Source organism: Hyaena hyaena, unplaced genomic scaffold (genome assembly GCF_003009895.1).
Source record: "Hyaena hyaena isolate Hyena2069 unplaced genomic scaffold, ASM300989v1 scaffold_383, whole genome shotgun sequence".
Taxonomy (NCBI): Eukaryota; Metazoa; Chordata; class Mammalia; order Carnivora; family Hyaenidae; genus Hyaena; species Hyaena hyaena.
Window position 1 is genome coordinate 1 of NW_024081014.1, and position 112,968 is coordinate 112,968.

Consider the following 112,968-nt stretch of genomic DNA (forward strand, 5'->3'; position numbering starts at 1 on the left):
CTGCGTCCTTTTTCTCCCAATCTCTCAGGTTTTGTAAGGTTTCCAATGGCTTCAGATCTTTTCTGTGTGATGTATGGGCGCGAGTGCAAGTACGGAGCTCCTTACTTCTCCGCCATCTTGCCCCCTTCCTCTAAACTTTATTAAATTAACGAACTTGTTTACAGAAAGAAAGTCTCCCCATATCCTCTGTTAAAGGTACTTGGATCTTTTAGAAAATTTGACAGTACCCTTGAGCATAAAAATAAGTAGAACCAGAAGAAATGCATCTACATTAAAATGATTGCCTATAGGGGAGCCTGGGTGGCTCAGTCAGTTAAGCATCGACTTTGGCTTAGGTCATGAACTCGCAGTTCATGAGTTTGATCCCAGCATTGGGCTCTGTGCTGATTGCTCAGAGCCTGGAGCCTGCTTCAGATTCTGTGTCTCCCTCTCTCTCTGTCCCTCCCCTCTGGCACTCTGTCTCTCTAAAATAAATAAACGTTAAAAAAATAAAAAAAAAAAGAAATGATTGCTTATAAACTGGTATTTTTAGAAACAGATTGTCAACAGTGGATGATGTTGCCATGATGTGTTTTTAAATTGCTAATTTGTGTTGCTCTTGCTGTTTACACATCTCAATTTAACTTTAATTATATAATTGGTTAATCATATAATAAATGGGAATAGAAGAAGACAGTTGTTGACTTCTATACTTTCCTTTGGACAAGTCATTAAAAGTTCCGAAATGGCATTCCCTCCTGTCTTCCTTCTCCTCCTGACCCATGAAAATGCCTACAATTTGAACTCAATGGAGACAAGTTAGTCTCTGAAGCAGAAAAAAAGCTTTCCTGGTGATCGCACTTTATTTTTTTAAAATAGTTTATTGTCACGTTGGTTTCCATATAACACCCAGTGCTCATCCCAACAAGTGTCCTCCCCCATGCCCATCACCCCCCTTCCCCTCTCCCCCACACCCATCAGCCCTCAGTTTGTTCTCAGCATTCAAGAGTCTCTCATGGTTTGCCTCCCTCTTCCCAAATATTTTTCTCCTTCTTCTCCCTCATGGTCCTCCATTAGCTTCCTCCTAATCCTCCTATAGGTGCAAACATATGGTATCTGTCCTTCTCTGCCTGACTTATTTCGCTCAGCATAACACCCTCTAGTTCCATCCATGTTGCTACACATGGCCAGATTTCATTCTTTCTCATTGCCATGTAGTATTCCATTGTATAAATATACCACATTTTCTTGATCCATTCATCAGTTGATGGACACTTAGGTTCTTTCCATGTTTTGGTTATTTTTGAGAGTGCTGCTATGAACATTGAGGTACATGTGCCCCTATGCATCAGCACTCCTGTATCCCTTGGGTAAATTCCTAGCAGTTCTATTGCTAGGTCATAGAGGAGTTCTATTGTTAATTTTTTGAGGAACCTCCACACTGTCTTCCAGAGGGTTCTGGTGCTGGCACTTTAAAGCATCACACCTACATCAGACCTAAACTGCTTATAGGAGTCACTCTGCCTGCCCACACCAGATAGTGGGGCTAAGCCTGCCTCTTTCCTCCTGGGGCCATCAACTTCATCCAACATAGGAAAAAGAGACACTGAAATACTTTGCAGCCCACCCAAAAGCCCACCTTCATTTTATATATCTAGCCCTGAACCCCTGCTCCTGTGTACTCAGATGCACACAACATATAAGCACACACAGGTCTTCTAGCTGTTCCTCATATAAATAAAAAGAACCTTGTGATGCTAGGAGGATTATTATGGAGAACAGTGGGCTAGTAGTTTACCTTTCGGTAAATGTTTCTTGGGCCTAACAGAACCCAGTGGCTCTGCCTAGATTGGAACACAACAAAACCCCATTTTCTTTACGCATCCATTAGCCTTAAGTTAAATTCAACCTGGTAATCACACTGTTGGTTTTCTTTGTGACAGGCATCCAGAGCCTGATCATGCAGGTGCCTATGCCCTATAGTTCACAATGTGTATTCTAATTAAATGTTTCAGTTCTGGTTCATCACTTACATTTTATTTATTCTAGGAATCTTCCTTCAAGGTCCTGAAAATACCCCCAGTTACAGCTTCTGGAAGTGACTTAGTGCCTCAAACCATGTGTTTAACGATTGAAATGCTTGACAAAGGATAAGTTGAAACCCAAGCTCTGTGGGCAGGCCCCAGCTTCCACCTCCACTTCCAAAAAGAGGTACTTCCCACCTCCAGACCTCAAACCTCAACCAGGTCTTGCTGTTGGAACTAACCTGTCTGCTTGGGTCTCCTCACTGTCCCAGAAAACCACTTGTCTAATTCCCCTCTTCCTTACTTTCTTACTTATCTATTCCACATACCCTCTCCACTGCAAAAGGGGATGATGACTGAGGGTTAGTGGGGAGTGGGAAGGGGTGCTAAAACATATTAGGGGCCTTCTGAATGCACCAAATACTCTAGAGATCTGGCACAGTCCTAGGGAAGTTTGCCACAGCAGTGATGTGGGGACAGGGCGAGGGGAGCACAGTGCTCATTGCTCTGTTGAGAGTGTTAGGAAGTTATCAGGATTCTTGGTGGTTTCTGTTTGCCAATGAGAATCACTGTCTTGAAACATAAAACTGAAAGTGGTTTGCTAGGAAATGTTTAACAACTCTCTGGAGTAAAAGAAACAAAACAAAACAAAACTGATTTGTAGCATTCATGTATTCAGTGGTGTAAATTCTCTGGCCATGGCCAATTTTAAGCTGCCAACGTGATATTACTGAATGCTGGGTAGACATAAGATGCGCCTGTTCAGCTCTCCTGAGCCAATACCAGCCTGAGCACATCACTGGGAAGAGGTTAGCTTTGTCCTGTGCTTCTCCTGCCTGGACTACTATAAGACAGGTTCGGCTTTAAAAAAGTTTCTCATCCTACAGTGGACTCAGTTAGGGAGAAGTCTCCCCAGACCACCCTGTGTCTAGTACATGGCCCCTGATGCCCCACCTCCTTGAGCTCCACCTTCTTGAAGCTTTTCTAGCATTCCTTTGGTTCCCAGTACAGCTTTTGTAAGAAAGTTGCTCTTTTCTTCTAAGCTGAGTCTTTGGAGCTTAGAAACTCTTTCTTACAAATCACGTTAGTTCCACCTCTGCCACACAACTTACTTCAATATATATAGTATGTACTCAATAAAGTATTGTTTTTACCAGTTGTTTCCTAATCCAGAAGAGGCGATTCTGAAGCTTTTGCAGGAGAAACTCGATTCTAGCTCCCCATGCTCAAGCTGTGGGTATGGCTCAGGAATATTTTCTGGTATCACCCCCACCCCAGGACGGTGAAGCTGGGAGCTCCAATACCAGCCCTCTCCTGTCCATCTGGCCAGTTTAAGGGGATGGACAGGCAGGGGGCTACTGGCAATTAGGAATAAGACTAATTGGCATGCCTGGTGGCTCAGCTGGTTAAGCGTCAGAATTCGGCTCAGGTCATGAGTCCAAGCCCCATGTCAGTCTCTATGATGACAGTTTGGAGCCTGAAGCCTGCTTAGGATTCTGTGACTCCCTTCCTCTCTCTCTGCCCTTCCCACCCTTATTCTCTCTCTCTCTCTCTCTCTCTTTTCCTCTCTCTCTCTCAAAAAGAAATACACATTTAAAATATTTTTAAAATAAAGTAAAAAATAGGAATAAGTCTGATCATTCTTAAAACATTCACTGAAAGAGGAGTTGTTTAATATCAGCCACTTCGAGAGTAATCAACCAGGAAAAAATCCCAGATTCCCTGGTGTGTGTGTGTGTGTGTGTGTGTGTGTGTGTGTGTGTGAAAGATTCAAGATCACAAACCATAAGGCCCACTGGATTCATGATGGGGGAAAGTCAGCAAAGCCAAGGTCAAAAACTCCATGCTAGCTAAGTCTCAGCCCTAGACTATGTTGGCCTGTATCACCAGCTTTATAATATTGGGCCACTCAAGTTGTCTTTAGAATGGTTGGCCAGACGCTGTTTCTCCTTCTGCAGGCAGGCTACAAATTTCAAAACCCACAGAGGTAGCCTAGAGATGAAGCTTCTTGGATCTCAGTTGCCAGCTGTAATTTGAATAAGTTGGCTTCTAGGAAGCCTGAATCTCATAGTGTCCCAGAGCAAGGGTGAAAGTGAATCGTATTCTTACCTATACAGTCCCCGAACCTTCTGCAGGCTTCCAGCCAGTTAGTGGGGAACCTGGCTCTAGATTCAGGCTGCTGGTCCAAAGCACAAGCTTCAGCCAAGGCTTGTAGAGAGCAGGGGGACACTATCATTGCCTTTTTCTACACTCTTAAAAATGCATTTGATTAGTGTTTTTTTTTTTTATTTTGCTAAGCAAAACTGTGTTATTTTAAATTTTTAATTAATGATTGTTTTTAGTTTTATCATTCCAAGCAACCAATGCAGAGGTAGTGGTTAAGAACATGGGATTACATTTCACAATACATACAAATATTGAATCATTATGTTGTACCCCTGAAACTGATATAATGTTGTATGTCAATTATACTTTATTGAAAAGAAAGATTGAAAGAGCTAAGGAGTTCTTCAGTTACTTCGCATAAAAAGTTTTAGAAGTCTTTTCTATATAAAACCGATTATAGATATATTAAAATCAAGGCAAGTGAAAAAAAAAAAAACAACAACGAAAGGTAGGTGGGACTGTATATACAAACTGCCTGGATGTGAATCCTGGCTCTGCCAATTTGCTAGCTGTGTTGCCTTCAGGCAATTTGCTCAGTTGGCTCTGTGTTTAAGTTTCTTCATCTGTAAAATGGGACCAATAATCATAGCTAACCCATAGTATTGTTATGCAGAGAAAATGAGTTAATATTTATAAAGCACTTAGTCCCTGGTACTATCATAGTGATTTCTATATAAATATTTTGAAAACTGGCACAGATATCTCCATCCTGACAGTAAACTATCACTACTGTATTCCAAATAATCATCATGTTGAGCCAATTTTATCTTTTACATGTTTCAGGAATGTTTGCTCTCCCCTCCTTCACTGGTTCTGCTGCCCTAGTCTAGTCACACAGTAACAGTAAATTACTTGCAGTTCTTCATGTCTTACTTGCTGGTCTTTCCTACTGCAATTCTCTGACTCTCATGGTGCCCCTTCCTCTGGCATATTTTCCATTACTGTTTATCCTTAGACCACTAACTCCTTAGGGGCAGAAACTCAAAAATAATAATAGCAAAACTAAGGAGCAGAAACTTTCATTCTTTTTAAATCATCAGCATGGAAGACAATGCCTGGCACAAAGAAAATACTCAACAGCCATTCATTGAATTAATCGTGGCTTGCTATAACCCAGGCACTATGTTGTAGGTTACAGGGGGATTTTCATTTAATCCTACCCAAAACTCTGTGTGATGGATGGTAAGTACAATTATTAACCCCATTTTACAATTAAGAAAACTGAGTCTTGAAAAGTTAAAATAACCTGCCCCCCCCAAAAAAAACCATACATTTATATTCATATGGCTATGCTTTTCCTTGTGGGATAATCTGTAGTTTATAACGGTGTGTGGGAACAGAGGATGCCAGGAAGCCACAACTGATATCACCTGATGCATAAAGAGATGATATTCAGTTTGCCTATTAAAAAGAGCTGTTATTTTTGTTTTTACATGATTTCTTCTTAAATTGCAGTATTTTTGTCTAGATAATTGTCATCTTTCATGTTTAATTTGTCTATTTCTTCCCACCAATGAATTGATCCGTGAGTTTCTTGGATGCTGCATTTTAATTCCATCTTACACTTGATGTCAGGAGCTTTGGTTAGCATCTTTTCCATACACTTCTCATTTCAAAAAAGTCTTTTATGAGCAACTAAATTTGTGGAAGGCTATCTACATCATTGAAAGCATGTTACTCCAGGGAGTTTGGGGAATACTTTACAGATTAATAGTAGTAGTGGCAGCAGCTAGAACACACTTACCATGTTCTAGCATATTGTGCTAGAAGTTTGACTTGCAATATCCCATCAAAGCCTCGCACCATGTTAGCTTCTGCGGTTTTCTTTTACAGATGGGGAAACTGGGACTCAGACAGTTTAACTCACTTCAGGTCACTCAGCTGTTGAACCTGGACTGAAATCCAAACTGGTGTGTCTCTAAAGCCTGGGCTTGTATCCCAAGCTGGACTTTGGAGGCTGTCCAATTCACTTAACTCTCTCTGAGCTTCAGTTTCCTCATCTGTTAAAACTGGGTGAAGTAACAAGTCTTGTAGGGTTGCTATGAAGATTCAAACTAATTAATAGCTGCCCAGGCCCTGAGGCACACAGTAAGCATTTAAACCGTGGTGGCGACGTTCATGCATAAGTGGGGCATTAAATGGGCAGAAGAAGATCTGAGATCCCTTTAAAAGGCATTGTGGAGCTGCAGAAGAGAGATCTACAGCTTGGCAGTCCTAAGAGCTGGCCCTCTCCTCTCCAGAATACAGTGACCCAATGAAACTCAGACAGACTGAAGAGGGGGCAGGGGCCTGAATTTGGCTCAGGCAACCTCTGCAGGGAGTCGGGAGAGAGGCGGGGAGCTGGGAGGGGCGGAGAAATCCTGGTCGTCAGAGGACTGCAGGTGTCAAGCAGAGTTGGTGTAGGTGGGCTCCCAGAGCCCAGCGGAAGGAGGGGAGGTGGTTGGAGCGGCCCGGCAAGCAGGCGGGGGAGAGAGGGAGGCGGGGCGCGGAGCGGGAGAAGCTGTCCTTAGACAGCTCTTCTCACGCTAGGCTGTTTGCTGCATCTGGAGGAGCTCACTGGAGAATCTCCAACAGCTGAGCGGGCCTTCAACTACCGTAAGTACCTGCAAATGAGCGCATAGCCCAGTGGCTGAAGATTAGATACTGCCCATCAGATCCTAAACAAAACCTCCGAAATAGTCTCCCTGCTGTAACTAATTGCCGCAAATCAAACTGCTCCCCAGTCTCTTCCTGCTACCCCCTTCATCCCTCCCTTTCTCCGTCCCTCTACGGATCCCAGCCTTGCCTCGCTGAGAATTTCTGGGCAATGTAAATATCTTCCCTTTTCCTTCTCAGTCTTCCCTCCAAACCCTCAACTAAGCATGTACCCGGCACCCCGCCGAGCCCAACCCCTTTGATTTCTGGAGCCCTCAAAGCTATGCAGGGGCCAGCCATTAGACATTTCGGGTATGTTATCCTCAAAAGCACTGCGGCGCTGCCTAAGAGTGGGGAAAGTGCTTGGGGTAGAAGGGGAAGGTAATAGGGCTAGACAGTGGAAGTAGAGGGTAGGGGTGGGGGTGTGAAAGGCCAAAAATGGGCGTGGTCCCTTAACCTGAAGCTGTTGGCCTTTTCCCAAATTCCCTGGGCACAAGACTCCTCATTTGGGCTGGATCCTTAGTGATTGGGGAGGGGTCAGCCATGCTTAGAAGCCCAGATTTCCTCATGCCACTCAAGTCCACAAGAGGCAAAACCCTGGTTAGGGGTCCAAGTGGCCACTTTGGAATCTCAGATGGCATTTCTGGGCAGAATCCCAGGTTGAACCTTTCCCTTGGCAGAAGAGGAACCTGGCTTCCCAATAAATCCTGGACCAAAGCCCTGGAGGAACAAAGCAACAGGGTGGCACTCAAGCCTGGGACTAGGCCTGGCCCTGAGAGAAGCAGGGAAAAGGGGCTGTAGGAACTGAGATGGGAAGAGCGTCCTTAGGGTCCTACATCATGTTAATGCCCCCTTTGGGAAGAAGAAAAATAACCACTTTTTAATCAAATGTTTACTATGTGCCCTATACATATATTATCTCTGATCCAACACAACAAAAATGCTAGGAAGGTGTTTCTCCCCAACTTCACAGATAAAAAAAGTTCAGAGAGGGTAATTTGAGCATCCTTCAATGCAAAGTGAAAAAGGCAAAAGGAAACTGTCTCCTTGGATCTCTGACTTTCCACCTGTTTCCCACAGCCCAGATGTTTGAAAATGAGTCTTCTTGTTTTTTCCTGCTCCTCCATCCTGCCCAATTTTAGCACTGGAGCAGATTAGGGGCTGCATTACTAGGGTCTGTTGGGGGAGCAAAAACAGCTCTTTTCTGATCTGGGAGCTACCTTTACCTCACTCTACTGAGCTAGGATAAAACAGCCAGTGCCTCAGACTCTGAATAGAGAGTTGGTGGAGGAAAGTTAGCTTTGGTTTGTGTGTGGTGGGGATACACCTTCCCTTGGCAAATGGATACTTTGGATGGGGTGGGGGGAGAAGAGGCAGGGAAGCATAAAGGGTCTGTCTTGTGCACATGTGGTCAATAGTGGGGTTTTTGGAAAATGAAAAGGCCTCCCTGAATTCAAATATCTTTACCATATTCTCTGAAATTCAAACAATTTTCTGTTTCCTTAGAAGCAATGAACAAAATTGCTCATAAATTATGGGCAGCCAATACATCATTTACACCTTATGTTAATTAGCTCAACAGCTTGATTATCCAGCACCTATTTGAGATGGAGGGTTTTAAGCTTTGGGGGACAAGAGATAAGAATGAGAGTAATATTGCGTCTGGGGCAATCTACAAAAGGGAAGGCCTGGATGGTATGAGATGAGAGGGGTGAGGAAAAGTAAGAAAGGGGGAGTTTAAATACTGGGCTTAGAATATGGGCATTGGAGCTAAACATAACTTTGAATTTTGGCCTTGATATTTAATTTTTTGACAAGTTTTGGGCAAGTTAAATATATCTTCTCTATCTTCTCTAAGCTTCAGTTTCCTTACCAGCAAAATGGAGATGGCAGGAAAGCCTCCTTTGCTAAGCTGTTGGAGAATTCAGATTATACATATAATATATAAAAAAATGACTTGCTACTCCTCCCATCTCTCTCATCCCATGGGCTCCCTCTGGGCTGGATTAAGTTGCCTTCTGGGCCTCTGAGATTCCAGGGATGTACAGACATTTCAACCAATCTGACATCTTAGATGCCAGCAAAGACCTTGGGTAGGAGGAGAAGGGGGTGGTGAAAAGATGACCTTGAAGTACCTTTCATGCCACTGAGGGAGTGGAAGGTAGGGCTTTCAAGTGCAGTTTAGTGATCCAAACTAAACTTTAAGGGACATGACAAGTCCCATGAGTAAAAACACTTCTGCTTTTAGATCTCACCACCCACTGAGGGGCAGAGCCCTGCAAGACTTGAAGTACACATTGAGCATCAGAGGCCCCATGACCATGGACAGGCCAGGAGAGCAGCCCACCATGTTGCGGACATTTACTGTCTTGCTCTTTTGCGTTCGTGAGTACAAGGAAGGGGTGAGGGGCAAGTGATCCTGTCCCAGGTACCTCTATGAGTGGGCATCTTAGGGAGGGAGGAGAAACTTTTGGAGAATGAAGGTTGGTGGTGTCAATGTGGGGGACCTCCTTTACCATTCTCTCTTTTCAGGACTCAGTCTGGGTATGACATCGATAGGTAAGTGAGTCCTGCCACCTCAGGTGGCACCACCTCAGGAACCTGCCACTTCCTGGAGGTTCCAAGACATCAGTTGCCTCCATGGTCCTGGACATAACTGCCTTGAAACCACAAAGATAATTCCCAGATTGAGCTGATGGGGAATCAGAGCCCCTCACTTCATGACTTGGTTTCCCACAGAATAGTAAAAAGCTTTACCTTAAAGGGAAAGGAAGCCAGACTTGTGCTGTATTCCTCAACTCACTTGAATCCCTTGAACAAATATCCTAGGGTCGCTATCCCATCCCCCACAGGAGCAGACACTCCTGTCCCCAAGGGAAGACGAAAAGAGGAATCTGGGTCACTGATCATTTTAAGGGAACTTGCAGGGCATGTTGTGGGAGGGAGAGGGTTGGACTGCTCACATCTTTGTGATCTTTGGAAATGACAGTGATGCAGTCTCAACCAGAGCTGTGGATAGAGACCAACTACCCTCAGGCCCCTTGGGAGAACATCACACTTTGGTGCAAAAGCCCCTCTCGGATTTCAAGCAAGTTCCTGCTGCTGAAGGATAAGACGCAGATGACCTGGATCCGCCCTTCCTCCAAGACCTTCCAAGTTTCATTCCCTATAGGTGCCCTTACTAAGTACAATGCAGGTCTTTACAGGTGCTGCTACTGGAAGGAGACAGGCTGGTCAGAGCCCAGTAAAGTTTTAGAGTTGGAGGCACCAGGTAAGAAGAAAGCAATAGATAATCAAGAATAAACTCCAGGTCCTAGAATTCAAACTTGCCTTTGCAGAGCATGATTTGTTTAATTAGTTCATTTGTTTACCTCAAATGCATGAATGCATACATGCAGGCATTCCACAGTTAGTTAGTGCATACTCCTTATAGGCAATGCAGAATGAAGATCCAGTTTCTTTTTTTTTTTTCTTTTTTCTTTTTTTTTTTTACTTATTTCTGAGAGAGAGAGACAGCATGAGCAGGGGAGTGTCAGAGAGAGAGGGAGACACAGAATCTGAAGAAGGCTCCAGGCTCTGAGCTAGCTGTCAGCACAGAGCCCGACATGGGGCTCGAACCCACGAGCCATGAGATCATGACCTGAGCTGAAGTTGGATGCTCAACATACTGAGCCATCCAGGTGCCCCTGAGGATCCAGTTTCTAGAACAGATCTAGAGAGCAAGCTCTCAACATAGGGGAGACCCAAGATAGGGGAGGGAAGGGTGGCAAATAAGGATCATAAAGAGAAGGCTCCTTTAAGTAGTACTCTCCTCTGGTGCTCACTGAGCAGCATTATCCTTGCTCTACCTGAATTCCAGTTCATTCTCTCCTGCCAGGCCAGCTGCCCAAGCCCATCTTCTGGATCCAGGCTGAGACCTCCCCTCTTCCTGGATGTAATGTTAACATACTCTGCCATGGCTGGCTGCAGGATTTGGTATTCATGCTGTTCAAGGAGGGATATGCAGAGCCTGTGGATTACCAAATCCCAACTGGGACAGTGGCCATATTCTCCATTGCTAACATGACACCGGAGAGCGAAGGGGTTTACATCTGCCGCACTCATATCCAGATGCTCCCCACTCTGTTGTCAGAGCCCAGCAACCCCCTGAAGCTGATTGTGGCAGGTGGGTGTGGCTATGGCTGCTGGGGTCTGATGATTGTTGTCCCTGGGATCATGGCTGGATGAAACAGGCTTTCTGAATTTACTTTCCTTAGCCAGGTCCTAGGCCCTGCAAGGCCTCTGAGCTACAGTCATGTGACATTTTACTGAAATGCAAATTATAATCCCACATATTACAAAGCAGATGTGTAGGAGCCAATCATTTGGCTAGTGAGTGAGTCCAACCGAGTGTGGCAGCTTCAGCTCATGACAGCTTTGTTGTTCTCTACTTATTGAACATCATGCATTCATTCATTCATTCATTTGACTAATATTTATTGAGCACTTAATATGTGCCAGGCACTGCCACTGCAGTCTTATAAGCTGGTTTTTAAATTTCAAATGAATTTTATTGTATTTGTGATTACTATTTTTGAGTGTGAAAAACAGAATGGATTGTGCTAGTGCTGTTGATAAAAATAAACAAAAATGGTAAAAAGTCATAGTTTGTATTCTAGAAATGGCTTTATAAATGACTTTCATCCTGTATATATAAATCTGATAAGGCAGTATCAAGCTCTAAACACAGCAGAAGTCTCCAGAAAATGTTCAAATGCCAGACACACACCCCAGCCCCAGTTTGCCCACCCCATGGCCTGGATGCTTTCAGACAGAATTGGCCACATTTGCATCAGTTATTCCATCAATCCCCACCAATAGGCTTGGGGAAAGCTGTGGCGCAACAGAAAGTACCCTGGGCTTAGAAGCAGTAATCTTGGTTTCTAGTTCAACCTCTGACATTGCCTACCTGTGTGATCTTGAGCAAGTCACCTCACCTCTCTGTGCTTCAGTTTCCCCACTCTAAAATAGGATGACGGTATCTATATGACCTACTGTATGATGCCCCTCTGTGCCTCAGTTTCCTGATCTGCAAAATTGGTATAAGAATAATGCCTACCTCACAGGGTTGTTGTGAGGATTTGCCTAAATACAATATATGTACAGTGCCTGGCATATAAGTTCTCAATAAATGGTAGATGTTAATTCATTAGTATAGCTTCTTATTGAGGATCAAATAACAAAGACTGTTTGAACTGTGTGTATGGATGTTTGTTGTATGAATGTCCTTCCAGAGTAGATTCCACTAACATACACTTTAGCAGTTACCTATTCACTGGTATCCCTCACTAGGCCATCAACTTTTTGCTGAGATGGACTGTGATTTCTTACATGTAAATCCTTATACCTATATGATGCCTGACACATCCTAAATGCTCAAAGAGGACATGACAGAGCTGATCTTTCTAATAATAGATGGGTGGGTCTACTTGGGATGGGAGTGGGTAAGAAGGAATGGTATGGGAGTAAGGCCCACCCACTATTTTGTAGCATCATCCCCTTGAGGAAACAGTACATGGAAAAGAGGGTGTGGCCCCATCAACAGATTTTGTTGGGTCGAAGACTTATTGGCCAACCCCTCCTTATTGGTTTCTTCCAATGTTGTGTTCGAAGTAGGGTCTTATTTGGCTTAATGTGTTCAAAAGCCATTTTTATTCCTGCAGTAGTATTCATGCTCTACAAAGATTGCTATCAAAAGTACATTTTCAGAAGTTAGGTTTCATGGGTGGTTGGAAGAAGTACACTTGGCATTTCAGAAACCTAAAGATACAGGCAATTACAGATGTAGCTATTCCACGGAGACACAGTCCTATACATAGTTAGAGCTTGGTGGATCTGATTAAGTGTGGTGAGAGGGGAGGTGCCTAAGTGGATATGGCCTTGATTATCTCCTAGAAGAGGCTGAGATTCAAGGAAGGGAGAGAGAGTAGAGGCTAAACTTTACCTACCACCCCCTGTCTTTAAAAAAAAAAAAAAAAGGCTAGGAAAATAAAACTAGAAGAAAATAAGGAAGAATCAACCTATTGCTAATTCAGGGTCTCTTCCCTTTCTAGGACTTTACCCCAAACCAACTCTGACAGCGTATCCTGGGCCCATTATGGCACCTGGAGAAAGCTTGAGCCTCAGGTGTCAGGGTCCAATCTATGGAATGACCTTTGCCTTAATAAGGCTTGAAGACTTGGAGAAATCCTTTTACCGCAAAAGGCCAATAAAAAATGAGGCATATTTCTTCTTCCAGGCTTTGAAAATCCATGATGCTGGACATTACCTCTGTTTTTACTATGATGAGTCATACAGGGGTTCACTCCTTAGTGATATCCTGAAAATCTGGGTAACCGGTAAGAGAGGGGAATGTCATGGCATCTATGTTAAGGGCTAAGGATATACAACTCCCCCTGGGCCTCCTGGAGAACCTGGTAATGCAGCCAGGACTAACAGTGGAGAAGAGAGCAGAATTTGTGCAACTGGGCTTAGGATGGGATTTGCCAAGGGTGGACTGGAGGAAGAGAACCCTTAGTGGTGGGAAGGGAGGCAGACTACTAGCCCTTTCTACTTTGGGTCTCATCCTAGACACTTTCCCCAAGACCTGGCTACTTGCTCAGCCCAGTCCTGTGGTCCAAATGGGTCAGAATGTGAGCCTGTGGTGTCGAGGGCCAGTGGATGGAGTGGGGCTTGCACTCTATAAGAAAGGAGAAGACAAACCACTTCAGCTCTTGGATACCGCCAGCATTTATGACGATGACTCATTCTTCCTGAAAAATGTGACCTACAGTGATGCTGGCATCTATAGCTGCCACTATCTCCTCTCCTGGAAGACCTCTATCAGGATGACATCACACAACACCGTGGAGCTCATTGTTGTAGGCAAGTGCTAACAAATGTTGTGGATTTTTTTATCACCATTACTGTATTGTAAGAAGGAGCTAACAGCCCTCTACTCTCTTGGAGGTATGAGCCAAGGAAAAATATACTAGGAAGGTCGTGTAGAATTTTTTCCAAAAACTATAGGTACTTTCTCTCCCAGGATTGCTACTCAAGTCCTACTTCTCCCATGGAAAAGTTATTTTCCTTCTGGCCAGGGGAAACTTACAGATGTGAGGTCTTCCCGAGAGAAGGTAGAAACCCAAGAGTCTTTGGAGCATTGAGGAGTGGGCCAAAAGGTTCTGAGGCACAGTCAAATTTTGAGACCTCTGATATAGTGGAAGTGGAAAGGCAGCAAAGATCAAATAGGAAGTTGGGAAACATCTGTTGGGGGAAGGGGTACTGAGTTCAAGGTCACTTATTCTAACTCTGGTTTCTGGATTGGTGCAGATAAGCCCCCCAAACCCTCCCTGTCAGCTTGGCCCAGCACCATGTTCAAGCTAGGAAAGGCCATTACCCTCCAGTGCCGAGTATCTCATCCAGTACTTGAATTTTCTCTGGAATGGGAAGAAAGAGCAACATTTCAAAAATTCTCGGTGGATGGAGACTTCATCATCAGTAATGCTGAAGGGAAAGGCACAGGGACCTACAGTTGTAGTTATCGTATAGAGGCACACCCCAACATCTGGTCACATCGCAGTGAGCCTCTGAGGTTGATGGGGCCAGCAGGTGAGAGGATAGCTCTTCATGTGTATGCCCCTCCATGGGTTTGGTCATGATAGCCCTGGGATCTCAGAGCAGTGCCCAGAAAGCTATGGAAAGGGGAGTCAGGGGGCTTGTAAGTCAGGGTCCTTGGGTTTGCACACCCTTTCCCTGGGATGGACTCATAATCATTCAAAGACAGTGAGCAGGATACTTTCAAAGCTCTCATTCTTTATGAAAAAGAAGGGCCTGTTCATCTTTCCTTCACCTTCAGGAACCAGCCCGCACACCACCTCCCCCCTGAATGTGTTCACCTCCCTCTTTTCCTATCAAGGCCTCTACTTCTGGTCTTCTCTGGCCACAGGCTTTCTCACCTGGAATTACGTTCTGAATGAAGCTATCAGGCTGTCCCTAATCATGCAGCTCGTTGCCTTGCTGTTGGTAGTGCTGTGGATAAGGTGGAAGTGTCGGAGACTCAGAATCAGGTAACTGTCTTGCTCAAGCCTCCTGTTCTTCAATATACCTGAGTCCAGGCTCCCTAGAGACTCCGACACAGGGCATGCTCCATTTGAGACAAGCCACAGAGTCACACTGTTTTTATGCCCCACCTTCTGGGTTTCAAAGACAAGATTTTCTCATCCCAGCTCTTTCTCTTTCACCTTGCAGAGAGGTCAGCACCCAAGCCGAAGGGCAGAGAAACATATACTTCTCAGAGGGAGAAGTAATCAGAACCCCATCCATTGATCCCCCCCCCGCCAGGAGAGTACCCAAATCTCCCTCCCAAACCACCCTGCCCTTCAGAGATGATTGATGTCTCCCACATTAACTTAGTCTGAACTTTTTCTCTTGTAAGAATCCAAGCTGTTCTGTTTCTCCAGGTGTTTTCTAACTCCCATCCCAACTTTTTATCATTACTCCTAGCTTTCAAGGGCTTAGAGAGCCTTGTGGTCCATCTTAGTTGCCCTAGAAACCAGTATTTCCACTGCTCTGGCCTCCAACCACCTGTGCATGGCATTCTGAGAATATAATCTTAACCTAGATGGGCATTTGATGAGGCAGTGGATTGGCCAGGCCATCAAACTGCTTCCTTTGAACGAAACAGGTCATCCTGCCATCTCCTTTGATCCTTTGGAGTCCTCTGGGCCGTCCCCGTCTCTTATCCCCATGGGTTGTGCTTAGGCTATTCTGCTTAATAAGAAGAGAAATGACAGCTCCCAGCTTGGTGGGGGCCTCAGCCCCTGAATGCCTTAGCTACTCCCCCCAACCTCCTAGCTCCTGGCTGTGTCATAGACCTTTGTGTATCCAATACACAGTGGCTGATGACTATGATTTGTGTCTGTGTTTTCCACTAGGATCTGAGGGACAGAGTGATTGGGTAATTAGAAGGGAGCTCCCTAAATATTCTGCAAAAACCACCACCTTTGAGTTTTCAAAAAGTCTCAGTGGGGGTGTCAGTCTTAGTTGTCCTCAGAATCTATCCTGAGTCTTGCATCTTGGGGTAACCTCAAGGTCAGGAGTTGTAATACACATGGCTTCAAGTGCCCTACCTCAGCTCAGGACCACCGCATCGAAGAATGGGTTCAGAAAGCAGATTTGAGAGAAAGCAGCTTGAAAAGCATGTTTTCCTGACCAGGAAGGAGGGTCAGTATTTTCTAAGTACAAATTGCCAAGTGGATTTTGGCTTAATATCATCTAATTCTACAGGACCCATAACCCAAAGCTGCTGCACATTGCTAGTCATAATCTGGGTGGGGGTAGAGAGATCCCACTCTCTGACAAGCTTAGCTTAGCACTGACAATCTTCTGGATAATTCACCGCGGCTGCCTAGGCAACCCTTCCATAACAAAGGCAGGTGAGGCAGGTCGGTCTGAGGACCAATACTGCCATAATAAAAACTGCTTCCAAACTTAAACTTGATGACAGAGAAACACCCAAGATTTTTCCCTCCACCCCCACACCCACCACCCAGAGCTGCCGATCACTCTGAGCTCCAGGGGTTCTAAGAGCTGGGGTTACAAAAGCATTTTCACATCTGACAACTCAATTCCAGCAACTGCCTAATCAGGGGCCACGGGGAGCTGACACCTGATATAGGCTGGGAAGGGGAGAGGGGGCGGGGGGACACGTGGGTCATGAAAGAGCAAGAGGTTTGTAGGTGGTGAGGTCCTCAAAAAGAAAAGTCATCGATGTCAGAAAAGATTATATCCCATTATTCTGCCCAAATCCAATCCCCATTGGGTGGCGAGCAAGCCAATGACATAAATTGCCGCCCCCTTCTCTCCGCCCTCCCCCAACCCCAGCAGCTCCTCTCGTCTCTTTTCTGGTCTCACTAGAGAAGCCTGGTTGCTGGAGACTGCTCAAGGGGTCACCATGCTCTTCATAGTCACGGCCCTCCTCTGCTGTGGTGAGTACAAGGGGGTGGGGAAGGGGCCTGGGCAGAAGGCCGGGGGAATCCCGAGGAGGAGGGGGCAGAGCCCTGGCAGCAATTTCTTTTGCAGGACTGTGCAATGGGGTATTGACAGAAGAGACTGGTGAGTTTTTCCTGCTCCAGACTGGGACATTCCTTCCTGGAGATCCGAAATAACTACAGAGTGTCAGTGTCAGTGGCCAGGGAGTGACTGGTTGGGAGGGAAAGACAGCCAGGAAGGGGCACTTGCTAAAGCTGCTGGCAAAATTCAGCCTCCAACTCTGCTTTTCTGCCTGCAAAATGCCCCACTCACAAGCTTCTGCGCTTTTCTAAGGCTCATTTGAGACATAAGCTTCCCCCTTCCCCCAGCACTTGCAGAAGGAAGGAAAGAGTTTGGATTTGTGTTGAAAGTGGAGGTGGGCAATGTGATCTGGGTAGGGGGTTCAAGGGCAAAGAAAGGGGGAGGAGAGGGAAGAGGAAAGATGGCTTCATTAACTCTGCTGTTTCTAGAAATAATCATGCCAACCCCTAAGCCTGAGCTGTGGGCAGAGACCAACTTCCCTCTTGCCCCGTGGAAGAACTTAACCCTCTGGTGCAGAAGCCCTTCTGGCTCAACTAAGGAGTTTGTGTTGCTGAAGGATGGTACGGGGTGGATTGCAACTCGACCAGCCTCCACGCAGGTCCGGGCTGCCTTCCCCCTTGGCGCCCTGACCCAGAGCCACACTGGGAGTTACCACTGCCATTCATGGGAGGAGATGGCTGTGTCAGAGCCCAGTGAGGCACTGGAGCTGGTAGGCACAGGTAAGAAAAGGCAGAGGCTCCTCCCAGGGTGTCCCTCAGTGCCCTGTGACTCCAACACTGTTCCTGAGAGTGGGGGAATAATGTGCACTGACTTGGAGCCCAAGGGGCTTGTGCTGCAAGTAGGAGAGGACAGTCCCTGAAATGGGGGAGGGGGATGGGGAGAGACTGACAGGAAGAACCAAAGGCCAGATGGGGACGGATTTCTTTCTTGCTGACAAAGTGATGCCAAGTGTCCCATCTGAGCACCTCCAAAATTTGGCCTCCTTTTCCACCCCCTTTCGTTTCCCAGACATCCTCCCCAAACCTGTCATTTCCGCTTCCCCCCCAATCCGGGGCCAGAAACTACAAATCCGGTGCAAAGGATGGCTGGCAGGCATGGAGTTTGTTCTGTACAAGGAGGGAGTGCAGGAACCTGTCCAGCAACTTGGTGCCGTTGGGAGAGAAGCCTTCTTTACAATCCAAAGAATGGAGGCTAAAGATGAAGGCAATTATAGCTGCCGTACTCACACTGAAAAGCGCCCCTTCAAGTGGTCTGAGCCCAGTGAGTCCTTGGAGCTTGTCATAAAAGGTAGAGCTGAAAAGGGTGTGCGAGGGAGGGAAGGGGGGAGGCAAAGCTCTGGGTCAGACACTCCTCTCCCCACAGAAACTTTGCTGCTGGTCCTAGGAGCCTGTGTCCAATCTTAGAGCCAGGCAGGCGTGGCGCTGGGAGTGCCGGGGCCTCTGGCTGCATGATATTAATAGCCATAATCGTTATTAATAGCTGGGGTTTGTGGAGGGTGATTTAATTTTTCTAATTATTTTCAAATCAATTATCTTATTTAGATATAGAGCAAATATTCAAGGGAGGTGGAACAGGTACCATTCCCCCTTCTTGCCCAAATGGGCAAACTGAGCCTCAGGGGACCAGCAGAGCTCTAGTGAAAGTTCACTCTTTTAGCTATCCTCCATTGCCTGCCTTGAGGACAGCAAGGATTAAGCTGGAGGAGGTGAGGTGTGTGTGTGGAGCGGGGTGGGGGGGTTCAGGAGTACCCTGTGAGAAGTCCATCTGCAAATTGTACTTGCCTTGAATTTTAAATGCACCTACTTTTTTTTTTAATAGTTTATTGTCAAGTTGGTTCCCATATAACACCCAGTGCTCATCCCCACAAGTGAAATGCACCTACTTCTGAATGAAATGCTATAGAAAACAAAGCAGCTTCCAGGAACCAATATTTGCTATATTAGTTATCTTTGTTTTTTGTTTCTTAATTTGGTTTTGTGTTGTGTTTTGTCTTTTGCCTTCTAGAAATGTACCCCAAGCCCTTCTTCAAGACATGGGCCAGCCCTGTGGTCACTCCTGGTGCCCGAGTGACTTTCAACTGCTCCACTCCCCACCAGCACATGAGCTTTATTCTCTACAAAGATGGAAGTGAAATAGCATCCAGTGACAGGTCTTGGGCAAGTCCAGGGGCCAGTGCAGCTCACTTTCTGATCATTTCAGTAGGCTCTGGTGATGGAGGGAATTACAGCTGCCGCTATTATGACTTTGCTATCTGGTCTGAGCCCAGCGACCCTGTGGAGCTTGTGGTGACAGGTTAGGAGTGGGGACATGCATATGGAGACAGTATTGACCCTGGGACAGTGGGTGGAAGGGCTGCCAACAGGAGAGTAAAAGCGCTCCTTCTTAAATTCACCAAGATAAAGCATGTGACTCTTAATCTCAGGGTCATGAGTTGAAGACCCACGTTGGGCATGGAGCCTATTCAAATATATAAATAAATAAAATAAAAGTCACCAAGGAAGTGCTTAAGAAAGTGCCTGGCACATGGTAAACAGTCCATGAAAGGCAGCTGATTATATTATTATTAATACAGGGGGAAGAGTCAAAGGAGAGGGGAAAGGCAAGTAATTCACTTCTAGGGAAAGAAGGGAGGTAGATGCGGGTGTTCAATCCCCAAGGCCAAGCTCACGTTGCTCTACTTCTGAAATCTTTTTGTGGCTTGGCCTTGAGCTTTAGACTCAATGCTCACTTTTTCTTTAGATGGGCTGTCAGAGATTGGTGGGCTGGATGGCCCTCAGAGAAAGGGCAAAGACCTTGAAATGACAGCTGCATATTATGCAGCCATTACAAATGGTAGTTTTCAAAGGCTGATTAACGTCATGGGAAACTGTTTACTATATAAAGTTAAAATATTAAACTACACAACTGTACATACAATAGGATCCCAGTTATGCAAATAGTTACAGCTATAATAATATGAGCACCCATAAGAAAAAATGAAAAAGAAAAACAGAGAAATGTATAAAGAATGATTATATTTGAGTGGTAGAATTGTATTTCCTTAGGTTTTTCTCTATATTTTCTTTTTGTTAAGTTTATTTATTTCGAGAGAGCATGCACACGTGAGTGGGGTAGGGACAGAGAGAGAGGGAGAGAGAGAATCTCTAACAGGCTCTGCATGGTCATCACAGGGCCCAATGTGGGACTAAAACCCATGAACTGTGAGATCATGACCTAAGGTGAAATCAAGAGTCAATCACTTAATGGACTGAGCCACCCAGGCACCTTTAGTATTTTCTAATTTGCTACAACGAACACATACTGTTTCTTTCTTTCTTTTTTTTTAACATTTTATTTATTTCTGAGAGAGAGAAACAGTGTGAGCAGGGGAGAGTCAGAGAGAGAGGGAGATACAGAATCTGAGGCAGGCTCCAGGCTCTGAGCTAGCTGTCAGCACGGAGCCTGATGCAGGGCTCGAGCCTATGAACCGTGAGATCATGACATGAGCTGAAGTTGGGTGCTTAACCAACGGAGCCACCCAGGCGCCCCAAACACATACTGTTTTTTACAATAACACTAGGAAAGCAATTTGCAGAAGGCGGGGACTTCTTTCACCTTGTGGTCTCTTGAATTTCAGAATACTACCCGCAACCCACTCTCGTCGCGCAGCCAGGTCCTGTAGTGCTTCCTGGAAAGACTGTGACCCTGCGCTGCCAAGGGCCTTTCCCAGGCATGAGGTTTGCCCTCTTACAGGAAGGAAACCAGATTCCCTTACAGTTCCAGAGCACCTCAGGGAACTCTGCTGACTTCTTCCTCCACACCATCGGAGCTGAAGACTCTGGGAACTACAGTTGTGTCTACTACGAGACGACCATGTCAAATAGGGGATCACATCTCAGCAAGCCCATTATGATCTGGGTGACTGGTAAGAACAGTCAAGATAGAAGACTGGGACAGAGACAACTGGAGTAGGGGTTAGGGAGGGTAGAAGGCTAGGCCAGACCCTAGAGGTGAACCATTGTGTCCAGAAGGAGAAAGGTAAAAGGTAAATGCAGTGAATGATAAGTTTCCATACTCACTAATTTCCATCTTCCATCTCTTCCTAGACACATTTCCCAAGCCATGGTTGTTTGCTGAGCCCAGTTCTGTGGTTCCTGTGGGGCAGAATGTTACTCTCTGGTGCCAGGGGCCAGTCCATGGAGTAGGGTACATTCTGCACAGAGAAAGAGAAGCCACTTCAGTGCAGCTCTGGGGATCCACCAGTAAAGATGGGGCATTCCCCATCACCAACATATCTGGTGCTAGCATAGGGCGTTACAGCTGCTGCTACCACCCTGACTGGACCAGCTCTATCAAGATACAGCCTAGCAACACTCTGGAACTCATAGTCACAGGTAAGGAGAAGGGGCTCTGGAGTGGGCATGGGAGCATAGAGAGGAGAGAATGGACTGCAAGATGCTTCATGGAAATAGTTTTCAAAGAGCTCAAGGAGAGGCAAGCAATAGTCTTTCTTCTTTATTGAACAGACTCCAGGGGTGGCACACTGGAATGTGGCCTTCTCTCTGACCAGCAGTTAATTTTTTCTAGGTTTGCTCCCCAAACCTAGCCTCTTAGCCCAGCCAGGTCCCATTGTAGCCCCTGGAGAAAATATGACCTTTCAATGCCAAGGGGAACTTCCAGACTCAACATTTGTCCTGCTGAAGGAGGGCACTCAAGAGCCTTTGGAGCAACAGAGGCCAAGTGGGTACAGGGCTGACTTCTGGATGCCAGCGGTGAGAGGTGAAGATTCTGGGATCTATAGCTGTGTTTATTATTTGGACTCTGCTCCCTTTGAGGCTTCGAATCACAGTGACTTCTTGGAGATCTGGGTGACTGGTAAGGTCCTGGAGACCTCATAAATATTCTAGATTTTATAGTTTTGAAGTAGGTAGCCCTAAGTGGGTTCAGGGCCGCTTCTTCGAATACTGGTTGGTTGTCCTGGTTGGTTGCAGATAAGCCCCCTAAGCCCTCGCTGTCAGCCTGGCCTAGCACCGTGTTCAAGCTAGGGAAAGACATCACCCTTCAGTGCCGAGGACCCCTACCAGGTGTTGAATTTGTCCTGGAGCATGATGGTGAAGAGGCTCCTCAGCAGTTCTCAGAGGATGGGGACTTTGTCATCAACAACGTAGAAGGAAAAGGCATTGGCAACTATAGCTGCAGCTACCGCCTCCAGGCCTATCCTGATATCTGGTCAGAGCCTAGTGATGCCCTGGAGCTGGTGGGGGCAGCAGGTGAGAGGATAGTCCCTCCATTGTCCTAGCATGACCCGCCTAGGATCCCAGAGACAGTTCCAATGGAGACCACCTAAATGTGAAGGTGGGAGGGTTTGGAGTCAGAGACCTTAAGTGTGGCTATCTTTCTCCCAGGGCTAGTAGGGAAGTGGGACCTTGGATTCACTCACAGATAGTGAGCAGGATACTTTCAAGGCATCGTCCACCCCCCAAAAGGACGGCTACTTCTGCCTCAGCATAAGCGCTGGCTCTGACCAACCCCTCTGAATTCTCGACACGTGGCTTCCACGTGAACCCTGGACGATGCCAGATGAGGGGGGCAAAGAGAGATCAGGAGAAAAGACATGTGGTAACCTCCATGGCCTTGGTTTCTTCTCTTTTATCATCACAGGGCCTGCTGCTCAAGAGTGCACTGTGGGAAACATTGTCCGGAGTAGTCTGATTGTGGTGGTAGTTGTAGCCTTGGGGGTGGTGCTAGCCATAGAGTGGAAGAAGTGGCCTCGACTCCGAACCAGGTAAATGCCTCATGTCAGCCTCCTTCTATAAACCCAGGGCTTCTGGAGAAACAGTGATATAAATACTCCTCAAATATCTGAGCCCCAAAACAGAAACTGTTTTCAGGATAATGGTTTTGGATCCTCCCTTAGTCATGTCTTTTTCTCTACACAGGGACTCAGAGACAGATGGAAGAGACCAGACCATAGCCCTTGAAGAGTGCAACCAAGAAGGAGAACCAGGCGCCAACAGCAGCTCTCCCTCATCAGTCTCTCAGGGAACCTCAGTGGAACTGCCAGTCCCAATATAATAATCTCCTCATTTACAAGAGCTTTCCTCTCCTCTCTTTTATCCTCAGAGACCTGCAGATCTGACTTATACTGGGAGTCAACCCCATCTACCATTCCTTGGCCAGTAATCACCTGAGCTGGGTCAAGGGGATTCTGGGAGTTGAGAGCTCTAACAGGGTGAGATGTTTCCTGAAGAGAGATTCCCTACCCCTGTAACTCCTCACTGTACTGATTTATTGGTGCATGAAACTCTATTAAAAACATATCTTCTGAATAAAGAGAGTATTCACTATTTAACCAAAAAAACTATGGCAGTGATTTTTCCCTGAGCCAATTGTCTACTTAGAGCTTAGAAATGATGTATTGGAGCTGACCTCCATGGGAGAATAAGAGAGCATGGGGCTGCTAGCACAAAAGAAGGAGCTTAAGGGGAAGGAGGGAAGACTCCACAAGAGTACTTCCCAATTTGGTCTGAGACATTGTCACTGAGTAGAATGTCCTTTTATCTTTCCATCTCATTATTGGATGGATGAATGGATGAATGGCAACATTCCTTCTAAGTTCAGCCCAAGGAGGGCAAATATTGAAAGTATATCCTTTTTACCCTGTTACTCGTAGGTCCATAGTATGCCTGCTTTCAAACATCAAAGTTAGCCCTCTGCAGAAGTTTGAAATTGACAAAATATGCTTTGTGGCCCTTACCTGATAATCACGGAGTATGTATTAATTCACTCTTAAGTCTAAATGGTTGATAAAAGCTGAATAGTTTAATGATCCCTAAAGAGAGCTTTGTTTTCCCAAAGGAATGGGTCTCTGGTATTGGGATCTCAGAGGGTGAGTAAGCAGTTGAGGTGGTTGATTTGAAGAAAGGGGCTTCCCAATGTCTCCTTGCATGACTCCAAGTGGGGTCTGGCTTGCATTCTGACCCCCTGATCTTCCTCCCTGGATCAGCATGCCATTTGCTCCATGGGTGGTAATTCACCATACATTAAGGGGATTGAATTGGGGAAGGGACCTTACCTAGTTCCTTGAACCTGTTTAAGACCTCAGAAGAATAGACCTACAGGTCCTAGAGGAGGTCATGATTCTTTTAAACCTGACCCTAGAGTCCCTTACGTCCCAACACTGTTTAATTCTAAGCCAACACTGTTCAGTAAAATGATGCACAAAGGTGCTGTACACAGTGAATTATTTATCCCAGGTTACAATAAAATTTATAAAGCAACTCCTGTGTTCTAACATTAGGGAGCTTATTTACCCAGCAACTTAATGGAAAAAAAATGCATCCCATTTCCCTTAATCCTTATAGAGTGAAACACTGAGTACTATAGACTAATTTGTATTAAGCTCTTTGGAATGTAGAAGTACAAAGTCTCACTCTGATTTCCATTTGATGAGATTCTATTGGTCGCTTATACAAATTTCTTATAGTGTTTCTAAAAACTGCATTTCAAAAGTGCTTTTACATTTGAATTTACCAAAACCTAAATGTTGCTTTCTGCTGAGCAGTACTCTCTGCTTTAAAACTCATAATCCCTAGCCCTCAATCAAGCTGTACATTTTGAACAATAAAGGGAAGCTTTTTCTTGGTCCTTAGTTTTAGGATAGAAGTCTTTGCTCAGGTCTGGTTTTGTTTTCCAATCATCAGGTGTTCCAAAGTGTATTATCAAGGCTTGTGTCAGGGCTGTGCAAATTAGCAAGTGATCATTTGATTACTTCAGCTCTTAAAACAACAGAAAGAGAAATGGGAAGAAAAGAGCAGAGAGCCAAAGACTGACATCTAGAGAAGCCTCTGAATTAGAAAAGCAGGAAGAAGGTGAGGCAAAATGCAGAAAAAGGCTCTTGTGAAATCCAGATATTGAACCTGGGGTCTCCTGGGTCAAAAGGATTTAAACGCAGGTGCTTATGGAATCAGATAAAATTTTGATAAACCTTTCAATGAGAAACAAATAGTGAGAAAAAAATTTAAAAACAGAAACAGTGAGAAATATTGTGACACTGGACTGTGAGTTGGTTTTCTAAAAACACTTACATATACCATTCTTTCACTTAGAGAACTAAGTTCTACATGTTTTAGAAGGGAAAAAATAGTTGTCAATTAACTGTGAAATACTTAAAGACAAAGAGTGGATTTGAGATTTAAGTTTCCTACTCACTGTCAGAGTTATCTCAATGAATTAAATATCTATTTATAATGCAGAAGTCGTCACAAACTATCTCAATGAATTAAATATCTATTTATAATGCAACCTTAGCTTGTTGCTGCCAATGCTCCACATGGCACTTTTTTCAACCTGGTTGCCATGGGAATCTGTTCCTTTACCCCTGGCTGGCCTCTAATCATCAGCCCAGTATTAGGTAATTTCTGAGAAATGGAATCTCAATTAGGATGGAAGGGACCTTTGAGAGCAGAATTTGTCTCTGGGACTCCAGGAACATAGGGCAAAGATCCTCTTCCCATCTTTAAAAAACAAATGTAAATTACCACTGATCCTTGAGCTCACACATCTTTGTCCCCAGCATCTCAGAGCTACAAAAGTTGTCAGGGTGGTGTGGTCCAATCCCCCACACAGTACAGAATCTCTTTCATGGCAGAGGTTTCAGGTAGGTCCACCTCTAGGGATGGGGAGCCCACCACTTCATGACACAATCTGAGAATTTCAAATTGTTTGATTGATCCCATATCTGCCTGTGTACATTCCTTTCATATTCACCAGCTCTAGTTCTACCTCAAGTTGCAACACAGATGAAATCTACTTCTTACACATATACAACATCCAGAAGATGTGAGTTGTCCTCCTCCAGTCCATAACATCTCACCAGTGGTACTTCCTGGGTTTGGCCAACATTCATTTCCAAATGTATCTCTATGTGGTTAACTCTCAGTTACCCAGGCTTTGGAGAGGGCAGAGTTCATGTCTATCCAACTCCTTCCAGATTCAACCATAGCCACTCTTCTATGCATCTTAGATATCTGTTATTGTATAGAACAATATGAGATAGAATACTTACATAGAATAGTAAACAATGATAAATGATGTAATGAAAAATAAAGCAGATATAAGAAATACAGAAGTGACTAGTGGGGAAATTGTTGCAATTTAAAAAGGATAGCTGAGTCTACCTCTCGGAGAAGATGACATTTGACTTACGGTTTGAAGGGAACGTGGACCAAGCCTTGCAGATATCTAGGCAAAGTGGGTTCTTGTCAGTGAGCACAGCAAGTGCAGCAGCCCTGAGACAGGAGAATGCCTGGTTGGTTGGATGAACTATAACTATACTATAGTGGTCAGAGCTCAGTAAGCAAGGGGGAGAGAAGGAGATAAGGTCAGGGAGGTGGTGGGAGGCAAGCCAAGCAAGACCTTTGCAGGTCTCTGTAAGGACTTTGACTTACACCGTGAACAAAATAGGAATTTACCTGAGTGACATGAGAAGACTTAGGTTTACAAAGACTGTCTAGTCTTCTGCGTGGAGAGTATACTAAAGGGTAAGAGCAGAAGCAAGAAAGATCTGTTGGGAGGCTTTTGCAGTAATCAGACAAGAGAGAGTGGGTTAGGTCAACACAGTAGCAGAGAGGTGATCAGAAATGGTTGTATTGTTGATATAATCTTAGAAAAGAGTCAACAGAATTTGCTGACAGACTGGATGTGGGGTGTGTTCTGTAAACATTTGCATTAAAAGAAAGAACTGTTTCAAATATTGCCTTAGTGCTTCCCTCCCTGGGTTATTTTATTTTTTTATTTTTTTTTACAAATAGTTTATTGTCAAATTAGTTTCCACATAACACTCAGTGCTCATCCCCACAAGTGTCCTCCTCCATGCATATCCCTCCTCCCCCCCACATCCATCAGTCCTCAGTTTTTGTCAGCATTCAAGAGTCTCTCGTGGTTTGCCTCTCTCCCTTTCCCCCACCATTTCCTCCCTTCTTCTCCCCCTTGTTCCCCCGTCAATTTCCTCCTAATCCTCCTATACGTGCAAACATATATTTGTCCTTCTCTGCCTGACTTCTTTCGCTCAGCATAACACCCTCAAGGTCCATCCATGTTGCTACACATGGCCAGATTTCATTATTTCTCATTGCCATGTAGTATTCCATGGTATAGATAAACCACATCTTCTTGATCCATTCATGTTGATGGACACTTAGGCTCTTTCCATGTTTTAGCTACTGTGGAGAGGGCTGCTATGAACATTGGGGTACATGTGCTCCTATGCATCAGCATTTCTGTATCCCTTGGGTAAATTCCTAGCAGTGCTATTGCTGGGTCATAGGGGAGTTCTATTGTTAGTTTCCTTAGGAACCTCCACACTGTTTTCCAGAGGGGCTGTACCAGTTTACATTCCCACCAACAGTGTAAGAGGGTGCTCCCTGGGTTATTTTAATCTCGTCCTCAAGAAAGAGTTTTCCAATGCCTCCCAAGCCGGGTCACCACTTCTGGAAGGTTTGTCAGTGAGTTTGTCATTGTCCGTGCAGAAACACTGTGAGCAAAATGCAAACCTGTGCATCTGAAGTGACCTTACTAACACAGAGCACACAGGACAATGAAATGATCATCTTCCAGGAGCTCAACTCACCATTTGTATTAATGCCATCTAAAATTACATTAGTCCTTGGGCAGCCAGATCACTCTGCTGGCTCATAGGAAACTATGGTCACCTAAAATCCACAGCTCTTTTTCACACAAACTCTTGCCAGTGCGATCCTTTCTTGTTCTTCACTTGTGCAAGGGATGTGTTATTTTGAAATTGAGTTTTTAACTCAGATATAAGACTTGAAATTTATTCCTGTTACATTTCATCATATAGGCCCCAGTTTACAGACATCATATATTACCACTTAATGAGCCTCCTTTGATATGCCATATACATAGGCATTCCTTCATTCACTCCTCACAACGATTCTGTGTCACTCAATCCTATTATTATTCCCATTGTACACATTAGAAAACAGTGGCTCAAACAGGTAAGGTAACATGTCCAAGGCCACCTAGCTCAGAGCCAAGGGCAGAGCTGGAATTAGAATCCAACTTTGTCAGATTCCAAAGCCAGATTCTCCCATACTAAATCCTGGATAGCACAGTGTCTAGAATATAGTAGGTGTACAACAAATATTTACTAAATTGGCCACCTTCACACTCCACTTTTTATTTATGTTATTGAACTGACACTCATATTCACTTGGTATTTCTTGGGCTCTGTTCTAGAGCTTTATATTTATTAAGCATCTTTTTTTTAAAAATTTTTTATGTTTTTTATTTATTTCTAGGAGAGAGAGAGAGACAGCGTGAGCAGGGGAGGGTCAGAGAGAGAGGGAGTCACGGACTGAAACAGGCTTCAGGCTCTGAGCTGGCAGTCAGCACAGCGCCCGACGCGGGGCTCGAACCCATGAACCGCGAGATCATGACCTAAGCGAAAGTCGGACGCTTAACCGACTAAGCCACCCAGGCGCCCCATTTATTAAGCATCTTAATCTTCACAATAAATCTATGAAACAGGTACTATCATTTTTCACATTTTTTTTGCAAGGAATAAAAGAGAGCCACATAGAGATTAAGCAACCTGCCTAGGTGACACAGCCAACAAGTGTTAGAGACAGGATTTGGACCCAGGCAGTCTGGCTCCAGAGTTTGTGTTTATAACCACTAAGTATGCTGTCTCAGGCTATTCTGAGATCCTGACCTTGCACTCTCAAGGGAAGGAGGTACCTCAATCTAGCTTACTGTCCACTGCCCAATGGTAACCCTGTGGCCCTTCTGTTGAAGTCCAGTTCAGCCTCCTCCTTTTCTCTGTTTCCCCTTATTACCAATGAAAGCTGGTCTCCAGGATTAGTAAGAAAGAAAACTTGCTCATGTCCCTAAATCTAGTCTTGATTTCTCCCCTTCCCTCTCAGAACTCCAGGACACTGCTTTCACTAGACAAAATTTTTCAACTTCCTTCCTTAAGGAGGGGTCCAATGTGATTAAATGGTCCCTGTTCTGGGCAAATACCTTAAAAAAAAAAAAAAAAACACTTGGCTGGTGGTGGCAGGTCAATAAAGGCTTGGAGAAGAAGGATGTTCCCACAGCCCTCTCAACACCCCCAACAATGGCCCATAGACCACACCATTATACCAGACTATATTGTCAATTAAGTCCATAGGATCCTGGCTAGGGTCATGTTTAGACTCGGCATGGTAAAGGCATGTAGAGAAATTCAAGCCACTCACACAAGTTATTGGTTTATCAAGGATGTCTTTGATGAGCAAATCCCTTGTTATTTAGGAAAGCCATTTTTGGCACCATTTGTTAAAGGCCAAAGGATGATCCATATAATATCATAGGCTAGCAAAATGTATATAGGGGGCTAGAATTCATTTTGAGCATGACACAAATTCTGTAAAGGGTGGCATAGCATAAGAAACTTTATTAAATTAGCCAAAATTCCCTTATTTTGCAAGATCATTACTCAAGTAGTTGCTCCATTTTAATCCAGGAGCCAATCCTGGGGAACTCATCAATTGCTGTCCCAAAGTTAGACTCGATCATATGAATCTGGACATAGTGCAGGAATCTTAGACTTGAAGAATATTAAAATTGAAAAGGCTATCAGAGATGATACAATGCCCAAAGTTTTTATAACATATCAAACAACTGGCTGACTGACCTCTGCTTGCAGCTTTCTGGAGGAGGAGTCCTGGTGGTGTGGCAGTAGGTGGGGGAGACTTACTACTTACAAGGAGTGGTTGTCCCTTCAATTATCAGGTAACTGTAATGGGGAGGAAATTCTTTTAATGTTCTGAAACCTGCCTTCTTTCAGCTTTCATACCAATAGGTCCACAGAAAACGTATAACACAAAATCCTTCCTTAAGTCTTTGCTTTTCCAAGTAAAACATCCCTATTTTCTTCAAATGATGCATCCAGAGGAAAAAAATAGCTTAGAGATGCTCTGACTAACTTTGAATACAAAGAAGTCACCTCCAATGTGATGGACACTATACTTCCATTAATATATCCCTGAAATCTCAATAGTATAGATAGTAGCCACATAACACTATGGGCTTATATGAAGTTTGAAGCTAACTGAAACTCCCATGCCTCTTATAGAAGCCCTTCTAAGCATTGCCTTCACTCTGAATTTATGTAATTAATTTTAGAGCTAAAGCATACAATTCGCTATTTGTCCTAACTATATTAAAGTAAGAGCGTTTTTTTCTTTGGATGTTTGGCTTCACAGCTATTACTGAATCTGTCAACCTCAGTTTTCATATCTGTAAAATGAAGATAATCACTATTCTAATTCTGCAGTGTTGTGGTGAGGATAACATGAAACAGTGTATGTGAAAGTGCTCGTAATTAGTGTCACACCACTCTAAGTTCTGATGATGACAACGATGAGGATTCTTATTTTCCACTGTACAGTGTACATAGATATCAAGCTTAGTCTTAATCCCAAATTTGGTCAATGTCTCATCTTTATCATCATTAAAATTGAAAGCACATGTCTTTCTGGGTTTGCTGTGATTTCTTAAATGCACACATTTTGTGTATGATCACTTAATGAGTTAAATATTTAACTGTCCATACTATCAGTCTACCCCATTTTTCCACCCTGTCTGAAAGAACATCAGAGAAGTGTTTGTCAAGATCCTTGCTGAAGCCCAGGTAAATGATTTTTGCAGCTTCCTCTTGTAAGCCCATCCAAAAGGAAATGAGCTTAGTCCGGCATGACTTGCTCTTAATGAACCCATGCTGGTTCTTCGTGATTAGTAAGTCCCTTTCCAAGGGCTCAGAAATCATCTTCTTAATAATCCATTCTAGAAGTTTGCTGGGGATCGACGTCAAACTCACCAGGCTAGCATTTGTAGATTCCCCTTGCTTTGTAGGGGAAAAAAAACATTTTTTTATTTAGTCTTTTGGCACCTCTCTCCTTATCCACAAGTCTTTGGAGACTACCAACAGAGATATCCAAGCTTATAAGACAGACCAAAAAGTAACCATGATAAGTCTTAAGCTGTCTTTCACTTTTCCTAATTTTTTTGAAGTGAGAGAATTCATCTTGGTTAGACTGATGTAGACATGCCCTCTGCAACTGAGGTTGCAGAGCCATATTTTAGAAAACCCAGAATGTCAATGGCAGGTTGGTTAACAATGCAAAAGCATCCTTTCCAGTGGATGTTTTATAAGAGCTCACACTTCTAGAGCAGTGCTTCTTAAACTTTAATGGGCACATGAATCACCAGTGGATCCTGTTAAAATGCAGATTTTGATTCAGTAGATCTGGGTCAGAGTTTGAGTTTAGGCATTTCTCATAAACTCACAGGTGATGTCCATGCTGTGGGTACACACACTATTCTTTGCATGGCAACGCTCTAGATTAATCATTCTAGATCTTGGCTACACAATAGAATCACCTTAATAGCTTTCAAAAACCTCCATGATGGGGGCGCTTGGATGGCTCAGTCATTGAGTGTTCGACTTTGGCTCAGGTCATGATCTCATGGTCTGACTTCAGCTCAGGTCATGATCTTGTGGTCCATGAGTTCGAGCCCCACGTTGGGCTCTGTGCTGACAGCTCGGAGCCTGGAGTTTGCTTTGGATTCTGTGTTCTCCTTATCTGTCTGCACATTCCCCCAGTCAAAAATAAAATAAACATTAAAAAATTAAAAACCAAACATATGAACATAAGGAGGAAAGGGAAGCAAAAATAATATAAAGACAGGGAGGAGGACAAAACATAAGAGTCTCTTAAATATGGAGAAAAAACAGAGGGTTGTTGGAGGGGCTGTGAGGGGGAGATGGGCTAAGTGGGTAAGGGACGTTAAGAAATTTACTCCTGAAATCATTGTTGCACTATATGCTAACTAACTTGGATGTAAATTTTAAAAATAAATTAAATACAAAAATGAAAAGCCTCCATGACCAAAATGCTCCCCACATTAACTCAAGCAGTGTTCCTGGGGCTGGGACTTAGGAACGGATATTCTTGAAGCCCCTTGGGTTATCCCAATGCACAGCCAAGGTTGAGAACACTCTTCTAAAACTTGTATCTTTTGGTCAATACTCTTCAGAAGGACTCAAATTTTATCCCCTGATTTGTGCAACTGCCGGACCTACCAATTATAAGCCCATGCATAAAGACACTCCTTTTTAGTAAAATGTTGTTAACCAAGAATATTGGAAGCATTGTAAGACACTGTATTTCATTTTTGGTAATTTTAGGGTTACTTTTGCTTTCCTATTGCTGCCTACTACCATAATTAAGAGGTCAGTAGGGTGACGTGGGAGGAAGGTTAGGTTAGAAATAGTTTTGTAGCAATAAAAACTTACTTTCTCCCAGTGAGTTGTTTTATATAACACCACCATTTATACGACAATTTAGAAAGTACTATAAAATGGCCAGGTTGTGGTTTGGCTTGGATCTCCATAGAGAACTCCAGTTATAGTAAACATCTCTCTTTTGATTGGAGTGAGTACACACATAAAACACAGAATCTGCTTTATTAATAAACAAACTCTGTCTTTATTGATAGTGGGTCAACGACACTGGAGGCAGGCTAGCCTAGAAAACTAAAAAGAATTTGAGACAAATTATGCTAAACCTAAGACTCAAAGGCAAGTCATTCAAAGGTATAGTCTCTTCCATGAAGATTCCTAAACATAAAGGTTAAGGATCAACACTATGAAAGAAGAAAAATATAACAGAGAGCAGGCTTTGGAATTTTACAGATCTGGGCATTTCTTGGTTGAGCAATGCTGATGTAAATCCTCTCCCTGGCAGCCAAGTGCAGGGAGAAAGCATATCGGTCTGCGGGTGGGGTGTGTGAAGGGCAATGGCTTTGCTGGCACTCCAGCTAGGGGCATACCAGAGGGAGAACAGCCAAATGAGGCCAGGGTCAAAGGAGAACAAAGAGCAGACCCGATGGTGGCAGGTCTCAAAAAAGTTCTAGGCAGAAGAATCCTCCCTAAGCAGCTATTGTTGCTGGCGCCAGACCTGACAATCGGGAAGACATGGAAAAGGGCCACTCTGAGGCCTGTTAATAAGATCACCATTATTACACTATTGACCATTTTAGAACATTCAGAGAGTCAACTTTGTCAAATTCCTCTTTTTATGCCCTGGGCATACATTAGAGAATCTGAAAAGGAAAGGCCTGATTGGAGAGAACTTATGGCTCCTGCGAAGAAGGAAGGGCCCTGTCAGAAGCTTTTCCAGTCATTTACCTCCTCCCCAAGAACCTCCTGAGGACAAAGAAGAGATGGGAGTGCATTTACCGACCCCTCCTTCAGAACTGAGCTTGTCCCTACTTCTCATCCCCTTCAAACCTCACACACTTCCTCCAGCATTTCATTCTGAACCTACCATCAGCCTTGTAAGTCTAAGAGAAAAGAAAATCGCTCCCTTGTAGCACATCTTGGTTCCATATGCTACTCAGCATGGTGGCATCAGTGGTTCAAGGATCACCATTCTGAAAGAAACGACTGTAGCCTGAGAGGTTTGTTGATACAAACTCCTGGGGATACTTTGTAGCCTGTCAACAGCTCACCACTCACCTTTTTTTCTGCCATGGGCCGTAGGCATTGTTCTTCTCTCTCTATTAGACTGTACCCACTCATCCTCCCAAGGCTAGCGCACAATGATACCTTTATTTCTCCTTGTCTGGCCAAAAGCAAGCCACGAACCCTTCCGAGGTGGCAGAGTACACAAACAGTTCATTTTATTATGTGGTGAAGGATATGAGCTTTGGAGTGAGGTAGCGAGCCCAGGGTTTCATCCCCCATTACCACTTACCAGCTGCACACCCTTGCATGCCCACTAGAACTCTCAGAACCTCAGTCTCTCCTTATGTCAAATAAAAATGAATAGTACTAGTATTCAGTTCTAAGGGCTGTTATGAGGATTAGATATGATGTACATCAACTGCCTAGCATGCAGTAGGGAAATGGTCAATAAATAGTAGCTTTAATTAGTTTTTCTACAGTCTTTTCTCTTGGCAACTATAAATAAAACAACTAGTGAGGTTTAAAAGATATTAATTGCAAACAAAAGTTGCAGGCTACAAAGTCACAACAATTTAAAAGGAAAATACAAGAGAAAAACCATAAAAATCACAACCTGAGGTAATCAGTGAAATATGAATAGAAATAACCTTGAGCTGTCTCTGCCCCAGGCTTGCTCAGGTTCAAGATTTTTTCTTTTTCTTTAAATTGCAATCTGAGGTAGAGATGAAAGCCCCTGGTCTAGGAGTCAAACAAGCCTGGGATCACACACCCGCACTGTCCCTTACCACATCTGTGACCTTCACCAAGTCTCTTAATTTCACTCAGCCTCGGTGCCCTCATATGCAGGACAAGAATAGTTAGAATGCCCTATTCCTATGGCTGTAGTGCAGATGTGATGGGCTTGTTATAGCAGAAAAGCTCAGGAAAAGGAAGTTGGTCTCATTAGCTTGTGTTCATACCTCCTGGGTCTGTGATTTTCTAGGGCTGTGTTCATGCACCCCATCCATATCTGCGGAATTCTTTCACATTCTCTTTCCTCCTAGGTCCTCGTTTGCTTTCTGGGAAAACTCAAGCTGATGTGTCTCCATGCACCGGTTGAGCTTACTTATTTCAATCACTACAAGGAGGAAAGGAGCAGAGGAAACACACCCCAAAACCTTGTGCTCCTGCCAGGCAGGAAAGGGAGGGGCAGGATGGAAGGCAGAGAGAGGAAATTCTCCCAAGTCAGCGTCTTGGCCCCTCCTCTACACCTGCTCAAATCAAGCTGAGCAGCTCTGGAAAAGAGCACCAGGCAGGGTGTGTCAGCTCTCCTGCCCCCTCCAGTGGTGGGGCCTGGAGAAGTCATGAGGTGGAGCCGGGGAGGCATTCATTTCTAGGATTCATGGAGAAGAACAACTAATAACCTCAGTGACAACCATAATGCCAATGACAACAGTAGCTATAATCCACCAGGAGCTCACAGACAAGAAGGAACGACAGTAACACAAACAACAATAGTAATACTTAGTGGAGTCATGGAGGAAGAGGACTAAAAGTTCTGAGAAGATTCATGGGTAAGAATGGATAATGAGAATTATAATTAATGTGACAAAGATCATGGTAATCCTTAGTGGGCTCATGGAGAAGAGGAAATAATCATGATTATAAAAGCTAACACTTAGCAATTCCTCCCTACACATCGGTGCTAAATGGTTTGTATGTATTATTTTACACAACATTTCAAGGGACTTGCCCCTCAGAAAAATTAAGTACCTTGCCCATGGCCATAGGGCTAATAAGCAGCAAAGCTGGTATGAAAATCCAGGTATGTCTGATTCCAAAACCTGTGCACTTCCCCGCTGTACCACGCATGTAGCGGCAATGGAAGGAAACCAGCTGACCTAGCCAGTTAGGACACCTATTTGCCTTCCTGTTCTCAGCCATGGAAGTCTGCAGGATTCTGAACACGACCAACTGGTTACCGTGGGAGCCACCTTCTCTCCCCTAGCCTCTTATTACCAGTTTTGGACAAGGGGGCTTCAGGAAAAAAAAGAATCCTCTCCCACCTCCAGAAGGGGGGCAGGCTCCCTGCTGAGTAGAACACTCTGGTACCCAGACAACCAGGTGTCTCATCTTCTCATAAATGTGTGAATTGAGGGACATGAGGGAGATTCCTCCTCCCTAATTACTAAATGCTTGAAATTGGACCTTTGGAACATTCTGTACTTTATTAAAATGCAAATACCTGTTTTGATTCATTTACACCACAGTGCGAATCTTTTAGTTAATCATTTCCAAGAAAACTAGTCTCTGAGACTTTAGTCTAATGTTGTTAGCATTACAGGCAAATACAATATTTCCGTCTCCAGCTTCAGTACCCCCCCCATCCTAATACGTCCTACCACACTCCAGCTCAAACCAGTGACTTCAAATACGTTAATGTTTCCTCTACCTGGAATACCCCTACATCTCTTTTACCTAATTCTTAGTTGCCACTCAAAATTTAGTACAGATGCCAACCTCCTTGCATTAAGCCTCTCCCCTGTAACCCACACACCACCACACACATAGCTGTACTGTCTGGCTTAGGGGACTATTCCTTGTGCCATTAAAGCAGCCTCTGTTTTTATCTGACTTTCTATCCATGTATATCATTATACATGTATATGTAATATTTGTTATGGCATGTATTATCACCTATAAGTTCCATGTTAAACAGTATGTATTTAATCAGAATAATAGTGGTAACGATAATAAGTGCACATAGCTAAAATGCACAAACAGTGCAGAAGATTATGAAGTGAAAAACAGAATATTTCCAAATCCCTCTCACCACAGTATTAACCTCCAGAGGTAATCTTTGTTAACAGTTTTTCATGTATTTTTCCAGAAATGTTGGATGCATATACAAGAATATCTGTATATGCTTTGTTTTCACACAGGAAGGAGCATACTGCTTTGCAACTTTCTTTGCTCACTCTGTATATCTTGGGGGAACTTCCCATATCGTAATATATATTTGCTCTAACCTGTTATAAAATATTCAAAAGACGGATGTATCATGATCCCATACCTATCCAAGAGTCTGTCCCTTTTTGTCATTCGTTTGGTTTGTGGCTGCTGCTCTTGCTTGGGTTTTGTGTGCTGTTAGAAACAGTGTTGTTGTAATGAACACCTTGCAAATGCATATTTGCTTGTTTATATGCATATGCTCTTTAGGATAAATTCTTCCAAGTGGAACTGCTGGGTTGAAGGGTATGCCTTTTTACAAGCTTGATAAATATGTCCAATTGCCTTCCAAGAGTGTATCACCGAGTTATACTCCAACTGATTGCAAATGGGAGTTACTGTATCCCCACATCCTCAAAAGCATTTGGTTTTTATCACATTTCAAGTTCGGTAGAGGAAATATCTCATATTTTTATTTATCTTTAATCATCAGCACATGAGTCTAAGTTTTATATTCATTGGACATTTATATTTCTTTAGTTGTTAAAAATTTTTATCCACCTTTGTATGGGGTCATTTTCCTTCATCACTGTAAAGGCTTTTGGTACATTTAATTTTAATTATCATTTAAAAATTTTAAAAAGGACTTGAAAAAATCTTTGTTATATGTGCCAGCTATTTTTTCTTAGTTTGTCATTTGCCTTTTGACTTGCTTACTTATTTACTATTACAGTATATAAATGATAATATTTATGTGGTTATATGTATTAACCTTTTCCATTGTAGTATCTGTTTTTTGTAGCATGCTTAGTTAGAAATGTCTCTTTCACTGCAAGATTATAAAAACAATCATCAATGCTTTCACCTAATACCTTATGGTTTTTCTGTTTTTAAATATTTAAGTTGAGTGACCTGGAATTTATTTTGGTGTAAGGGGTCTGGTACGGATTCTGATATTTTATCTGAATGGCCAGCCAATTGTGCAATCGCTTTGTATTTTTAAATATTTACTTGTCTCTTCCACTAGAATCTGAGCTCTTCCAAGAAAAGAGCCCTACTTTACTAATTGTTGTAACTCAACATCTAACATTGTGCCTGGAACATAAATTGCATTTACTCAGTACATGTTAAATGAATGCCAGATATGGTTTCAGTTTCCTCTGTTGGTGAACAAAGCTTCCAGAAAGAAAATTAGTAGCCTATGTGTGCCACATTTTGTTAACTCTACCACTAACCCAGTGGGAGTCTCTTCTCTATCTGCTACTGCTTGGTATCTATAACCTCTTACTCAAGCTAGATGATTTAAAAGGCTAGCTAGACATGACCAGAGCCTAATTAAATATTGCAGGTGCACGGTAAAAAGAAACATAAGAAAGCTCCATCTGGCCAAGAAGCCCCCTACTCCCTAATTACTACTGCCCGAAATTCTATCTTTAGGACTTGATGTCCTTTATTAAAATGCAAATATCTTGTTGAGCTAGGTTTCTTTATTCATTCACACTGCAGTGTGATTTTTGTTGTCTAATTCAATGCAAAACAAAAGTCTATGACAAAAAGTTTTTAGGGGAAGGCTGCAAAGAAGTAAAGGGCAAGAGAGAGATCACTGAGGAATGCAGAAACAAGGGAGTGCATGGAGGAAAGCACTTAATTCTAACATTCTACCATGGCACTTTAATGTACCAAGCTGCTTAATCACAGAATACATCTTCCTACATCCCCTTCTCTGAACTTCAGCAATCTAGACTCTCTAGACTTATTGGACATATTTGTAGGGAATTATTTAGATTAGAAAAGATTACATCAGTCTGCTAAAGGCTAATTTCTTTGGAGTGTTTTTGAGAATTTTATCTTGAAAGATCATATGAATATTATATTTTCATTAAAAAAAACCCTAATAGCTGATTCCAGTACCCAAAGTGCCTTCTCATCTTCTGTTGACGCCAGACCTAACATCTACCTGATTAAAAGTACTTTGGGGAAGGAAATGGCAAAAGCATAAGGTCAAGATGTACCTCCACAATCTTCTGATTTGGGGGTTTTAAATGCATATTGTTAAACCCTCTCTTCCCCATTTCGTCTGGGTGAAAAGAAACCCCAATTTTAAGGAGTTTAAACTGGTATGACTTGCAAGCCCGCTCGGCACCTGGACCTATACTTTTGGGGTTGGCATCAATGAACAATGGTGGTTAAGAAAGTCATTTTCCTGGTTTATTCGAATCTCTCTCTTTGGACCTAGGTCATTCCTCACATGCCCTGGTCATGTTGGTCTAAGCTACTTCCATCACAAGCTGTTTTTCATTTCCTAGTTTGTATGAAAAACTGACCATAAAAGTCTGTACATGAACCACTTGTTTATTGCTAATTCATCCCTGGAGTTTGAAGGGAATGAAATAACTAATGGACTCTGAAATTAAGCCCTTATTAAAAGTGTAAATTTAGTGGAAAGTGCAGCATTTGAGTTAATACTCATTCATAATCTTAGCATGAATTAGTGTTGGAGTCTTCCCTTAGAAACTCTGAGGATACAGTTTATGAAAGGGTAAAGAGCAGGAAGGGAAACAGGGAAAAAAATTAGACTTTTGGGGAGAGAGTACCACCAGACCTAAAAAGACCCTGAAACAAATAGAATAAACCCAGAGAGAATCTTCTGTTTTCCCCTGATTCACCTGAAATCTGGTCCCAGGACTGAATGCTCTGGAACTTTCCACTAATGTATTAACCCTAGGCTATAATAATAATAATAATAAGAGGTAATATTCACAGTGATGAACCGGAATACTCCAGAAATTGAATTGAATTTAAATAGCATTTATAGTGAAAATAAATATTTTAGAGGCCCCGTAAAATAAATATATGCACGTATATATTAAAAAATAATCACTATGGTGGAGATGCTGATATTAATGGCAACTTATATTTACTGAACACTTACTTTGTGCCAAATACTGTATGCATAATAACTCATTTAAGCCTAATAATAATTTTTAGGAAGGCACTGTTATACTTTCAGTTTTACAGAAGAGGAAATTGAGGCTCAGTGATATTAGTAATTTGCCCAATATCATACAACTAATAAGCAGAATCCCCCTCCACTGGCTGAGAACCAAGACTGAGCCAAGAAGCCCTTTTTTGAACCACCATGCTATTTAACAGCAGGCTGGTGCTGCTGCTGCTGCTGCTGCTGCTGCTTACTCCAGGCCCTGGGACCATGGCAATTTCTCCAGACAGAATTCTGAGTCACAGTTGGCCTTTTTGTATTTTCCTTTCTTTGGTCGAGGCTGACTTCTCTACATATTTTTGAGGCCATTTTCATACCCTACCTTGGCATCTCCCTCCTAAGTTTATCCAATGAAGTGAGGACACAGCTCTTGCATGTCAGGCATTTTCCTAGGTGCTTTCACATTTGCTCTTCTTATTTAATATATCAACCTTTGAGGTAGATATTATCATTCCCATTTGACAGATGGGCAAACTGTGACTAAAATAAGAATATACTTAAGACAAGTGACAGTTTGGATATGGGCCTGTCTGATACCAGAGTTTGAGAGGACTTGTAGGGCATAAATAATTTATACTTCTCCAGAGTTCTCGTCTGTTAAAAGATTGAATGACTAATTAATGTTGGAATGTCTGGTGAAAGGGACAGGCAGATGAGACATATATTTTGGGATGAGAGGCTTCTGTCTTAGGGTCTTCTTCACATCAACAAAAGCAGAAGCTTTCTTCTTAACTCCCCTCTACTCCGACATACATAGCACTGGAAAGGCTGGACTTGTCCCTGGACTGTTCTTTCCTTTGCTAGGATTACCCTGGAAACCATGACAGAAATACAAAGGTCACTCTCTAGCCTAGCCCCCTTGTTTTCTGGATCAGTCTGATTCTTACATAAAGGCAGGAGTCCAACATACATCAGAGAAGTTAGATAGGGGTAGTGGAAGCTTTGCCTAACCCTCTCAGCCTGGGGCAAAACTATCTGGAAAGAATGAATCAATGGGTCCTGAAATAGTCTTGTTGGCTCAAGCCCATTTGGAGCTCAAACCATCCCTCTTTATCCAGTTATGTTAACTACAATAAAATGATGCCCCTTTCTCTGTCTCCCCAATATCGGTGAGTTCTTAAATAAGTTTTTTTATTTCCAATTTCAATAAATTAGGATAAGAATTCATACTTTCTAGCACAAACAATTATATTTACCCAGTCACTTAATGAAAAATGCATCATTGAAGCCTTGTAGTACTTAAGCACATGGAGTACGATAGATTAATTTTGTTAAGTTGTTGTGCCTTTAGGATACCAAGCACTCACCTTCAGTTTTATTAGATGAGAACCCATCCAGCGTGTATGTTAATTTTATACTGAATCTAAAATTTTCATCTGCAAATTACCTCTCCTTTTGCTTTACTGAAGCCACTTTGACATTGCAAAATACTCTTTATCTGACTCCACCAAACTTCCTGACCTGATTCCATTAAAAGTTCTTACCTCAACATACTTCACACACTGGATTCATGTCTTATCTCTCAGATATGTGAAAAGAGTTGAATTTTTAAGAAGTGGATGTGTACAAATGTGAATTTTGAAACTTCTCTTTTTATTTGTTTTAAATGGAAGCTCTAAATGGTAGGTGTCTCAAGTCAATGTTCTATGAGTACAATCAGCCAACAAACCTGTCTACGAATTTGGTACATTCTGCACTGTATCTGGACTCAGCAAATTTTAAAAGTGAGTGATCATTTTCTTTAGTCTATTAGAATTATCCCCTTTGATCCCAAGAGATTCTTCAGAAAACCATCATCTTATGGGTTATTCAACTTTGCTCACTATTTCAAAGTTTGCATGAAGCACCTCCTAGAAAACTGTTTCCGTATTGGAGGTGAGATGTAGTTGAGAGGAAGGAAAACATGCCTATAGTCAGTCTATTCCTGTAGAACGTGACTAAAGGTAGCCTGGGATCACATGTCAAGTTTTCCCTCAAGCCCTAAATACTCATAAATGGCAGAATAAAATATATCTGAAGTTAATATCTCTCCAACATAAATTAAAAATAAGAAGTATAATTTTCCTAACATAAATTTTGAGGAATCCTTTTCAGTCTTAAAGTGGAGAGAATAAGACTAATGGAGAAAGGTAAGGCCTTAAAAAAGGTACACTGTAGAGGACAGCGGAGTAAGATCGGTATGACTCCAGATGATTTCCAAACCAAGAGAAACAGGTAGTATATGAAAGCCATAGGAAAATCATTATTTGTTAGAGTACTCCATATTGAGCAGCTAAGTGGCTTAATTCCTGAATTCTTCTCTGTCCAACTGTGTCAAGTAATGGGTGGTATAGGTGTTTGTCCCAGGCTAGAATAATTATTGTGGATGCTTGGTCTGGAGAAGCAAGATAGGGATCCAATTGGTTGGCCACACTCAGGAAAAGCAGGAAAAGCCCATGACCAGAAGGTGAGTTACTTACACATTCCACTCAGAAGCATGCCCTGTTCTCTCTTAAGCTCTTATTAAGTGTGCAGGCTGTGAGAAAAACAAATATCACTTGGAGCAAACAGGAGTTCTCAAAACCTAACATGAACACTAACCAAAAATCCACAAACATTTTGTTGAAAATCATGACAGAAAGTCACCAAACTCAGCAATCAGGACGAATGCCCAAGGAAACAGAGTAAATAGGAGTTAAAGAGTAACAAAGAAAACTGAAAGGAAAATTGATCTAACAAACAAAAAAAGTATAAAATTTCTGAGAGTTGAGAAAAGACAAAAAATCTTCAAATAAATTACGCACACCAATTTCAGGGAAAGCTAACTTAAAGAGAAAGATATCCAAACCTAAGACACATCATGCTGACATATCAGGACTCCAAAGAAAGAGAAAAAAAAAATCTGTGAATGTTTCCAAAGCAGTATATAGGCAACCTACACAGAAATAAGAATCAAGCTAACATCAGATTGCTCATAAGCAATATTCAATGTTAAATAATAGTAATGGATTAGCTTCAAATTAATGAGAAAAAATGATTTGGACTTAAAGATGTTATGGTCAGAAAAACCAGCATTTAAACTGGAGGGCTGGGGTCTGGGCAAAATGAAGATATTTTTCATTGAGTATGCAAAGATTCAGATATTTCAGCACCTGCAATTTATCTCTGAATGAATTACCAAGGATGTACTCTAGCAAAATGAAAAATGAACCAAAGGAAATGATGTGCAGTAATAGAAACAATGAGTTCAAAAAGTCAGTAAAAATGGTCATAAAGTCTAAGTAACCACTGACTTAAAAAAATAACAAAATGGAACTAAATCCCAGATGATTTCTACATGGAAAATTCTGAGGTTTAGGAGAAAAGAGAAAAGGGAGGTAAAATACTGCTATGGTTGTTGTCTTTTTCAAGATCAAGATATAGATAATTATACATTCTAGAAATGTATGGAAAATAGATGTTTAAATTTAAGAAATTAAAGATAACAGCTAGAATATGAGATATAATATAAAACTTCCCCCAAACTACTAGAGAACAAAAAATAAAACACAGAAAATGCTATCTTCCAAAAAGTTGCTGGAAAAGAAAAAATAAAACAAGAAATCATGAAAATCAGAAAAGAAACACGACACCAAGGATCATCATAAATATCAGTAACTATATTAACTTCCTTAGCTAAATTTTGTTAAAAGACAGATAATCTTAGGTTGGACAAATAAACAAAACCTAGCCATATCCAGTTTAAAAGAGACACATTTTGAACAAAATGACACTTGAAACTTGAGAGTAAATTGAGAAAGATACATGAAGAAAATACTAACAAAACTAAAGTCAGTGTGACAATAGTAATACCAAGCAAAATAAAACATAGACAAAAATTAAAAGGGACCAAAGGAATATTTCATATTGGTATAATCTACCAAGGGGGTATACCAATTATTAGACTACAGTACCAATTATTAGATTGGCTATACCAATTATTAGATTAGTCATAAAAAGCATAACTTTGAAATAAATGAAATAAATATGGATAAGAAAACAAGAAACTGGAAATCCACAACATTAATGGGAAACTTTTACACAACTTCTCTCTCAGAAATTCTGCAACGGATCAAGTAGAAACATGAATACAAAGGAAAAGAATTTGTAGAACCCATGAGTCTGATACAGCAGAAACTTACACACATGTATCCAATCAGCAGAGAATTTGCATTCCTTAAACATACATAAGACATGCACAAAATGTGACTGTGTATGATAACAAAATCTCAACAAATTAAGAAGGCAGAGAACATTAAGGCTATATTCTCTGAAAACATACCAATACAATTGGAAATTCGTAACACTGGTGAGCAAAAAGGAGTTTTGAGAATTTCTCCATAAAATCTTTTTAAAAATCTTCTATAAGAGTCTCTCATGGTTTGCCTCCCTCCCTCTTCTCCCCTATTTCCCCCTTGTTCTCCCCCATGGTCCTCCGTTAAATTCCTCCTAATCCTCCTATATGTCTAAATATATGGTAACTGTCCTTCTCTTGAATGTTGAGAACAAACTGAGGACTGATGGGTATGGGGGGAGGGGAGGGTAAGGGGGGGTGATAGGCATGGAGGGGGGCACTTGTGGGGATGAGCACTGGGTGTTATATGGAAACCAACTTGACAATAAACTATTTGTAAAAAAAAGAAGAAAAAATATACATATATAAATTACAATCGCAAACTATTTACAAATAAACAAGAGTAAAAGCACCATAAGGCAAAACCTATGGAACATGGCCAAAATGGCACTGAAAAGAAACATCTTGGTTTAAATAAATGTATTAGGAAATTCAAGGTGTTAGGGAAAGAACAAGAGGGTTAATTCAGGGAAAATAAAAGCAAATATAAATATAAAAGCATAGTTTAAAGAAATTTTGGGGGCGCCTAGGGCGCTCAGCCGGTTAAGCGTCTGACTTCAGCTCAGGTCATGATCTCACAGTTCGTGGGTTGGAGCCCCATGTCCGGCTCTGTGCTGACAGCTAGCTCAGAGCCTGGAGCCTGTTTCAGATTCTGTGTCTCCCTCTCTCTTTCTGACCCTCCCCTGCTTACGCTGTCTGTCTCTCTCAGAAATGAATAAAACATAAAAAAAAAAATTAAAAATAAAGAAATTTTGATAAGAACAGAAACAAACAAACAATAGGGTAATGTGGACCCATAAAACCTAAAACATTTTACTTGAAAAGGCTACTAAAATACATAAACCTTTGGAGAAATGTGAGAAAGAAAACAGATGGGTGGTATAAATAAACAATGTTTGAAACAATACCTGTAATAAATACATATGTGGAGGATATTTAATGTTGTAGTAAAGTAGTTACATATAATTTTATGACAGTAAAATTTTGAAAATCAATACTTAGTGAAATATTTTCTAGGAAAACATGTATTGCTAAAATTGACACAAGAAAATGTAGAAAACCTGAATAGGCCAATAATCTAGAAAAGAATCATAGATCTATCCTGTCAAAAAGGAATGGGGCCCAAAAGTTTACAAAGACAAGTTCTATGAACTCCTCAAGGGACAAGTCACTGTCATGCACTATAAAATGTTCTGAAGCATAGAGAAAAAAAAAAGAGATATTCTCCATTAATTTTGCAAGTCTAGCATAACTTCCATGTCAAAAATTGGTCAAAGACAGGAGAAGACAGAAAACCATGAGGCCAATCTTGCTTATGAGCCTAGATGCAGAATATTAAACAAGATTATGAGCATTTCAAATCTAGGAATGTGTTCAAAGACAAGTACAGCATGAGTCATGACCAGTAAGACTTTTCCCATGAAATGGATATGGTTTAATATTAGGTAATTTATTAATGCAATTCACTGCATTAACAGATTGAAATATAAAAATTATGATCACCTCACTAGATGCCCCAAATTATTTCATGAAACTAGCTGTTCCCAACATGATATACAGCATTGTAGCTGATCATATTTTAGTACTCATAAAACGTTACTGTTTTTATTCAGCACACTGAGCTTACAGTTATAACACATATTTCTAAGTTCTGCTCTTACATGTTGATTACACCTCATTGACTGAATGTGGTCCGTTGGGTTAATTCATTTTAAGACTCTACTCTTTTCACTTCTCTTTCTCCAGTGTTCTGCTTTTGTCGATTTGGAGTTTAGTTTCTATCTTATAGTTTATTTGATCTCTCTACTAAAATTTTATTAGCATTTCTTACATGGTTCCTCAGAGTTCTTATATATAATTCACCCATGTTTACACTCTTTAAATTTTTTAAAATTTTGATTAACACCTAAATGCATAAGATAATGAATAAGTAGAGTCATGCTAAAAAAAAAAAAAAAAAACCACTTTTTAAAAACAGTCCCTATCAGTGGCAATAGAACCACTGACTGATTAGAATAAATGAAATTAAAACTCATTGATAAAGTTGCAGTGAAACTGCTAGCATGCGTATAAATTGGTTTCGAGACCAATTTGACAGTGTTTAATAAAACTGAAAGATTCAGACCCAGCAATTCCACATCAGAGAAATATACCCTAAGGATACAGTTGCACATATGTACAAAGAGATGTCTAAGGCTGTTCACTGCAAAGTTGTAACTGTGATCATTTGCAAAGAGCCTATATATTTATTGGAGGAAAAAATAGCTAAGCCAATGATAGTATATGCATAGTATGCAGTAGTTATTAAAAATGAGACATATTTATAGGTACTGACATGAAAATATTCCCAAGACATGCTGTTGACTGAAAAAATCCATTTGTAGAATAAAACATACAGTTTGAGACCATTTATTTTATTTTTTTTTAATGTTTTTATTTATTTCTAGGAGAGAGAGAGAGAGACAGCGTGAGCAGGGGAGGGTCAGAGAGAGAGGGAGACACAGACTCTGAAACAGGCTCCAGGCTCTGAGCTGGCAGTCAGCACAGAGCCCGACGCGGGGCTCAAACCCACAAACCGAGAGATCATGACCCAAGCGAAAGTCGGACGCTCAACCGACTAAGCCACCCAGGCGCCCCTAGACCATTTATTTTAAAACTAACCCCCCACAAAATGATATATATATATATATATATATATATATATATATATATATCTACAGATATGCAACAATTGTTTGGAAGATTGCACTACAAATACAATTTCTATCTTGGAAGAAATATGAAGTAGAGGGCTGAAGGGGGACTTTGGTATTGTTTAACATTTCTAAAACCAAAAAAGACCCACATATTACTTGTAAAATTTTAAAAATACATTAAAAAAATAAACACAAAAAAGTGGCAAGGAGGGAAGTCAGGGGCTTTACTGCAACTCCAACATTTTATAAGTGAGAAAACTGATGTCTAAAGAAACTGAGTCACTATCTCAAGGTCACGCAGTTCATTAGTAGCTGAACGAGAATCCACACCCCTAGTCTCCCAGGCCAGAGAGCATCAAATAGGTAGTCATCTTCATTATTACTTAGAATCCCACTTGTTCCACCAACAATAGAAGTTATTTTGTGATGTTACCAAGATTGTCATTTTGGGATTATTAGACCAGTACCTTTTTTGTAAATGCTATATAGGCCAAACAGAACCTTTTGGCCCCTGTGGAATGCAACACAACAAAACATCATTTTCTCCTACCACCTATTAACCGTAAGACAAATTACCTTGGTAATCTCAATACTGGATATTTTTTCTGTGATGTGCAAAGGAAAAGTAACTCACAATAGACCTCATCTGAGGCTCATGGTGCTGAATGATTACTTTTATTAAATATGTTACTATACAGGCTTTACTGTTTGATCTATCTGCAAAGGCCTCTGTAAAATTCTGAAAATATTTTCATTTATACTTTCTGAAAACCTCTTTAGATCCTGAAACTTGATTTTTAATAATTGAAGTACAAAAGATACATTCTTTGGATAAATATTCTGGACTCTCCACAACATGGCTCTGGACAACCATTACAGGAATTCTTCCCTCTACTACCCTATAAGAATTCTTGCCTCTAGCCACAGTAGACTGGGGTATTTACTGCCCATGGGGCACTCGTTGGCCATTCTTACCCCTAGAACATTGTTCATACTTGTATCTCCCTTCAGTTTGGAACAGTCAATCGCATCCATCTACCCACTCCCATGGAAAGGCAGTGCAGTATAGTGGTCAAAAGCATATGCTCTGGATCAAGAATGAAGTTCATATCTTAAGAAATTTATTTAATGTATCTGAATTTTAGTTTCTTAATTTTTTTAAATGGCAATAATAAGGGTGCCTGTCTGACTCAGTTGGTAGAGCATGTGACTCTTGATGTCAGGGTTGTAAGTCTGAGCCCCATATGGGGCAAAGAGATTATTTAATAAGTGGCAATAAAGATAACCTACCTCATATGCATGCTCCCTTAGCACAGTTATGTGGATGTATAACTCTCTTAGCACAGTGTCTATACCACAGTATTCCATTATTATCATTATCCATCTTTCAGCAATACCCTAAAACCCTTTTATCTTCAAATATATGCAAGAACACATGTGGTCACATGCATATGTGAACTGACATATAAGCTTACCTGCCACAGAACACATGCATGAGGAGAGACTGACTCTCATCCTGACAACCAATCAGAATCAGGTCAATTGTCCAACAACGTCATAATATCTTCCTCATCTTCACACCTCAAATAAGATGGAGGCACACTTTCAGTTCTCCACTCTACTCTGCATGGATCAGAAGTATTCAATGGCTTACTGCAAAGAAATACGAGTAGAGTTGAGCCAAAAGTACTTTGGAAGGGGAGAGAATTACAGATGTGACCCCAAGCAACTGTGCCAGAGTTGAAACTTGATAGGGAAGAGAAAGAGCCACGTCTACCCCAAAATGTTTCGCCATGAGTCAGATTTACTGGTTTCTTAAAATTTTCCATTGGAATTTAAAGTCTAAAAGACCTGGAATTTGGAGCCTTGTGCACAAGTTTCCAAAAAATACACTGATTGTGGGCAATCATAACTTGAAAAGAAAGATTTTCTCCAAATTAAGTGACTGGTCTTTATTAAAATGCAAAATCTTATGGAAGGTACAGCATTAAGTTCTTTTTATCCATTCACACCACAGTGTAAATTTCTGTATCAGGTTTGTTCCAGAAAAACAACCAGAGAAAACAAGCTTTCAAAGAAGATTAGAGGGCAAAAAGGTCACTGCTGTGCACATGGGCACCCATGCCTAGGGAGAAGGACAGGAAAAGGGTTGTGTAGAAGACAGCACTTCAAGATCATGTTCTAATGCAGGGACATTTATTTATAAAGCAAGTAAATAAAAAAAAATGCATCCCACTTACTTCTTTATGAACCTAGGCAACCCAAGTTCTCTAGACTAATTGGATATGTTTGTATGGAATGATTTTTCTTTGAGGGGATTGCATCGATCAGTTGTGGGCTAATTTCCTGGTATATTTCCAAGAACTTCAATGGGAAAAAGCATTTGGGCATTCTATTTTTCTATTTTCTTTAAAGACACTGATTGATGATTCATATGATGAACATACCCTCTCCACCCCACAAAAAAAAATAACCGTATTTTAAAAATAAAGTATAGACTTTGAGTATCTGCTACTCATAGGAACCTGAAGGAAGGGGGTTGGGTAGCTGTGAGCCAGGAAAGGTTGTTCCCTACAAAGATAAATCCTCCCAACTGACCTCATCTCCTCACTCTTGTCAAAGTCCCCATTCTACAAATCAGTCCACAGTTTTACCATTGTTTGTATCTTATCACACTGCTATTATTTACTGAAGTCTCTAATCTTCCAGAAAACCACAAGCTACCAAAAAGCAGAGACTATTAATTCATCATCAATGGATCCTCCACTCTTTGCAACGTGTCTTGTGCCTAAGAGATACTCAATGGAGTTAAATGCATGAATGTACAAATGAAGGGACAAATGACTGAAAAAAATCAAGAAGCCAATTGGTGAGAACTCCTGACTCACATCATCTAAAGCCCATGGTGGGAACAGGATATTCTCCTCTGCGAGGATGACAATGTATTACTTGCCATCACCCTGAGTGAAAACAGATTAGAACTTCAAGATCAGGTACCACTGCAAGGCCAAACAGTCAAACAGAATGAGTCTTCAAAAATCCCCCTTCTGTGGTCTGGCAGTTGTCAGGTGCCAACAATAACATGTCCTTGGGGCCCTCGAAGCCCCAAGCTTTTCTAAGGGAGTGAGAGAAGAACCAGATTTAGAGCTAGAAAGCTGGGATGTAAATCCTGATTCTGAATTTACAAACCCTAATCCCTCAGAGAAGTCATTTGAATCTTGAGAGTCTCAGTTTCATCATCTGCAGAATGGGAATGATCATAAAGTCTACTCTGCTGGGCTGTTCTGCAGATACAGTGAGTCAGCATATGTGAAGACACATAGTTGGAATTTAGAAATTGTCACACCCTGTCACCTATCCTTGTTTTCCAGTGAAGCTGGTGGCCTAGTTCAGGCTCCCTTTAAGGTTCTTGAAATTCCAGGGACAGACAAACAGACATTTTATCAAATCTGATGTCACAGATGTCAGCAAAGTCCTTCGGAGCATGTGCAGGAGGAAGAGAGGAAAGAGTAGGAGCAGGGAGTGGAACCACAGAGAAGTAAAAATAACTGAGGAAAGAAAAGCAGACTTTGTAATACCTCATACGAAAAGAGAGAGGATGAAAGCAGGAGAGACAGGTTGATAGGGCAGAAGTTATAGTTTAAGAATGATCACAGAAAGCTGGAGAAGTCTCCAGAGTAAGAACAGTGCCCTTGGGTTTATACCCCTCTCCCCTGGTGGCTACCGTGAAATAAGACCTTAATTTAATAAAAGGGATCCAGCAGAGAGCTTTAAGCCACACTCACAAAAAGAGATGTTGTGGCCTGCAACACCCCTCTCAGCACAAGCACTGCCACCCCAGATTCTCCCAATCCCCTTCCAGGCCAGAATGGTTGGTTATGAATTCAAGGAGGAGAGAGCAGTTCTGTGGAGAAAAAGGAAGGGGATGATCATGATGGATTCATCAGGCACCCACATCCACCATGGCCCTGAGCAGGCCTGCAGTACTGTCAGGAGAAACCGGCTCCCCTCAGAGGACGTTGGAGTGAAAGCAATAACCATACAAAGGGGTGATTCTCAAGCATCAAGAGACTAGAACAGTAAAATCTTTCTCCAGTTCTCACAGAGCAACTCTGGAGTTACCTCCACATCACCTTACTTCCCGAAGCACTCCAACATGTGCCTAAAAGTCAAAGGTCTCCTCTCCCTTCTCCTTGAAAATCTGTGTTCCTTCACAAACCTTCCCCTTTAGAGACCTCCTTTGGGTATGAGATAGCCAAATGGTTGCCATGGGAACCTGCCCCTCATTTGCCTCTAATCACCTGTTCTGGAGGGATCAGGCTTCAGCTCCCATTTTTATTACATGAGATTACATCAATCAGTTATACTAATTTCCTATAGTGTTTCTGAGAATTTCAACTGGAAATAACTCTTCTGGTTCGTTAAAAAAAAAAGCTAGCTGTTGATTTGCATATTGCATACTGCCATCACCTCTGCCCATCACTGTAAAAACCTCTGTTTTTCATATGCTGGAATCCAGTCAGATACTGATTCTAAAACTTCAACCCTCTAGAGTGGGTTTAATCCATCAGGTGTCAAAGTTGAAACTTTATGTTGTTCAACTTCCAGTGGCTTTTTAAAAATTCTTTAAAATGTTTATTTATTTTTCAGATAGAGTGAGAGACAGAGCATGAGTTGGGGAGGGGCAGATAGAGGGAGACACAGAATCTGAAGCAGCTCCAGGCTCTGAGCACAGAGCCTGACAGGGGGCTCGAACTCACTAACCATGAGCCGATCATGACCTGAGCCGAAGTCAGATGCTTAACTGACTGAGCCACTCAAGCACCCCTCCAGTGGATTTTTAAAATAGAAGCTAGAAAAATAAACATCTTGAATTAGTATTGCAGGTAAACCATCAGCACACAAACTTGTCAATGTCCCACTCACATGGAACAGACCTCAGGTCCCTGTGTGTAACATGACACAGCACTGTATCTGAGTAAAAGTATATTCTCCAGATTCTTGGAATTGGTCTGGAAGAAAGATGGGACACCCATAGCCTTTCTCATTTGGCACCCTCTACTGTGCTCTTCTCCCATGCCTTGAGGAGCTCAAGTTCTTACGACAGTAGAATTGTGAATAGTTTTGTGCCTAGAGAAAGAGTAATATAGAAATTGCAGCTTCCTCTCCTGGAGATGGTTTTCAAATTTCCAGTTCAACTCCCTCCAGTTTCATGATGGAGCCCATAATACCTCTCCCTGCTTCTGTCCACATCCAATGCCTCTGCTCTCCTCACCCCCATCACAGGCCCGAATAATACAAAGCACTCCAGCTGCTGACCCACTGAGGTTCAGAGTCCACTCTGCTCACCCCATCTCCACCTCCCCATACTGCCCCATACAGAGCATTGTGCCTAGCACAAAGCCTTTTGTAGAAGCTTAATACAAACAGACAATAAAGCAGGCACATTTGCATTTTCATTTCGGGGAGAAATTGGGTTAAGGGGAACTTCAATGCCTGAATCTTGGATTGAGAGTAGGAATAGAGTAAAGGGCAGGGTCTTCAGGGAGATGCCAGAATCAGTGGTCCAAGCAGGCTTGACTCTGGAGACTAGGAGAAGCTAACAGGAAGCCAGGGACAGGAGAGGACTTATAAAGACGTGGTGCACTTTGCATTAAGCTGCCTCTTGCTGGTGACTTATTTGTGATTCAGATGAAGTCCACTTCCCCCTCACTGAAAGAGCTAAGCCCCCTCCTCATCTTCTAAGAACATAAGAAAGATGAAAACGGGAGACAGATCCACTGCCTTGGAACTATAGAACACTGTAGGAAAGGAACTCAAAGCTACCCGCAGTGAAGTGAATTTTATTAGTGAGCATTATCTCTCTTGCTTTCAGAAAATAACAAATGACCTTAATAGCCTAAGGCATTGTTACCAACAAAATATATACTACAACTTCCCTATAACATTTTTCATGATAGAACAAAACAAGGCAGGTCCATCATGGATCCCATTAAAGAAGCTTTAGTTACTGAAGTATCAAAAACATCTTGCTGTTAGGTGTTGCAAGGCAAGAAACCTGACGAAATTGTTATTGTGATGCCATTGGTAATAAAAGCATCTAACAAAATGAGGTGTTTTCTTTCCTTTGTAGCAATGACTGTACCCATTGCTAACAGGACATACACTGGCCCAGACCCTCTCATGGTCAATAGCAATGAATCTGCAGAACAAAGGTGAGGATAGATTGAGTCAAGGTCAATATCCTTTCCACATTAAATGCAAGTAAGGGCATATGAGGAATTTGGTGAATCCACAAAGAAAATGCCATGTATCTATATGCTTATTTATTCTGTTTCTCTTAAAAAAGAAACTTAAGAATACAATTGGTCAGTTCTTGGTACAATTAGACAAAAATCTGTTAACCAAGATTAAAAGCACTATGAAAGGAAGAAGATGAAAACAAACAAAATATACTAACCCCCTTCATATTTCCAGAATGCTAAAGCAATCATGCATGCAATCTAGAACTGAGTTTCCTGGCAACCAGGTTGAAAATCAAAATGCTATGTTAACACTTGGATTATGGTAGTACTTTTTATGGCAGTCTTTTCATGGATTTTGCAATATATGACCCATTTGTCTCATGGCCAATTAAAAAGGGTAGTAAGAAAGTATAATTGAACTGGTCTGGGGGGGGCAGTAGTTGGATATAGAAAGTCAAATATTTCCTATACCTCCTCACAGCTGGCTCAGTGTGCTTCTGTAAAGCTCTCAGATCCACAGATCTTCCTATACCTCACATGGACAATTAGGCCTTTTCTTCTGCCTGAGCACTGCCAGTTTCCAGAGCTTCTTGGTCCTTCAAATCAGTGATACTCAACTGAAAGACTCATCTGAGATCTGTTTCCTACATATTTCTCATTCTTCCTAACTCTGGAGGCCAGGCCCAGATCCTAATTTTCTACTCAAGAATTCCCAGCATGGTTTAGCTTAGAATTTGATGGTACCATCATTCTTGCTGGGGAATTCTCTACATTTCATCAGGTGTTCATCTATGGCTGGTCAGTCCTCCTTTTCAGAAGTTGAGGCTTACTCTGTTTCTCCAATTTTGAGCCAGCTCTATGAGCTGTCCTTGGCTCCTTCTTCACCTCTGATACACCCCCTCTCAGCAGACCTAAAATTTCTCATACAGCTGGAGAGTTTATGTCAACCTTCTGGCTAGGGTGTGGAGGAGGGTTATTTCCATATAATGGGTTTCATTACCTTCATTGTCTGACAGCTGAAAGCAGACATGTTCAATAGGAGAAACAAACTTTTGCCTGGCTCTGACTTTGGAGAAAAATTTGTCATGACTTTTATATATATAAGGAGGAGCATTGAGTAATGTAATGTGTGATGTCCTTGAGCAGGAACAAAATATGGGGAGCCAGCTGCAAACTCTACAAAAATCATAAGTTCACAACTCTGCATCTGGTGCTCATAAATCAAACCTCAGTGAGCTTGTGATGCTGTTGCTGACACTCCAAGACCATGAACATTTATTCTATAGCCAGGCACACCCCACACTCTCCTGGCACCCAGTCTTCTCTTGTTCTTCAGAATCTAACTGCCCCGCATCCCTACTATCCAATCTCTTCAATGGCCTTTAGCACAGATCTGCCAGATGTGATTGAAGCTCTTCTTCATGATAAGCACTGGGCAGAGAACCTTGTAGAAAGGGACTTTTGAAGGTCTCCACATCCTAGACAGCAATATTCAGTGCTAAGGAAAAGAAGCTAATTGTTATAAGGAATGATCCTGTAACTTCCGCTTTTTCTGCTTGACAGCCGTCCACAATTCCTCACCTCCCTCAGACTGCTGGATGGAGAAGGCTTCTCTGTCCTGGGGTGGGCCAACATAAGAGTTTTCCTATAGAAGCCTCTTTTTCTCTGCTCTCTATTTATTACCCTGGGCTTCACTTTGTTTTTGCTTCACTTTCCAACAAACAGGAGGTACCTGATTGGCCACAAAGATAGGGAAGAGGAGACTGAATATGGAGAGAGAGAGGGAAAGTAGAGCTCAACTAGAAGGGGTTCTAGCTGCCCCCCTTTGTCTCTGGAGCCAGAGCCTCATCCTTTCCTCCACCTTCTTCTGCCAGGAAAGCACCCAGGCATACAGAAGAACAGTAAGGCAACCATTTTGGAAAAGAGAATGAAAGATGCCTTCACCTTCTACCTCTCTCTGCAGGGGTAGTGTGCAAGTAAGGAGACCTCTCCTCAGAGAGCAGGAGTCACCTGCTCTGTACTTGGCCTTGATTCAAAACAATTCAAGTTCTGCCTCTAACTCCTGAGGTCCCAGTTCATCTACTCTAGATGAAGGACAACCATGTCCTTCTATAAGGGTACAATTGCTTGTCATGGATGCTGTGATCAGTTGGCCCTCCATGATAATTAGCTCCTAATACCTGTAAACTCTGAATGTAACCTTATATAGCAAAGGAGATTTTGCCAGTGTGATTAGATTAACAGTCTTGAGATGGGGAGATTACCTTGGATTATTCAAGTGGGCCCTAAATGTGGTCACAATCCTTGAAAGGGAAAAGCAGAGGTAAATTTGACTACACAGGAGATGAGATATGACACAAACAAAGAGAGATTTGAAGATGCTATGTAGCTGGCTTTGAAGATGGAAGAAGCGGTCATGAGCATCTCTTGGAGCTGGAGAAGATATGGAAACAGATTCCCCTCAGGAGCCTCTGGAAAGAGAGCAGCCCTATTGACACATTGATTTTAGCCCAATTAAACTGATTTCAGATTTCTGGCCTCCAGAACCACAAGACAATACATTTGTATTGCTTTAAGCAGCCAAATTTTGTGGTAATTTGTTATAGCAATAGGAAACTAACACAAGTCCTCTGTTCTGCTTGTGTCAGGAAAATCAGCCCATCCCAATATCCTTCCCATGTCATGGAAGAGGCCCCATAGGATAGAAAAGTCAGGGATCTTCCTGAGAATGTGAGAAAAGTGGCCTCAGGAATGTAGAAAGTGGTTAATGAAGAGGGGGAAAGGAGCTTTGAAGGAGAAGATGATGTCTGAAGAGGGGTCACCTTTCAAGGAGGGGGGTTATTCCCAGGGAAAGGCTGGGATAGATTCACAGGCACATGGATTGAGGAAAGATTTCTCTGCAGTTCTTACTTTCCTGCAAAAAAATGAAGAACCATAAATCAGTGTCACCCAATGAGATTTTGTTTTAGAAACTCAGCTAGAGACGAAGTTGAAACCACAGTTGTACAATGTTAGGCAAGTCGCTTTGCCTCTCTGAGTTTCCATCTCCCTTGTCCCTACAGTATATCAGGATAGTGATTCTTATTTCATAGAATCATTTGAGGGAATCAAATGAAAGAAGGGACAGGATATTACTATGGCTGGCAAGTCATAAACCCTTAATTAAATTAGTGGCCCTCACCTCCTTGTCCCCAGAAAACAACTTTTAAGCAATCTGCTTTCTTGTTACTCCATTTCCTCTTTATTGTTTCTCTTACCTTGGATGCAGGTGAGGCATCTCCATCACCTATACACAGATACTGTGGAACTTGGCATATGGTCCTGGGCTTAGATTTGGGAATATTAGAAGAAGGGAACTGAGAACAGATATCCAGGGCCTCGAACTGGCTGAGAGAACAGGCTATCAAGCACAGCCACAGGTTACCACCATGGCAACTAATTCATATCTTCAACTCGGGGGAGGGAGGTTAAGAGAAGGGACAGAGAGAACAATCAGGCTTTTGCTACATGGTTCTGGTTTGGGAATAAAGGAAGACCTGGCAGAGGGCAGAGCCACTATGCCCAACCTGGTGTCCTCAAAATTTGATTTGCCCTCTGGGTTTTTATCCACTTTGGTTAGTATCTCCTTCCACAATTGCTTTTATTAAAGTAGTGATTCAAGGTCAAGGAGGGGTCTTTTTAGGGAAAAGGTAGTAGGATGTGGGGGATCAGGGTTATACTAGGAGTGTTCTGGCACTCTTGGCATGGTGGAGATACTTGCCACAAATCTCTGAACACCCTCTCTGAGAAAGGAATTCAGACTGTATCCCAGGCAAGTGGATTCCTAAACTAGATGGTTAAAGCCATTAAGTCACCTCAGACATGAAAACATCTTTGAGTATTTAACAAACCTTCTGCAATGAAAAGTTGATTTGTAAGGAAATAGTTTTAGAGGACTGTGTATGCATGCATGTGTACGTGTGTGTGTGTGTGTGTGTTAAATATATGAGAGGGTGGTCTACAGTAAGTGAAAGGATTGAAAAAGAAGGTGAGTGGTTTCTGCCAAAACAATAGTTATCTGCTTCACCAGTATACCTAGAGCCATCATTAGTTCCCAGGTTCTTATAATAAAGTGAGTAGATCACAGATAAAAAGATGGAGGAGGACATTACTTAACTGTGGCGTTGGTCCTTGCCTTTTGGGCGGTGAAGACCAGGCTAGGCAGGATTCTTTCACTGAACCCTTCCCATGTTGCCAAATACATCAGTCCACCATGCTTCTTTCTTAAAACTTTTCAAAACTTGAGAAAGCCCTCCATTGCTTGATGGAAGAGAAAGATCATGGATTTTTTGAGCTCGGCAAATCTGAGTTCACACTTCAGCTCTTGAAGGGGAAAAATGTATCCACCACTTACTAGCTGTGTGAATTTGTGCAAGCAGATTCTGGGTCTCAGTTTATCAATCTGTAAAATGTAGGTAATGCTATACATATTGCAAGATTGTAAGTATTAGCAACAATACATATAAAGTGATGGGCATAATAAATGATATTCAATAGTAATGTGTTTTAGAGGCAAATGCATAAGCTTTACTGTGAAAAAGTCCTGAGTTCAAATCCCAGCTCTTCCACTTATGACCCAAGCAACTTCAGGCCAGTCATCTGACATTTATGAGTGTGTTAATTTTCTATATCTTGCTATGGGTATTCTTGTTCATGACTTTTGGTGAACTGATGTGCTCATTTATCTTGGATATATACCTGGAAGTAGAATTTCTGGATCATGGGGCATGCATATGTTTAGTTTTAGTAGCTATTGCTTGCCAAAGGCTTTCAAAGTGGTTGGACCAGTTTACACTCCCCCCAGCAGTGTATGAACAATGCACTTGCTCCATGTCCTCACCAACTCTGGTATCATTTATCTTTCTCTTCTTTTCCATTCTGCTGGCTTTTGTTCCATGATACTTTTATTCACTTTCTGTGACATCCTAACTCCTGGTTCATAGTGGTTGTTCTAAATCTTATCCATTTACTCACTTATTTATTGAAAAATTTTTGAGCACTTTGTGTGCCAGGTACTCTGCCAGTTTTTGGAGACACATTCCTGAAGTGTTCAGCCCTGTGCCCACTCTCTTTCCTTTCTATAGATAATCTACTGGTAACAGCAAGACCAGTCAGATCATGGTGTACAAACTTCTTTGAAAATTCAGAATGTTTCTAGTTGAATGTAATCATTCCGTCTCTAAGTATTTATGTAACTTCAGCTGTCCTCTTTTCTTTTTTTTTTTTCATTTTCCAAAGAAGGTATCATGACCATATTTACCAAAGCAAACATTGCACCTAGCTCTTGATCCTACATTTTTGCACATTTATCAGGATCTTATTTCAACCACTATTACTCCTGACCTGACCCCAAGTCTTATTTTTTATCATCTTTTTTTCTTAGTTTATTGTCATGTTGGTTTCCTTATAACACCCAAGTGCTCATCCCAACAAGTGCCCTCCTCCATGCCCGTCACCCCTTCCCCCTCCCCCACCCCCCTGAGCCCTCAGTTTGTTCTCAGCATTCAAGAGTCTCTCATAGTTTGCCTCCCTCCCTCTCCCCAACTATTTATCCCTTTCTTCTCCCTCATGGTCGTTAGCTTCCTCCTAATCCTCCTATATGTGCAAACATACGGTATCTGTCCTTCTCTGCCTGACTTATTTCGCTCAGCATAACACCCTCAAGTTCCATCCATGTTGCTACATATGGCCAGATTTCATTCTTTCTCATTGCCATGTAGTATTCCATTGGATAGATAAACCACATCTTCTTGATCCATTCATCCATTGATGGACACTTAGGCTCTTTCCAGGTTTTGGCTATCGTTAAGAGTGCTGCTATGAACATTGGACTACATGTGCCCCTATGCATCAGCACTCCTGTATCCCTTGGGTAAATTCCTAACACAGTGCTACTGCTGTGACCCCAAGTCTTTAATCTCTACATATGCACTAGCAAATGTTAATTAATATTTTCCTTCAGCTCACACTAGGAAGGTCTTTTAGGAATCCTAACACCCTTTAAGTATCTATTTTGTTCTTTAATTTCACCACAAACATTCTTCTGAGCATTCTCCATACCCATTGTCTCTGGTATGTGACCCCTCTTCTCTCTCTTCTTCATCCCCTTGAAATCTGTCTCTGTTATGGAACTGTTCCATGTCAACCATTAAAGATCTTCTAATCACCCAGATCAATAATATTTTCTTATCCTCTTTTTTCTCCGACCACTCTACCATATTTACAATGTTGATCACTCCACCTTTCCCAAACCCCTTTTCAACTATTTACCATTTCTTCCCCTTGCCCATACCATTTCTTGCTTATCTCCATTAGAACTGTCCCTCTTTTTCACATCAACTCAGTGGAGGCATCCGAGCTTTTGCCTTTGACTCTTGTCTCTCCCCCACGTTAATCTCAGTCATTTCCATAGTTGCAATGATCACTCTGTAGAGATTTCTCCCAGCTTCAATCTCCAGTCCAAACTTTTCTCCAAGGTAGCAGCCCCACTACTCTGGGATAGTGTTACTATTCTGGTTAGAGAGCCACCAAACCTCAGTATCACATATTTAATTCCCACCTTGCTGCCTCCTTCAACTCCCACATCCAGTTAGTCATGATTTTTTTTTCTTTTTCCCTCACAATGTCTCTCCTTTGTCCATTCCCCTCTTTGGCTTTCTTACTTAGTTCAAGTGCTTAACACACTACCTTACGCCCAGACTATTATATTGCAATAGCCTTTTAACTGCCTCCACTCTCTCCCCTTTCCCATCCATCCTCTGTACTGCTGACAGACTAATCTTCTTAAAGCACCACTTTGACTGTCACTTCACTACTTTAAAACTTCCCATGGTTTCCTATTGTTTATAGGATCCAGCCCCCACTCCTTAGGCTGCCAAGAAGATGCTCCATGGTCTGGCTGCAGCTGCCATTCCTCCTTTACCCATGTTCTGTCCTCAAGCCATACTATACTTTTGTTATTTTCCATGCTCTGGCTTGCAAATAATGTATTGGTTAGTTGCACGCATGACCTCTGGACTCAGATAAGCTCAAGTTAGAAACCTGGCTCTGCCACTGAATAGTTGTGTGACATTTGGGCAATTTATATAGGCTCTCTGGTCTCAATTTTCTAATCTATAAAATAGGGACAATAGTGGGATCCTTAACCCATAAGGTTATTATAAGGATTAAATGAGGCAATGCACCTAGAGTTCTCAGCACAGTGCCTGGTGCATTGAAAACAACAACAACAAAAAGGGCAAGAATTTGCTATAATTTTACCCATATTATACCCTCCTCTTCTCTTTGATCAGTCCATTTCTTCTTCCCTGATTCTTTCCCAATCTCACCTACTGAAGTCCTTTGCACCCTTTAAGGAATATCTCAAATACTACCTCCTCCAGGAAGTCTTCTCTGCTTCCTCTAACTCGAGCACTTTCCTTGAATCCTTTTTTGGCATTTTTCATTCCATTTTGGAGTAAAGGTATTAGCCTCCTGTGCCAGACAAAACAAAGCTCTTTTCCACCTCAACCATGTTCTAATTATGTCTGTATCATTCACTGCACCTACAGAACAAGGCACTTGGTAACTATCTGTTGCCTGGATGTGGCTCGAGAAAACAGGATCACATGACAAAAAGAGAAAATGGAGAGGGCTCAGAGACTGGTAAATCATGACTATGGAGTGATTAAAGTCACTAGTGGTGGTACTAGCACCTTCCTTCCTTTTCTTGCTTTCATCCCCTAACTCCTACTTCTTTTCTTTTCCATCTTGTTCTTCTCCTGACTGTATGGTCCTTACTATTGCAGTGTGCACTGTGGCCATTATTTAATCCTGCCAATGGCCCTTGAGAGGAAAAAGATTCCTATAACAACCTCAGATCTTGTCCCTTTGTCCATACCACTTAAACTTTGATGAAAACCTCCCTCCTATCTACTACAAATTCTTACAAGAGGGGTTCATTAAACTTATGATCCAATTCTCCATTTGAAACCTCTGATAAAAATACAGAGCAGGAAATTAGATTCTTTTATGTAATGGCACTTACTAGCCTGCCCAGATGCCAATCACCACTCTATATCAATAACAGTCTTCAGCTCTTGAAGATTGCCTAGCCCAAACTTTGCTTCTAGTCTACAACTAAACTTTGGGAACTAGTCATCCAATTTCCAGACTTTCCTCCCTTGCAATCTCCTAAGTAAGTCCTACTAAGTACAAAGTTGTGACCGTATTGAATCACCTATAAGCTTGATTGATGTCCTCTGAATATTCAACCATTCACCAAGACATGTGATTAGAGAGACAAATAAGATATGATCAGCCCTTTGCCCCCAAGGAATATACAGTCTTGTAAATTAAGCTTTTATGAACATTGCATTTTATATGCCACTTGCCAAGAAACATTGGTTCTCTCAATTCCTGACTCCTAAATGCACGTCACTTTGTTCTTCCAGCTGCTTTTCCTTGTTTTTTGTTTTGCACTTTGAAAATTTTCTTTTTTTAAAATGGTTTATTGTCAAGTTGGTTTCCATATAACACCCAGTGCTCATCCCCACAAGTGCCCTCCTCCATGCCCATCACCCCTCTTCCCCTCCCCCTAACCCCTATCAACCCTCAGTTTGTTCTCAGCATTCAAGAGTCTCTCACGGTTTGCCTCCCTCCCTCTCCCCCACTATTTTGCCCCTTCTTCTCCCCCACGGTCCTCTGTTAAGTTTCTCCTAATCCCCCTATACGTGCAAACATATGGTATCTGTCCTTCTCTACCTGACTTATTTCGCTCAGCATAACACCCTCAAGTTCCATCCATGTTGCTACACATGGCCAGATTTCATTCTTTCTCATTGCCATGTACTATTCCATTGTATTGATAAACCACATCTTCTTGATCCGTTTCGCAGTTGATGGACACTTAGGCTCTTTCCATGTTTTGGCTATTGTTGAGAGTGCTGCTATGAACATTGNCATCAGCACTCCTGTATCCCTTGGGGAAATTCCTAGCAGTGCTATTGCTGGGTCATAGGGGAGTTCTATTGTTACTTTTTTGAGGAACCTCCACTCTGTTTTCCAGAGGGGCTGCACCAGTTTACATTCCCACCAACAGTGTAGGAGGGTGCCCTTTTCTCCACATCCTCGCCAGCATCTGGAGACCTCTGATTTGCTCATTTTAGCCACTCTGACCAGCGTGAGGTGGTATCTCAGTGTGGTTTTGATTTGTATTTCCCTGATGAGGAAGGATGCTGAGCATCGTTTCATGTGTCTGTTGGCCGTCCGGATGTCCTCTTTGGAGAAGTGTTTGTTCATATCTTCTTCCCATTTCTTAGATATAAGATATCTGTATGATGAAAACTATAGAAAACTTAGGAAGGAAATTTAAGAAGACACACAGAAATGGAAAAACATTCCATGCTCATGGATTGGAAAAATATAGTTAAAATGTCATTGCTTCCCCAAGCAATCTACACATTCAATGCAATCCCAATCAAAATTGCACCAGCATTCTAAAAACTAGAACAAAGAATCCTAAAATTTGTATGGAACCACAAAAGACCCCGAATAGCCAAAGTAATATTGAAGAAGAAAACCAAAACGGGAGGCATCACCATCCCAGACTTTATTCTCTACTACAAAGCTGTCATCATCAAGACAGTATGGTATTGGCAGAAAAAAAACAGACACATAGACCAATGGAATAGAATAGAGAACCCAGAATTGGACCCACAAATGTACAGCCAGCTAATTTTGACAAAACAGGAAAGAGTATCCAATGGAAAAAAGACAGCCTCTTTAACAGATGGTGCTGGGAGAACTGGACAGCAACATGCAGAAGAATGAAACTAGATCACTTTCTCACACCATACACAAAAATAAACTCAAAATGGATAAAGGACCTGAACATAAGACAGGAAACCATCAAAACCCTAGAGGAGAAAGCAGGAAATAACCTCCTTGACCTCCACCGCAGCAATTTCTTACTTGACACATCTCCAAAGGCAAGTGAATCAAGAGCAAAAATGAACTATTGGGACCTCATCAAGATTAAAAACTTCTGCATGACAAAGGAAACAATCCATAAAACTAATAGGCAACTGACGGATCGGGAAAAGATAGTTGCAAATGACATATCAGATAAAGGGCTAGTATCCAAAATCTATAAGGAACTCACCAAACTCCACACCCAGTTGCTTTTCTTTGAAGGGAATGAAGTTGATCATTCTTATTTGCCTTTTTCATCAAAGAAACGTAAGAAAAGAGGTAAGAAGAAACTGTATTTGTTGAATACTTATTTTAGCAGTCTCTTTGCATACAAGGCACTTGTATTTAACCCACACAACAACCCAATAAACTGGGTGTTGTCCCCGTTTTACAGATGAGGTAGCTGAAGTTCACTTTAACAATTGTTCCATGATCACCCAACTCACAAGAGGCCACATTGGGATTTGGTGTGTTCTTTCTGGTTTCAAGCATCTGCTTCTGCACTCCACAGCACTACTCCTCCTGTGTAAATCAATATCTGCACTTCAGAATAAACCTCTTTTTCTTGGCACTTGAACAGTGGTTGTGGACAGTTTCGAATAGACTCTGGTATCCAATTTCCACACTGCCAGCCCCATTCTGTGATCCCTTATCATCAGTGAAAGTCAGAATGCTTTCTCCAACTATCCCACCTACACTGAAGTGAGTTCTCTGAGTGGGCATCATCTCTGAGAACCTGGTAATCTTTCTTCTTTACCGTGTGATCACACCCCAGAATGAACCCCCTCATCTTGACCCTAAGAAACAAAGGTATCGGGAAGGCCCTACAAATGCATCTAGTGAACTCCCTGAGAATGCATTCTAGGAAGAAGAAAGCAAGTTTTTGCTCTTAATGGCTACCTTACAGAACAAAGTTAACACTGTCCTGGGAAAAAAGGAAGTGCACTTCTTGAATTTGTCTTGCCAAAGAGATTTAAGGGGTGTGGTGGTAGATGTTTCCCTGATTCTACCTGAAGCTCAGAGAAATCTAGGGTCCCATGTGAACAGATTATAATTATTAGGAACAAAGACCAGTTTAAATCACAGGGTTAGCTCTTTTTTAAGAAGATCTACTACCTAAAAATCTAAATTTATAAAACAGACATAGCAACCATACAAGTAATTATATTACAAAATATTCCTTACTCTTGCAAAATTTGCTACAGGACTTCTTTTATTAGAAACCTCCCCTAATGCATTTGAAATTGGAGTAGTTTTACATAAGTAAAGAAATATCCACTTATTAAAGGAGCACATCTATTATATAATTCAATATATACCCATAGTGAGGCTGTGTGTGAAGCAGGCAGTAAATATTTTCTGACTAAATAATAGAATGGAAATCTAAAATGCAGCTATTTTCCTCTTGAATATATTCAATAACTTGAATTAACAGCTTTAAAAGGTTGTCAGATGTCTGAGGTATCTGCTTTAATGAATAGACATAAATCATTTGTAATCAGCTATATTGATTTATACTAGGTGTGCTCAGTTCTCTTGAGGAGGTTTAGTGCGACCCCTGCAACCTTGTTTACAATATTAATTTTCTCAGTAAACTCTTCCTTCATACCTAATGCAGCACTGAGGCACTGTAGCTTGTCATTTATAGAGTCCCAAATTCATAATGAGTTCAAGAAATGTAACTACAAATCAGAGCCCAAGAAGAAGAACTGATATTTTAAAAGGGTCTCCTAGCAGAAGAACTGATATTTTAAAAGGATCTCCTAGCAGTATTGAGTCAAAAGTTGTGGAAACGTTGGGGATGGGGGGTGCGGGTGGTGAAAGTTTGAAAATATTTTTGGTTAGTTGTTGATTCATTACTGAACATACTCAAGAGGAAATAATTTTATTCCCAGATCTTTATGTAGCCAGCAAATATTGAATGCCTACTATGTGCAAAGATTTCCACCACAGGTCTATATTCATTCAGTTTTATATTAGATGAGCTCCTCAAAAGTCAATGTGTATTTAACTACAAATTAAAGAGAAAATCGTAGTTTGAAAGAACTTCTAGAAGTACTGAACTAGAGGGAGAGATAGAGGAAAATGGTTCAGATATGATATGATATGATATGAACTGATATGAACGTGGAATCAACCAGGATGGAATGAATGAGAGAAAGAGAAAATGTAGTTGTAGATCACCCTTTTCCAGTACCCCAGTGCTGCTGAGAATTGGCCCTGTTCATCCCAATGGGGAAGCTGGACTTTTAGAGTAGTAATTGGCTCTTCTGAACCCCCAAACTTTAGAGCTCAGGGTTTAGTGAGAAATTTGTTGGCAGGAGACATTCTGGATGGTCTTTGTGTAGTCTACCTTTTAATTTAACTTTCCCAGTAGGGGGGGAGAACATCTTACCCTTGGGAAACAGACTTACCAGTAATTTATTTTCATGTGAACAACACTAGGAGCAATCAGGCAGGACCTGACTCCTTAATGGGTGGAACTTAAGGTAGGATATTTAGTTGGGCAGTTAGAGTATCATCTCTACTGAATGCTCTTGAGTGTGGATACTGATTCTCTATCAGGATAAACAAAACATCCAGATTCATGGGGTCATGGTGTCCAGTCCTTCCATGGAGGACATGGACAATGAGCGATAAAGAAAAATCTATTTAGATTTCTGGCAACAGTGACCAAAATAGAGCTTGCAGATTTGAACTGGGATGGAAAAAAAAGTTATACCAATAAACATTTACTAAGAGCCTACTGGGCACTGCTTCTTCTGCCAGATATGTGAAGGAAAATAGAGGACAGCAGTCAAAAAACTTGAAGATTGTACTTAAAATTTTTGCTAGGGAAACAACACTATACACACACACACACACACACACACACACACAATGCAAAACGCAAATGAGATTGAGCACTTACAGAATGCTGGGAACCTCATTAACACCTCATGTGGATTATCTCATTCAACTCTAATAAAAACTATGAGGTAGTTTTATTATTATAATTATTCTCTATTTCACATCTGAGAAAAATCAAAGCACCAAGAGGTTAAGTTACTTGCTCAGAGTCACACAGAGAATATGAGGTGGAGCCAGAACTCAAACTCAGGTCTGTCTGACACTGAAGACCATGCTCTTATCTACTCCAAAATACTACTTCCCTGTGACATGATAAATCCTCTAGTACAGACCGAAGATACCATGTGACTGTGACTATTGCAGCTTCCGTTAACTGCTATAAATTTGTCACGATCGTGAAGAAGAGGAGTCTAGGAGCAGACAGCTTCAAAAAGAAAATGGGAGTGGTGACAGATACAGCTTTTGAATGCTACAGGGTGGAGATTAGAGAGCAGCAAGTAGGAGGGTACTGAAATTTTCTCCATTGTCACAGTCAAACACCAGGACAGTGAGTGAAAGATGTAAAACAATAAATGTCACCGCTATTCAGATACCTGGCACCATGAGCAGATAAGTATTAGAATGATGGATCAGGATATTTCAGTTCTCCTGGATATAAGGGAGTGGAACAGGTATTGAAAGTGTAGCAAATGCTATTTCCTGACTCAGAGGACAAGATGAAAAGGAAAAGTCAATTAGAAGAAATATAACATGTTAAAAAGTAAACTTCTAATTCAAATGGAGTATTTAAAATGGTGGAGACCAACTTTTTTCTACAATGGTTTGTTGATGAAATATTTTCTGAATTCCATCAATTTCACATTTTTACTATAAAACAGTAGCTGTAATTAGAGTCTATATTGATAAGATAAATGAGAAACTGCATTTAAACAGATTATTTCAACCCTCAAAATTTTATATGAAATAGCTTGACAGTTAAGACTAAAAGTATGATCTCATTATTCTTTGCACAATTTACCAGGATAATTGTTGCTATTCTTCACATTTAGGCTAGGTATGTCACATAATGACACATCACATATCATTTGGCCCAAGATATTTCTTGGCCCGTTTCATTGTCTGTCATGCTGACAAATGGAACAGAACAGGGGGAAAAAGTTATTTGGCACCAAAGAATATAGTTGAATTAGAAATATCTGTCACCAGGGGCACCTGGGTAGCTCAGTTGGTTAAGCGTCTGGCTTTGGCTCAGCTTATGATCTTGCCAATCCCGAGTTGGAGCCCTGCGTCAGGCTCTGTGCTGACAGCTTGGAGCCTGGAACCTGTTTTTTATTTTTTTTTAATTTAAAAAAATTTTTTTAATGTTTTACTTATTTCTAGGAGAGAGAGAGAGAGAGACAGCGTGAACAGGGGAGGGTCAGAGAGAGAGGGAGACACAGACTCTGAAATAGGCTCCAGGCTCTGAGCTGGCAGTCAGCACAGAGCCCGACGCGGGGCTCGAACCCACGAACCTCGAGATCATGACCTAAGCGAAAGTCGGACGCTTAACCGACTAAGCCACCCAGGCGCCCCTACTGGAGCCTGTTTTGGATTCTGCGTCTCCCTCTCTCTTTCTGCCCCTCCCTGCTAGAACTCTGTCTCTTTCTCTCCTTCAAAAATAAATAAGCATTAAAAATTTAAAAAAAAAAAAAAGAAACGTCTGTCACCAGGTCTCAATAATGTCTATCTCCCGTCTGTTTCTGGGTCTCAGTAATTTTTTTTTTCAGGCATTTCAGTAATGCCTGTCTCCAGATCTCAAGGTGAAAAAAACACAAGTAACAAAGGCATTCCCTTGGACACCAAGGGGTTTCTTACATTAATGTGCAGTTCCTTTAAAAAGTGAGTTGTCTATAATGTTACACAAGTTGTATTCAAAGGAAAAAGAAACTTAACCCAAATCTCCTGCTGCATGGCACAAACATGAATTATTCAAGAAAGACACTAATATAGAGTAGACCCCAAAAAATGAACTTCCTCTACTGGTAGAAGAGTTAGTACAGTACCAGTTAAGGATTTCTCCTCTGCCCTTTTCACAGAGTCTGTCTCTGGGTACTTTTCCTGCTCACCAGCCTTTTCTCTCTCAGACATTGCTTTCAGGAACAGGTTTATATGTATTTGGACCAAGAGATGGCCTAAATAGTGAGGCTTGGGTTATCCAGATGATCTGTACCTACCAATGAATCCTGACATGTATCATTAAACAATTGTCCCTGATATCAGCCTGGTATAACTTGGGGAAAATAAAGATCTAAGAGAGTATGAGTGTTACATGTTTGTTGCTTAAATTTTTTTTGGATAGAGTTAGGAGTTTGGAGGGAGGGAGAGCACTGGATATCTGATGTTTTTATGATGTACAACATGATGATTTTTAATATACATGTATTATGAAATGATTATTCCAATCAAGTTAATTAACACATTATTCTCTCACACAGTAACTTCTTAAAATCTACCCTCTTAGCAAATTTCAAGTATACAATGCAGTATTATTAACTTTAATGCCTGATCATCATGCTAGACACTAGATCCTAGGATTTATTCATCTTATAACTAGAAGTTTGTATCCTTTGACCAACATCTCCCCATTCCCTCCACCTCCCAGCTTCTGGTAACCACGGTTCTACTCTCTGGTTCTATGAACTCATCTTTTTTAGATACCACATAGAAGTGAGACGTACAGCATTTGTCTTTCACTGTCTAGCTTATTTCACTTAGCACTATGCCCTCGAGATTCATCCATGTTGTTGCAGTGGCAGGATTTCCTTCTTTTTTAAGGCTAGAATAATATTCCAGTGCATATATACACATTTTCTTTATATGTTCGTCTATCAGTGGACATTTAGGTTTTTTTTTCTATATCTTGGTTATTATGAATAATGCTGCAATGAACATGGAAAGTGCAGATACCTCTCTAAGATAGTGATTTCCTTTGGATAAATACCCAGAGGTGAGACTTCTGGATCATATGGTATCTGGTTGGTATAGCCAGATCATTGCTCTCCTTATCCAGCTATATACATCTCCCTTCCTGAAGTTAATTTTCAACTGTTTCTTGGCTTTCTCCTCACCATCCCCTTTTTCCACAAGGTTTTCTTGGATTGACTCTGGCAGAGGTAATGAGTTTGGGCTTCCATAGTTAGTCTCTTTACTCCCTCGCTATGCTGTTACATTTTTGATTTTATGATTGTACTTTTGCAACTATTACCATCTTGGAGGTTATGAGAGGAGGTAAATTTGTGGGTTTTATTTTATACTGGGCACCAGTTTTTATGCTAATGAATACCTTTTGGTGATTATTATAAGGACATAGGAGAATTAATATCAGGGCAAAATCTGATTAAGCATATACCAAGAGAAAGGGTATATTTTTAATTGGATTTTCTGAGTAAATGAAGGTTAAGAACAAGCTGTTTTCCATCGTGTTTGGAAGAAAAAAATCCACTAAGATAGATCTAAGTCCACTGTTCCGACCTAGTACATCAAGCATAATGATATACTTGAAACATTCTTTACTGATTGAGGATCTTTCAGAGCCTCTGACCCTTATTTTAAGCATTAATTCTGACTGGTCATAACTATAAAAGGCGATGGGGAGGAAAGAAAGAGTAGGACTGAATGTATTCTGACCCTAGGACATCTTTGAAAATTGTTTTCTTGACGAAGCTCATTTCATTATCTGTCCCTCGCATGTAAAAGCAAAATGAGACAAAACAGGATTTTAAAAAAAAATCTCAGACAATAGAAAGCTCTGGGTAGTTGGCTTGCCATTAATAAATGTTTTGTGGAGACTCACTTTGGAGTGTAGCAGTTCTCATGGAATTGTGGTTTTCCTGTGCTTCATATGCAGATGATGCTCCTGATATACAGTTGCTAACACTGAGCTTTGAGCAATTTCTACATAGGGAGTAAAAAGCTACATTGACCCATTCACCCTCTCCCCTGGTCCCTTTTGAGAACAACTACAAGAATTTGTCAGGCTTTTCACTTAAGTACTTATTGTATGACCACAATGAGAGTTCTGTCTCTAGGGGCTGAGGCTCTGTGTTAGCAGATTGTTGACTTGACCCATATAAGGATTAAAACTGCAATCCCAGCAACGGATCATACACCACTAGATCTTTTTTAATGCTTATTTATTTATTTGTTTATTTATTTATTTATTCATATTTTTAATAGTTTATTGTCAAGTTGGTTTCCATATAACACCCAGTGCTCATCCCAACAAGTGCCCTCCTCCATACTCATCATCCCCCTTCCCCTCCCCCCAACCCTTATCAACCCTCAATTTGTTCTCAGCATTCAAGAGTCTCTCACGGTTTGCCTCCCTCCCTCTCCCCCACTATTTTTCCCTTTCTTCTCACCCATGGTCCTCCGTTAAGTTCCTTCTAATCCTCCTATACGTGCAAACATATGGTATCTGTCCTTCTCTACCTGACTTATTTCGCTCAGCATAACACCCTCAAGTTCCATCCATGTTGCTACACATGGCCAGATTTCATTCTTTCTCATTGCCATGTAGTGTTTCATGGTATAGATAAACCACATCTTCTTGATCCGTTTCGCAGTTGATGGACACTTGGGCTCTTTCCATATTTTGGCTATTGTTGAGAGTGCTGCTATGAACATTGGGGTACATGTGCCCCTATGCATCAGCACTCCTGTATCCCTTGGGGAAATTCCTAGCAGTGCTATTGCTGGGTCATAGGGGAGTTCTATTGTTACTTTTTTGAGGAACCTCCACTCTGTTTTCCAGAGGGGCTGTACCAGTTTACATTCCCACCAACAGTGTAGGAGGGTGCCCGTTTCTCCACATCCTCGCCAGCATCTGGAGACCTCTGATTTGCTCATTTTAGCGACTCTGAGTGGCGAGAGCATACACCACTAGATCTTTTGAAAAGGAAGGAAGGAAGGAAGGAAGGAAGGAAGGAAGGAAGGAAGGAAGGAAGGAAGGAAGAGAAGGAGGGAGGTGGGAGGGAGGGAGGGAGGCAAAAGAAACCACCACCCAAACTAAATTACCTACTTGATCTTCTCATCTCAGATCTCAGGAAAAGACCTGATCATTCATGTAGTTGCTTAATCCATGTCATTTCATTAGAGTAAACTTTTTACTAAAGTCTAATATGCATAGCAGTGCTATTGCTGGGTCATAGGGGAGTTCTATTGTTAGTTTCCTGAGGAACCTCCACACTGTTTTCCAGAGGGGCTGTACCAGTTTACATTCCCACCAACAGTGGAGGAGGGTGGGGGAAAGGGAGAGAGGCAAACCATGAGAGACTCTTGAATGCTGACAAAAACTGAGGACTGATGGATGTGGGGGGGGAGGGGGGATGGGCATGGAGGAGGACACTTGTGGGGATGAGCACTGAGTGTTATGTGGAAACTAATTTGACAATAAACTATTTGTAAAAATAAAATAAAATAAAATGTGAAAATATAAAAAAACAAAAACAAAACAAAACAAAAAAAAGTCAATATGCATATACAAAAGCACAAAAAGATGTGTCAGTTCTCTTACGTAAAAAGCTGTAAATTTTAAAAAATGTATTACTCGAGTATAGTTGCCATACAATGTTATATTAGTTTCAGGTGTATAACACAGTGATTGGACAACTCCATATATGGTGTGTACTCACTGTGTAAGTGTAACCACCACCTGTCACCACACAATGTTATTACAATATTATTGACTATCTTCCCTATGCTGTGCTTTTCATCCCAGTGACATTTATTCTGTAAGTTTGTAGTCTGTAAGTTATTTTGTAAGTTTGTACCTCTTATTCCCCTTCACCTACTTCACCCAGCCCCTTACCCACCTCCCTCCAGTTTGTTTTCTGTGTTTAAGAGTCTGTTTGGGTTTTTTGTTTGTTTGTTTTATTGTTTAGATTCCACATATAAAGAGAACCATATGGCATTTTCTTTTTCTGTCTGACTTATTTCCCTTAACATGATACTCTCGAGGTACATCCATGTTGTTGTAAAAGGCAAGCTTTTCTTCCTTTTTATTAAAAAGCCCTAACAGTAATCCACCTTACTCTATTCTAGGTTGATCTTAGGCACCATCTCTTACTGTTTCCTCACTTTCCCCTTTAGCCTCTTACAGTCCATTTTCCACAGAGCAGCCTAAGGAATCTTTTGAAAATATAAATCAAACCACACCTCCTACAAACTCACCTCCTATTACTCTTCCCTAGCCCACTTCACTTGTGGCCCTCCAGCCACAGTTGGTTTTGTTGGTTGCTTGTTTTACTTCTTCCAGTGCTGAGGTGCTTATTTCATTCAGTCCCTTTGCGCATGTTGCCTTTATACCTGTTAATACCTCCCCTCTGTTTGTTCTCATAGCTGGCTACTCCATATCCACCATATTTCAGCTGAAGTATTTCTCCATCTTCAGAGCGATCTTCCCTGCCTATCTCATCAAAATGAGGTCACCTCTCCAGGCATATTATTCTTTGTATTAGGCCCCATATTTCTCCCTCATAGCATTTATCACAGTAGTAATTTTACAGTTATTTTTAAGTTCACTTCCACTACTAGGATCTAAGCTCTGGGAACATTAAGACCATGACTTCTTGCTCCTGATTTTATCCCCAGTGCCTTTGTTGCCCAATATATGACACATAGCAGGTGTCCAAAAATATCTGGTAACTGAAGAAATGACTGAAAGAATGAATAGAATTCTGAGCTGAAGCCTCTCTCTTGATAGAATTAATCTGTCTTCACTGCAAGAAAAGACAGGATGGGAGAGGATGTAGGGAGGCTGGTGTGCCATTGAATTTGTAGGCACTAAGGAGTACGCCTATAAGCTAAAAGGGGAAATCAAGTTTATTTCATTATCAGTTAATGAGACTTGGGATTGAATGATAAAAATCTAATGTTAATGTCACTTCTGAATACTGGCTGGCAGTCTCTGAAGACAAGATAAAATGGTAATAGGACACTGAAGTTTAATCCCCCAATTAGGAAACAGCTTTCCCCAATACCCCCCACTCCCACCCCTCCAGGGACAACTCTAGTTGCTGACTGATTTTCCTTATGTGCTGTAATTATATTCAGTACCACCTTAGACACCTTAAATATCCTGAATACCCCAGTATAGGTGTGGACTTTCCTTTACACAAGCCCAGTGTATTAACAATCCAGATTAGTAGAAAGGGTAAATTATGGGGGAAAAAATTCATGTCACAGAAGTATTCTTAATAAGATTCCTTTGAATAGCCAGTTCCCTAACTGGATTTAAAATAGGATTTAATTTACAACAATATGACTTAACTGTAACCTTTTAGGGACACGAAGTAAAGATGGCTTTGCTTTATTCCCTGGCCAGACAGAGGCTTCAGCTTAGAATGCCAACTAAACCGAGCCCCTAACTCTTGCCTCACACTTACCCCTAATTTAGGTCACAACACAGCCTGATTTTCAATTCTGTTACAGCCCAGGCACTAAGACCAGACAGCCATTTCACAAATATGAGCCTTTGAGCTTTGGCGGGGGGTGGGGTGGGGAGGAGGGGTTGTGAGAAAGGGAGAGAGAGCAGCCATGACTCACTGCAAACCCATCCCCACTGCTGGAAAAAAAATAACTCTAAATGCACATCCTACTGCTTGTGAGTCAGGAATGTCATTTTCATTTATGAAGGATGGAACATTATTTTTCTCTAACATTTCAAGTGAATAACTTTACATACATTTCCCCCAATTTCCATAGGAATTTGATGCCATGGAAGCAATCAACGACGTGTCCCCAGAGCCTGACAGAGTCTTATTTTTCTTACAGGTACATTAAGATCAATACCTTTGAATTCCCCTCCTCCCTCCATTTATGTTTCTGGTGAAACCCACCCTGATTTAGGTATTCAGTGGGAGATAGGGTGGTCTGAATTCCTGATGTTATTTTAGGATCTTGGACTCATTCTTTTATTGAGTCTCAAAAGCTGAGTTTCGGAAGTTCAGAGAAGCTTCTGCACGACGTCCCTATTACGAAGTGCTTGCCTCCCACTGTGAGACTTCCAGAGTTAGACTTGTCACATGTTATGTCAAGGAAAAGAGTGGAAAAGAGCAGAGGAGACGCCCTCTGTGTTCACTCCCCAGGGTATAGTTTCTGATTCTGTTACAAGTATTAGGAAATATACCTGGTAGAACAAAACAGAAAATTTGTTCTGGAGGAGAAAAGACAAAACCTTTGAGTTTTACAGTCTATGGCGTTTCTGGTGCTGTTGCTTCCCTCAGGAGCACAGCTCTTTTTCCAATTGTTGATATTTTTCTCGTTTTTGGGGGTCTAATGTTTGAATCTCACAGACACAGGTAATCTAACCATAATCAAAGAATTTCTCCTCTTGGGATCTGGGAATCTCCATGGGCTACAGCTTTTCATTTGGGGATATTTCTTGGCATCTATGTAGTGACTGAGCTAGGGCATGCTTTCATCTTCACAGCCATTTCCCTTAAGCTCAGCCTCCATGCCATGTACTTCTTTTGGTCCAATTTTTCCTTCCTTGACATTTGGTCCACTATTTCCATTGCCCCCAAGATGCTGCAGACCCTCTCTCAAATCCTGAGGCAGCTTCTTTTGTAGGTTGTGTGGCCCAGTTTTCCTTCTTCAGTTCATTAATGGGAGTTGAGTGATTTATGCTGCCAAGCCATGTCTTCTGACCACTATCTTGCTGTCTGCAGCTCTCTCCAGTACCCACCCCTTATGAATCTCCACACATGCATCCTGTTTGCAAGTGGGCCTTGGATGGATAGGTTCCTAAACGCCCTGGTCACTGTCATCATGAATTTCCAGCTGTCATTCTGTGCAGCCTATGAGATTGGCCACTTCTTCAATGACCTGGATCCTCTACTCAATCTGGCCTGTTCTAATAGTGAGGTGATAGAGAAGGCCACTTTCCTCCTGACCTCCTTTGTCATGGTGCACATACTGCTCAACCAGGCACTAGACTGAGTACTTGATGATTCAGGTGCTGCTTCTCCCTCCTTCCAGGGAACTGGCCAGCAGAGAAAGGACCCTCCATCGAGCCCTACAGGCTAAAGCACTTGGGACTTCCAGGTTAATCCTTGTTTGGTAAAATTGAGTTTGCCAGACAAACGCAACTCCATCAGGCTATATACTACCATATATAGATGTCCTTTAGGAGAAAATGTGGAAGACCCAATTTTGCATGCCACAAAAATATCTTTCTCCCTCTCCTTCTTTTCCTCTTTCTGATTTCTCTTATAGAAATATCTGTTGGTGCTAAGGTTTTTGGTTGTGTTCTGTATGTGTACCCATGTGTACACACACACACACACACACACACATTTATATACACGCATAGTCAGCATACCTTTCCCATCCCAACTTATTGTCTAGTACTTCCTATTATACTCTCTTAGCTTCTGCCTAGCAATGCTCTTCACCATGCCTGTCCTCAGGGTTCATTCACATTCACCTCCCCTTCTGTTATTTCTTAGATCATCTGCCCCTCCACTGAGCAGAACCATCCCTAAAATCCTAGAACTGCTATTGACTGTTCCACTCACTTGAACACTTAGTTATGCAATACCCTTGAAGGTTAGAATAACATCATTCTTATTCCTCTTAATGTCCCCTAGCATGGTGCTCTGCACAGAACAGATGCAAAAGAATTATTTGTTGATTGAATGAATCAAAGCAATCAATGTTTGGTGTATGAAGAGAGTGAAGTAAGTCACTTTTTATGCCTACTCTGGCTTCTCCTCCCCAGCTTCCCCTTCATCGTCATGACACCCCCAGCTTTCTCCACAAGCAGCTCTGACTGAGCCCTCCTCCCCTCCCAACCTTGCTCCTTGTCATGTCCTCTCATCCACTTTCCCCAGGGTGGCCAGATGTAGCTTTCTATGATCAAGCCTGGCCCTGTCCTTTCCCTGTTTCCAAGAAATCTCCATGGTTCCCCCCTGTCCCTTGGATGGAGTCAGAACTCCTAAGCCTGGCTTCTGGCCACTTCTCGAGCTCATCCTTCACCAGTCCCCTTCTCCCCTTTTGTGCTCCAGCCATACCAAATCTCTCAAATAGACTTGGAAACTCCTTAAAGACAAGATCATATACTCTCCATGTCCCTCCTACAGTATCTAGATCCAGAGTGGGACAAAAAAGCAGTTGCTCAAATAAGACATCTTCAATCAAGTTGTAATACAACCTTCACTTTATTTTCCTCTTTGTTTCCATTTATTGGCTTATGAAACCTTTTGGCTTGAGGAAAATGTAATCTCGATTGGCTGTTAGTGGTATGTATGCTTGTGTGCATACATGTGTGTGTATAACTCATTTATTTCACTTGCCCACCCTCCAGGTGGGCACCACCAGGAGCACAGATAAACCCTCCAAGAACTTCCACCTACAATATGAGTCAAAGAATGCCAAACAGTTGGGGAAACACTTTCCCAGCTGGTTCTTCCTACTCCCTTCCCGACCACCCACAGAGCTCCCTCTTGTAGAGTATCTAATTGTCCCTAATCTAGTTTTAACTTTTTGTAATTACCCTCAATTAGAAAATACAGCCTGCAGAACACACTCCTTGTGGTTAAGACATGGATCCAGAGTAGAAGTGTAATTACTTTTCAGCCTCTCAGGGGTTCTGCATGGCCTTCTGTGCAGATGCAGAATGGAAATGCTTCATCTGCTCCATGCATACATGTCTTTTTTCTTTTTTTCTTTTTCTTGCATCAAGTTTTCTGAGGTAGGTGGGGGAGCTTATTTAGTGTCTTGGCCATTGGGAATTTTTTTAATTTACTAGTCTAAGATCAACTCAGCTTAGAAACTTCAACAACTTTCCCATTGCCCTTGGGATGAAGTCCAAATGCCCCACAGAAGTGACTAACATTACCCATCACAACATCCAATAAACATGTGGCCCATCTAGAGCCCATTCATGGCCAAAACCCATAAAACTCTTGCCTCAATCTCCAGTCTCATCTGTTTTCTTGCGCTAAGAGCTTCTTTCCTCTCAGAATTTAAGTTCCTCAGACATACCTCCTCAAAACTCTCACACAGGGTGTTCTTTCTCCCCTTCCTCACTCTACTTTTCACCTGTCTTGTTCTTTGGATACCACCTAGTCTCTTTATGATATACTCTTAGAGCACCCTGGCCTTGTCATTTCTTCACCATAAATTTCTCTGCTCCTGAATTAGCTGAGTGATTATAGACATGGATATATAGGCACATAGATATACATCTTCTACTTGGACTATAAACTTCACAAAGGCAGGATCTGTGTCTGTCTTGTTGGAATGCTACATCCCCAGTACCCAGCACAGTGCTTAACACAGAATCACTGTTCAATAAATATTTGTTAATAAAAGAATACAAAGAGACATCTAAAGTCATTTCATTTATTTGATAAATGCATTATGTTGCTCTCATTGAAGATGTGATTATTTAATCATCTTATTAATAGTTTCATCTGCTCCTCAAACCACTGTGTACCTCTGTATTCCCTACCAATCATCTCACAAATGTATGCAATTCCCCTGAGGGAGCTGGAGGAGAATGTATAACTCAAGACCCATCCCTATCTGTGAGAAGCACGTCAAAGAGTGTGTCTTGCTCACATTGGTCATACAGCTTCCCTGCCAAACACAAATGGCAACACTTTTCTATTATTGTGCTTTGGTTGACGACACACTGCCTTTGCAATACAAATAGATTTTCTCTATTTAGTGAAACATTATGTTCATGATTGTACAGAGTAATTAATAGCAAATCAGATTAAATTTTCATATCTCTGTACAAGCCAAAGAGAAATTATCCTCATTAACCTGATCAGTACAAACTGTCACACTAGATTAGAAGAGCTCCAGCTTCAGTTTATATTTTAACCTCCACCATTTGGGCCAAATGACTTGTTGGTACCTCAGCGGGTACTCAGATGAGAGTGAGAGGAAACTGGGAATGGGTAAGTCAGGGGCAAGGAAAAGCAAAATGGGTTTCAAACTTGGCCTAGAGGAAGCTTGTCAATAGTACCTGTCTCAGCATCAGAAACCGATCCATATTAGCATGTCTATACAAAGGAGCCAGTCTAGAAAGTGAGGAATGTCTTATGATTCTCAAGGCAGTGACACTAATTGAGAAAGGTTGTAATTGTGTTCCAGAGAAGTATCTTCAGCAGTAAAACTCCAGAGAGAGGACCTGGAGACAGAATTCAGGACCTTATGAACAGAGGATGCCAAGAATTCAATAGGTATCAGGAACTCAGCCAAATGAATTGGATTCAGAGAGCATTCTGGCATAGGCTCCAAAATTTCTAAACTTTAAGATTTTTTCTTCCTTTTCTCAAGCTCTACAGGCTTCTCAAGTTTGCCTTCTATGTTCAACTTCACCCGTAATGCAAGATCATGCTGCCATAAAAATGAATGAAGGCACAAAGTGTGAGGACATGGTATCTGGATTCATTACTCTTTTAGCTCTCAAGATTGGGGTTTAATAAAGCTGATTGCAAAATGTATTTCTCACCACTATTAAAGTAATAGGAGGGATTGTGTGACAAATCCATCAGAATTTGTATGTCCAAATGAGAGTTATTCTTTTCACAGAAGCCCACTGGGAAATGATATACATACTCCATTGACACTAAAAACAAAATCACTGGAATTCCTTTTTTGAGTATTTGCTTTATATCCTTAGGTACATTCTTTTGGATTTCCTCAGCTGAGGTTAACTTTTTTTGTCTTTTGAGATGAATTTGCATTCTACAAATGGTCAAAAGTCTTTTTGAGCTTGGTCTGATAAATGACTCTGGAGAATAAGTAGAGTGGTACCGTTCAAATAAGTTAGACCCAGACAAACCGGCAGGGCTTATATAAGCTCTAAGAAGGGCCCAAGTATTATGGATCTAGCTCAAGCATTTAACCAAAGTGTCAGGGAGGCATGATAGTGGCAATCGTGTCATGGCAAAAAAAAAAAAAAAAAAAAAAAAGTCCTCCGTTAAGTTCCTCCTAATCCTCCTATATGTGCAAACATATGCAAGAAACAACTTCCTTGACCTCCACCGCAGCAATTTCTTACTTGACACATCCCCAAAAGCAAGGGAATCAAGAGCAAAAATAAACGATTGGGACCTCATCAAGATTAAAAGCTTCTGCACGGCAAAGGAAACAATCCACAAAACTAATAGGCAACCAACGGAATTGGAAAAGATAGTTGCAAATGACATATCAGACAAAGGTTAATATCCAGAATCTGTAAGGAACTTACCAAACTCCACACCCGAAAAACAAACAACCCAGTGAAGAACTGGACAGAAGATATGAACAGACACTTCTCCAAAGAGGACATCCCGACGACCAACAGACACATCAGCATCCCTCCTCATCAGGGAAATACAAATCAAAACCACACTGAGATACCACCTCACGCCGGTCAGAGTGGCTAAAATGAGCAAATCAGAGGACTCTAGATGCTAGCGAGGATGTGGAGAAACGGGCACCCTCCTGCACTGTTGGTGGGAATGTAAACTGGTACAGCCCCTCTGGAAAACAGTGTGGAGGTTCCTCAAAAAAGTAACAATAGAACTCCCCTATGACCCAGCAATAGCACTGCTAGGAATTTCCCCAAGGGATACAGGAGTGCTGATGCATAGGAACACATGTACCCCAATGTTCATAGCCGCACTCTCAACAATAGCCAAAACATGGAAAGAGCCTAAGTGTCCATCAACGGACGAATGGATCAAGAAGATGTGGTTTATCTATACGATGGAATACTACATGGCAATGAGAAAGAATGAAATCTGGCCATGTGCAGCAACATGGATGGACTTTGAGGGTGTTATGCTGAGCTATCTGCTATTAATTGGTGGGAAGACCACTCTGACTTAGTAAAAAGTCAGAATATCTTTCAAAACTATAAAGTAATACCGCTACTAATATTGACTCATCTTCTTTAGAAATTTCCTTCACAGAATAAGTTCAGAAACATATTCCATTCCAGGGGCACCTGGGTGGCTCAGTCGGTTAAGCGTATGACTTCGGCTCAGGTCATGATCTCATAGTTCGTGGGTTCGAGCCCCGCATCAGGCTCTGTGCTGACAGCCAGCTCAGAGCCTTGTAGCATGTTTCTGATTCTCTATCTCCTTCTCTCTCTGACCCTCCCCTGTTCAAGCTGTCTCTCTCTCTCTCTCTCAGAAATAAATAAAACATTAAAAAATTTAAAAAAGAAACATATTTCATTCCAGTCGTGCTACAAGAGAAAGCTGTGACTCATGCTTGTGGGACATTTTTCTGTTTTCCTGAGATATGACCCCATACCAGTTATTCTTGAGCCAAAGACTCCAGAACGTTGGGGCACCTGGGTGCCTCAGTCAGTTAAGCATATTACTCTTGATCTCAGTGCAGGTCATGATCAAATGGTTCCTGACTTAGAGCCCTGAGTCAGGCTCTGCACTGACAGCACGGAGCCTGCTTAGGATTCTATTTCCCTCTTTCTCTGCCCCTCCCCTTCTAAATAAATAAATAAAAGCAAACTTTAAAAAAGATTCTCCACACCTTTAACTTCTCCCACTAACTTGGCCTTGGTTCTCTCTTTTTTTCAGCTGCCACTACCACTACCCAAGGACTGAGAGCTTCCATGAGTTCTCTATATTTCTACGTACCAAGCTGACTTTATGCAAATGAACTTAACTGTTAATAGATTGACTTTGGTATTATTCTTTGTTATTATTACTTCTAAATGTATACACAGTGAATAGTATTACTGAGAGGATTGCTTAATGGGATGTGTATTAATAAATAGAAAAGTATAGTCGAGTTTCACACGTAAATGAAACTTGCATTAATTACCCATATGATTCTGTTTAAGCTATTAACTTACCAAACAAACATATCTTTTCTTTTTGTGAGGTTTACATTATGTGTATTAACCCTAACTACAATGATATGTCATTTATCTGAAAGTTCCCTTCCTGGAAACCATAATTGTCTAGTACTCTCAGAGCTAAAAACTAAGACTTAACCTATAAAAATCTTAGAGCATCCAGAAGAGATGATATAAAATCTATACACCAAAACTCATGCAGAGTACTTATAGAAAAACTCCCAAGGCTTTTAGTCTTACTTTCTACACAATTGTAACTCAGCTTGGTTTCTGAGTCTAGTGTAGAATAGAAAATGTCAAAGGGCTACTGAAGGCATAAACAACATTATCATCAAGCAAAGACTTTAGAAAGAAGACAGGATAGTTGTAAAAATAAAGACAGCCTGGGACTGTTTATTGGATGATTAAGCAGTCTGATGCACCTCAACATAGCTCCTAAGGACACCCCTTACATCCCAGCCCAACTCAATGATCAGTGTCTCTAAAGATGGCTGGAATCAACCTGAAAAGGGCAAATTATGTCAGGTTCACTTGGCATGAAAGGACAGAGACCTATCCATTAGAAACAATTACAATGAAAAGGACTTGGCTACTGCAAGGATGCTTCTATTATTTGGGACATGCACTTGCAACATTTCCTTCCCGGCCAATGCCAAACAGATCAGATGTTAAGATATCTGCCAACCAAGGCATGTCTCACTAGGTTCTGCTAGCCTGGTTTCAATAAACAGATAGGGTTTGTGATGAACACACTGTTTATATGTTAGTAAAACAGATGCTAATGAAACTTTCTGAAACTGTTTCTCTCCCCTCCCTCAAGTGGCACACTCATGAATACCACCAGCATAGGTGGTGTCCAAGTTATTTACAGCTTTGAGGTAATGACGTGGATGTCTGTATGTGTATGGGGGGGGCAGGGAGGATGGGGTTGTTCTCCAGGGATGAGCCCTGAAGCTCCAGAGAGTTTATTAACACTGCCTTTTAGACAAAAAGGACGCTTCGGCTGGCCACTTTGTTGTATCTTATTTCAGAAGAAATGTGCTCTAGCAAGAAAGGAAGGTACTGATAAGTAAAAGTATTTTTCCAGGCATCTCATGAAATCACGGGGTTTCCTCTCACCTTGTTACCAATAATAAACACATGGGGGTGGGGGGCAGGGGAGAAATGCAAAATAATGACCTCCCAAGGAGCTGTTTTGTACTTGCTTTTAATAACTCCTCCTGTGCCCATCTCCCTGTGAAGTCCTTTATAGTTAAAATGCCTGCTTTAACTAAGTCAGGTGTGACCAATTAAAACCACCAACTCCGAAGTGAATGAGGCGCTAACTCCTTAATCCCGACAATTAGTGTGCAAAAAAGAAGGAAAATGATGAAAGAGGCAAGCTATTGGCTATAGGAAAAGGAGCTACTTACAAATCTGAATGCAGGGAGTGAATAGGTTGCTTGTAAGTAACCGTATTGTGTGTGTATCTATAAGTATGATTTATGTGTGTATCTTATATAGAGACATTTATATGAAATATGATGTGTGTATATATTCATATATATATATATATATGGGTAATATGGGTGTCTGTGTAAATAGGGCATTTAATACTGGGGTTGTTTAGTGGAGGGATAGAGTCCAATACACCTCAACATAGCTCCTAACAACATTCTATGTCTCAGCCCAGGCCCCAATTATAAGTGTCCATAAAGATGGCTTGAAATCATCCAGAAAAAGTAAAATTGTATCAGATTCAATTGGTATAAGAAGACAGAAAAATATCTGTTTGAAACCATCACAATGAAAAAGACTTTGTTACTTGAAAGGATGTTTCTATTATTTGGCACATGCACTTGTAAAGAGCACATCTTTCCCTGCAAATTGCAAACACATAAGGTGTTACAATATCTGCCAAGCAAAGCATGTCACACTAGGTTCTTCCAGTGTGAGTATGGAACTCTGTGTCAGCATTTTGTGTCTGTGGGATATGTGTTGTGTGCTGGCTCATGTTGGGGTGTGTTTATGCATGTAGAAATGGGCAGATATGCAAGGATTTACTTTTTTTTAAGAGGATGTACTTTTTATTTATTTTATTTTTTATTTAATTATTTTGAGAGAGAGAGAGAGTACAAATAGGGGAATGGCAGGGAGAGAGGGAGAGAGAGAGCCGCACTGTCAGAGCAGACCCTGATGCGGGGCTCAAACCCATGAACTATGAGATCATGACCTGAGCTGAAGTCAGACGCTTTACCAACTGAGCCACCTAGGCACCTCGAGAGAGGATGTACTTTTTAAATGAATTCAATCTAGTGCAGGTGGTTTCTGCTTAGCCTCTTGTCTTGACTATCATTCTTCCTAATTTCCTGTTCTGGTACACTAGTTCATCTTTTTCAATGGATATTCCATGGATCAAATCTGGCTCAGTTGGAGATTGTTCAGATTATTTGATCCTGCCCACCGGCAGAGCCCGACAACCCCATTGCTGCATCTTGTAGTCTCAACTGCATCCTCTTACCAAATCTTCCACCTGTTTGGTCCATTCTGGCCAGAGCTACTTCCTTTAAAGTGACCTAATGACCCTGCTTAGGCCCAGTTAAGCACTAGTCATGGCAGGACCAGGGTCAGGAGAAAGGTGACAAGGTTGGACTGCAGGGTTTTGTGCAGTGTGACCCAGGCTTCCTTGGGCACAGTAGGAACTTGAATGCATGAGATGTTGCCTGATGAGGGGAACTGCCAATTTGGGGTTGAAGGAAGCATACTGGGAGCTCCCAGGGCCCTTGCCCAAAAAGAAAGCCAAGTGGAGAAGTGAAAAGAGAGCCAAGTGTCATGGGGTCATCGGTAATGGGTCATTGGTGAGAGGAAGGAAGAAGAGAGAAGAGTAGAAACAAAATATGGAGTGTTCTGGAATATGACTCCAAAGAACCAAGGGAGTACCAATACTGTCCCTAGGAACACACCAGCCATTTATTGAGAGACTGCTACATGCCAAATATGTGCCAGGTACTGGGCATATCTTAGTAAACAGGACATAGCTCCTTGTCTCAAGGAGCTCACTGCGCATTTGAAGAGATAAGAAGCAAGTTATTTTTCATATTTGTGTGTGAGAAGTTCCACAGTAGCTGTAAGAGAAGGCTTCCTGGGGGAGAAAACAGAGTTATGGGAATAGTTGGGAGGGGGAATGAATATTTAAAGGCCAATCGCTTGGCTTCAGGATAAAGTCCAAATGCCTTGGCTTGGAATAGAGGCCCTTCATAAACTGGCTCCAGCTTCTCAGGTCTCAGCTGTTGCCACCATGGCCACACAGTCTATATCCAGCCTCACTGGATTACTGGCAGTAGTTTGGACATGTCTACTCTCTTTCACTTCCAAACCGTCACAGGTGATGATCACTTTACATGGAATGGCCTCCCGAGGCCTCATCCATGCAATCCTACTTATTTATCTTGATTTGGCTCAGGCAACACCTCCACTGGAAGGATTCCCTTAACCTGACCAAGACCTCTCTCTCAGACTGGTTTGGGTGTCTCTATTAGTTTGTTAGGGCCTCCATAACAAAGTACCACAAACTGAGTGGTCTAAAGAACAAAAATTCACTTCCTCACAGTTCTGGAGTCCAAAAGTCTAAGATCAAGTCAGCATTGATTTCTTCTGAGGGCAGTCAGGAAGAATCTGTCCCGCACCTCTCTCCTAGCTTCTGGTGGTTTGCTGACAACCTTTGGTGTTTCTTGTCTTACAGAAATAGCATTCCAATATTTGCCTTCATCTTCACATGCCATTGCCCCTGTGTGTGTCTTTGTGTCTAAATTTCCTCTTTTTATAAGGACACCAGTCATATTAAATTGTGGCCCACCTTACTGACCTCATTTTAACTTGATTACTTCTGTAAACACCCTATCCAAGTAAGGTCACGTTGTAAGGTACTTGGCAATAGGAATCCAAATATCTTTCTTTGGGGGACAAAATTCAACCCATAACAATGACTTATTCCAGGACTGACATAGGACCCTGTAATTGTAACAGCATTAACCAACCTGATTATAATTCCCTGTTTACTTGTCTGTCTCTTTCACAGCCCCATGAAAGCAGGACCATGCTTTATTCATTGTCATAACCATAGTATTTGAAACATAATCAAGCACATGGTAGGTATTCAGTACATGTCTGTCATGGTGTGTCACTCCTTTGATCAGAGACCAATCCCTTCACATGTTCTCTGGACCTCAGACCTTCCAGCCCTTACAGGGGCCATAAAACACTATATCCTCCTGGTCTCTCTCATCTTCAACTTCTCCCTTTCTGATCAATTCTTCTTCATAATGGCATTCAGACATTTTCTATTATTTCACATTGTAAAAACATCTTCCCTTGAGCTCTCTGTTCCAACTCTCACCAAACCTATTTCTTTTCAGAGCCAGTCTTCTCCAAAACATTTTCTACACAGTGTCATCTTCATTACAACAAATGTTTTCTTTCTTATTTTGAGAGAGAGACAGAGAAAGACAGAGAGAGAGAGAGAGAGAGAGAGAGAATCCCAAGCAGGCTTTGCACTGTCAGCACAGGGGTTTTTAGGGTTTGATCCCACAAACTGTGCAATCCTGATCTGAGCTAAATCAAGAGTTGGATGCTTAACTGACTGAGCCACTCAGGTGCCCCCACTTTTTATTCATTTTCATTGCTTTATCTCACTCCAGTGTGGCTTCTGCACCCATCACTGTACCAAAAGTTCTGTTCATGAGGTCATCAATGTCCTCCATGGTATCAGATACAATGGACTCTTCTTTGTCCTCAGCTTGTTTCTTCTCTCAGCGACCTTCAGTATAGTTTAGCAGCCTTTCCTCCCTAAACCATTCTCTTCTCAAAAAAATATTTTATCTTCCCTCTACTGGCATGTATGGATTTCCTCCTACCTCTCTATCTCTCCTCAGTCTTATTTGCTGATTTTTCTTCCTCTACATGACCTCTAAATTGTGGAATTCCCAGGGCTCCATTCTGAGTTATCTCTTCTCCTTCTGAACTGCTTCTGTACATGATTTTACCCATTTCCAGGCTTTTTTTTATTTTTGAGAGGGAGGAGGAGCAGAAGGAGAGAGAGAATCTTAAGCAGGCTCCACACTCAATGTAGACCCCAATGTGGGCCTCAGTCCAATGACTCTGGGATCATGACCTGAGCTGAAATCAAGAATTGGACTCTTAACCAACTGAGCCACCCAGGCGCCCCATTCCCAGGATTTTAAATGCCATCTACATGCTGATGGCTTCTAAACTCAGATTTCTAGCCCAGATATCTCTTCTAAGTTTCAGACCAGTTTAACATTTGCTGCTATATCACAATACTCTCATACAAAACTGACTTCATCATTGCTCTTCATCACCAAACCTGTGGCACAAGCACATATTCAATTCACAAACCAGTAACCTGAAAGTTATTACTGATGCCTTCCTCTATAATCCATCAACAAACCCTATCATTTCTACTTCTGAATACATAGAGCTCAATTCATTCCTCCCCATCTCTGCCACTACTTTCCTAGCCCACGCTACCATCATCTTTCACTGGTAACATTGTAGTAGTGCCTTAATTGGCTTCTCAATGTCTCTTAGCCCCCAGTCCTATTAAAAGTCATTCTGTACATATCAGAGTGATTTTAAAATATAAAATTGATTATATCACTCTCCTAAAAACCATTTGAAGAGTTCTAATCTTACAGTGAAATCCAGTGAGACCTTGTATTATCTATTTCCTGCCTACCTCCCCAGCCCCATCTTCCATGTTCTTCTATTTGATCACCACACTGTAACCACACTAGTGTTTTCTTTGATCCCAAACACATCAAGGTCTTTACCACTTCAGGATCTTTCTGTGGGCTAATCTCTCTGTTGAAACCCTTCTCTCCCCTACCCTACATTATGGCCTATATATATATTTTTTTCCTGGTTCTTTTTTTTTTTTTTTTTACAAATAGTTTATTATCAAATTAGTTTCCACATAACACTCAGTGCTCATCCCCATAAGTGTCCTCCTCCATGCACATCCCTCCTCCCCCCCACATCCATCAGTCCTCAGTTTTTGTCAGCATTCAAGAGTCTCTCATGGTTTGCCTCTCTCCCTTTTCCCCACCATTTCCCCTCTTCTCCCCCATGGTCCTCCATTAAGTTCCTCCTAATCCTCCTATACGTGCAAACATATGGTATTTGTCCTTCTCTGCCTGACTTATTTCACTCAGCATAACACCCTCAAGGTCCATCCATGTTGCTACACATGGCCAGATTTCATTCTTTCTCATTGCCATGTAGTATTCCATGGTATAGATAAACCACATCTTCTTGATCCATTCGTCCGTTGATGGACACTTAGGCTCTTTCCATGTTTTAGCTACTGTGGAGAGGGCTGCTATGAACATTGGGGTACATGTGCTCCTATGCCTCAGCATTTCTGTATCCCTTGGGTAAATTCCTAGCAGTGCTATTGCTGGGTCATAGGGGAGTTCTATTGTTAGTTTCCTTAGGAACCTCCACACTGTTTTCCAGAGGGGCTGCACCAGTTTACATTCCCACCAACAGTGCAGGAGGGTGCCCGTTTCTCCACATCCTCGCCAGCATCTAGAGTTCTCTGATTTACTCATTTTAGGCACTCTGACTGGCGTGAGGTGGTATCTCAGTATGGTTTTGATTTGTATTTCCCTGATGAGGAGGGATGCTGAGCATCGTTTCATGTGTCTGTTGGCTATTAGGGCCTATATTTACCTGGTCTTTCTGGTCTCTAATCAAATGCCATATTCACAGAGAAGTCTTTTCTTATGCTTCCAAACAAATAGAAATTAGTTACCTTTGTTATATGCCTTCCCAACAGACTAATTTTCCTTCACAGCATTTATTATGGCATCAAATTATGGAAGGATTATCAGAATAGAGGCAGTACTTGAAGCTAAGGAAACAACAATAATCTACTACGGAAGGAAGATATTAACTATTCAGCTCATCACTTAGCAAGTATTCATTGTGTGTCTCTTATGCCAAGCATTCTTGTAGGCACTGAAGATGCAGTGGCAAACCACCAGATGTGATTACTGCTTATACATAGGTCCGCAGTGAATCCATGGAGACACAGGAGAGAATCAATTCACTAAATGTGTGGGATGGGAGAAAACAATCAGGTAAGTCTTTCCAGTGAGGATGATGATGGATTCAAGTATTAAAAGATGCAGGAGCAGGGGCTCCTGGGTGGCTCAGTCGGTTGGGCGTCTGACGTTGGCTCAGGTCATGATCTCATGGTCCGTGGGTTTGAGCTCCGCATTGGGCTCTGTGCTGACAGCTAGCTCAGAGCCTGGAGCCTGTCTTTGGATTCTGTGTCTCCCTCTCTCTCTGACCCTCCCCTGTCCATGCTGTCTCTCTCTCAAAAATAAATTAAAATACATTAAAATTAAAAAAAAAAGATGCAGGAGCATTGGCCAGATGAAAAACAAGTATGGGCAGGATCTTCCAGGCAAAAGGTATGAGTAAGGATGCACAGGTGTGATATGACAAACTGAGACAGAGCTGGTGGGAGATGAGACTGGCAAAGGAGAAAGAAGCAGGGCCATGGAAAACCTTGAATTCTATGCTGAAGAGCTCAGATTCTATCCTCCGAAGATAAGTCTGTTGTGTGCAGTGCTGGGTACTTGAGTGTACCGCTAGAAATGGCTTTCTGTCTCTGTCCTTGATAGATTTACAATTTCACTAGAAAGATAGGGCATATACATAAAACATAAAGAGCAGTGCATGCTACTTGTCAAAGGAAGGGAAATAAACAATTTCTCAGGGGAAAAAATGACATGAACAGGGCAGTCAGGGAGAGTTCCAAGAGAAAGTAGAATTTGAGTGGGTTCTTAAAGGAAAAACATGGGGCCAATTTAGCTAAGCAAGGGACATTCTGAGCATTGTGTTTGTTCATATGTCTTACTAAATGCTTTGCTAGGTCTTTATACTAGGTCCTTTCATGTTAATTATATAATTACTCTTAAAATTAAGGTAAATAAGAATATTGTAATTTTACATGCAGAGATTCTCTTTATAGGTAGTGCTTTCAAGAACTATATAGTCTATAATGTAAAAAACATAAATTCTGAGCAATTTGAACACCAAGACCACCAAGGCTGTAATATCTTTGAGGTCAGAAGCTGCATGTACATTGTTCACTATTCTTTTCCTAGCACCTAGCACAATGCCTGGATAATATTAGGCTATCAATAAATTTTTTTCAATAAATATTTTAGTCAATAAGCAAATACAGGTATTCTCTCCCTTAACACAGAAGAATCTTTTTTGCTTTACCTCTTTCTTAAAGCATAGCTTGAATATAACAGTCAGTAATGCTAGGTCTCTGGTAACAGATACAAAATCAAGAACCAAAAGCACAAATGAGGCCAGCAAGGCAAACTCGGGTACACAGCAGAAGGAAGGTCTAAGGAGGGAGCAGAAAGAAAGAAATGGCTGTGGGTAGCTGTAAGTGCTAGAGAATATTCAGCTTAGAAAAGAGTGCTTTGAGGCAATCTACATGTCTCACAAATTGTGTTTAATGTACAACTAGTCTTCTACTCTGTTTCCATATATTTTATTAGATTACACCTTTATTTTTTTAATCTTATAGGAATAGCACAGTTATCACTCCCCCTCCAACCCCAGAATCCCCAGTCTCATTTATAAAACACACACACACACACACACACAGACACACACACACACACACACACGAAATTGAACACAACTAATGCACACTTGCCAATACCTATCTTCAGGATCGAGCTTTTGGGGGAATTATATACAGAAACTATTTATTTTCTATCCCAGAATAGTAATTTCCCCTCCTAGGAAGTGCCGCTCCCCTCTCACAGTATACACGTGCTCAAGGAAAGCTACATAATTTCAAAGACATTAAGATAAATCTACCAGCTCTTCCCCCAAATCAGCTAAATAGATGATTTGAGTATTAACCAATATTTTGCTTATAAATATTATAATCTATCCTATACTTTCCTAATCTGGCTGAGAACTCCCTGAGAATAAGGATGGTGCCTTGACCTTCAGACTGCCATCATTTTTTTTTTAATATTTTATTTATTTTTGAGAGAGAGATAGAGACAGCATGAGCAGGGGAGGATCAGAGAGAGAGGGAGGCACAGAATCTGAAACAGCCTCTAGGCTCTGAGCTAGATGTCAGCACAGAGCCCGACGCGGGGCTCGAACCCACGAACCGCGAGATCATGACCTGAGCCGAAGTCGGACGCTCAACCGACTGAGCCACCCAGGCGCCCCATTTTTTTTTTTTAATATTTTATAGACTGCCATCATTTTTGTTGATTAAATGGAACATATCATTGTAGGATCAAATTCTCAGCTTCCTCAGGGCCTCCTTGACATCTTTGTTTTTGAGGCTGTAGATAAGGGGGCTACACATAGGAGTGACAACAGTATAGAGCAAGGAGAAGGTTTTGAGAACTGGCACCTGGCCGGCCAAGGGCACAGCATAGATCAGGATAAAGGTCCCATAAAACAAGGTCACAACCACTAGATGAGAAGAACAAGTGGAGAAGGCCATCTGTCTAACAGTCATGGAAGGTATATTCAAGACCATGAAAAGAACCTTCCAGTAGGAGACTAGGATTAGTCCAAAGGGGGCCAAAGTCACCAGCACTGTTAGACTCATGCAGACCAGGTTGACCAGATGGGGATCTGAGCAGGAGAGCTTCTTCAGAGGTTTCAGGTCACAGAAGAAATGGTTAATCTCATTGCCACCACAGAAGATCAAACTGGATACCATAGTAGCCTGGAATGCAACTGCAACTGTGAAGCCACCAACCCACGAACCAATTACTAGCCCCACACATATGGTTCTATGCGTTAATGTTGGATAGTGCAAGGGCCAGCAGACAGCCAGATAGCAGGGCTCGAACCCACGAACCGTGAGATCATAACCTGAACCAAAGTTGGACACTTAACAGACTGAGCCACCCAGGTGCCCCATTTATGACTTTCTTTATCAGAGCATGACATAGGAGCTAAAATGCCAGGACAGAAGCAGAGAATCATTCCATTGACGATACTGTGCGATCCATGCTTGTTTGGTAGTGCCATCCATGAAATAGCAGAATGGTAGCTTCTAGAGAGAGGAGATTCCAGAAAAACAGGTGTACATTCTAAAACATAATGAAGACTTCTTATTTTTAAATCTTACCACACAAAACACTGGATTTCAGGCTACTGGAAAGAAAGCCCAGCATCTGACATCTGAAAACACTCGTTAGACTCATGTGAACACATATGAGTGCACACATGCATATACACATCCATCTGGAGCTACACAATCAGGTAGAGACAGACACATGCTATCATCTTTGCTATCACTTTTAAAAATTTGGTTTTCACAGAGCAGTCTTCTAGAAGTGAAATATTTGCTCCTTGAAACTTTGCCTGCAATTCGGATATACTGGCATTAGAGAGGCAGTAGTGGCCATGGGTTAGATCATAAGGCCCAAATAGACAGGCTTGCCATATACAACATGGGCAGCAAAAGGTAAATTAGCATGTCTTCTCTTTCAATTGTTTTATTGGTCTGTTCTGTGAGGCAGTATAGTATAATGATTAAACACGGGAACACCAGTGCCACACTGCCAAGGATCAACTCCCAGTCTCTCCATTTACTGGCTGGGTGACCTTGGGCAACTTACTTAGGCTCTCTGGGCCTAAGTTTCTCATCTGAGAAATGAGGCTAATAGTAAGTTCTCACAGTGTTGTTTTGAAGAGTAAATACATGTAAAGTAATTAAAACAGTGCCTGACACATAGTAAGCACTAAATAAACATTAAAATTTTTAAATTTTTCTTTACAAAATAAAATTCTTTGTGAAAACAGCCCCACAGGAGCATTAAGCAACGTTACTAATCACTATATTTAAATAAGATAAAGCAATATAAATGCATGGGAAGAAGCTGTATAGCTCTCATTACTTCTCAACTGTTACCTATCACCACTTAATTTCACCACTTAATTTAACTTAAAGATAATTGAAGATAGCACTCATATCTATTTATAGAGGTATATAAGGATTAGATGAAATTATGAATATAAAGTGCCTGCCACATAAAAAATGGTCAATAAATCATGGCTAATAATAGTACTAACAATAATTTGCCTGAAGTTGTGAAGCATGAGTTGAGATTCACAGTTCTGTGTGCCTCCAACATTCATGATCTTTCCACAATGCAAACCAACTCACCGCCTACCATTAATTACACATGTGTACGTGTTTATTTTTGTCTTTATGTGAAAATTTTCTGGAATTCTGTCTAAAAGGATTAAAGGCAAACATTCCACCATAATCTGATACCTTTAAAGCAGGCTTCTTCTGACACACCTATTTTGCACCAGGTACCCACCACGCATAAGACATGAGTACTCATACTTTCTTGGTTCCTCTGGTTCCAGTTCCTACCCAGCTTCCTTTAAGGAGAAACTTGGGGTTTTTACTGGGAACTTTCAACCCAGGTTCTTACCTGTTTGTCAAGAGGTACAATCCAGACTCATTCTCCTTGCTCTCCCCCAATATTGCAACCATCTTTAACCATTTCTTTTAAAAATAAATCTTTACCCCAACTTTGTCACTGCCTTCCCTTCTTTCTTGATTTACTTTTTATTTATAGCACCTATCACTCTAACATAGAATATATTTTTGCTTAACTCCTTCCTAATTGTTTTCTTTAATGTAGGCTTTACAAGAGTATCAATTTCCTCTCTTTTATTGACCACTGAATCCCCAACACCTAGGACATTGGCTGATGCAGAGTAGACACAATAAATATTTGCCGAATAAATTTATAAGGCAGTGTTATAGTAAATAGTCTTTTTACTTTTGGAGCCAAAACAGAGCCACATTCAGATCTTAGCTCTACCACTTATTAGTATGTCACCTTGAGCTACTCACTTAACCTCTATGTGCTCCCATTTCCTCATCTGTCAAGTAAGAATTGTGGCAAAGCCTACTAAGAGATCCCAAATATCCATTCCCTCCTTCTTCTAAAGCAGCGGTTGACTAACTTTTTTTTAAACGCCAGAGGTTTTAGGCTTTGCAGGCCATCTGGTCTTCACCACACTATTGACAAACGCCATTGTTGTAGGAAAGCAGCATAGATAATACATAAATGAATGGAAGTGACTTTGTTGCAATAAAACTTTATTTACCAAGAAAAAAGCCATTGGGCCTCAAGCTCTAGTTTTCTAACCCCTGTAGCTGGATACATGGCTGCCTAGCTAAAGCCCACATTTTCTTTGCAGCTTGGTCATGCCAATAGGATGCGAAGTGAATGATGTGCATAACTTTTAGATTGTTCCATTAAAAGAAAAATGCATTTACTCACCTTTTCCTTTTTACTCTTCCTGCTGGCTGGAATACAGACCTGACAGGAGAACCAGCAGCTGCCATCTGGGGCCATGAGATGGAAGCTGAGTATTGAAGGGAGCAGAGCAATAGCACAGAAGCAGCCTGGATCCTCAACATGGTATCCCAAACAGCCTACCAGGTCTTTTCATGAAGATACATACATTTCTACATTGTCTAAGTCACTGAAGTTTTTTAATCTTTTGTTACAACAGTATAACCTGTATCCTAACAGATGATTATAACTATCTCATAGGATATTATGATTATTCGACAAGAGAATCCATATGAAGTGCTTAGCACAATGGCTGGCAAATCATAAATGGCAGCTGTCATTATTTCTGTTGTTAGTGACTTCATGGCTCATCTCCATTCTTCCCTTTCTCCAGCATCTTTAAATATCTTCTCCTAACCTAATTTCGCTTCCCTCAAGACCCAATGCTGGGTTAAACCTTTGAGATGGATTCAACAACTTCCTATCTCCATGGGCTTAACAACTCCCCACTCACTTAGAAATGGAATTTATTTTTTTATGTTATGAATGTGTTTTATTTTATAAAACTACATACGAATATCCATCTCTGTACAGTACAGTTTTATTTTCTCTTTTGTACATATAATCAAGAAATGTAAATATTTTTTAAAATATAATTTATTGTCAATTTAGCTGACATACAGTGTATACAGTGTGCTCGTGGCTTCCGGGGTAGATTCCTGTGATTTATCACTTACACACAACCCAGTGCTCATCCCAACAAGTGCCCCTCTCGATGCCCATCACCCATTTTCCACTCTCGCCTGCCCCCCCCCCATCAACCTTCAGTTTGTTCTCTGTATTTAAGAATCTCTTATGGTTTGCCTCCCTCTCTCTCTGTTTGAAACTATTTTCCCCTCCCCTTCCCCTATGATCTTATGTTAAGTTTCTCAAGTTCCACATATGAGTGACAACATATGATACTTGTCTTTTTCTGACTGACTTATTTCACTTAGCATAATACCCTCCAGCTGCAACCACGTTGTTGCAAATGGCAGGATCCCATTCTTTCTCATTGCCAAGTAGTATTCCATTGTATATATAAACCACATCTTCTCTGTCCATTCATCAGTTGTTAGACATTTGAGCTCTTTATGTAATTTGGCTATTGTTGAACATGCTGCTATAAACATTGGGGTACATGTGTCCCTATGAATCACCACTCCTGTACCCTGTTGGTGGGAATGCATATGGTTGCAGCCACTCTGGAAAACAGTGTGGTGGGTCCTCCAAAAATTAAAAATAGAATTACCCTACAACCAGGAAGGGAATTTAAAGGTAAACAATCAGATTTTGCCCTTTTCCTGAATAAAGGACAAATAACCTTGTTCACATTCCTAAAGAACTAGATAAGCAAACTTAAAACTGGGGTACACATAGTATGAGACCAGTGGTGCTCAATTAAGGGTGATTTTGCAACACCCTCCCAACATTTGGCAGTGTCTTCAGACATTTCTGGTTGTCACAAGTGGAGAGGTGGGCTACCACTGGCACCCAGTAGGCAGAAGCCAGAGATGTAGCTAAATACCCTACAGTGCACAGAACAGTCCCCTACAACAAATAAGAAATGTGAATAGCACTGCTGTTGAGGAACATTGCCTTAGCAGCACAGGATGACTTCCCAGGGAGGTACACAGACAGAGAGAGTTTTAAGAGAATTTATTTTCTAACTTAAATCTGGACTATTCTCTAAGATTGTTGTGCTATAAATGTGTCTGAGCTTGAAGAGTCATTCTGGTTCCCCTTTCTCACCTCTACTTTTACAATTACCCTTCGCCTAATTTACAAGAGGAAGGTCTACCTATTAAGCATCTTGAATCTCACCTTCGCTGTAGGCAGTTGTTTCTCCAAGATCCCAGAGTACAGTATAGCAGAGTCAATAAGATCCTAGAGTTGGAGCATAGTCCCTAGTTCTAATTAATTCTCTGTCACTTAGTCACTGTGTGATGTTTATTTATTTATTTACTTACTTAATTTATTTAAACACTTGGGAATCTTGTGGTCACAGGGACATTTTAGTTTAAACTTTCATTTCATATGCATCTTTTTGTAAAGATGTATGATACAATGATCAAGAGATCTTCAGGTACAAAAATATGTATGACTTTAGGATAAAATACGGTGGGAAAAGTGAACATAAATGTGGGTTCAAAAAGAAAAGGCAATGGTGTTAAATGCATGCCTGTTAGAAAACTTGTGCATTTATATTTTAATGGGTGACAGTGGCTATAAAGACTCTACAGTATTTAGAAGCTATTGAAGAAGTTAAAAAACTGAGGCAAGAGTTTATTTATTTTTTTTTTTGGTAATTTTAACCTGTCAATATTTACAAGGTGTGTTTGTATCTAGTTGAAATTGTGATGAACAATTTCTAAATGTCAGTTTGAAAATGTTCAAGGGGGTAGAGTACATTGCAATGTTTAAGGAGCTAGGTTACTGCTGAATCCCCTCTGTGTTCTTTCTTGCTTGATGAAAAAAATAGAAAGGGGAAAAAAACGGTCACACAGAGATGTCATTAAAATGCAGCAGCAAGTCCTACTGCACAAGACCGGTTTTCTCCGGTCTCCACTCGCCCTGCCAGCTAGCTTCCAAGTGTTTTTCCCCCCTGCTCAAGAAGTTCTTCATGCTCCCCCAGCCTTCCTTTTAAGCCAATACCTAGTTTTTCCCTTTTTATAAAATAATGACTCTCTTAGTCACTGCTGCAGGTTTCCTGTACACTTAAAGCCCGCCTATGACTCAACATGCTTTTAGCAAGTGGGGCTCCAGATACAATCCACAATTATCAGGCAGAACTTTGAAAAAATATATTAAAAGAAAAGAAATTTTAAAACAGTGCTATAGGACAGTCCACACGCGCACGCACACACACTCTCTCACTCACATACTCAAACACATACAGGCTGTGCTCACAGAGAAGTTCTCTTCCCTATGCCAAGAAAACTACTGGGAAAATGGGCAAGTTGAGCAAATGAATTAACTCAGCTGTTTGTTTTTATGCAGGAAATGGCAAACCTGGCTCGTGTGTGTGTGTGTGTGTGTGTGTGTGTGTTGCAACCTTTACTGTTTCAGGTCAGTTGTGAAACTGGTGTGTGTTCACAGGCTCAGGAAAGTAATTTCATATGTGCACACAAACATACATCTGTGCACACAAAAGACAGTGTGATTGTAGCTATAATGAGCAAGGGAGGGTGTACTTTATGCTATCCACCAGACTAGACCTACATTTTCACACTGAAATCAGAGAACATAACCTTAAAATAGAAACAGCAATAAACAAAATAGTTCACTTTAATCCTGATTGGTTTGCACAACATAGTTCTACACTGGACTCTGACCTGGTAGATGTCTCTTGCCTCACTGGAAGTCAGAGCTGCCATTTGATTCTTCCCTTTTTAAGACAGCCTCTTCACACTCCAAAAGAAGCCAAGGAAGATAATTCTTCCTTAAGCACTTTCTCAAGACCAATCAACAGTATTGATTTGATTCCGACCTTATCCCACATTAGCTGTATGACCTTGAGTAACAGTCTTAACCTTTCTGAGCCTCAGTTTCTTCATCTGTAAATTAGGGATAATGCTATGTACCCTGACCGATATACACAATTAGTAATGAGGATTAAAACTTGACAATAAACTATAAAAAAAGTAACAGAGAAATAGCTATAACAAAATACGCTGAACTCAATATCCTCAAACATTTGGGCATATGAGAAATCATCTTGAAAAATTCTTCAAAATTCAGAAATCATCTTCAAAAATTCAAATTTGTAACTATGTTATTGAAATGGACAAATTAAACTTATCATGATACATTTCCCAATTAAAATAAATAAATAAATAAAAATAAAAATTATTTTAAATACTATATAGAGAATGCCTTACAATAACAATTATTCATACAATAGTTATTGTTATTATTAGTTCCCAAGACCACATATTCCACAATTGATAAGCGCTATTACAAACAAACCAAAATCAAAACTCCTTTAAAGCCCATCCATTCATCCCTGGTCTATACAACATAGACCTCTTTTTCTATATGTAAAAGATATCATTTTAATCTGTATTATCTTCAGATAATTGAAGAGACATATTGTGGTCCCATTCTACATCCACACCTAGATTTTCTCTTTTCTGGGCTAAAAGAGAACTAATTAATTCAAAAGCTCATAAAGAAGAGGAAAAGTACAGTATCAGTGCACTCACACTTCTGTTCTCAACATTATTATTTACTTGACTGATGGATACTATCCCCTTTAGAGGTTGTTAACACATGGAAATGTTTGTTGAATCTGGAAAAGTGAAAGATGTTTCAGTTTGCTTTTTATTCCCAATACTAGTCAGCACTTAATACCCTTTTGATGTACTCATGAATAAGTGGATGAAAATCTGTCATAGGTTTTATTTTTCCTCACCACAATGGCCTGAAGCTCCCAAATCCTGCCCCATGGCTCCAGCATAATGAGCCCCAAGATCCAAGCCTTGGTTCCAACCCACATTCACAGAGCACCTGGCTTTGCTCCTCTCTTCTTTCAAGGGGGGGATTTCACAAATTTTGGGAGACCAATGGTACCCTGAAACCATCTGGGCCAGTGTCAGTAACTGATGCCAAGATAATTTTTTTTCTTTTGCAAGGGAGAAGGTTTGGTGGGAATACAGCAGCCTGGCCCTAAGTTCTCTTTTAGACAAAGCAAGTAGATCAACTACCTTATTTGTTTACTAAGTGTTAATGCTGCAGCCTCAACCCCAGAGCAGAGGACTAAAAGAAAAATGAGCCCTTCAAAGTCAAAAGAAGACACCTTTTATGGGGCCAACTAAAAAGAAGAGTTTCATGTGTTTGGTTTTTGTTTTGTTTTTTGTTTGGCTTGGTGTTTTGTTTTCCCTTGTTATTTTGTTTTTGTTTGCTTATTTTGTTTTAATTATACACCTTGCCTTCTCTATTATCTGGGTGAACATAGCATGCAAGAGATACCATGAGTGGGTTACATTATGAGACTATGTCAAAGGCAAGAAGTTAGTACCTCTAGGCCCACCCTAGTCCTATTTCTCTGCCACTTCAACCTGATCAGCTCCAGTCAAAAAATCATCCTTTTGTCTAATATCTTAAATCCTACAAGTTGAAGGAAAAGGAGAAAACTCATATATAACGAATTGTATATAACACAGAGCTCAGAATACAACTGAGGAGGTATGTTTCTCCAAATATCAGATCAAGTACCTCCTAGAACATTATAAATTGTCAACTCCATGAGAATAGGAACAGTGCTTGATTATGCTGTACCCCAATGCCTAACATAGTGCCTAAGTTATTTAGTATGCACTCAGTAAATATTTGAGGAAGGAAGAGTATAAAAGGAGGAAGGAAGGACTATTCCAAGAAATATATCTAAAGAAGAAATAGTGTTAAAATAAGGTATTCTAGAACTCTAAGGCTCTGGAGGTAAAAGGGACCATAAGAGACCACTGGCATCCAGCCCTCTGAATTCATACAAGAGATTTTCTGAAACACTCATCATTTCATTTTTGAGAATTCATTGGACAAAAGTCTCTATGGCTCTCTTTACCCTCCCATTCTTATTGCTGTGAAGTCATGCTCATACACTGGTCTGTTACTTATTGAAAATTTCCAGATCACACATCCAGGTTCATTATTCCCACCTGAGATATCAATGTGCTACTTAGGAAATTTACCCGCATCAATCTAGAGCATCCATACAACCGGTCAATTTTCAAAATAAAAACAATTCAATCAACCTAGTTCTATTCCCTTCTCCCTATTTTCTCAAATATGCATGGCACTTAGATAAATCTCTCTATATAACAGACACTCTGGTTTATTTAGAGACAAGGAAATGTTCTTGTAAAATTCTGATTAGGTGAGACAAACTGAAAAAGTTTAATATAGTCTGCTACTAGGGGAAAAAGAAAAATTGAAATAGAAACCACCACAATTAAAATTACAAAGATTTTGAGGGGCTCTCTTGCACTCAAATTACACTCAGCCCAGTTTCCTATATCTTCTACAGTTTTGTTACCATTTGGATAATGGTAAAAAAAAAAAAAAAAGGTATGAATGACCCTTGTATGGACTTTAAAAAGTCTCCATGCATCAAGATTCAATGATGATCCCATATTTTCTTTTTTTAATAGTTTATTGTCAAGTTGCTTTCCATATAACACCCAGTGCTCATCCCCACAAGTGCCCTTCTCCATGCCCATCACCCCCTGTCCTCTCTCTCCAACCCCCATCAGCCCTCAGTTTATTCTCAGCATTCAAGAGTCTCTCATGCTTTGCCTCCCTCCTTCTCCCCCACTATTTTTCCTCTTCTTCTCCCCCATGGTCCTCCGTTAAGTTCCTCCTAATCCTACTGTACTTGCAAACATATGGTATCTGTCCTTCTCTGCCTGACTTATTTCACTCAGCACAACACCCTCAAGTTCTATCCATGTTGCTATACATGGTTAGATTTCATTCTTTCTCATTGCCATGTAGTATTCCATTGTATAGATAAACCACATCTTCTTGATCCATTTAGCAGTTGATGGACACTTAGGCTCTTTCCATGTTTTGGCTATTGTTGAGAGTGCTGCTATGAACGTTGGGGTACATGTGCCCCTATGCATCAGCATTCCTGTGTCCCTTGGGTAAATTCCTAGCAGTGCTATTGCTGGATCCCAGATTTTCCATGGTAATTCAAGCAATTTGGACACAGGCTCCTTGGAAAGATTTTAGAAATGGGGTTTAAAATCAAGAAATTTCTCATCTTATCTTCAGAGATCAAGAATACTTCATAACATAGAGCACCCAATTCTTTAGCCATTCTGCAATGGTTTTGTCATCTCATTATTATTGTGGTGGTAAGGGTGGTCATGGTAGTGGCTGTAGCAGTGATAGCTGTTAACTTTTATTGAGCCTTCACTACATGGTGAATGTTGTGCTAAAACTTTTAGATGGATTAACTTATTTATTCATAAATTATCTTATTCAATCCTCAAAATAACCTTATCAGGTAAACACTAATATTATATTTACTTTGCAGATGATGAGACTAAGGAAAAGAGATGTTAAGTAACTTGTCCATGGTTACTAACAGGGCAATTAAGAGTAAACTAAGATGGCCTGTGACCATAGGTCACACTTTATTTTGGCATGAAGCTTTCTGCCCCAAACACAAATGTAGCCCACTCTTTGACCCTTTTTATATCATATGCTGACACACAAATTAGCGGAGATTAGATAGTTTGTTGGGAAACCAGATAAGAGACCAGGCTAAAGTCAGAGGAACGCAACCTCAACCAATGCCCAGTTTTATAAACATAGATCAAATGCTTTCTCCTAATGATGAGTAAAGAACAGCATTTTTAGATGCTACCAAAAGCATTACAGTAGTATGTAAAACTATAATTCATATGAAGATGCTTTTCTAATGATTGATACATTTTGAAATACAAAATTAATCTATTCATAACTCACTATAATATAGAAGAATTAGGCAAGCACTTTATATCTATCAACGCTGTGATCTTTTGTCATCTTATTAAAATCAACATAATTCTGATTATAGGCCAGGTGTCCAGGCTGGCTTCTAAATTGATAATAATATAAGATTAGCACCTCACTCCTTAAAATATTCACATAGTTCATGCAAAAGCACGATTGTTGGCAGGATAATAATTGGCTTAATTACGGGAAAGGAGAAGAAGTAAACAAACATTTATTGACCACCTGCATCATATTGTACTAGGTGCCTCCACATACATTATCTCATTATGATCATAATACATACCTCACATGGTTATTCTGAGAATTAAACAAGCCCACATACTGGGAGGGGAGGCAAAGAAAGGGACCTAGTGTTATAGATCATGTACCATGTTCCAAGGCTTGTCACATACATTGTTTCCTCTAATCTTCACAGCAGCCCTACACACATGGCCTTGCTATCCAGATTTTATGCATAAGAACACTAAGGCTCAGACCAATTTTTAATTACTAAGATCACACAGCTAGTAGCTGGTTGAGGGCACAGACCCTGAGTTGACTGAATTATACATCCATGCTCTTGCCACTTAATTAAAAGATAGCAAAAGCCTCCTTCACAGCACTTAATCATAGGGAGGTGGGGGATAGACACCAATATTCACTCATTTATTTATTCATTTATTCAACAAATATGCCAACAGCACATACTCTGTGCCAGGCACGGAACTAAATTCCTCCCATAAACTATCTCAGTAAATCTTTACAACACACTTAGGAGACAGGCACCAGGATTATCCTAATTCTAGAGATAAAAAAAAATGAGGCCTTAGGATGTTAAATTGACTTGCTCAGGATTATAGATAGAGCTAAATCTGGATCCAAAATTAAGTTACTTGTCTTCAAATCCTGTACTCTTTCCAACATATCATACTACTTCAGCAAGGCAAACCATGCCCCCTATATACAAAGCAAAATGTTTTTAATCATTTTGGACATCATTAGTAAGCCCAGATTGCTGGTCTCCTGCACTAGGGCTCTATTACCTGGACTGACCTCTAGAGCCTAGAAGACAGAGAGACAGAGACAAAGATTAAAACAGAGAGCAAAAGATGGATTGAGGAAGAAGTGCCCAATCATGCTGCTCACCTTGAAGGTGGAAGAAATAAACCATTAAGGCTAGCTGTCCCGTAGGCTTTGTGCAGCATCATTTCTTAACCACCTGCCTATTCTCATACTAAGGATATATTGAGCCATCTTAAACCCAGGATTGTTCTATGCACACTGTGAGTAGCAGACCAGAATGTGGTGTAATCCAAACAAAACCACCTCCACCACTAGAGGTAGAACTCTATAGTCCATCCTGCTAAATAAAGAACAACACAGGAAAGTCTGCTATAGAATCAGTGGACTTGATGAATCTCACAGGAAGGCTATTTTCAAGTCAGGTAGTTGATTCCAAGTTCAGTCTTCTGTCGTACATCTCAACAACTTTAACCCTACTAATATGTGGGACAATGACCATACCTCTGGGTATGCAAGCCCCAACCTACCTTTTTCCTTCCTTAGGTTCAGTGGTCATTCTCATCTCTAGTTGTAGCTACGCCCATATCCTTCACTCTTGTATCATTTCTCAATATTCTGCCAAGCCAAGGATATGATTTTCTGGATTAAATCCTGAGCAAACAAACTTGCCTTTCCTTTTATTTAAAAGTGTCCCTCCTCGGTTCTTCCCCACAAGGCCATCTTCCTATACCTGCATCAAAAGAACACAACTGAAAGTCAGAGGGTCCAGGGAATCCTTGCCACATGACCCAAAGACTGCCCTGGGAGATGGTTGGCCGAGAATGAAAGTCTGATGTTAATGAGGCTTAGATGGAGGGTTCAAGCTCTGTGGGACCAGTTATAATCCTGCTTAGGTAAATTTGTGCTACGCCTGAAACCTCTGGGCAGCCATGTCCCAACAGGCCCTGGATTGCAATGACAAACTGGGCCAGAGAGGAGAAGGCTTCCTAACAAATTCTTCAAACTGCATGTGCTAATGGAGCAGGTCCAACTGCAGACTTCACACTCCAGAGGCAATGTAGTGCAACAGGAAACATGTGGCCTTTGGAACTGAAAACCTGGGTGACTTGGGGCAGTCACTTAATCCTTCTGAGTTTCTGTTTCTTAATCTTCTTAAATGGCAGTGAGCAAGGTAGAGAGGGGCTAAAGAATGAGCCACGACATTACATGTAATAAGTGCCTACTTTATGCCAGGCACTGTACCCACTACTTCACATACACACTCACTTCACCTGTCCCAAATTTATTCAAGTTGTTAATTATTATTGAAATAATAATGTACAATATAAGAGAGTGCCTGGCTCACAGCACACTTAATAAATGTCAGCTCTCTTCCTTTTCAAATCTGTAGGGAAATGACAAGGATGCCACTTCTCAGAGAAGACTGAATAGTGTTCTCCCTAGTGCTTTTGAAGTTTTCAATCTTCAGTTTGAAGAGGATTTGAAGTAATTATTTTCAGAAGTAATCACAGAATGTCAGAGTGGAAGGGACCTTAGAGACTGTTACTGTCCTACTCCTCAATGGATAGAACAGGGATACTTACTTGTTATTAGTTCTTCCACAAAGACTATACCAGAACCAAGGCATTCTCTCTCCCTAGTGTGTGTGCCTCTTGTGGTTCAGAAAAAGCAACTCCTAACCCTGCATTAGCAGAAGTAAAGGGCAATTTCAGACTCAGGGTGGCTGCAGGTCAGAGATGCTCTTTGGGCTACAAATGCTGCTGCTCTCTAGAAGTTTTAGGAAATGGCTTTGGGGCATGAAAGGGAAGGATTAGAGGAGAGGCTAGAAGCTACAGTCTACAAGATTCACCATGATTTAATAGCCAAATTGGAAACAAAGGGAGAAATAGAAACAGAACCATGACCACTGAACATCCCATCTTTGGAGATTAGGGAACTGCACAGGGTTCTTCTTTCCTTGTGGGATCTTGAAATCCACTGCTCTCTCCCATGGGTTGGTTTCCAATTCCCACCATAAGTCATTCCCAACCACTGTCACCCAAATACCCCTATTCAAAAGAACATGGTGGAAAGAAAGAATTCTGCTTCTGGAGCTGAAGCTATGCATAGCAAGTACACAGAAATATTTGCTCAATGAACAAATCAACAAATCAATACCTGCCTAGAATGATCCTTTTGCTTCTCTCTGGGACACAGAAGTAGGGCTGAGTTTCAAAAGTAGCCCATAAGCATTGTTGGTTAGTTTTGTTTCTTACCTCCTAACCTCGAGCTGGAGAATGGACTTTCTCTGGAGAAGGCAAAGCCTTTCTCCAAAAGTAAAAATGTCTAGTCCCTGCACCTCACCCTGAAAATCTCCAAAAAGAATGGTAAGTTGACTTTCAGCTAGGCAAACAAAAGAACTGAGGCCAAAACTACAACTCCTCAATAATCTCAGGAGAGGAGAGATGAGAGAACAAAGCCTCCTGTTCTTGTGACGTCTCATCTGCCACTCACTCAGAAGAAAGGTGTGGAATGGTTCCAACCATCTTTCATACAGAACCCTATCTCTTGTATAGAAATGGCCTGAGTGGGAGTGGGATCAGTCAGAGAGCCACATGGGTTGTGGGGTTGCAGATGGTAAAGAGCCATGGATCAAAAAAAATCATCTTGAAGTATTAGACAAATTCCAGCCTAGTCTATAACTCTCTCAAAATGATCAAGCACCCCTACTGCTTGCAAGGTTAGCCTATAAAAAATGAGTCCTTAGATTACCAAAGCCTTAAAATAATCTTGAAACCCTGCTATGTATATACACACATTCATAAATTTCAATGTTCACAGTATACACATGCAGATTCAAATAGATACAAAATGTAAAAAACCCAACCAGGCTGACACGTATTATCAGAAAAATACAAATTCATAAACATGTGCATTAAAAAATGCAAACGACACCACACACATGCACATACATGCACGTGCACATATACACAGTTTCACACACAGACTAGTCACAGTTCCTGGGCTATGTGGAAGAACTGAATGCTTCCCCCAAATGGTAGGGTACTACTTACTCCCAACCCTTTCTCTATCTGTCCCAACACTTAGGTTTTCCCTAACTTGCTCAATTAAAACAAAGTTGCAAAAACAACCAATACAATTTATCTCCTATCCTTGGCAACTGGTGTTTGAGAACTTCTAGAGTATTTACTTGAAGAACACCTCTCTCTGGAATAAAATAAAATTCAGGGATGGAAATAGAAAAGTACCTCCACAAACTAGACTTTTTTCCTTCATTATATTATTAAATGGCAAACCATCCTTACACCATACGTCATTGTCCACAGGATGACTTGACCAAATCCAAATTTTTCTAAACCATGTTTCACTTTGGAATAGACACTTTCCAAAACCTTGCCCCAAGCCTGCCCCTTTTGAGGCAACTTCATATCCACCTACCCTGAAGCAGTACCAGATCTGACACAGATATTAAGAGCAGAAAATTGAGATCCTAAATCATTTATCTGTGATCATTGTCCCAAGTCTCGCTCTTGACAAGAATTGAGTTGGTAACAACTTGACTCATTATGGCTTTGCCAAGAGTTAGGTAGTGGGTAAGAAACTTGTTTGCTTCACCATCTGGATCACTATAATTACAAACCCCACACCTTTTTTGTGGAACTTTTTACAGTTTACAACATGTTACTATTCTTTTGTTCCTGTTGTTTCTGTTGTTCCTTTTTCATCTTTGAGGCAGCTCTCTGAAGTTGTTCAAGCAAATTTAATACTTTTGTCTCCATTTTACTGATGAAGAAACTGAAATGCAAGAGGGTATGGTGACATGCATAAGATCCACAAAACTGGGGCGCCTGGGTGGCTTAGTCGGTTAAGCGTCCGACTTTCGCTTGGGTCATGATCTCGCGGTTCGTGGGTTCGAGCCCCGCGTCGGGCTCTGTGCTGACTGCCAGCTCAGAGCCTGGAGCCTCTTTCGGTCTGTGATTCCCTCTCTCTCTGACCCTCCCCTGCTCACGCTGTCTCTCTCTCCTAGAAATAAATAAAAATTTAAAAAAAAAGAAATTAAAAAAAAAAAGATCCACAAAACTAAGTAGTGTCAGAGCTAGGTCTTGAACCTAGATTTTTTTTATGACTCTGCTACCAATGTTTTTAAAACTAGACCACTACATTCCTTGCTGCCTACCCATGTCACTCCCTCCCAATGCATACACACACACACACACACACACACACACATACAGTAAGGCCCTATTCTGGTTTCACACTTTCCAGGCAATATCCCAGGCTTTTCACCTATCTTCAACTCAGCAAACATTACATACTTTACATCTCTTCTCCCTTGACCATCTTGTCTATTTCCAAGTAGACAACATTAGCCCATTTAATCTTTAGAAGGGGCTAAGTAACTTGCCAAAAGTCATACAGCCAATGAAATGTGAAGATTGCAATCCAGGGCCATTGGGCTTCAATGCTTATGCTCCTCCTGCATCACTGCTCTGTCTTTTGGCACTGATATGTTAAACTATTCTGCTAATGGGCTAATACCATTCAAGCACTAATCAAGAAGAAGTTGGAATAGCTGTATTTGTTTTATTACTGCAACCAATGTGACACAAGAGAAGTTTAATATATTTTTTCTAACTAAATTCGACTGTCTGGTTATTGGGCATGTACTGTATACCTGGCTAGACTCTGTAACACAATTAGGGAACAATATGACATAACATAATAAAACACTAAGTGGTACATGTTTAAATGTCCACTTGTAAACTGGAGGCAATAATACATTAAAGAATGGGTTATAAGTGAGGTCAACAAGGAAGAAATTAAAATTGGCTGGAATTATCAAGAATGAAATAAAAGTTGAACCTGGCAGTGAAAGATTTGGAAACTTAGAGGGAAAAAAGAAGGATTTCCATACAAGAGCAACAGTATAAGCAAAACTATAAAGATAAAGACAGGTTTCAATAATCCATGTGTGAGATCAATGAAAAGACTAGGCTCATTTCAATATAAGATACAGGTTGAGGAGGATTTCAAAATAGTGTGTTACACATCCCCAAAAGCAAGGGAATCAAGAGCAAAAATAAACTGTTGGGACCTCATAAAGATTAAAAGCTTCTGCACAGCCAAGGAAACAACCCAGAAAATTAATAGGCAACCAACGGAATGGGAAAAGATAGTTGCAAATGACATATCAGATAAAGGGTTAATATCCAGAATCTATAAGGAACTCACCAAACTACACGCCCGAAAAACAAACAACCCAGTGAAGAAATGGGCAGAAGACATGAACAGACACTTCTCCAAAGAGGACATCCAGATGGCCAACAGACACATGAAACGATGCTCAGCATCCCTCCTCATCAGGGAAATACAAATCAAAACCACACTGAGATACCACCTCACGCCAGTCAGAGTGGCTAAAATGAGCAAATCAGAGAACTCTAGATGCTGGCGAGGATGTGGAGAAACGGGCACCCTCCTACACTGTTGGTGGGAATGTAAACTGGTACAGCCCCTCTGGAAAACAGTGTGGAGGTTCCTCAGGAAACTAACAATAGAACTCCCCTATGACCCAGCAATAGCACTGCTAGGAATTTACCCAAGGGATACAGAAATGCTGAGGCATAGGAGCACATGTACCCCAATGTTCATAGCAGCACTCTCCACAATAGCTAAAACATGGAAAGAGCCTAAGTGTCCATCAACAGATGAATGGATCAAGAAGATGTGGTTTATCTATACCATGGAATACTACATGGCAATGAGAAACAATGAAATCTGGCCATGTGTAGCAACATGGATGGACCTTGAGGGTGTTATGCTGAGCGAAATAAGTCAGGCAGAGAAGGACAAATATCATATGTTTGCACGTATAGGAGGATTAGGAGGAACTTGACGGAGGAACAAGGGGGAGAAGAAGGGCGGAAATGGTGGGGGAAAGGGAGAGAGGCAAACCATGAGAGACTCTTGAATGCTGACAAAAACTGAGGACTGATGGATGTGGGGGGGAGGGGGGGATGGGCATGGAGGAGGGCACTTTGGGGATGAGCACTGAGTGTTATGTAGAAACTAATTTGACAATAAACTATTTGTAAAAAAAATAAATAAATAAATAAATCCAAATATAAAAAAAAAAATAGTGTGTTACAGGAAAGAATATCCAATGGAAAAAAGACAGTCTCTTCGCCAAATGGCGTTGAGAAAATTGGACAGCAACATGCAGAAGAATTAACCTGAACCATTTTCTTACCATACACAAAAATAAACTCAAAATAGATTAAAGACCTAAATGTAAGACAGGAAACCATCAAAATCCCAGAGAAGAAAACAGGCAATAATCACTTTGACCTCAGCTGCAGCAACTCCTTACTATACATGTCTCTAGAGGCAAAGAATACAAAAGCAAAAATGAACAATTGGGACCTCATCAAGATAAAAAGCTTCTGCACAGCAAATGAAACAATCAACAAAACTAAAAGGCAACCAACAGAATGGGAGAAGATATTTGCAAATGACATATTGGATAAAGGGTTAGTATCCAAAATCTATAAAGAACCTACCAAACTCAACACCCAAAAACCAAATAATCCAGTGAAGAAATAGGCAAAAGACATGAACAGACACTCTCCCAAAGTAGACATCCAGATGGCTAACAGACACATGAAAAGATGTTCAACATCACTCATCATCAGGGAAATACAAATCAAAAGCACAATGAGATACCACCTTACACCTGTCAGAATGGCTAACATTAACAACTCAAGCAACGACAAATGTTGGTAAGGATGTGGGGAAAGGGGAACCCTTTTGCACTGTTCATAGGAATGCAATCTGGTACAGCCACTCTGGGAAACAGTATTCAGGTTCTTCAAGAAATTAAAAATAGAACTACCTTATGACCCAGAAATTGCACTACTAGGTATTTATCCAAAGGATACAACATGCTGATTCAAAGGGACACTGCACCCCAATATTTATAGCGCACTATCAACAATAACCAAATTACGGAAAGAACCCAAGTGTCCATCAACAGATGAATGGATAAAGAAGATGTGGTACACACACACACACACACACACACACACACACACACAGGAATATTATTCAGCAATCAAAAAGAATGAAACCTTTTCATTTGCAACAACTTGGATGGAACTAGAGTGTGTTATGCTAAGAGAAATATCAGTCAGAGAAAGACAAATATTATATGATTTCGCTCATGTGGAATTCAAGAAACAAAACAGATGAACATGGGGGAAAGGAAGGAAAAATAAGATAAAAACTAAGAGGGAGGCAAACTATAAGAGACTCTTAACTACAGAGAAAGAACTGAGGGTTGCTAGAGGGGAGGTGGGTGGGAGGATGGACTAAATAGATGATAGGCATTAAGGAGGACATTTGTTGGGATGAGTACTGAATGTTATACATAAGTGATGAATCACTAAATTCTACTCTTGATACTATGATTACACTATATGTTAACTAACTTGTATTTAAATAAAATAATGTGTTAGTTTTGAAAAGCTAACTGCCCCCAACACAAGGGAAGTTTGCATTCACTACATGTTGTTTTCCATACCCCTACATTGGCTGTTCATACAAAAGATAGAAAGAAATACTTCCCTGAAAGCTTCCTCCAACTCTTTTCTGAAGAAAAAGCCTAAAGATGCATTGGGTAGGGCAGAAAAGCCTCACTTCAATGGTACAGGAAAAGATATATTGCTTCTAGAGGGGGAAAAGTAGAAGCAAAATGTGTCTGCCTCTAGGGAAAGCATGGAATCCTTTACCCAGAACTCGAGAAAATTCCTTTGCTCCTTGGAGAAGAATATAAACAAACCCCTTTACTTCTTAAAATTTTTTATAGTTTATTTACTTTTGATACAGAGAGAGACAGAGCATGAGTGGGGGAGGGGCAGAGAGAGAGGGAGACACAGAATCTGAAGCAGGCTCCAGGCTCTGAGCTGCCAGCACAGAACCCGATGCGGGGTTCGAACCCATGAACCATGAGATCATGACATGAGCCAAAGTCGGACCTTCAACTGACTGAGCCACCCATGTGCCCCAAAACCCTTTACTTCTGGAGCAGAGGCAAGGAACTTAAGCCCAGGATTCTACACACATACCAAGCATAGGTCTCCCAATACTGGGAAACAGGAAACTCCTGCCTAAGACCAAAGACAGATATAAGGCAGAGTTTAAATATGACTATGAGGATGGCTACGAATACTAGAGAGCTCCGTTCCTGAAGCCCAAGTGCACAGGAACTGCCTAAGACTAATACTGAACCAAGAAAACAGTGAACATGCTATGCTCCCATGAGAAGCATAGCACCAAATAGCAAGCAACATCAGTTTTCTGCTGGAGGAGGGGCAGGAACATAGAATGAACTCCCTCTGTGGCCTAGACACGCAATGGCAACTGAAAGTTAAGGGAGACGCAGGAAGACTGAGAAAAACCCTCTGGCACCCCAACCCATACTCTAAGGACATGATAACAGTGGCTTACTACTGCAGGAATTCAAAGCCAGTGGTGCACTAATGGTAATGATAGCACTTATCACAAAGTCTGCTCAACTACTGAGTAAGTTGACTCAATTTCACAATAAAACAGCCTTCTAGAATAAGAGTCATTTCCAAGCATAGCTATTTATCTTGGTTTCTACTATTCTTCTAAATGCATTGCCTAGCATTATATAAAAAATTAAGATACAAATACAAAGCCAGGAAAAAATAATCCATTGTCAATAAATCAATCAATCAACCAAACCTGATTTAGAGATGTTACAAATATTAGGATGGTTAGATGTAGACTTTCTAATAATTGTGATTAATATGATAAATGTCCTAGTGGGAAAAACGGACATCATGCAGGAACAGACAGAATTTTATCACAGCAATGAAAACTGTATGAAGGAATAAAATGGAAATATTATAATTTTTAAAAAACACAGTAAAAAATTAATACAGTAATAAGGCTCCACAAATGAAGAATACCTTTGACAGGCTCATTAATAGATGGATACAGCCAAAGAAGTAATTAGGAAGCTTGGGGATAGGTCATTGTGTATTTTCCAAACTATAACGCAAAGAGAAAAAAGTGAAGGAAAAAAAGAACGAAGCATCCAAAAGTTGTAGTGTAGTATATAGTTGATTACCATGCAGAAAGGAAGGCAGGAAAAAATGGGCAAGAGAGTCATTTAAAAACATAAGGACTAAGGAGTTTCCAAAAATAATGAAATACTATAAAACACATCCCAGGAACTCAGAGAAAAAGAATATGGATAAATACACACACTTCAAGTACATCATAGTGAAACCTGTGAAAACCATCTACAAAACAAAAATACTGATGACATAAAGATGCAGTACATACAGAGTAACAAAAATTAGAAACACAGTAGACTTGTCATCAGAAACTATGCAAGCCAGAAGATAATTGGGTGACATCTTTCAAGTATTGAAAGAAAAATCTACCACCCTAGAAATCTATATCTATTAAAATATTTTTCAAAAATGAGGACAAACTGCAAATTTTCTCAGACTAACAAAAGCTGAGAGAATTTACTTCTAGTAAATATGGGCTACAAAAAATGTTAAAGGAAGTTATTTAGGCAGAAAAAGTATGATGTCAGATGGAAACTTATATCTATAACAAGCAATGAAGAGTGTCAGGAATGATTAAAATAAAAGTAAATATAAAAGGTATTTTAATACCTTATTTTCATTAAAAGAAAACAAGTACTTTCAAGAAAACTGTAGCATCAGTATATTTTGGAGTTTCTAACATATGTATAAAATGTATGGCAACAATCACACAACAGATATTGGGGAAGAATTGAAACCATATTGGTGTAAATTCCTTATACTATATGTGAGTTGTATAATATTATTTTAAGTTGGACTCTGCTTAAGTAAAGATGTATAAGTCATAGTGAAGCCAATAAACATAATTCTGAAAAAAAAGCATAAATAAGGCAGTAGAGGAGATAAAATGATATCACAAATATTACTCGACTTATTCAAAACAAGAAAAGAAAAAAATTAAAGAACAGGTGGAATGAACAAAAAAACCCAACTAGCAAGATATAGTTTTAATGTAAATGGTCTTAATATCCACAGAAAAGGCACATATTGTCAGATTTACTGTAAAACTAAGACCCAAATATACGCTTTTTATAAGAATCTTACTATAATTATAAAATCATTGATGTATAAAAAACAAAATGAAGGAAAATAAGATATACCATGAAAGCTTTAGCGAAAAGAAACTATAATGGCTATTTGAATTAATATCAGATAAAGAACACTTCAGAACAAACAATATTATGACCAGAAATAAAGAGGGACATTATGTAATGAAAAGAAATTAAATTCGTTAAGAAGACATCATAGTCCTAAATGTGTGTACTTATAAAACAGAATTTCAGAATAAATAGAGCAAAAACTGTCAGAACTGAAAGGAGGAAAAGATAAATACACTATTATAGCTGGATACGTCACACTTTTCTCTCATTTAGCAATAGAGCACATAGGCAGAAAATAAATAAGGATATCGAAGGTATGTATAATATTATCAACAAACCTGACCTGACACTTATAGAACACCTCACCCAACAACAAAAGAATGTGCATTGGTTTCAGGTGCAAATGGTACATTCACAAAAATAGCTTATTTTCTAGTGCATAAAAGAAACACGATAATTTATTTTTATTTTTTTAATTTAACATACCAAATTAATTAGTTTCATTCCTTACAAAACCTTTCTTTAAAGTGTTCCAGGAGCTTTCTGGAAAACCTCAGATTGTGGACAAAATATTTCATTTTAGAATTTAATGTGGGGAAGTACGTCAAAAACTATCAAAGGTTTAAAGAATTGATTAAATATAATAATAGATCATTATGAAACAATATTTAATTATTGATTTAACCAAAGAAACATTAAAAGATATCAAAGACAAATATATAAGTTTATACAGCTGTGCGTAAAATTTAGCTTTTTTAAAATATTTATTAAGACTTTCTTTTTTGGAGAGTAAATCAAAGACCTGGTAAACATAGGTCATTATTTTGGTAAAACATAGAATCCTTGTTTTTAAGCAGATAACTTTCAATATAAAATTATTTACAATGTCTTATTAAGAGAGGATCAATAGATTAAGAAAAGTTTTTTAACAAAAAGAAAACAAAAAATTTACCTTTGCATCAGTATTGTTTTGATATTAAAACTCATTTACTTAAATTTCTTTCCAATTTCCACACACAATTCCCTTCTGATGAGTCCTTCACCATAAACCTTCTACAACTTTACACATTCAGATTTTGTCTCAAGTTTTCCTTCATTAAATAACCAGTCTCACTTTAGGACAAAATTAATTTTTCCCCTACAAGAGTGCTGATGCATAGGGGCACATGTACCCCAATGTTCATAGCAGCACTCGCAACAATAGCCAAAACATGGGAAGAGCCTAAGTGTCCATCAACGGACGAATGGATCAAGAAGATGTGGTTTATCTATACCATGGAATACTACATGGCAATGAGAAGGAATGAAATCTGGCCATGTGTAGCAACATGGATGGACCTTGAGGGTGTTATGCTGAGCGAAATAAGTCAGGCAGAGAAGGACAAATATCATATGTTTGCACGTATAGGAGGATTAGGAGGAACTTAACTGAGGAACAAGGG

At 40.9% G+C, this 112,968-nt stretch overlaps 1 protein-coding gene and 1 pseudogene across 3 annotated transcripts; both read left to right on the forward strand.

Moving 5' to 3' along the window:
- The first annotated feature begins 9,118 nt into the window (after window positions 1–9,118).
- On the forward strand, window positions 9,119–23,235 carry IGSF1 (immunoglobulin superfamily member 1). 3 transcript variants are annotated; one of them, XM_039250781.1, is made up of 19 exons: window positions 9,119–9,188; window positions 9,336–9,362; window positions 9,793–10,074; window positions 10,681–10,968; window positions 12,896–13,180; window positions 13,413–13,706; window positions 14,154–14,432; window positions 14,770–14,890; window positions 16,740–16,810; window positions 16,890–16,937; window positions 17,324–17,614; window positions 17,904–18,182; window positions 18,900–19,187; window positions 20,512–20,799; window positions 20,981–21,268; window positions 21,462–21,749; window positions 21,866–22,144; window positions 22,536–22,659; window positions 22,814–23,235. In XM_039250781.1, exons 1-19 carry the CDS (start codon window positions 9,119–9,121, stop codon window positions 22,947–22,949), a joined length of 4,026 nt encoding a protein of 1,341 aa, XP_039106712.1. In that variant the 3' UTR covers window positions 22,950–23,235. The 3 variants fall into 3 exon arrangements, with proteins under 3 accessions (XP_039106712.1, XP_039106713.1, XP_039106714.1); XM_039250782.1 differs by having other exon boundaries at window positions 16,905–16,937; XM_039250783.1 differs by lacking the exon at window positions 9,336–9,362 and having other exon boundaries at window positions 16,905–16,937.
- A 16,240-nt stretch (window positions 23,236–39,475) lies between these two features.
- Window positions 39,476–74,466, forward strand: LOC120244341 (annotated as a pseudogene).
- The last annotated feature ends 38,502 nt before the right edge of the window (window positions 74,467–112,968 follow it).

Coding starts and splice junctions, on each gene's coding strand:
- IGSF1 (XM_039250781.1), top strand. CDS start 9,119: ATGACCATGGACAGGCCAGGAGAGCAGCCCACCATGTTGCGGACATTT. Junction 10,075..10,680: donor TTTAGAGTTGGAGGCACCAG/GTAAGAAGAAAG, acceptor CTCTCCTGCCAG/GCCAGCTGCCCAAGCCCATC. Junction 13,181..13,412: donor CCTGAAAATCTGGGTAACCG/GTAAGAGAGGGG, acceptor GTCTCATCCTAG/ACACTTTCCCCAAGACCTGG.